Source organism: Emys orbicularis, chromosome 14, assembly GCF_028017835.1.
Source record: "Emys orbicularis isolate rEmyOrb1 chromosome 14, rEmyOrb1.hap1, whole genome shotgun sequence".
Classification (NCBI taxonomy): domain Eukaryota; kingdom Metazoa; phylum Chordata; order Testudines; family Emydidae; genus Emys; species Emys orbicularis.
Genome location: NC_088696.1, coordinates 13354235 through 13498413, shown reverse-complemented (window position 1 = coordinate 13498413; position 144179 = coordinate 13354235). Strand labels below are relative to the sequence as shown.

Sequence of the window (144179 nt, the reverse complement as noted above, 5' to 3'; positions counted from 1 at the left end):
GAACGCATGCAGAAGGAGTTAGTTTTACCCAAATGTATTACTTTTTCCTTCCATGAGACTATTCATGATAGTAAGTACTATGCTTGGTATTAAGGTCCAGATCCTCAAAGATATTTCGGTACCTCGCTGCCACTGAAATTAATGGGAGGTAGGCACTAAATACACCTTTGAGGATCTGGGCCCAGGTGTTTGCATGGAGAGGGAAGTTATTTGTACTAGGTAGTCGGCTGGCACAGGTTACTTTCATTCAAGGAAGCAAAGGGTGGCCCAGGGATCAGACTATGTGTACTTGCAGATCTGGCCTGAGAAAACACAACAGAAAAAGCTACAGTAATTGCAGAAGCACTTGCTTTATTGTAGGAATATGGAAAGCAAAGTGTGTTGCTTGGTTTGTACACCAGTACCAAGAACACTATTAACAGATTCTCTGTTTAAAAACAAATAATGCAAACCAAATTATTTTTTAAAGTAAGAAATTGGTCAAAGGTGCATGATAATTACATTTTTTGTTTGTTTCTAAAACATCTGTACTCTGACTGAGAAAGCCAAAGAGAAATATAGTCTGACAACATCACTGTCTGCAATAATGACCCAGTAGCACATTCAGGTGTTTGGATGGACAACCCAGGAACCAATCTCTCATACGGATTTCTTAAAAGAACTGCAATATGTTCTTAAAGATTTGTTTTGCTGTATGTTTTTCCTATAGTAAATGGTTAACCTATTTTATATAAACAGTCTAAAAATGTATATATTCTACAACAAAAGCAAATGCTTTCCGTGCAAGTTCCTTTAAAACTGTGGGAACATTTAATATAATGTCAGTATTGTATTTTGCTGCAAGTAACAGAAATAACTCAAAAATGCCATTTTGGTTTCTAACGTATTGAAGTTACACTGTAACGTGCATTTTATTTAAACTGCAGTGATGCATTGTTAAACAACGAATTGTTTGTGCAAGCATTGTAGGGACTGCAGGTTAATTGAGTCTACTCTAAAGTGTGTACAGTACACAGAACAGAGCCTGATATGTTAATTTATTTAACAAGATTGTAAAAGAATGTGCGCTGCAAGCTAGTTAAAGGTATATTTGTACTCTTGTCTTCAGAGAATTGTTTCACATTTGTGTGAGATGTCATTTGGATTGCAGATGTCAGAACAAGAAGCAGTGGTCTCAAATTGCAGTGAGGGAGGTCTAGGTTGGATATTAGGAAAAACTATTTCACTAGGAGGGTGGTGAAGCACTGGAATGGGTTGCCTAGGGAGGTGGTGGAATCTCCATCCTTAGAGGTTTTTAAGGCCCAGCTTGACAAAGCCCTGGCTGGGATGATTTAGTTGGGGTTGGTCTAGATGACCTCCTGAGATCTCTTCCAACCCTAATCTTCTATGATTCTAAGCCAGGATGAACTAACCGCTATAGAAAGATTATTGTCCAATGAAGTGTTTATACAGCACTAATCAGTGTTTGAAACTAAATCCTAATGGTGTATATACACCGTGTAGAAATCAAAACCCAGAACAGCCCATAAGGATAACTGGAAAATGATAAAATCCATTTTGTAACTCTTTGGAGGCTGTAAACGCAGAACCAGAAGATTTAGAGCATGGATATCTCTGCTCCCTCTATTGGGGAGAAGGGGAAAAGTCAGCTCTGGACACCTTTGTTTACAGACATCATTTTGTTTACCCATAATTCACTTACTGAGTTTTGTTCCTTTGGTAGGAATTTGTTGAGTAAATGTGATAATAGATTGTCATTACTGTATTTGTGAAAGGACATAGGCATTGTGTAGGATATGCCTGGTTGAGGGGGTACCCTGACTGTACAAATAATGGATTTTGGCCACAAATCTTTAAGGGAGTCCAACTTTATCTGTCCAAGGGACCTGTTTTGCTTTGGCTTCCCCATCTGAAGCTTCTATGCCCTGTATGGGGACAGCTGCAGGATTGGATCAGTATTAATAGGACCAGACCAGTAGTAGCAGAGCTGACTCAAGGGCAGGGCCCATCTAAACTAGTGACAGACTATCACTGACTCCAGTCCATATCAAGGCTGACGGGAGTAGCAGCAATAGTGCCTAGCTGACTTGTTCTCACCAGGTGCCTCACGCGCGGGTGGGTTGTAGTGCTTACACGGCCTGTGCTCCTTATTTAAAAGGAGGGGATTGATTAACCAGTGGGATTAGCTGCAGGAGTGACTGGGTGAAATACCATGCAAAGGCGGCCAGACTCAATGATCACAAAAATAGTGTAAAAACCTGTAACCAACCTAGGGTGACCAGACAGCAAGTGTGAAAAAATCTGGACGGGGGTGGGGGGTAAGAGGTGCCTATATAAGAAAAAAAAAAAATTGGGACTGTCCCTATAAAATAGGGACATCTGGTCACCCTAAAGCAACCCCACTCCACACACATGGGGCTACTGCACTGGAGTTTCTGGCACTAGCCGGTGGGGGGGCTGGGCCTGGTTAAAAGTGAGGGAGGAAGCTCGCCAGGGAGTTCGGTGTGGCACAACCCCAGGCTCTGATCAGATCAGGAACCGCAGAGCCTCGCCCAGGCCACTAGAGGGTCGAGCGAGCCTCCCGTGGAGCAAGGGGCTGACCCCGAACCCAGGCCCATTCCAAGCTCTTCCCGCAGGCAGGCGTAGCCTGGGATTGAACGGATTTACCTCCCCCTGCCGCTCATGGACTCGTCCCACCCGCCCCGCGACACTAGCCAATAAGAAGCTAGCGCTTGGCAGCTCTCCTCGCTGATTGGGGAAACACAGCTGCCAACCAATGAAGGCGGACGAATTGCGCGGCAAAGGTGGGGAATTGTCCCTCTTCCCGTCCCCCCGCTGTTTTCCCTCAGGACAGGCAGGCCCTGGGCTGTGTAGGAAAGATGGCGGCTTTGAGAGACGCTGAGGATGAGCGGGGAAGGTAACAGGCCCCGCCGTTAGGGCGCCAGCTACCGCACCGGCCCGTAGCGAGGAGGATTTTTCCCATCCCCCGCGCGAGAGCTCTCAGCCCCCCGCTGCCTGGCCCTGGGGCGCGGGAGTGCCTGTCGCAGCGCGGAGCCTGGCGGCGGAGGGCTTGTCTCGGCGAGGTAGTTAAGCGACCTCCCGCCCGCGCAGCGCCGTCTGCCCCCGGACTTGGGGGTGACACAGCGATGTACTGGGGTCAGCCTAACTGTAGCGCAGGTCAGGCCTTGGGGGGCAGGATTTTAAAGGGACTCAGGTGCCTAACTCCCAGAGGCACTTCGCGGGCTTGCCTCGCTGGCACCGACATCGCGGCTGGCTTGGACATCACACTCTCGCTCGTTCCAGCGCAAGTCAGGGTGCGGCCGTTTGTGGGGTGCCTCGTTTTCTGGGGACCTAAGTAGATTTTTATCACTCACTCACCCTTCAACTCCAATAGCTCAAGATGTGAACCGCACAACTGATTTAGTGACGCTGATCCCAGTTTCTGAGTGCACATGCATACAGGGTTATCCCTGCATGCCCCTTCTCTATGGCACTTGTAGCACCTGTCCCTGCCGAATTAGGGCACTTGAAGCATGTTCCTTTGTGATGGTAGATTTCCTTGTATGCTCCCCTCCATGTCAGTCGTTTAATGTATTTATCCTCACCCCTGTGAGGTTGGGAAGTGTTATCCCCATTTTACAGATGGAGATCAGAGGTACAGAAAGACTATGGGTATGTCTACATTGCAAAGACAAACCCACAGCTGGCCCGTGCCAGCTGACTCGGGCACCTGGGACTCGCAGGGTCCTAGAGCTTGGGCTCCAGCCTGAGCCTGGAAGTTTAAACTGCAATTAAACAGCCCCTTAGCCTGATCACTGAGAGCCAGAGTCAGCTGATTGCAGCATAGACATACCCTGGCCTAAGGGTACATCTATGTTGCAAGTAGAAGTGCAATTTCCAGCTCAGGTAGGTATACATGCACTAGCTTTGAGCAGGCTAACATGCTAAAAATATCAGTGGACTAGCCACCTCAGTACAAACTTGTCCAAGACTTAGGTACGTACTTGGGCAGCTAGCTTGTGCCACCACCTGCGCTGTCATGGCGACATTGCTATTTTTAGCAAGCTGGCTTATGTATATCTATGCCAGCTGGAAATCACAGCTCTCCCTTCAGTGTAGGTATACCCTAAGTGACTTAGAGTTATAGGGTTAGAAGGACTGCAGAGGTCATCTGGTCTTAACCCCCTGCCAAGATGTAGGATTTGTTGTCTAAATCTTATCTAAGACCACATAAAAAGTCTGTGGCAGAGCAGGGACTTGAAGCCAGTTTTCCCAATTCCTAGCATCTTAGCCACTGGACCGTCCATGGACCTGGGGTAGTTAGTTGTTTTTTGTCAAGGTCCAAATTTCTTTATCAAGTTATAGGTAAGGTCCAGACTCCAGAGAAGAAAATAATAATAAAAAACGTATAATGATAAGTAAATAAAAAGATTTGTGTGTCCATTCAAAAATGTCTGCCGGTCTGGATTTGACCCACAGTCTGCCTATTGATTACCCCTGGTCTATTGTGTGCGCCTTGGTGTAGGGACTATCTCTCTTCAGGTTAATATAAAAAGTGTACAGTGTCACCAACTTTTTCCATAAAGATAAATATAGTAAATGCCTGTATTGTAGCAGGTCAAAATATTCACAGAATTTATGTGACGCATGTAAATAGAATTTTTTTAAAATTCTAAGTAACATTTTTTGGGGCAATCAGCTTTAAGTGTCATCCTTTCTTAATACAAGAGAGGAGGGTCTAAAGTAAAACCTTGTTACTCAAAATGTATTTGACTAGTTTGAGCAGTCTAGTTTAAACTATTTAAAATACTTCATAGTATACAAATAAAAGTAATGTATTTTTGTACAAGAGTAGTAAGTTCTTTGGAATAGACTGCTCTGCAGTCCTTTGATATTACATATTGACTGAGAGGCAAGATTGTGTTTGCGAGTAAATTTGTGCTTGCAAGTAATCCCATTGACTTCTCAGGTGTGTAAAGTTTTTTGTGGGAATTTTCAGGATTGGGGCTTGCTTTCTTTTGTACTGTGCTTTATAAGACATCTCCCTAGCTGACAATTAACAAAACATAAGCATCATAAATTATTCTTCTTAATTCAAGGTGCATTCTCCATGACAGTCAAGTTGCCTTGAGATTGTAGGCATTAAGTGCAGTACAATGTGCCCAATCCTAGTTTTGGCATTTATTTCAGTGGCAGTCAGGATCAGGCCTATTCACTAATATACCTAACCCTCATGAGGTGGCATTATTCCCATTTTGCATATGGCAAAACTGAAAAAGAGATGTGAAATACTTGTCCAACATCAATGACAGAACCGGGAATGGAATCCAATTCTCCTGGCTCCAAGTCTAGTATCCTTTCCACTGAACCATGCTGCCCCCTAAATGAAATATTTTACAGATGGGAACCTGAGGCAGAGAGATTAAGTGACTAGATGAAGATGTCATAGGATAGTTATGGCAGAGCTGGGAAATGAACCCAGATCCCCTGAGTCCCAATCAATAGCCTATTCACAGAACTATTCTGCCTTCTAAATGGGGCTGTCAGGTGTGGCAGAACAGACTCATCTTCCAGTCATGCACCTTTAAGATTTTTCTTTGGTAACTACTATTTCATTAACTGTGTCGAATATGTTAAGCAATATTGTTCCCATAAACACACTGAGCTGGGTGGAGTCTTATCTTGAGTCCAAAAAGATTTAATTATGTAAGTGCACAATCATATGCAATTTAGAATTTTCAGTGGGGGATGGGAAGTTAATTCTCACTGTGTACACTTTTAAATTAATATTTAGGAGGGTTTTTTTTAAATGCCATAATCTAAAAACACACTATGCCAGTGTTATATTTGCTAATGTTGCTCTGTGTATGTAGCTTGTTTATATATCTGGTATAAAGTGTAAATTCAATTAATAAGAACTGATTGCTTTTATATGAATCAGAAAAATTCAGTCCATGTTGCTTTGGGAATGAGATGATGATCAGTAGGATAGATTCAAAATAATTGCAGGCTTGTATGGGCACAATATTTAGTTATGTTTACCTGATAATTTTGAAAAACAGGACATAATATTTTTGAGAGCTCTGGTATTTGTAAATCCTAAATTATAATCTTTCCTATATTCTTAAGTAATAGGATAACCATTCTGTTTAGTTATGGAGCATTTTTGTTTGTTTGTTTTAGCAGAAGTATAAAAGATAAGGCCAAGATCAGTTTAAGAAAATATGATGTTGGAAACAAATTCTCCCATTTGCCACTAGCCAAAGCATCTGTTCTTATGCCTCTAATGGTTAAAGATGGAAAGCTGTATGTGCTATTTACTGTCAGATCAATGAAGGTATGTGAACCATAAGGTCAAAGCCAACTGCATAACATCAAAAGTAAAATGAGAAAATGTGTTGCAAGATTGAGCTGTGTGAAAAGAAAAAGAGAAGGAAGGAAAGCACTCAGCTGATAGTCACATTTACCTATATTCTTATCCAAGTATTAGTCTCTATGTACAAATCTTAATGGTTACTGCATGGTTTTGGAGTCTAGTCTTCACACATGTATGCAACCAAAATATCCATACACACACCTTTATTTGCACATGTAAACAGGTATTGATCATGTAAACATTGATCACTGATATTTACTTTCCAGATACACAACAATAATGTGGATATTTCTGTAAAGTCTGATACAAGTTTCCAGGTCAGAATAAAGGGGATTATTGATCAGTTTCCTACAGAATTTAATTTAAAAAAATTTGACCTGTGCAATAAAGTTTTTACCAATTTGATTCCTAAGTTTGTATCTAAAATTACTTTTCCAGTCTCTTTCTTCACTTCTAGATGTGAGAGAACAAATCTACCTTCCTCTCCATTTTGTGCCAGTGGTATCTTTCTAAAACTATTATTGTTACATATTGTACCTAGGTCTACTGTCTGTACTCTTTGATGAGTAATTTACCTGGGTGCTTTTTCTACTTCTGAGAGATGCAGCATCTCTTGAAAGATGCAATAATAATGTTCCTACTTAAAAATCTTGAGACACTGTAATAACTGCGCTTACAATAACTGAGCAGACACACTGATGGTAAATGAGCTTTTTAACAAAGGCTATGATTGGTTCATAGAACTCTCTATTATTAAAGTGAAACTTCAAATAAATATAGAGACATTACTTATTCAGAGATGTTTTTCCGCTGTTGATTTTGGTTTTTATAATGAATTCTGTACCTTGCATATTTAATTCTTTTGTTTGACCATGCAAAAGTAACCATTTTAGTGAGAGAGAGAGTTCCAAAGAGCTTGTTCAATCTCTTACGTGAGGGAGAGATGGCAAAAGGCCTTGAAATGTGGATATATATATATATATATATATATATATATATATATATGAAGCAGGTGGTGATAAAAGTAACTCGTTACTATAAAAATGCCTCTTCTTTTGTGTGATGCTGAAAATGAGGGACCTAGACTGGGTAGATATAGACTCCATGTTCAGATGTTGAGTAAGCTTCCTCATACAGCTCTGACTGTGCATTTCTCTTCTCACCTGTAGAGCTCTTGTTCCAGTTCTCAGCCTTGTTGATTAGAAGAATCTACAATAATTTGGAGTAATTTTGTGGACACAAGGATTTAAGATGAAATCAGCAAACTCATGATACTTAATAATACTCCTTTATTTTTCAGTTGAGAAGATCACCAGGGGAAGTGTGCTTTCCAGGAGGTAAAAGTGAGCCAACAGATAGAGATGAAATAGCCACTGCTCTCCGGGAAGCCAAGGAAGAAGTGGGACTCTATCCAGAGCAGGTGGAAGTCATCTGTAGGCTGGTACCTGGAATTGATAAAGTAAGGTGTACCAAAAAAAAATCAACCAAATCTGAATATTTTTAGGAAACAAGCTGAAAATTGCATTTCACTTCTATAAGCTTATCACTGACATTTCAAACCTGAAGCAATGAGTGACCTTTTACTTTGTAACAGGAATGCAGCCAGTATACTTCCTCTGTTCTGGAGATGTTTTTTGAGGTGTAAATCAGTGTTAAGTTTTCAAGCTGCTAGGCTCTAGCTATATCTCTCATGGGAACCGTTTTCACATATTGGAGAAAAGATATAAAGTGCTACATTTTCAAAGCAAGTTTTTTCATATTTTTATTTATAGATAACAATTCTCTTGTATTAATGCTCTCATTTTTGTTTGTGTATTTATATATTAATCTCCTTACTGTTACTTTCATTTTCTTATCTGGTAGGATAAAACTAGTACAGGGGTGGGCAAACTACGGCCCACGGGCCGGATCCGACCCCTAAGGGCTTTGGATCTGGCCTGCGGGATTGCCCCCCGTGGCGCCGCGGGCCCCGCGCCGCTCTCAGAAGCTGCCGGCACCATGTCCCTGCTGCCCCCGGGCAGGGGGGCAGAGGGTTCTGTGCGTTGCCCTTGCCTCTAGGCACCGTCCCGGCAGCTCCCATTGGCCGGGAACGGGGAACCGCGGCCAATGGGAGCTTCGGGGGAGGTACCTGGAGGTGCGGCAAGGACAGCACACGCGGAGCCCTCCGTCCCCCGTCCCCCAGGGGCTGCAGCACTTCCTGGAGTGGCGCGAGGCCGGGGACAGGGCAGGCATGCAGGGAGCCTGCCCTGGCCCCGGTGTGCGCCGTTGCCACCCCAGAGCCGCTTTAGGTAAGCGGCTCCGGGCCGGAGCCCAAACCCCACCTGCACCCCAATTCCCTGCCCTGAGCCCCCTCGTACACCTCGCACCCCAACCCCCTGCCCTGAGCTCCCTGCTGCACCCCTGTGCACTCCAACCCCCTGCCCTGAGCCCCCTCCCGCAGTCTGCACCCCTCCTGCACCCCTGTCCTGAGCCCCCTCCTGCACTCCGCACCCCTCCTGAACCCCAATCCCCTTCCCTGAGCCCCCTCATACACCCCGCACCCCACCTCTGCCCCAGTCCCTTGCCCTGAGCCCCTTCCTGCACACCACACTCCCTCCCGCACCCCAACCCCCGGCCCTGCATACAATTTCCCCACCCAGATGTGGCCCTCGGCCCAAAAAGTTTGCCCACCCCTGAAGTAGTATTTCCTAGGAGTACAGTGGAAACATGCATTATCTAATATTTTGAAACTGGAAGTATTCAGGTAAAGGTAGCTTTAAAGCACCAAAATTCATAGAAAGGACAAATCTAGCTGTTAAGACAGTTTTCTTAAATATTGTTCTGCTAAGTGCATCATTCAGTAATCGTTATGCATTATAATAATTTGAAATATACATATACATTTGAGTATACCAAAAATGTTAACTTTTAATGCTCTCTGTTACAGCACTATCTACTTTTGTAGTGTCTCACAGCCAATTTCATTTTGAGAATTCTTAAGGGTGTGTAATGTAATCAATTGAATAAAAATATATTTAGTTACCTGATGGATCTTGGTCTACAAACACCCTTATCTGTCTTATTCTGCTCTGTTACCTTGATATTTAAATACTCTATCCACATTTACATTAGAGTAACTGAGAGCGAATTGTGACCCTTGTTTTTGGAACAGTGACATTTTCTTGTTGACTCTACAGGTGATGATGGTTGGCTTTCATTGTAACAGTATGTGTCAGGTTTTCATATTTATAATCTGTATGAATAAGCTCTTTGTGAATGCCTTACAGTTTATCAGTGACCTATACTGTATGGAATATCCGACTCACTCGTGTGTGTGATTGTTGCCCTGTATTGGTAGCAGCGTGCAGAGAATGTTAACACTGATGTGTGTCCCAAATGAGCAAGATGCATAAGCACCTGCGTAAGTTGAAACACCTAAGTAGTTCCATTGATATCAATGCTAAAAAGTACATACATGCTTAGGTAGGTAATTGCTGAATTAGGGCCTGAAAGTGCTTCACAAGTATGATTGTTTCATAGGTTATCAATAGTGTTGATTTTGTAATACTGTAGATAGATTATTTCTAAAACATTTGAAAAATACAGGATTTTCTTTTTAAGTATTTCAAACAAGTTGATGTTTTTTCTTCCTTTCAGGTAGGTTCGTTGGTAACACCAGTTGTAGGATTTATAGAGGACACATTCCAGGCCAGACCTAATCCAGATGAAGTGAGTGATGTGTTTTTGGTGCCGCTGGAGTACTTTATCGATCCATTAAAGTACATGACCTTGCCTTATAAAAGAACAGATGGTGTTGCAAGTTGGCTGCACAGTTTTGTATATGATGACCCTGAGCGTAAAACATCACTTAGGATATGGGGACTCACTGCGCACTTTGCTGTATTTCTTGCTCTTGTAATTTTTGAAAAGAAACCTACATTTGACATTCAGTATGATCTTGACAACTTAATTTCATCCTCTGAGAAGAATTTCATGGAGCAGTATATGTCGCTATACGAGGGAAGAAGCAGCAAACTATGAGCTGTGGGACTGGCACATAAGTGTAAACAGTTGGTTTAAATTATTTTTCAAACTTTACTATTTGATTTTCTGAATCAGAAATTGACCCGTTTTAATGCCTTTATTGGATTACAAAAAATAAAGTGCTGATAGATTAATCAGCCCTAAATAGACTAATTTCTGTATTTATTTTACATGTATTTAAAGGTTCATTATACAGTATTTTTCATGGTCTTTGTGGGTAAGGCATTGGACTGGGACTCAGAAGACTGAGGTTCAGTTTCAGGCTCTGTCATGGATTTCCTCTGTGACCTCGGATAAGTTACTTACCCTCTGTGCTTCAGTTCCTCTCTGTAAAATGTGGATAAAATTCTTCCTAACCTTTGTTTCTTTGATTTAGAATATAAACAGTTCAGGGCAGAGCGTGTATCTTACTATGTTTTGTACAGTACCTAGCATGATGGGGCTCTAATAGTGATTGGGGTCCCTGGACACTATTGTAATAAGGTGGCAGTGCTTTAACAACTTTTGTTTTTTGTTTTAGTTTGTGGATATTGGAGCTTGTGCTCAGAATGACATTCCTCAAAACCTAGCAGTGACACTGAAATATTCTCTACAATGTTCTCTTCTTCTGGAGGGATCGCCCTCTAGGGTTCAGTCGTTTTTTATCTCTACTGAAATAACTGATAAAGGTTCCAGGTAGTGCCAGATATAGTGTTGCTGGTTTTTGTGATGTTATAGCCTGTCCACTAGCAACTGGACCGAGACCACCAGTTCATTTCATGTAGGCCAGTAAATAGTTGTCAGATGGCTAAAGCTTTTAAAGGCACTATTAATTTAGGCTGGATTTGAACTTGCAATTTAGAAGTGAATTTATCAGTCTTCAGAGCCAGCCAGTTTCCTCCAACATGCAGTGGGAGTTGAGGGCATTTAGGATCGAGCTCCTCTGTTCGCTAGCATAGTGCTAGATTTCTGCTGAACAACGTCTTCTAATATACTGGGTAAGCATGTGATGTGGACAGCTGGCCTCTCTCCTGTACTAGAGTGTTTAGTCATACCCTACTGAACAAGAATTGAGTAAGACCCCAGGTCACTGCTGTCACAGCTCAGGGCAGCTACACCTGTGTTTCCCCTCAGTGGTTCAGCAAGGGCATCCATTCTCAGCTTCCAGCTCCCCAGCCATTGCCTTTCTGATAGGAGGTCTCTACCTTCTGACAGGAGTATTTCCAGACTGGATGGTTCCCTGCCTTCACTCTGTTTCCCAGCCCAGACAAGTTGCTCAAGGACGTCTGCTTGCTTTCTCCCTAGTGATGATAACACAGTGACTGTCTACAGTTATAAATTACCACTCAGCACTTCCTAGGCAAGCCTACTTTATTTTTAGGGTAAAAAGCATTAAAGAGAAAACATATTAGAAACAATAAAATAACCACATGCATGCTAATAAGTTTACCAGATTTAACCCTAGCCCTAACATGGCTTCTGGCAGGTTCAGTCCTTCCAACTCTACCCTAAGGATTGTGTTCGTCTAGACCATGGGCCCTGTCTATTTACTGGATCAGGAAGAAGCCCATGAGCTATTTGAAAACCAGGCTATTTTTGCAAAAAACATTTGTCTCTTAGTCCCTGGAGAAACTGGTTTGAACTAGCATATGCATACCTTTCTGGGGATGGTTTCTTTGGAGATGTTGCAAGCTGAGTGAATTTGTCTAGTCACCCCATGTTCTCCTATTTACCCTTCCCATAGAAGTGTATATAATTCCACAATAACACACAAAATCATAGAGTTAGAAGGGACCACAAGGGTCATCTAGGCTAAACCCCTGCCAAGATGCAAGATTTGTTGTGTCTAAATCATCTATGACAGATGGCTAATTTAGCCTCCTTTTGAAAACCTCCAGCGAAGGAGCTTCCACAACCTCCCGAGGCAGTCTTGTTCCATTGTCTTACTGTTCTTACAGTTAGGAAGTTTTCCCCTGAGATTTAAACTAAATCTGCTGTGCTGTAGTTTGAACCCATTGCTTCTTGTCCAGCCCTCTGTGGCAAAAGAGAGAAACTTTCTCCATCTTTTTTGTGGCAACCTTTCAAGTATCAGAAGACGGTTATCATACTCCCTCCTTAATCTCCTCATTTCCAAACTAAACATACCCAGTTCCTTTTAAATAGATTTAAATCTGAGCCAGGTTCTCAGGTGTTGCAAACCAGTGTAGCTTCGTTTAACTCAATGGAGCCATGTCTGTTTACAACCATTGGGGGGCTGGCCTGTCTTTCTATATCCATCTATCCACAGTTTCCAAGGAGTTAAACAAGGTTGCACATTACTCTTACAATGCTGTAGTATATAAATCATAGTTCAATAGGAAGTACCCTCTCCATGGAGACTTCTCTATTGAAGGTGAATTTGATAAGAATAAATCATTCTGGTGTGATTAAAGTAGGAGGGCAGTCTGTTTGGTGATGACTTGAAATATGTTTAATTTAGCTTTGAGTCAGAAATCTATCATGTAAATGAAAATTAATGATTGGAGTGGTATCAAAACACATGCAATGTTTGGACACCTTCTAAATTTTGAAGTACAGAAGAAGAAAACTGTCTGCTACCAAGCAGCCTCTAGGTTGCATGTTACATATCTCAAATGATTACTCAAAAATGAAAGCCCTAAATGAAAACAGATATCATTTTACCAGAAATTACCATGACTGTCATGTGGAAGATTAAAAGCAAACCTGGAACTGACGAAGAGAGAGAAACGAGCAGTGAGAGAGAGAACAATGTTGTTTCTCAGGAGCTCAGTCATTGATCTCCCTATTATTATTTTATAGTTATATAGTTTATAGTTATAGTTATATTACAGGCCTCATTCAGGATCAGAGACTTGTTAGGCTATATGCTGTACAAATACATATGACGACACTCTCTCTGGCCCCAAAATCTTATAAACTTAAGAATTCTGGAGAGTTCTGCACATGGGTTAGAAAGGCACAAATGTAGTTTTAGGCATGCTATTTTGTACTTGGCAGCTACTCAGCCTGCACCCAAATTTTTGTAAACCCTAAATATTTTATTTGCCTATTAAACATTAAAGTTCTTCTCTTTGTTAAGCAGGATAAACAGCTGGCTTACATTTTCTTATTGAGCTTCCTTGTGATTCCTGATGCTGTGTTGCATTTGGCGATCAGGCTGGTATACAGAGATGTTTTAGTCACCATGAAGCACTGTCAATCAGATCTACAGCTGATGTAAATCAGCACAGCTCCATTGCTGTTGAGGGTTCTTTCCCTATTTTCTTTTGCCCATCAAAAAAGAGGCACAAGAAGTTCCAGTTTCATTCAAAGCATGAAACCTTCTTTGTTCCAAGGTCTAAGGTATTTCCATGCCTCTCTGGGAGAATCATCAAATAAATGCCAACTACTTTAGGAGAAGTGTGACCTGGGCTGGATTTGAACCAGTAACCTTCTTACCCCATTGTCCAATCCCCTGAGTTATCCTATCTTCCCTCTTGAAAAATCTTTTTTGAGTATTCTTCTAACAATTAACCTCATTTGCGTGCTTTTTAAAGCAGGAAAAAATATTGAACATTAAAAATATTTTCCTTTAATAATAAAAAGAAAGATGCATACACCTAACTGGAGGTACGCCACTCTTACTCCCTGTGCATCCTCTCTGTGTTAGCCTTACATGGTGAAGCACTGGGATCCAAATTCAAGAAAGCATTCCTATTCAAAATAAAAGCATACACAGCTTAAGTCCCATTGAAGCCATTGGCACTGAAGCACATCTGTACGTGCTTTCCTGAGTCAGGACCTAGATAGGTACTCTGTAGCATCTTAAAGTATTTCCCTATCTCATAAACCACAAAGTAGATGTGCTTCCAGATCTAACAGGAGTGAAAATCATCTCAGTGCAGCTGTACTGCCCAAGGTCCTGTGCACCAAGGGAGGCCCACTTAGACCCCATGTTAAAATTTAAACAAGGCATTCAGAAGAACGTGGACCTTCTGCACTGGCATAAATTTTACAGAGAGGAAGTTCCTGCTTCCAAGAAGTTAATAGCAAAACTAATAGGAAGAAACCCCCTGGATCTAAAGTATTCTAAGTCTCTTTTGATGGTACAGTCCAGTGCAGTCTATAGATGAGCTAGTAACATCCCAATATATAACGAGTTTGTTTGACCTTTCGTTTCTGTCCTTTTGTGTGCCCAACTCATCTTGGATCTGTTTGCTATTGTTAAGTCTAAAACAGTAATTTTCTTTGACAGATAAATGTACAGTAGCTGAAGTTTGGAAAACATGAAAATGGATATTCTGAATTCAATAAAAGGCCATTCATGACAAGTAATAGCAGAGTGGATGTTGTCTCACTTCTTTATGTGGCACTTAACCCTCCCCCTGGAGTATCCATAACGGCTTTCTGCTTAGTAATTTGCCTTCCTTTTATTTCTTTTTTGTCCATCCTTTCTCCTCAGTGTTTTGATTTTTATGGAGAAATATTACATTCACTTTGTGAAGCCTCCTATCAACTAAGACTTTTTTCCAGCTGTGACCTAAACATCAATTCAACTCCACTCTCCAAAGGTGCATAATCCCCAAAGTAGTAGACACAGCCACATACTCAGTACTTTAGGTTGCTGTGTTATATATTCTCAGAAGACTCTCCTGAATAGTCCAGGCCAAATTTTCAGCCAGCCTCAAACTGGCTTTAACATTTGAGTGTGCAAGATTTGCACAAACGCCAAATTTCATATGGCACAAGGCAGTTAGTTGTACAGTTGTCTTATTTTAACACCCATGCCCCTAAGGGTGCACAGGTGTTAGATTTGTGAGGGCAAACTGGTAAGTGCATTAATTTGCACCCACCTTGTGTGTCTGATATCCTGGGACTAACACGGCTATACCAACACTTCAAACAACAATGGAAGATACTTAATTTGCCAGTGTAATTTACTATTATTTATTAAGCTAGCACCCAGAGGCCCATGCTGAGATTGGATCCCATTGTACTTGGCACTGTACAAACACATAGAGACAATCTTGGCTGAAAAGAGCTTACAATCTAAATGGAAAAGAAGACAAAATGTGGGAGAAGTGAAGTATTATCCTCATTTATCAGATGGGAAATTGAGAGAGAGGTTGAATGGCTTGCCCGAGGCAATGCAGGAAGCCCCTGGCAGAACCACAAATTAAGCCCAGATTTTCTGACTCGCAGTTCAGTGTTTTAACCACAATGTCCTTCTTTCCTTAAAGGGGCCTATAAATCCATGAAAGGGACCTATAAATCCATAATTTGTATGTTTAAAAAAAATTCAGACAATGATTAAAGAAGAGTCAAGAGTCAAATCCTCCTGCAAACAAAAAGGCATTGAGTCTGTTAAGCAATTGGATCCCTTCTGATGGTTCGTGGGTTCTGCGTGGGTTCCAGGATCTGCAGAATCCAACTACAAGATTGAGGGCCTTTGACCTTGCTTACAGGCTTTGTTATCAGGCATCACAGCATTAGCATTATTTAAGATCACATTGTGAATGCCTTATTCATCCTGGTGAGCAGTTATTTAAAGTCCACAAGAACTGTTGGGACTTTCTGAAAATCAGGCCACTTGTTTAGGTGCCAAAGTTGAGTTCTAAACTCTTGTTTTTAAAAAAAATCTTGGCCTTGTGTGTATCTGATCCTGGTCCTGCTCTCACTGAAGTTTGGCCATTGACTTCAGTGGAAAGAGGAGCAGGGCCTGTATTTGTACACATATAAAACTATTGGAGGAAAACATTTTCCTAGGATGAGTCCTAGTAGTACATGTCAGATTTCAGCCTCAGATAATTTTTACAGGCATATTAGAATCCCTTGAACTAAAAACGGTTATAATGGAAAAGAAGATGCCATCTTAACTGTAGTAATGCAAATGGTGTTAAAATAATGCTGATATTCCTTTCTTTGGTGTGAAGCAATAGGCCATGCTTGCATTTCCCACTGACTACCCACTAGTGCAAAGTATTGTCCTACAAACTCTGCACTAGCAGCAGGAAGAGGACGCTGACAGTTTGCCCACTCCTCTTTGCTAAGGCAAAACTCCCATTGAAGTTAATAGGACAGAGTCGGGGAAGCAATCGGGAAGATGAAAATAACCTGAGCTGGGCTTCAGTGCCTCCAAAGCTGAACTCTGGCTATGGTCCCGTTAATGATGTCAGGGGAAACAGACTCAAGTTTGCTCACAGTGGGCAACATTATATGGTACATCAGTATCCCTGCTGCCCAAAGCAAAATGTGCAGATTCCTGTGCACAGCTATTCAGAGCTCTTGGGCTGAGGTGGAGATGATGCACAGGACTGGGTCTGCTACTGCACACAGCTATGTTTATTTAGTTAATTGAGTTGTCATGACAACTGCTTCACTAAACTGCTACAGTGTATAGGTTGCCATTGGCATCTGATGAATACAAGCAAATCTTAATATTTTCTAGCAAGGTCAGCAAAGTCTGAGAGAGATGCTGTACATTTGCACGAGATTGAGACGGTATTTTTAAAGGTACGTCACTAAGAACCCAATGCTGCACATATTTGGGTGACAGGTTTCAGAGTGGTAGCCGTGTTAGTCTGTATCAGCAAAAACAACGAGGAGTCCTTGTGGCACCTTAGAGACTAACAAATTTATTTGGGCATAAGCTTTTGTGGGCTAAAACCCACTTCATCAGATGCATGGAGTGAAAAATACAGTAAGCAGTATATATATGAAAAGATGGGAGTTGCCTTACCATGTGGGGGGGTCAGTGCTAACAAAGCCAATTCAATTAAGGTGGAAGTGATCTATTCTCAACAGTTGATTACTGTTGGTGCTAACGAGGCCAATGCAATCAAGATGGACGTTGCCCATTTCCAGCAGTTGACAAGAAGGTGTGAGTATCAGCAGAGGGAAAATTATTTTTTTGTAGTGACCCATCCACTTCCAGTCTTTATTCAGGCCTAATTTGATGGTGTCCAGTTTGCAAATTGCTTCCAGTTCTGCAGTTTCTTGTTGGAAGTCTGTTTTTGAAGTTTTTTGATGAAGAATTGCCACTTTTAAGTCTGTTATTGAGTGTCCGGGAAGATTGTAACATTCAAAAACTAGTAGAAGAGCACTTCAGTTCTTGATGTCTGATTTGTGTCCATTTATTCTTTTGCATAGAGACTGTCTGGTTTGGCCAATGTACATGGCAGAGGGGCATTGCTGGCACATAATGGCATATATCACATTGGTAGATGTGCAGGTGAACGAGCCCCAGTGGTGTGGCTGATGTGGTTAAGTCCTATGATGGTGTCCCTTGGATAGATATGCGGACATAGTTGGCAACGGGGTTTGTTGCAGGGATTGGTTCCTGGGTTAGAGTTTTTGTTGTGTGGTGTGTAGTTTCTGGTGAGTATTTGCTTCAAGTTGGGGAGCTGTCTGTAAGCAAGGACTGGCCTGTCTCCCAAGGTCTGTGAGAGTGAGGGATCGTCCTTATGGATAGGTTGTAGATCCTTGATGATGCGCTGGAGAGGTTTTAGTTGGGGGCTGTAGGTGATGGCTAGTGGCATTCTGTTAATTTCTTTGTTGGGCCTGTCCTATAATAGGTGACTTCTGGGTACCCTTCTGGCTCTGTCAATCTATTTCTTCACTTCACCAGGAGGATATTGTAGTTTTAAGAATGCTTGGTAGAGATCCTGTAGGTGTTTGTCTCTGTCTGAGGGATTGGAGCAAATGCGGTTGTATCTTAGAGCTTGGCTGTAGACAATGGATCGTGTGATGTGGTCTGGATGAAAGCTGGAGGCATGTAGGTAAGTATAGCGGTCATTAGGTTTCTGGTATAGGGTGGTGTTTATGTGACCATTGCTTATTTGCACTGTAGTGTCTAGGAAGTGGATCTCTTGTATGGACTAGTCCAGGCTGAGGTTGATGGTGGGATGGAAATTGTTGAAATCCTGGTGGAATTCAAGGGCCTCCTTCCCATGGGTCCAGATGATGAAGATGTCATCAATGTAGTGCAAGTAGAGTAGGGGCGCTAGGGGACGAGAGCTGAGGAAGCGTTGTTCTAAGTCATCCATAAAAATGTTGGCATACTGTGGGGCCATGTGGATACCCATAGCAGTGGGGCTGACTTGAAGGTATAAATTGTCCCCAAATCTACTCATGCAAATAACGGTTTGCAGGATCAGACTGAATTCACCTAAAACATTATCAGAACAAGGGCCTGATCCTGCTCCCAGTTAAATGAATGGAGCTTGTGTTTACACAGCACAATGGGAGCAGGAATTATAGGATATTTACAGTGTTAAGAAAGAGAAGCTTGAAAAAATAAAGGTCAGCGGTACACCTCCTGCATAATAGATTAGTCCTAAAGGCAAAATGCCTTGAGAATGTGAGCTGTTAAATAAATAAAGTTAATATAAAGTTTGCAATGCAAGTGTTTGACAGGCCAGAACTTTTTACTTTGTCACGTTAAATAGGACATTTCACCTCTATCTGTGTTCAATGAATATCAAGACTAAAAGTGTAGTGGCTTACCGCTCTGACTTTTAAAGAAGCTGATTTCTCATCTTTAGGCATGTTCCAATTTCTACTATATTTCACATCAGGCTCCAGGCTAGATTGGCTCTTCCATTTCATCCAGGAGAGTTGGCATTTCATCTCGTAGCCCATGAAATACAAAACACTTGAGCAGAGATGTTCTTAACAAGAAGATAAGCTAGTAATGAATCTTAAAAGATTGATGTGCTTATACAGACATCTGAGTATATAATATGAATGACTGCTCAATGTTATATGTACTGTAGCCGGAAGAAGATAAAGATGCCTTTAAATTTATGATGCAAAGAATAAAATCTCATAATTGTTCACATTAAATGAATATTATTTCATTTTTAAAGGGCACTAGGAATTATCGTGATAACACTTCCCATTGAATACAATGCAACTTATATATCATTGTCTTGGCACAAGTGGACATGTATCCATATCCTGTAATTTGCATTCTTTATAAAGCTCAGTCCCAATTTTGGATATCTACATTTCAAGTCCATAGCTAGAAAGCTTGAAAAATTGGTGATGAGGACACTCCTTTGTTAAGGCTATGAAGGGAAGCAGCACTCCCTGTTGACTAAAGACTGGGAGTCAGGATTCACAGGTTCCATTTCAAGCTCTGCCACTGACTTGCTCTGTAGGTGTTTCATGTAGCTGGAAATGTTGCCCTATGTCTATGGGTGTGGAGGTCACAGCAGCAGTAGAACTGTTGCAGGTCTGCTGTGCAAAATGAGGTGTACATCTCTGCGTGGCATGAGGTCCAGCTCCACAGGTGCTTTCTTCCTGGCAATATTTGAGAGCAAGTGCAGAGGTCAGTGGGTCTGCGTATTCTACAGTTCTTTCCCATCTGCTCCCTGGAGGGTGCATGCTAGGGTTACAGAAGCTGCAGTCATTCGGTAGAGTACCCTTCACAGAATTGCTCTGCCGTGGAGGGAGAATTCCTCTTCTCCCCATTCCTCTGACAGAGAACCCCAGCTGAGATACTCAGGCTGGGAACTGGGGACTCGATGTGGACCTTAATCTCTCTGTGCCTCAGCTCACTCATAAATAAGATAGATGTGGCAATACTGTGTTGTGAAGATTATTTAATTATTCTGTGTAAAGCATCAAGAGATCCTTGGCTGGGAAGCAGTGGCAAGCACAAAGTTATTATTACTTATTGTTATTGGAAATCATCTCTCTTTCTCATTAACTTTTGTTGTTCCATTTCTGGTGTCATCCACTAGCAATATGGGCTGTGATTGATGTGACTTTCCTTCAGAACCTTTGCTAAATTCTTTGAGGATCCTTAGGGTATGTCTTGACTGCAGCCGGGAGTGAAATTCCGAGCACAAGTAGATAGACTTGCACTAGCTCAACCTGAGCTAGAGCACTACAAATAGCAGTGTTGATGTTGTGGCACTGGCAGCAGCTCAGGTTAGCCACCCCGGTCCAAGCCCACCCAACCTCCTGCATCCGAGCTTGGGTGGCTAGCCTGAGCCGCTGCCTGCACTGTAACATTCACATTGCTATTTTTAGCACACTAGCTCAAGCTGAGCCATCACAAGTTTGTCTGCCCGGACTGCAAATCACACCTCCTAGCTATAGCGTAGACATAGCCTTGCAGATTTTGACAGTTGTCTCATTTTTTCAATGTCTATTTTCATCACATAATTCATCCATTGCGTGACCATTCAGGAGTCCTGGTAACAGCTGCTCTGTTCAGTTATTAATATATAGCTTTTGAAGTCTCCTGCAGAGACTGGCTATGGTAACTAAACTTTCTTTGATACAGTCTGCACCTGGGGCAGCACTCAAGAAAGCATTGTTCAGTTTCTCTGATTGTTCTCAGCTGCATCACCTTGGCCATCTGAACTCTCGTCCTGCTATTTATAGGTCTCTATATGCCTTATAAGAGCTTCTTATTTGGCTATAAAGACCTACCTTTTCAAAAGTCACTAGTGATTGTTCTTTGAGTGCTTGTCTACTAGATTCCACTTTGGTGCATATGTGCCCCATACGTGTGAGATTGGATTCTTTTGGCCAGCAATGTCTGTTGGAGCTGTGCTGCACCCTACATGCCCTTAGGATCCACGGACGCACCCAAGGACATAAAGCCCAAGCACCAATCAGTTCATCCTTACTGCCCATGGCAGTGAGATGGCACTCCTGCAGTGTCACTTCGCTGTGCACTATGCATTTTTTCTTCGTGTAGTTAAGAATACTATATTATTATACATTCATTGGCATTTACAAACAAACAAAAACAAAAATCACCTTTTTCGATCAGATCCTCAAGTACTGGGATCTAGATACTAGCTGAAACAAAGTCCCCCGGGTTCACAACTTGCTCCTCTTGTGACATGGCTATCCTGCTTAATGATGGGCAGTCAAGGTGCCTTTTTTGCCTTGGAGAGGGGCACATCCCTCATCAGTGCTCAATCTGTTGCTCCTTCTCCAAGAGGACACAGAAAGTGAGAGAGGCCCATCAAACTTTGTCTCAAAGAAAGCCTCAGAACCTGATGCCACCTAACCTGTGGCTCAACTCCAAGGCAAAAAAAGGCACCTTGACTGGGCTAGTTCACCCTCTCAGGTGCCTAATCAAATTAGGCAAAGACCTCATCAGGCTGCTGTTTCCCCTCATGATCTTCAGCCAAAGGTAGTTCATTGTCCAAATAGAATCCTTCTTACACCTCAGCGTAGACCAGTAACTGGGTACCCAAGGTACTGCCTGAAGCCATAGTCCACATTGCCCCTAGTACTGACCTCTCGGTACTGATATAAACACGCTCAGTGCTGACAACTCCAGTGCCAATGGCTCCAGCCCCTATGGTGCAGAAGCTTTTGGCAGTGACTTTCTCAGCAATGAAGATGTCCTCAGTACTGAATGATCTTGCAGTGACACACCCTTGCTCTCCTCTTCTGCCATTAGATGACCTTCTACTTCAGTATCTCTCACTAATACCATTATGACACCAGAGAGCTCTTTGGCTCAGGTTGTATGTGGGATTCAAGATTGACCTAGGACACCAGACGGTAGATCCCTCTGTGGAGAAAGAATATGCATTTTCTTCCTTTCCTTCTGAGCATAGTAGGGAGCCTAGAAAATGGTGGGGTGAATTGTCCGTCTCTGCCTTAGGGAACAGCCTGCATTGTCTCTCTCTGTGATTGGGTTCTTGTGTGATATTCTTCTGAATTCTAAGAAATAAAGTACTGTTACAATGCAACCTTCTAACAAGAGTACTTTGTTTTTATCTAACTTCTCTGTGTATGCTGTGAACATTAGACTCTAATGCCATCTCAGTGATTGTCTGACATTTACTTGGCTAGTACAGATGTCAGCATGCCTTTGTAACTAAACCCATCATCTCTTCAACACACCTAAGCTCTAAAGACAGCGAGGCAGAAAAGGTGACACTCAGTCTTCTTTCAGCGTGCAGCATGCATTGCTGTCAGCAAACTAGCTCCATTTCTGACAACGTCAGTTTTCAATTACCTTTCTGTATGGTGAAATATAGCTAGAGATGCAATGTATAAAAGACATAAAAGTCCAAAATGTATACTGGCAGTCCACAGAAGAATCATAAACAGGTAGAGGGCATATAGTAATAATACAAGCTTCCACATGATTCCTTGCCAACATGCATTAACCATAGCCTGAAGGGGTCACCTTTGTGTATAGGAGTAGTTCATAATCATTCAATTCTAGTTCACGTCAATTAACTTACCCGTCTGCTGAAACCACTAAAAAGGAGGCCAGTTTTAGAAGTGATGTAGGCACCTGTCCACTGTGTCATAAACTGAACCCACCAACCCGTTTGTCATCAAACTCTGACAGCTTTTGGTTTTACTAGTCTGGCAAGAGTTAACCCAGCAGCAGAAAGGTAAAAAAAACTCCATAGCAGGTTACCAGTTCTCAGAGCAATCCAATCCCGTAAACAAAAATCCTTCTTATCTCCTATCTGGATGTGAAGAAGAGTACACCGGCATCCACAGCTACTGTAGCGAAAACCAAAACCAGTACATGGCTGAGTTGTGAAGCAGCAGCCTACTATAGAACTCAGGCAAACACATTATTTAAAGATCGCAGGAAAGATTGTCCCCCGCTAGCCTGACTCCCATTCACCAGTGGGGTGTAAGGGCTGTAAAGGCACCACAAATACCCATGGAGATGTGACTCTGTATGGAATATATGGGACACTTTATGTTATCATTGATACCATTATTGTAAAATTGCAAGGAATCTGACCAGATATGCCATGTAAGGTGTCAGTGAAAATGTTATGATTTTCAAAGTATGATCATCTTGTTTTTATGTTTGTATCACCTTTGTATTATGAGTTACAGATATACCCTACATATTTATATTTCCAAACTTGTGCTGTGTTTCTGGGTGACACCCCCAGACAGATTGGCATCAGCACTAGGCCTGCTTGATGGCCCATCCAGGGACATCAGCTATACAGTGAACCCATTGAAAGGAGCCAAGGACTATACCTTATGACTCAGCGAGGCATGCAGAGGCATGCCTATGGAGATAACTCTAAGGCCTTTCAATGCCATGTGCTGGGAAGCTTGTGTTTGAAACAAAGGAAGTACCAGACACATGGCAAAAGGACTATAAAGGGCAGATGCATCATCTCCATCTTGTCTTCAGTCCTGCTTCTTACCTCTGGAGCAACTTCTCTACAAACTGAAGCTCTGAACAAAGGACTGAATGACCCATCTAAGCTCCAGAAGAACTTTCAAGCCAGCAAACTCACCAATACTGCTAAGAACCTGATATATGGATATTTGAAGTCTTTGTATGTATGTGACTGCTTTACCATTTAGCAACTCTCTTCTTGTTCTTTCTTTATAATAAACCTTTAGTTTTAGGCACTAAAGGATGGGCTGGCAGCATGGCATTTTGGGTAAGATCCAACCTAATATTAACTGGCAATGGGGCTGGCCCTTTGGAATCAGAAGAACATTTTGTATAGTGAGCAGAGTTTTAAAATAGCTTCTCACTGAACTGGACCTAGATGCTGATTGGGAACCAGAGAACTGGAATGCAATAAGGGGGCTGTGTAATTTCTTTTTCTTTTTTTGCTTCTTGATAACCAGTGTGGTGGGGATCAGAAGCACAGCTTGTGACTGGTTGGGGAGTTTAAATTCAGTGTTACCCACCAGTCTTGGGAGTATCTTCTTTCCTTTTTGCAGCCTGCCCTGACCTTGGCATTACCAGTGAGGGCTGCCCAAGGCACACTGGGTCACAAGAGAATTTCCCCAGTACAGGCACAGTAGGGCTTCCATAAATCCTGTTCCCCCCCACTCAAAAGCCTCAGCATAGGGGGGCATATTGGAGTTGGGACTGGAGGAGAAGGAGTGACTATACCCCATGTGGCTAGAGAGTCTGTCCTGTGATACAGCCCATGGGAAGCACTCAGGTGGCTGCTGTAAATTGGAGTACTGCCTGGCCAAATTTAAGCTACGGAGTTACCCTGGCCCCTGCAGCAGCACAGAATCATAAACCCACCTTTTTGTTCCATCTCTTCGGATTGTACCTTCTGTAGCTTCCTGAGGTGCAGCACAGAATCCAGCCCAACAAGCCAAAGAGCCTGCACTTGGCTTTTGAACAGGTTTAGGAGTCTTATTTAAAGTTATTTTAAAATAGAGATAGGCCTGAGCCACCAAAAGGGGAAAGCAAGGGCTTGATGGCAAGGAGACCTAAGTAATATAACCCCGTGAGTTATGATCAGAACTCTTCTGGTAAATAAATATACAGCACTAAATGTGATTGCTGGCCTATAAACCTAATACAAGCCAATGCTGGTGATATTATGCAATAGAATGTATTCATCTAATGACTGGCTATCCTGAACAAACTTATTCTCTTTAGCTATTGAATTCTTATACTTGTGAGGACTTAATGTGTCTGTACTTTACTAATAAAGCTTATTTTTCCACAAGCCTTTCTATAACAAGATGCTCTGGCTTCATAATTTCTGAGACTGAGTCGATCTAAAATGTCAAGTGGGATTATTTGTTTAGTTGGGTTTTTTTCATGCTAAGGAGATACACACAAAAATTGGTATAATTTCCAGGCATCAAAGGTCACACTGTTTTTCTGCAGGAGACTTAATTTTCACCGCTGTTTTTTTGCTTTGGCTACAGAATACCTCGAAGAACAAGATATGAAAGACCTCCAAAAATCTTTGGAATACAAAGAGGTAGTTAATATAGGGTGACCAGATGTCCCGATTTTATAGGGACAGTCCCGATATTTGGTGTTTTTTCTTGTATAGGCTCCTATTACCACCACCCCCCCCCCCCCCGTCCCGATTTTTCACACTTCCTGTCTGGTCACCCTAAGTTAATACTTAGCACCCAGATAGCACCGTGTACATGTTCATAGTACAGTATAAACACTAACTAATTTTCATATCATACCTGTGTGGCATCATTTATCCCCATTGTACAGAGGGGGGAAAAAAGGCACAAAGAGATGAAGGGATTAGGCCCAGACAATGCAGTGACTCTATCGCAAAGCCAGGATGCTCAAGGGTTTCAACAAAATTTCACCATGCTGGGCCTGAAAAGACATGGTATTGCTAATTTAGCCAAATTCCCCATTGTCCGCAGAGCCTTTCCCCATGCTGGAGTCTTTCACTGCGATACGGAAAGGCTCCAGCAGTGGAACACTACACTGCTAAAAATAGCAGCGTAGACAGGAAGGCCTGGCTCCGGTGAGTAGAGAGCCCTTCAGGTGTGTCTTTACTCCCCTAAGGCCGGCCTTACAAACTACACCGCTATTTATACCCATTTTAGGGGGGCTACATGGGTATGTATGCTGCATGCTGCCAAAAGAAGCATGCAGTGTAGATGCACCCTTATAAACACACTCAGAGGTTAATCCAGCTAGTGAACATATATTTGTAAAGTGTGCATGTATGTTTCCTCTGCATAACACAGAGTTATCAGAGAAGTACAGGTATCAGGCAACAGTATGTAAGTCAAGATGTTTTGATATGATAAGGTGCTCTGTTTTTTAAAAATTGTCCAGCATAATTCCATTTAGCCAAATAGAATGGAGGATGTGGCATATTTTTAACTGCATGAGCTTTCGATTCATGGATATAAATCAGTGCAAAGGATAAAAGACAGGCATATCCCACTTTTGGATAGTGGAGGCTGACAGGTAAAAAGGGGTTAGCTCTATCTATGCATTTACTTATATGATTTCCATCACCATGATATCTGGTTCTGTCATATTTTGCTAAATAAAAGCAGCCATATCCATTGTAGATCTATTGTAAAGAATAAAAAAGCAACAGAAAAGACAGATATGTAAGAGGGAATAATTTACCTCCTTAAACAACAGCATCCTTACAAAATATTTAAAAATGAGTGTTTTTTAAAAGTGATCTATCTAATTTCAATCGTACATATCACTGTGTTGTCTGGGCAAAACTTATGTACAAGACTATTGAGAAAATTACAATAACCAGACAGTCAACCAGATGAGTCATTCTGACATCTCTTAGACTTGCCAAATCCACAGCAAGAATGCTTTGGTTTCTTTTCCTTCTTAATTTAAACTACAACCCATTTTCATTATTCCAAATGACTCCGAGGTGCTTTAAATTGCTTTTTTACACTAAAGGGGAAAATATAGATCTCTGCAGTGACTACAAACAGAATTGATTAATTGCACCTCTGATTCATACAAGAATTCATACACATTTACGCTGATAATAAAAATCCCCCAGCTAAGATAAAAAAATTATCAGTGTAATTCAATATTATGAAATGTAAGATCTCAATATCAAAACCTGATATATTTTACTGTTAAAGATTCTCTTGCCTTCCCTTTGTTTTGATGTGTTATATCGATGGGAAATAATTGCTGAGACCATCTCTTCACTGATAAGAGATGCAATTATGGACAATGGGTTATAATAATTAACAAAAATAAATGTTACACAGACACATACTGCATCATTAATAAAATGCATTTTTCATCAGGCACAATGGACATTTTATAGGACAGAAAAGATGTAGAATGAAAAGTTGGAACATTTAGAAATAAAATAGAAAAGCTAAGAGTATTGTGTGGTTTGTTATTTTTTCTTTGTCTCCAAGCTATGGACAGTTTATTTAAAACTAGATTGTAAAAGAAAATGTTATATTTTGGTAGAACATTCGCATTAAAAATTGCCTAGGTTTAGACAATAAAGCAGCCCCCTAAACATACAGTGAATTTATGTCTGCTGAAGACTGCTCTATTATTTACCAAAGTTTGCAACATACAATTCCTTAAAATAAAAAATCCTCTGTGCTTTGACTGCAAATGAGATTTAACTCATTGATGCAACAAAGACAATGCTATTGGCATGAACTAAAGAGATCTCATTCCACCCATTATATCAAGGGATTAAGGCCAGATTGTGCCATCCTTATGTTACCCCTCTTGACCTGAGCAGTTGACCAATATTCAGGGTCTTGCAGGTTGTTTCCATCATGGGAAGAAATTGATGATGGGAGGTAGGTATTTCTTTGGTGCAGTCCTGTTTATTTACAAAAAATGTACACACAGCCCTGTTTCTGTGAACACAGTGGGAATCAAACAGTAGGAAACAGTTTCTTTGCTCCCTGTTTCAAGCCTCTTTTTCCAGACAGTATATAACAGTAGCAGAAAATGGCCCTAAATAAATACAGCATAGAGATGGCTGACTACCAACTGTCAGGATTTATCCACAGATAATATATTACATTTTTAGTACTTTCCTGAAAGTACCCTTTTTAAGCGCCACTGTTACAAGGAATGACAGTGGAAAATATATCATTGACTTAACTTGTAGGTTAAGGTGGTGATCAAAGATTCAGCCTGTTCTGTTCAGGTTCTTATATCATACCCACCAATATGTTATCGAAGTGCCTATGTCCATCAGATACTTGAAGGCATCTGAATTTTCATAGAGGATATCTGTAGCATATATATAAATGCTAATTTATGGGCAGAATTCTGAGCACCTTCTAATTTCTATGCTAGTTCTTGTGCTAGTTCTTGTACAGTTCCAAACCTTCACATATCTGTGTCTTTAGGGCTTGATCCAAAGCCCACTGAAGTCAATGGAAATATATCCTTTGACTTTAATGGGCTTTGGATCAGGCTCTTGATGATTTGCATAGGCACTCCACAGGACCAGTATGAAACCAGTGTAAACTGGCTCGGAGCAGTACAGGCCAGTTAACATAGGACATATAATAAATTGTCAGAATAAATACTCGTTTCACTTCCTAGTGTAAACCTCAATAATGTATGATGCAATCTAAGGCCTGGTCCACACTAACCCCCCACTTCGGACTAAGGTACGCAAATTCAGCTACGTTAATAACGTAGCTGAATTCGAAGTACCTTAGTCCGAACTTACCGCGGGTCCAGACGCTGCAGGCAGGCTCCCCCGTCGATGCCGCGTACTCCTCTCGCTGAGCTGGAGTACCGGCGTCGACGGCAAGCACTTCCGGGATCGATCCGGGATCGATTTATCGCGTCTAGACAAGACGCGATAAATCGATCCCAGAAGATCGATCGCTTACATCCGGACCAGGAAGTAAGTATAGACATACCCTAATATTGTTACAAAAGTGATTATGAATCAACGTGTAACAGAGAATAGAGCATTTCATATAATTCAAGAATATCTATTTAGCTTTACATTATGTTAAGCCTTAGAACACATAGATTTAGGTAATTGATGTGGCGAAAACATTTGTTCTACCATAAGCCAAACATTATGACGCTGTAAAATGGCCATACTGTAAGATATCCCTTAATCTGTTTTGAGGTGCAAACAATATAGGGCTGGACCAGCGGTTCTCAAACTTCATTGCATCATGACCCCTTTCTGACAACAAAAATTACTGCACAACCCCAGGAGGGGGGACTGAAGACCGAGCCTGCTCAAGCCCTACTGCCCAAGCCCCGCCACCCTGGCGGGGGGCCGAAGCTGAAGCCCAAGGCTCTTCTGTCCTGGGCAAGGGGTCTTGGGCTTCAGACTTGCTGGGGTCCAGGGCCAACGCCACACTTGGTGATCCCACAGTTTGGGGTCCCGACCCACAGTTTGAGAACCCCTGGGCTAGACCCATCAGTCTGGACAAGCGACTCTTTATGTTCTCCCATTATTCGGGCAAGCCAGGGACCAAGGTGGTCCTCAGCATAAGTTAGTGTTGCTTTGCAGCCCTACACAACCAGAGGATTCCTCCAGGTAAGGGCAAGCCCCAGAGGGGCCAGATTTATTTGCTGTGTGGCTGCTTTAGACCACCAGAGTGATGCAAAGAAGCTGGAGCTGCCCCCAAAGTCTCTCCATTATGCTGGATTTCACTGTGCTGACATACACCATCTGCTCTATTTTCTCCAATCATCCTACACTTTACCATTTGAGTTAGAATTATATTAAAATGTCAGCTGGGTGAATCGGTTGGACTATAATGTATGATATTCTTTATTTAGCTGTTAGTTGCCTGGTCATTCATTAAAATGGAAAGATCTAAAGTGACAGAACTTGGTATTCTATTTTGCAACATCTAGCCAGCCAAGTATAGCTAGCATAGAAAAGGAAGTATTCAAATTATAACCAAGGGAGCAGAATGGAGAGAGGGGAGCTTCCTGACCTCTAAAATGGTTACATGCCTCCCAGTGCTGATATTCAGGATGAGCAGATTTCCTCCCCTGTGGCGTGTCACTTTGTCATCCCTTAGTAATGTTCCCTTTCCTGGTCTCTCGGGTACATAGAGAAAGATACACCTGCCTGAATATCATTAAATTGACTTGTAAAAATATGGCTACATTTAAAATGTCTGTACAAAATACCCCTTAAGGGAAATGCATGATGGATAAAAAGGAGCAAGCTGTGCATGCAATACAATGATATTCCAGGCATGTAAGCAAAGCCTCATTGTGACCTGATAATCATATTGATTCAGATCCTCCAAGGTATTTAGGCATCTAATTCCTATCGAAGTCAAAGGGAGTTAGATGCCTAAATACCTCTGAAGATCTTGACCATTGTCATTTGCTTCTATCATGTATATTCATTAGTTAATGTTTGTATTTGCATCAATTACAATTGATTAATTCATAATCAATTGCAATTACAGCTACCTTAATTCACCACTTCTAACTTACTTTGAGATCAGAATTTCTAAAGGGAGCATTTTTAAATAGGTCCTCAGCAAACATTAGTAAATATTTTATTTGAAACGAATCCTCTGAAGCGTTATTGAGGTGGATTTGAAGACTAAAATCCAACTATTGTAGTGTGAAAAAAAGGGAGTTTGGTCCTGCTTTCAGAGCTTTTCTAAACACAGCCTAACTACCAATGCTCTTTTCATTTCCTGAAAAGAATAACTCTGGAGTAGGACTATCAGTGTCTTATATTGTCACTCGTTGCAGTAGTACATGAGTGCCAATATCTTATACCAACACATTACTAATTATAATTTGATGATTAGCATCTTTTAAAGCTGTTTTGCATCCTTTAACTACTGTGTGCTAAATATACAGTCAGAGACACATAAATGTGCATTTGAGAAGTTAAGGAATATGAATGTACCTTGAATGCATAAGCCAGAGTCCTGACAAACTTTGTAGCACAATATGACCACTGTCCTACCCCCATCACTAGTATGAATTGAGACATTTTGAAGTTAACTGAACAAAATTGATAGCTTTTGGTATTAAAACATGGATGTTTTTCTATTTACAGTACATTGGGGAAATCTACAATGATCAGTGGGTCATATGCTCACCTGTATGAGGTCAAGTAACAGAGGGGTAGCCGTGTTAGTCTGAATCTGTAAAAAGCAACAGAGGGTCCTTGCATCTGATGAAGTGGGCATTCACCCACGAAAGCTTATGCTCCAATACTTCTGTTAGTCTTAAAGGTGCCACAGGACCCTCTGTTGCTGTATGAGGTGTTGCTTTAGGCTCTGAAAGCACTTAAACATGTGCATCACTTTAAGTATGTGAGTACTTCTCATGTTGGATACATTCAGTAAGAGCCTGAGTCTCATTGAATGTCAATGGGACTTAGGCTCCTAAGGCCCAGATCCTCAAAAGTATTTCGGCTCCTAACTTCTATTGAGGAAACCCCTTTGAGGAGCTGGGCCTAAGTTGCTTTTGGAAATGGTTGCTAAATCACTTAAGCATTTTTGAAAATTTTCCACTAGTGCCTGGTGGGCTTTAATATAAACCACGCAAAACTCACCGATCCACTAAAAGTGGTTTCTTTTGTCTGAGGTTTTTTCCTTAGATGAGTTTCTTTATTTATATATTTATGCACAGGTGGGTGTAAGATGGTGAAATGGGGTTTACACAGCTTGGAGATTCCCCACCAGAATGAAGAGCAGCTGTAAATGAAACGCCACAAAAGCATAAGGTGCTAACTGGTGGGCAGTATTCACTTCAAAGGGCTGTCCTTGGGTAGCTTGGTTCATTTTATCTAGGTCTGTATTTCACCTCTATTTTCATTCAGGTATTTAGGCAGGCAAACCTCTTTCCCAAGGAAAGGGAGCACAGTGTGTTATATCCATCAGGATGACAACAAGGATTAGGACAGGGGTCGGCAACCTTTCAGAAGTGATGTGCCGAGTCTTCATTTATTCTCTCTAATTTAAGGTTTTGCATGTCAGTAGTAGATTTTAAAGTTTTTAGAAGGTCTCTTTCTATAAGTCTATAATATATAATTAAACTATTGTTGTATGTAAAGTAAATAAGGTTTTTAAAATGTTTAAGAAGCTGCATTTAACATTAAATTAAAATGCAGAGCCCCCCGGACTGGTGGCCAGGACCCGGGCAGCGTGAGTGCCACTGAAAATCAGCTCGCGTGCCGCCTTTGGCATGCGTGCCATAGGTTGCCTACCCCTGGGTTAGGATAATCTCTCCCCCTTCTCCCCCCAGCTCTCATTGCAGTATGATCTGAGGGGAGGAATCCTATGGGAATACTGCCCCCTGCCCCTCTCAGCGCTCTCCGGGCAGGTCAGTAGAGATAGCTGACTCATACCTACCCAAACCCAGCCCTACATAACCCACTGTCAGGCTGGCTGAGAAATGCGCAGTAAGCCCACATAGACCTGGGCTGAGGTCACCTACTAATGGGTAGAGAATCTCCAGACAATAATTCCCGCCCCCCCAGCCCAGGGCTTCCCCACCAACCCCTTCTGCCCATGTCAAATTATGCAGCCCGGGAGCTGTCTAGATACCCGGGTACCTGGCACCAGATCAACTCGTCGTCATAGATTAACTGGGATAGGCACTCACGGGGGCTACCTGCGGGGCTGGTGATTCGTGCTGCGCAGCTACTCTGTGCATTGCGGTAGGGCTGGAAGGACCAGAGCCCCATTCAACCAGCTGCAGCCATTGCACATCCCAGCATCACCCACATTCAACAGGCGGACAAGGCTGAGCGCAGCCCCCTCCTCCGCCGCAGCTTTGCAGCCCGCCAGCCCAGCGCCATGGCCAAGGAAGGCGCGGAGAAAGCGGACGAGACGGAGCAGATGATCGAGAAGGAGGGAGGCAAGGAAGCTGCCGAGGGCAGCGGCGGCAGCAGCAGCCTGCGGGCAGGGGACACCAAGGAGATGCGAGCCGTGCTGCTGTCTGGCTTCGGGGGGCTCAACAAGCTCAGGGTGTCCAAGAAAGTCATGCCGGAGCCTCAGGAAGGGGAGCTCAAAATCCGAGTCAAAGCCTGGTCCAGTATCGCCTCTCTCTGCCTCTCCCCATCCCTCCCCGCCCTCCATAGGCAGCAGCGGCACCCCCCACCCCACATCCCCTCGGCAGCATCTTGTGATCGTGATTGTTGCATTTGTGTCTTGGGCGGGCGTGGGGCCGTGTCAGGTTCAGGAAGACAGGAGAGGGAGAAGGCTCTGTCCTGCATGGGGCAGGGAAAGGGCATGGGGTCAAAGAGAGGGAAATAACCACCCCGCCCTCTTGCCCGGGAACAGGGTTCAATGGGCATTTCCATATGTTCTTTACAGCCACTTTTATTCTAAATCCCTCTCCCTCCCCTTCGCTCTGACAGTCTCAGGGAGCCTCTAGCAGCAGAGCATCCTGTAACTTGACATGCATGTCTGTGTATGTTTCTGGGGATTGATTTCTGCACTGTGAAGCACTCGTTTCCCTGCCCCTTTGAGTTCCTGTTAGAGAAGACAGGCAGCAAATGGGAATCCACCTCGGTGCTTGCTATTAAACTGGTTACCCCTCCCCCAGGCCTGTGACTTTGCAGTGTTTAGTGTAGCAGATTTTTGTGCTGACCCTGTATCTGTAAAGTTTAGCTTCAGGTGTTACTATTTTGCAGGCTGTCTTAAGTTTCCCTTTGTCAGAAATTGCAAATTGGAGCTCTCTGTGGGTGTTTGATTTGGTTTCTCTCCCCATCTGAAGTCAAAAGGCAGTTAATTTTTCATTAACTTCCCTCGTTCACCATTTTCTCTCAACCCCACTTCTGAGCTGCTTTGTCAGTTTCTCTCTCCCATTGCAGGTCATCTTTCCCATATCTCTCTCTAACTTCAGTAGCTTACATTTTATTTTCATTTGACAGCTCCAGAGAGCAAATCTATACTGAGAACAGTTCGTACCAAAATATATTTTCTCTAGACAAGCCCAGGATAAAGGCAAAGTCATGGGTGTTTGTGCTGCAAGCGGTTGTTCTTTCACTTCTAATGCCAAAAAAAGAGAATAATATTGCTTTTAATGTCTGAGTTTTTCAGAGCTGATTGGAAGAATTGGGAATATTCGGCCAGCTATGTTGGGATTTGTTTTTTATCTGAGAAATGTTGATGTACCTCTGATTGGTTGCTATACTGCTGAGTAGCATGACCTTTCCTTTTGATACTTGCCATTATTTTTCCTCACTAGACACTACCATTGCTTCCCCCCCCCCCCCCAAGCTTCTCTCTGAGCACTGGCAGCAGATCAAAACAACTTCCCCCCCTCTCACCCCCCCCCCCCCCGCCCTAAAGTTCTTGTGAGGAATTGGTGGGTGGTTAGTGACCAGTCAGGATCTAGAAATGTTTGGTCCAAGCCTTCCTGTTAAGAACAGTTTTTCAGACAATCTAAGCTGGATTTTTTTGTTCTTAACTCTCATATTTAAAACTAATAGAGGCCAAAACCTAGAATCTGTCTGTGCACAGAACTTCCTTGAAGTCATGAATTTTTCAGGCCAGAAAGACCATTATGATCATCTAGTCTGATTTCCTGCATAACAAAGGCCAAAGAATTTTTCTCAGATGTCATTGGGAGTTAGGTCCTCTGTGCACACAATCTGAGGAGTAGAGCACTGTGATCACAAAGTGGTAATCTGCTGCTATGTAAATGCTTTGGCATTTGTGGAAAATAAATGTGAAGGTGAAGGCTGAGCTGTTTATTTTAGAAACAATCGCCATAAACCAGTGTCACTTTCAGTGTCAATGACTTTGTTTTATCAGTGTATCCAAAGGGTATCAGTGAACTTGCTGTGTTCTGATAGGTTTGCAAAACAGACACATTGACCGTAGATCTCAGTCAGTCAGACACTGGTTTTTCCATATTGTATTTTTGTGAATCAGCTGGTCTATTCCTGATGAGAGTATATTTTCCTCCTCACTTGCATCAGTGAATTATGGTCAGCTATCCAGCAACCTGAATGATTAATATAGATGCAGGACAGAATTTTGCCCCCTTTTTTTTTTTTTTTTTTTTTTTTTAAGTGTCTTGCAGATTATGGGCACTATGGGAAATAAATGAAAACCAGTCCATGCTGACTATATTGAATATAGTGAAACCTGCTTGGTGGTTTATGTCTGTAAAATCAGGGTTTGGTTAATATTGATCAGAGTTGTAATGTCTTTTCACTGGGGTTTTTTCAATCATTAAATATTTAAAAGTTAACATTTGTAATTTTGAAAGTGGTGTGTGTCTGTGTTCCTTTTAAAATGCCTAAGTGATTGACAGGACTTACTTCCATGTATGCACATGAATTTCCTCTTCATCAAGACTGCAGACCTCTGTGTTACAAATAACAGTAGTTAGCTGTGTAGTGAATACTTAGCTGTAAAATAATACTTAGCTTTTCAATAGACTCTAAGTGTTTTGTTACTGTTAATAAACTGTTGGAGGTGTACACCCACTGTTTTTGTATCAGTGGAGCCACTCAAGTAAACTACTACTTTGTAGTTCTGCTTGAATCACTTATGACGCTATATATTTTTGAAGCTGTAGCACAGTTGAAGGTGGAGGAACATGCAGATTGGTGAAAGGCCATGTAGCCTACCATAGCCAATGTCTGTTCTCAGCTGGAAGCGGGCAGAAGGGGTGAGATCAAGGGGCCAAAACTTGTTTTGAGCAACTAATGGAAAGGGATTAGGTCATTGACCCTTGTGTTTGCAGCTGGTAAAGAGAGAACAGGGAGTAGAAATGGTGCTGGTTGCATGGGTTTGGTTAGGAGATTGGTTGAGGAAATGATGAAAATGCCTGTTGTGGCCAGTGGAGCATGCTCTTTATAATATATAAGATGCAGAATGCATCTGGGATGAGCTTTTCTAGCATTGCCTACTCTGAGTAGTACATTTAATTATGTCAATGTAAAGATAGCTGCCTCAAGCAAATGGGATTTTAAAGATGGGTTTTGGGGGGAGTGGGGGAAGAATCAAACCAACCATACAGCTTTTGCTAAATATTAGTTAGAAAACCTAATAAGAGGCACAAGTACCTGTACAGTCTGTACATACTCATTGCAGGAATGAAGACAGTTAAATGTTACCTTCCTGTTTCAGAGTACTATAAATAGGAGAAACTTGGGACCCACTGTAGTGTTGCTATTAATGCTAAGCCAGATGAATAACTTTTTTCTTTGAAGTCCTGAAATATCAATGATTTGCCTGAAAGTTTCTTTCCTTTGTGATGAGTCATACGTTAGCCTCATTCAGTGACTAAGAGATGGAGCAATAGTCAGTGCCCAAGCTGAATCACAGCTTTTGCATATTCCCTATAATTATTTCTTGATTGGTAATGATGGAGCAGCTCGGCACTGCTATATTTACTTGTTTATTTTGTCTGTGTCTAACAAAATGCCTGAGTTCATACTGTTTTCAAGATCAGATAAACAGCTAGAACAAACCTACCCCAAATACAGCAGTGAGCAGAAGACAGGTAATGATCTCATATAATTGCCTCCCTTTATTTATTTTTCATCTTGATATGGTAGCTGTTGCTGCTGCTCCTCATGATGCATATGCGTAGATGGGGGGCAGAGGTGACCCTTTTTGCCTTCGTGGTATTTGTGAAAGAACACAGCTGTCTCCTAAATTAGAAGCAAGTAAAACAAATCCCATGTGTAACAGAGTGGCACATAGTGTCAAATGTACTCTTAAAGATAGTCTTATTCATATTTCATGTGTTTCTCTAAATAAAAGGAAAGTATGAGCTCTCCTCTTAAAAAAAGAAATTGAGAGATTTCATGTTTTCAGGAGTCATTTTAGATCAGTGGTGGGCAACCTGCGCATGCAGCCCATCAGGGTAATCTTCTGGCGCGCCACGAGACAGTGTTTACATTGATCGTCCGCAGGCATGGCTGCCTGCAGCTCCCAGTGGCCGCGGTTCGCCGTTCCCGGCCAATGGGAGCTGTGGGAAGTGGCAACCAGCACATCCGTGCAGCCCGCGCCGCTTCCCACAGCTCCCATTGGCTGGGAACAGTGAACCGCAGTCACTGGGAGCTGCGGGCAGCCGTGCCTGCAGACCGTCAATGTATACACTGTCTCGCGGCCTGCCAGCGGATTACCCTGACGGGCCGCAGGTTGCCCACCACTGTTTTAGATAATTCAGGCAAAGGGAGGAGGAATATTTTTAGGAATATGGGTCCAGGTCCTCAAAGATATTTAGGCTACTAATGTCAATTGATTTCAGTGTAAGTTAGGAACCTACATATCTTTGAGGATCTGGGCCACAGGGCCTGACTGTCTCCTTACTTGCTCTGATATAAACCCAGTGACTTCAATGGGGTTACTCCTGAGTTACACCAGAGTAAGCAAGAAAATCAGATCCATTACATAGTACCAGCCCAACTTGGGACATAGAGGGCACTCTGCAGCATTGGCATTGTGTTTAGATAGGGGCCAGGGACTGAGCGATTCAGAGTCCTGGAGTGGGCAGCCCTGCACTGGATGGGGAAGAGTAAAGAAAACATATTTTATCTCCACCCCCAGACCTGCAGAGATTGTCAGGGAAAAGTAATACAGCCACTCTCCATGTTAGGGAGCCGAGAAATGCCACACTCCTACTGAGTAGTAGACGAAGGTGGAGCCTCAGAGCAGTTGCAGTGGCACTTGGTTAAGAATTCAGATACACCACTGACTCTGTATTGGGCAAACCCCTGCCCAATGACAGAACAATCGTGGGGGGGGGGGTGATTTAGCCCATAAAGTTCAGCTTATTTGACATGCTTATTAATATCGCTGCTATTTCACAGGCTAGTCCCGGCAGAACCCCTGCCTGAATACTCTGTTCCTGGGGAGTAGGTACTTGTCATTCTATGCCTTCTTTCTCAGACTCCAATTGCATCCAAATTTTGACTTAAAATGAAAACTACAGTTAGAACAGAACCGAACTCTGCCCACTTTCCTATTGCGTTACCTACAGTCCACCCTCTATTAATTCCTGCATATTTCTTAAGCCAAAGTCAGAAGTCTTGTCCTTCTGTCAGGACCCCAAAGCTAGCTATTCTGTAAAGCAATCACTTATGTATCAATAGTTCGTCTTCAAATCATGTCCCCAGTGTGCCATTCAGGTAGTTCACCGGGGAACTTGAAATTGCCCATAATGAATTGTCCCTGCAGACTTGAAGTGTCTTCAGTCTCCTGTAATATTCTCTACAGTTATGCTAATATTCCTTTTACCTGAGATTTTTAACCAAAGAGATTCCACCCTGTGGTCAGCTCCTAAATGTTAAACAGTTTTCTGCATTCCCCAACCTTTGAGGAAGTTTGGATCTGAACTTTGTAGCTCTAAAGCAACACCTCCTCTGAACCCCTATGCAAGACAACCTCTCCTTCCTACATGTATCATAAGCAGGGATTGTCATACAAGTAGTAATATAGAACAGTATTAGTATCCTATTGTTCATAGAGGGAAAGCAATTATCTATTTGTGTGATTATTCTTAGTATGCCCTTTAGCCACTGTCCAAATTACAGCAAAAGCATCCACGTCTAATAAAATGGAGGCCACAGCTTTCAAATATCAGAAGTTTGTACAGAAAAGACTGAGGAGGCTATTCTCTTGTGCCAGACAGTGAAGCCAACCTGTCCCTTTCAAATTAGAGCAGACACAAGGAATTTTGACGAGGGATTCCATGAGGCCTAATGTTGCACAGATAATTAATAGACTAGCAATTTATCTCTTGATTCTTGCATTCAAATTTATCTTAAGCTTATTTAAAGATTAAAAATGAGTTTGCTGGTCTCATCATCGAGCCCTGTTCTGCTCTGAGTTACCTCATTGATGTTGATGAGGATTGTACATATGGCCTTATGAAATGGAAATAGAAAATGGAGTTTCAAATCAGGCCAGGAATAAGTCAGAGAAATGAAACTTTGCCCACATGCCACTATTTGGACATATATTATACATGCCCTTTTTGATAAATGACATGTAGCCAAAGTACTTCTCCTGACACAGTATCAGGAACATTCAAAAATATATGTGAACAAGTCATATACAGGAGAATAAAATGTGATGAAGGGGAAAGAAGTTAGATAGTGTGTGACTAAAGTATTTAACTATCTGGGCCAAAATCAAACTTGATTTCTCAGCTATGAATTAAATTATAATTAATTAAATAAATTCAAAATTTTTCATTGTATACCCCAATATCACAATTATTTTAGGGCTGTCAAACAATTAAAACTAATTGCAAATAATAATAGTGAGATTAAAAATAGATGTAATTAATCACTCTGTTAAACAATAATAGAATACCAATTTAAATATTTTTGGATGTTCTACATTTTCAAATATATTGATTTCAATTACAACACAGAATACAAAGTGTATAGTGCTCACTTTCTATTATTTTTTTTATTACAAATATTTACACTGTAGAAAAGATTTTTAAAAAAGACCTACAAGTTGAAGCATGAAGGGGCATATGAATGTTTAGGACATCTGGCACATAAATAGCTTGCAATGCCAGCTACAACAGTGCCATGCAAATGCCTGTTCTCACTTTCAGGAGGCATTGTAAATAAGAAGAGGGCAGCATTATCTCCCGTAAATGTAAACAAACTTGTTTATCTCAGTAATTGGCTGAACAAGAAGTAGGACTAAGTGGACTCATAGGGTCTAAAGTTTTACATTGTTTTGTTTTTGAGTGCAGTTATTTAAAAAAATACAAATTCTGCATTTGTAAGGCGCACTTTCATGATAAAGAAATTGCACTACAGTACTTGTATGAGGTGAATTGAAAAATAATATTTATTTTGTTTCTTTACAGTGCAAATATTTGTAATAATAACATAAAGTGAGCACTGTACACTTTGTATTGTAACTGAAATAAATATTTTTGAAGATGTAGAAAAACATCCAAAAATACTGATAGTAAATTTCAGTTGGTATTCTATCATTGCAGTTTTCATGTATTGTTAAACAATAAATCACAAACATTTTAATCTAGTTAATTTGTTTTGCGTTAATCGCTTGAGTTAACTGTGATTAATTGACCGCCCTAATTTTTTTTTTTTAAATTCTACACCTTCGTGTTCCTTCCCAATCCTGTTCTAGTAACAAGTTTATTTTAATAGGGATGAAATTTTGTATTAATGCTGATGCTGTTTCCTGGGGATAAAGACAAAAGGAAAGGAATTGGTTTGCTAGAGTTATGTAGTCAGATTCATAATTGAAAACATTCCCATTCAAAAAATATGTCTGCCAAATAATTCCATCAGAATGAGTAGGAGCATAGGTGCTGGTGCATTAAGGTGTGATGATATATACATAAAATCATGTTTTTCAAATAGCCACAGTCATAGCCACGTCTGTCTGGGTGCCCCCTGCCTGCTCTAGTGTCACAACCCCAATTCCTCTGCTTGTTCTTGCATCACAACTCCATCCCCAGTTACCCAGTGGGAGTAGAATATAGGAAAGGTTAATTAAGCAACTTTTGTAAAGCACTCGAATTGTGGAAAGATCTAGACAATGGTCTCCAATGAAGTTAACATTTGTGAGCAGTGTTGCCTACCATGTGTGTAAATATTGTTTTTAAATGGTGATCATTGTGTATGTCCTTCACTTTCTCTTAAATAGTCCCAAAAGCTCTTCAGAGTTTTCCTACCCTGTACATAACATTACAGAAGGTGAATTGCCTTGATAGTTTTCTGATCAGATGCAGCCTTTCTGCAATCATTTTTAAGCCTCGAACCTGCAATGTGCTGTGTCCCTGCTAATGATTCTCACTGTAGGCTTAGTGCAATCACTGTGTACAACCGTCTTTTTATCTTTCCTCTGGGTCTTCAGGGAAGACAGATGGCCCAGTGGTTTGGGTACTGGCTTAGGGGATGGTAGGACCAACGTTCAGTTTCATGCTCTTCTGTGGGTTTTATGTGTAACCTTGAACAAGCTGATTAGCTTCATTTTCCCTTCTGTAGAAAGGATATAATAATGCTTCCCATGGGGTCCAGGAGAGGAGATGGGCACAGTCGGGATAAAAAAACTTCCCATTGAAATGTCATGAAAATGATATCCCCATGACTTTGTCAGTCATGAGACACACATGTCAATTCTGCAACTTCAGTTTTCAAAGTTGTATTTTCCAAAAGTGGCCCATAATCTTTCTCATGCACAAATCAAGGATGGGTTGAGGGCATTTTTAAAATTTTATCCACAACTGTCTTCAATGTTTGCATTAGATGGAATTTCCACTGAAGTTCCTAATGACCTAGATCTCACCATGAATTGTCATGGTTTCATGTGTCACTTTGTCTTTATCCTGTTTTATGTTAGTTGTCCATGTCTTTGTTAGTAACCAGATGAAAGCCCTGATCTTGCAAACACGCATGAGTGACTTTGTGTGTGACCAGTCAATGGGTCTACCTGCGTGTGAGAGATGACTCATGTGCATAACTTTGCAGAATACAGGGCCCCGGTATACATCTTTTCCGGCTGGCAGTAATTATGGGGCTATGCTCTGAAACAATAGATTGGGACTGTAGTATATTCTAGCTAGTTATAAATGTAAGGAGTCTTCAGAATGTGTGCATGGTGCTTGATGTGTGTGGAATCTATACAATGGGGCACTGGATAAACAAAATACTTTCCCCCCTGGTATCTTTTAAAAAAAAAACATACCTGTGCTTTTTTTTTTATTTTATTTTAATAAAATATGAGATACAAAGACAAAGTAAGGAGGCCTCATGATTTTCACAAAATTGAGAATACAAGGGAAAGTCATCAATGATTCTTCTGAGCAGCCGCCCACATGAGATTTCAAAGACCTAAATCAATCTTTTGCAAAGACTGTTTAAAAATGATCAGGTGCAAGAGCGTCTATAATAGTTTATTGATGATAACATTCCATTTGATGTTTAATAAATTCTCACTAACGATTCTGTTCCTTGCCGAGATAACAGCAGATTCCTCCCTGGTGTTACACCAGCAATTTAAGTGCAGTTACACCAAGGTTGCATCTGGCCCAAAATATCTATAGCATATATCAGTGGATTATATACAAACTCCTAACGAATATCACTTCACTGTTTGCAATTTTTTGAAGTCCTTAAAGAATATCTCCAATCACTGCATTGTCCTTTCTCTGAAATAAACCACCGTTTATCAGTGCATACTAGGGAACTTTTAGTGCCCATCAGCAGAATCCATATGGACAGTTCGGGTGCAGCATGTTGGAGTGCTATAGATTTACACTCCAGCATGCCCCACAGTCAGTGTTCAGGTAGACATGTCCCTCGGCTCACATATAGATTTACAACAGTAATGCTGAGACCTCACCATACCAACCCTGCATGTGCTCTATGTACCTGGAATAGCCTAACCATCCTTATTTACAGAAGTAGTCTGCTTTTCACAGAGCTACATATTTTTAATACTGAAAGATGTGTGTGTATTTCACAATAATTCAAAATGTCTTGTAAAGCGTCATGAGATATCTCAGGGGATTAGAAGGAGCCTTTCATCTTTAGATCACTGATCTGACTGATCTTTTAGATCACTGATCTGACTGATCTTTTAGATCACTGATCCAGGTGGTAATGATCTCTGATCGGAAACAGTAGTTATGACTCCAGTGCAACCTCTAAGCATAGGAGCTCAGTGTAATCACAGATCTAGTAGCCCTACCTCCAAGACAGCCCATGCAGAGCTGACTTACAGCCAAGTTTTTCCATGAGAGAAGATGTGAATTCCCTCTGCACACCTGCTCCACACCTGCCTACCCATGTGCAGGAGAACAATGCAGCATTACGAATAATGGAAGCCTTCAGCATCTTTCATTGTCCCGGCTGAGTTTCTCTCCCTCCTACTCCCATGTTAGTGTTTTGATTTTGTTTTTTCTTGTGTTTACAGTGGTTTAAACTTCATTGATCTGATGGTGCGGCAGGGGAATATCGACAATCCTCCCAAGACACCACTTGTTCCTGGATTTGAGTGTTCTGGGATCATAGAAGCTCTGGGGGACAGTGTGGCAGGGTTTGAGGTAATATTTCCTTTATCTTGCAGTGTGATCAAGGAAACAGCATTTGACTAGGCATGGAGAAGAAAGGATTTAAGGCCAGATTCTGCCACCCTTGCTCACTTTGAGTAGCATCTGAAAGCTTCTCTACCCAGTGAGTCAGTGGTCAGCAAGCCAGGGTGGGATTCTACAGCACACTAGTTTGCTGCACATTGATTGGCCCTGTGGACCCTCCTACAATGCACTGAAATTTCTGCAGTGGGCTTTGCCATATTCCTGTTTGAAACATTAAAAGTAGCTTGAAATGGGACTATGTCAAAGCCCACCAGGGAACTTTTAGTGCACTGGAGAAGGGGCCACATGGCCAGTTAGTGTGCAGCAAGCCAGGGTGCTGTAGATTTATACCCTGGCTTCCCGCACACTAACTCACCGCATAGACAAGCCCTTACTCTGCAAGTAGCCCTATTGAAAATGCAGGGTAAGAAACTATCCAACTAAGTAGGGAGTGAAGGGACAGAACTGGGCCATTAACTGTCAGCAGACACTTCCTACAAGAATAATTTTCTAGTCTAGTAAGCTAAGATAAAACCACACTGATCTGAACCTTGATTAGTGAAGAACTGTATTTAATCAGAATGAGATCGGTTTCTCCAGAGGGGAATTTAAATTCATGGAAAAAGTTCCCCAGCTTATCCAAAACCTTATGTATACATTCTGTTCAACAATGTCTTACTGTAATCTTCCTTAATGGGGAAAAATTCTATTACTTCTTTCTTTTTAGTGCATCAAGAGTCTTTTTACTTTTCATCGGTTTATCCCATTTCTAGAAATTCCATTTTAAAAGATTTTAGACTGCTATATTGTGTTTAAAGACCTGCCCAGATTGGCACTTTGGGGCAAGTATTCTTTTAACACGCAGAAGTTGAAATAAGTTTTAATGTATCCTCCGGTTTCCTGTACTGAAAGCTCTATTGCAAAGCAAACTGACTTCAATGCTGGTCCAGCACCTTGAAGATGAAAAACCTTATATGAGTGCTAACTGTTGTTAATTATCATTGTTGCGTTTTAGATTTCCCCTTGGTCCAGCTAGCCAAAGTTAGTTGATATGATCAAAGTTAATATGATCACAGGCCTTCAAGATTCTTCTGATTCTGATATTGGCACCGAGTGTGACAAACACTATAAATGAGACTGCATTTTCAAATTATAACTCAGCTGTAATTCCTGTTATAAAAAACAATTTGATATGCAGCATGTCTTATTATCTCAGAGGTGAAATTCATTGATGTGCCCGGCGGCCCCATGTCGGACCTTCTGGGATATAATAGTGTCGTGGAGGCAGTGGGCAGAGCAGTCTTCACAATTTGGCCATTCCTTCGTTACCTACCCATTTAACCATCCTGCCCTGCTGCCTCCTACTCTGCCAATGATGGCAGCCTCCATTACTCACATGTCTGTTCCTCCCACAGATAAGTTTGTGCTTCCTTCCTTACTGCCCCTTATGCATGAAAATGCCCTGCCGGAACTAATCCATACAGCCAGTACTGCCACCTCCTCCAAATTCCTCTTAAAGACTCACTTCTGCCATGATGCTTATGATACGCTGCCAACTGGTAATGACTAGGCAGGAAGCCAGCAGACACGGCTGAGATCATTTATATTCCCTTTTTATTTATACGTTAAAAGAGTCAAAATAATTGGACTAGAAATCTGCTAATTTTACACATAGTCCGTCTGTGTAACCATATTTCCTATCACTGTTACCCTCCTCCCCCCTCCCCTATACACTCCCACTGTTGCTTAGTCCCAGTTGTTGGGTCTTGACTTAAATTAGATTGTAAACTCAGGGACTCTCTCTCTTATGCTGTGTTTGTACAGTGCCTAAAATAACAGAGCCCTCATTCTGCTTTGAGACTCTAAGCACTCGGATAAGACTAATAATAATTTACTCACTCTTCATGCAGGGAAGGGTGAATTTCACCCTAGTTGTACAGTGTTAAATGACAACTAATTAAAATAACAGGGATCTCATACGATCTCATCCCATAGCTGGCACCAGGTATTTTAAAGCACCTGTATTATGTGTAAAATGTACAGCATCCCACTCTGTTTTCCATCATTTATGTTAAACATCTCTCTTAGCTGAAACCTTCTGTTTTAACTTCCCACAGTATTTTCTTGATTTACATGCAAATCCTGCTGAACGAATGCAACATGGAGGTGTGACTCTCCTGAAGCAGGACTGCTGGGCATGTTTCAATTATTTTCATTCTTATCTCTGCAACATGTTTTGTCAATGTAATGAAATAATCCGGCCTCCTTTTTTTTGATACTTATTGTATTTTTTTCTCATTTAAGTAGATATTGCATAAGGAGAGCTTTATTAGGCAGCATGATTGTTCTTCCACAAGAGCTTTGTGAACAGTGCTCAGTTACATGACAGACCATGGTCCATTTGGTTTCTAATAGGGTCTCATTAGGAACGTGGCTAGTATTGCTTAGAACTATTTTTTCCTTCAAGGAATCACAGCTTTTCAACTACCTTTTTCCTATAAACAATAATTTCATTGTCTGACACCTGTGCTCTCAGATGTGCAGATCTAGCATTCTTTGTTTGTTTGTTTTTTAAAGAGTTAGATTCTGTATAAAGCTAAGGAGAAATAATCCAGTGTATAGAACTAGTATAATGAGATTCTGCTTTGGATTAGATTTTTGTCTGCATTTTTTGGTCTAAACTTCTCTAATCCTTTTGAAATGGAAATCATACAGTTATAGGATATGAATGTTTGCTTGAATATCATTATGCCTGACTGATTATATTGGGTCTCCTTTAAAAGTCGTGATCAAGAGCATGATATGAACAGGGTGGATCATGCTCATTCTGATAGAACCATCCTCTAATTAAAACAAGGCTTTGTAATTTTTAGACATATTTTACATAACGACAGCAATGGCTGGGTTATCTAGTAGAGAGACCTGAGACCATAAAGAAAGCTGAAACACACAAATATGAATACACTGATCAGGAAATGTACCATTCAGGTCAAAATCAGTATATGAAAATTAGAGAGAGCTGATGTTTGCACCACACTTGTCACAACCTGGCATCTTTGTGTGCAGAGTCAAAAAGGCCAAAGGTTAACGCCCAAATCTTGTACACCTCTCCCCATAAGTGGACTCCATTTCCATGCAATGCCAGTGAAGTCACTGGGACTCCATGCTGTGGAGGATTAATATGAGCAGGATTCGGCCCATGGTCATGCGTCTGCAACTGAACTGAGCCTTTCATCTCTGGCATAGCCAAACTGGAATTTAATGGGTCTCTTCATTGCCTGAGAATATGACAAATCCAGGCTTCTAATGGCAACCCTCATTGATAGAGGTTTCTAAAAATGTTCTCCGCGTTGAATAAAAACCATCATTTAGCACAGCAGTTGAAGGGCTGTTCCTACTTCCCACTGAAATCAATAGCTAAATTCCTATTGACTTCACAGGAAACAGGATCGGGCCCTTCCCGTTTAAGAAGCTCTTAATTCCAGTGGCGGTGCTCAGTTGCAAAGATCTGAAGTGACGTGCTGGTTAAACACTATAAAATATAGTAAAAGCATCCTCAGTACCTGGCAGGAGGGACCTCCGTGCTCTACCCCTTCAGTTCTGTAACTATTTTTTTTTGTAATAGAGTATATACTGTAAAGTGCTAAAATCTTGTGCCAATTAATCTTATGCAGAAACTGTATGTTTAAAACTTAGGCACCTTTTTAACAGTGGAAGGGAAACAGCAGAACTGTTGTTAATATGAAGGACCCTTTCAAAAGGAGGAGGAATTTCAGTGAAATTGGAATGACAATTGTGTTCACCGACTTCATCCAACAAGATATAAACCTTTCAGAACTGTCACCAGCACTTTAAATTTTAACTAACCTACAGTATCCCAAGGCCAAAGAGATGAAAGCATCTTGAGAGGCCAAAATGCTTTTGCACTGTAAACAGGTATTCTAAGGCAGCTGTCTCAGCATACCAGCTGCCTAATCATTGTCAAGTTTTCTTTTGTAAGCATGACAGCAAAGGAGAATTAAATGCATAGAGGCAAAACTTTGCTCACCTTAGTCACCCCGTTGGACCAATTTCTGCTCTCGCTTACCCTGGTGTAGTCTTCTTGAAGTTTTCCTATACCCGTGCAAGTGAGGAGAATTTGCCTTACATTTTCAGACATTCATATTATTATTCTTGGCTATCTATGCGGAATTGCTGTCTGAATTCTCAGAATCTGAAACTGCAATGAAGGCCTCTAGATAAATGTATGAAATTGATGTGCCTGCACTTCAGCCCAATCCCCAAGAGGCACTTAATGTGGCTAATATAATCTCACTCCATCTTCAAATTTATCTTATCTCCATTTTGTATTTGATAGAAGGCGTTTTTCACTAGTGTGTGTATATATTTTTTTCTATCATAATTGGGTCTTCAGTTGCAGGAAAAAAGATTGCATTGCTCCTTTAATTCCTGCAGATGGGAGCTGATTGATTTAGAAGCTGGCATAAGAACCGAAGGACACAAGGTTGATGTTTGAAGTCCTATTTTAAAGTTATAGGCTCAAATTCTGTTCTGTCACAAAGGTCTAAACCCATGGTAGCTATACTGACTTCAGGGGAGTCACTCTGGAAATACATTGATATAGTTCAGAGCAGAATGTAGCCTCAGTAGTTAAGATCCTTGTCACATATTGATTATCTCCAGCAGGCAAAGGCAGTTTAAATATCTACTTAGAATAATATAACTACAAAGTAAACAGATAATGCTAGCATTAAAGTAAAAGGCTAAATCATTGGTTCTCAAACTTTCATATTGTGGTTTATTTCTTAAAATAGAAGGCCTCCCATTCTGATGTCCACACCTCCCCTTCAGCAAATGTATTGCCTGGAAAAGTAGCTTGTGAAAAATTCTTAAGATTAGGAAGGCCAGGTGAAAATAAACTCCCTTTTAGATGGGGTTGCTTATTCATGTCCGTTCACTTTGTGTTGGTGCTCTCCTAGCCCTGCTCCCACATGCAGGACTTGCTTTCATTAGTAGCAAAGCTCCCCTCGCTGCTTGGACACCCCACTGCTAAAATCTTTTGATGTCACTTTGTAGTTTGGTCCTCCTGTGTTAGCTACCTTTCCAGTGTTAGTATTGCCGGCAAATTTAATCCTGATTAAATTTTCACCAAAGAAACAAACCAGCAAAGAAAGACCTGAAGCAGAGCTGTGTTTTTGTTTTTAAGTAAAAATTTTAATTGATCCAAAAAGCCCCTGGAAATCCTAAAGAGCCCAAGGCTGGGCTGCAACAAGCATTGGTGCTTCATAATCACTGTGGCAGAAGCAGTTCTGTGGACAACCTGTCATCCATGAAGGTTGGTGGGAGAACCTCTGGTCATGTCACTTGTATTCTTATACAGTTATTCATGGATTCAATGTTTATAGCAAATTTGTAAGCATTCAGATGTGCATGCTTACTATCCTAATAATCCCAATGTCATTCTTTCTGTTACTGCAGATTGGAGACAGAGTAATGGCTTTCGTAAACTACAACGCATGGGCTGAAGTAGTATGTACCCCAGTAGAATTTGTCTACAAGATTCCTGATGACATGAGTTTTTCTGAAGCTGCTGCCTTTCCTATGAACTTTGTAACTGCCTACATGATGCTCTTTGAAGTGGCCAACCTAAGAGAAGGCATGTCTGTGCTGGTTCACTCTGCAGGAGGTGGGGTGGTAAGTTAGTGCATTTAACTCTTCTTGTCATGTGACTAACTGAAATGGTCTGAAATATGTTAATACTCAAGAGGGGTCTGAGTCTTGAAGTTTGGATTCAGATCTAAACTTCCCCATGTGTTGTGAGGGTTTTTATCTGTTTCCCATCTCTACCTAATATTAAACGTATCCAAGGATTGATTAGATAGGAGCTTTAAGCCAAACAAGAGGCTATCCCAATAAACAAACAAAAAATGAAGTAGGAAGGCAGAGTTCAAAGAGCAGATATTGATTAAGGGATAGAAATTTTGCCTGCGAATCTGTGTTTAGGGAGTAGGTGATATGCACAGAATGTTCTCTCTGCTTCTGTGCACAACCTGGAAAGGGGGAGCTACATCTTCCACAGCAAAGAAAAACATTGCAGGACTTTCTAAGGCCAGGCCTGAAGTCAATAATATACAAAAGACAAGCAGAGTTGGAGTGAGCAGTGGCTACTGGGTGTTACAGTCTGATACCTGCAACAAAGTACACATTGCCCGAGCAAAGCACCATCTGGATGGATTCAGGGGAACATGACACTAGCCAACCAGCAAACAAGGAGTCAGCAGGTCTGTATTACAAATCATGTAGGCTCTGATTCAGGAAAGCACCTAACCATGTGCTTAAAATTAAGATAGACAGTAGAATTTTTGTATCTTTAAACTAAGGGGCCTTTCACTATATAGTTTATCCACTCAGGAACTGCAGTAGATCTCTGCCTTCTCAACTGGAGTTCTGTCCTTTATTCTTCAAAATTGTCTTCTTTCTTTATTTTAAATTAATATTCCATAGTCTTCTACCATCTGGCAGCCCTCAAACACCTTATCCTTGATTTTATGCCCTTACCTCTTCTTCCAGAGTCTTCTAAAAGAGAGGCTGTAATTAAAGGAATAAATTCATCAGCTCTTTACACAAAATATTTGTAGCCAAAGATAATCCTGCTTGCAATGAACAACCCTCTCGGAATACTCCAGTAAATGACTGGAATTTATAATCTTATTACAGTTCAGTGCCGTACGGGCTAGGGAATTATGGCCTACTTTGTTTAATATTAATCTTTAGTGTGGAATTTGGAACTGTTAAAATAACATGGGGCTGCATATTAAGGGAAACTGTGCACTTTGCTGTCAATGTAATAACTTATGACTGAGGTTTTCATTTAAGGCACTAGATTGTACGGGGGGGGGGGGGGTGACGGGGGAGAAGAGCTGCCTACTGGGGCTCAGCAAAAAGCTTGAAAGAAATTTCTATGTAGACATTTCTGTATAAATTAATATGCAAATTTGCACAGAATCCCAAAGTGTGGTCCCTCGGAAACAACAAATCCATTATCTCCTCCTACACCCATCAGTTACCCAATGCAGATGTATAAATCCTTCCTGCTACATTCCATCAATTCTCCATTTCCTCCTTGCCTTCTCCATCCCCCCCTTCATCAGTTTTCTCTCTCTCTCCTTTACTCCATTAACTCTCCCTTGTTCCCCACACAGAGGCTTCTTCTCCCATGTATGTGGTCTGCATGCTGGGTTCCTCCTGTGAGTGTCTGCTGCTGTTGGACAGGGAAGCAGCCACCTGCCTTTCTCCTGACAGTTGCTCAGTGCTCTCTGGGTATATCACTAGAGGAGCAAAGGGCAGGGAAAATGCTGACTCGCTGTTATGAGGGGAGGGAAGGAGTCTATCACCAGCTCTGCCCACTCTGGTTAAATTACCCAAATACACAGGCAAGGAGGCCAGAGGTTAAACAGGACTTTGCAGATCTGCACTGCAGTGGGAGCTCCAGGAGATACTGCACCTCCAAGGCACACAGTGATTTCCGCAGCTAGCTGGCCTGCAGGGAAGGGCTTTGGTTACTATATCTACACCGGTGCTGTGTTGTGCATTTCCCCCTGTAGCCAGCCAGCTCTGTTGGTGGCAGGGCATGGAGGATTATAGTAGGAAAATAATTGATATGCCTGACTCCCAGTCTCATATCCAGACCATGTTGTCTCTCCAGACCTTACAGGTAAAACTTCACTGTGGAGGCTGCTGGGGGGGGGGGGGGGGGGGAGGTTCCACCTCACTAACTGAAGCCGAGTCTTACAGTGAATGTGCTGACAGACCCAGATTCTAGTGGGCCCAATTTAAATACATGGAGTATTAGAACGACTGAACATTTAACAGTATCCATTGAGCAAATGATTCCCAGGAAGTTCCTCATTTAATAATACAGGAAAACCAGCATTCAAATCACTTTAAGAAAAGATATTTTCTGTGCTCTTGTATTAACGGAAGCAAAGCCCATTAATGTTGACAGCAAATGAAAAGATTGTCCAGTTGGTTTCTAAATGTCATAAAAATTCCTGAATAATTTAACAAGACAATAGACCCCCTGTGGTACAAGAACTTTTCAAGTGTTCCTTTCTCAGCAATACTAGTTCATTATTCTAGTTACTTCAGGCATTTTATATAAGAAGACTTGTTGATTGTTAAGTTCTTGCCTGTTCATTTTTGGATTTCCCTCTGGGACAAATCCTGCAGCCCTTTCATAGGCAGGAGCCAGAGAAAACTCCCACTAATCTCTGTGCATATATTGCCTGTTTGTTTTTTGTTGTTGTTTTTAAAGAAATCCTTGTTATATTTAGTATAGTAGCTGTCCCTCTGCTAATATCTGTTTGGGGATATGCTCACTGTGATTGGGTATACTGTCTCTTTAAAGTCAGAGTGGGGAACTTGGGGGCCAGGTAATCCCCATTCCAGGAGTTCTGGGCCAGACAAGCAGATACTGGGAGACAGCAAGTGGTCACAGGGTAAAAATTGGTTTCTTGAAAAATCTAAGGTTACTAATTTTTCTAGGGCCTGGAACCAGGAGTTTTGTAGCATAGAACAGGGCAGCACTGTCTCCTCTCTCAGCCAATCAGGACACATTCTGGGAAGGAGGCCAGTATATAATCTACCTATTCCTTCATCATGGGCAGGACACTGGTTGGAAGAGAGCTACTTGCCTTCTAGCTTCTCCTAGGCTTGGAAGAAGATGGAGCTTGTTTGACTCTGCCTCTAAAACGTGGGGGACCATTGAAAACCCCACCCAAATAAGAACTCCTGAGGGGGAGAGACGGACAAATGCTGTAGAGATTTTTGTTCCAGGTTTTTGTTTGTTGGGAGAATTCAGTTTGCTGCTAGTCTGGGCAGAGTTGGGTGTGAGGAAGGTAATCATAGAATATTAGTGTTGGAAGAGACCTCAGGAGGTCATCTAGTCCAATCCCCTGCTCAAAGCAGGACCAACTGTAATGGGCCAGCTGGAAGAAGCTGGCCTCAGGGTTGTTGCCTAAATGAGGAGTGAAAACTCCCTGGGAAAAATACTGTGTGTGTTGGGCATGTTGCAGTATGCCTGGTCAGTCATGATCAATAACTTTCAAAGCAATGAAGAGACTCCAAGGAGAAGGCTTGTCATGCTCCCTGTTTTAGGCCTCCATTCACCAAGGTACTTAGGTATGTGCCTAGCTTTTAGCACATGAGAAATCCTATTGAATTCAATGGGACTATTCATGAGTTTAAAGGTGGGCAAATACTTAAAAGCCTTGCTGAATTGAGTGCAAAGTTGCACCCTCAAAATTGTGGGCTTCAAAATGAAGGCTCGGCTGAAAATGAAGTGCTATGAGAATAGTGCCATAAGGGATACATTAAGAAAAAAGATTTTAAAAAAATCTATCTAGCTATGGTTTGTTTAGTTTTATTTTATTAAGGGTAGTATTTCTCAAAAGCACTCAGCATTAGCCTAGCTTTGCTTATTGGTCATAATTTAAATGGGAGTGGAACTATCTCAACTTTGAGCTCCTTTGAAAAATCCCACATTAAATTAATTTCTGCTTTTAATGCAGGAAGTTGTATGTTCAGACATAAAAAACAGTGTTGATCTGATTTTTTCCATCCATGATCTATTTGTCCATCTTGGAAGAAACCATGCCCCTTTTTCCTAAACTTGAATTTCGTCTGTGTGATGAATTTATTACCCTCAGATACTTGTTGACATAATGGGTTCTTGCATTCTGCTGTGATGAGTATGGTATAAGTAGCTAGAAACTCAATTTGCCTAGATAAATAGAAAAATGCTTCCATGTTAACAAATCTTAGTTGACTCAGTTATAGACAGTTGGGAAATCCTTTAAAATTGATACATTATGGTCCCACCGGGCCTTTCAGAACATTTGGTCATTTTTCAGGGTAAACTTGTCCTATCACTGTTTATTAAATCATTTCCTTGCTGCATTACATAGATTAATATGGTTAGACCTCAAAGTACAGCATTTCATCCTCTACATCCATAAAAAGAGCTGCACAATGTGACCATGGTGAGCTCTTAGGTATTACCATAGGAAGTGCTTTCAGTAAGGCAGAGGATTGTTCCTGCAGACTTGGTTAAAGCAAGAGCTACTCCCATGAAAATCTCTCTGAGTTACTTACAAATGCTGGTGTAATTCATACATTCCTCTGGTGGATGTGACCGGACTTCAAGCCAAGATTTATAGGGCCTGAGACAAAACGTAAAAGAGCCCCACCTGTTCCAGTTTACAACCCATTCTCTCTCCTCTCTCTGTTTTTTCCCCCCCCCTGCTCTTCACACACTCTCAGTTGATTCTGTTCTCTATGGAGGCTAAGGGAACTTCTCCGCCCTTCCTCAGAGGTCAGGGAAGAGGGAGCAGCAGGCATCTTCTGCTGTGGATGCCAACAGGTGGACGGGATCCTCCTCCTATTGGGCTTGATCCTGCTCCCACTGAAGTCAATAACAAAACTTTCATTGACTACAATGGAGCAGGGTCAAGCCTATTGGCAGGAGGGTTGTGTTTTTCCCCATCTCTTCTCCTGGCCTATTGAGAAAATAGACCTGACACAGCTGCTGGGCATTCATGCCTTGGTCCCAGCCCTTCTCTTTGCTTTCCCCTGGGCACAGGACCCTCCCCTGCCACCCTGAAACTTATTTGCAGAGGATACAGGGGGAAGAGACTCATGGAACAGAGCGAGCCTGGAAGAGGAGTCTGGTAGCAACCTGCATGATGCTACAAGACACAGCTTTTAAAAAAAACCCATATATTCCATCAAGGCCCCCTGCTAAACCCAGGGACTAGGACAGTGTTAGTGGTGAAAGAGTGTAGTTGGCCATTATTTAGCATCAGTAAACATACAAAACTAGTGTAACTGGCACGCAAAGAGGCTGTGGCAGGGGAGGGGAGAAAGAGAAGGAAGCAGAAGGACAGGGCCCTGCTTTACCCTATAGTCTTATTTTTCTGGGTTTTTATCCTCCCCTTCCATCTTCTATACATGCGTTGCCATGTTTTGCACACCCGCTGAAAGCCATAAGGGTGTAAATTGCACCACTTCATCACTTAACCTCCAGATATTGTTAGGGGTTAATATTTAGTAGCTCTCTTTCACTAGTATTTCAGTTTCACATGAGCTAAAATTAAACTTGCGCTCATTGATTGCAACCCTATAGCTGTGATGTGACCTTCGCTTTCGGGTTCAACATCAGAGGAAGTGCAAGCAGCATGAGTAGGTTCTGGATGCGATCTCATACGTTTGAACTTGAAGAATAAAACTGGTAGGACAGCTCTTTTTTAGGTCATAACGACAGCACTGTTTACTGTTTGTCAGGTACTCTTTATTTTAATTTGCAGACACTGCAGCACACGTTTTCCAAGCGAACCAATCTACATGAGCGATGATGGAATTTTTTGGTTTAGCTATTGAAAACTGCTCCTCCATAACCTTAGTACAAATCTGCAAGGTTTTATTTGGGGGTGGGGAATCCTATTTTTAAATAAGTGAGAAGAGAGAAGCAGAATGAGGAGTATATGGCAAATGTAAGCAGTGGCATATTCTTAGCAACAGAAATTGTGCAAAATATTCATGAAGAAATGGCAAGCCTCAATTAAAGTGTGAGGAAACGTGTCACCAGCCCAGGAAAGAACTAGTGCCATGCAAAAGACTGTCTGAGGCCCTTGCCTCAGTTCACAGTTTATTCAAACACATGAACTCAAGAAGTTACACAAAAGAAAGCAATTCCCCTGACCGTCCAGGCTGTAGTCCCCAGAGGCCACAGAAAAAGCCCCTTTCAGCCATGCCTCCCCAGAGGACAAGTCCCTTCCTTAAATCCCCTGCTGAGTCATTTGAAAGACAGGCAGCCCTTATTATTTATTTGTATCTTGTCACATAGGGACTTGCATTTTTGTTCTGATCCTCAGCTGAAGTAAAATGGTATAGTTCCCTTGATGTTAATAGAGCAGTGCTGATTTACACACTTCGTTTCAAAGTGAACACAACTGTCCAATTTTGCAGGGGGGGGAAACATTTTGCAAATTTCTGCTTAAAAAATAGGCCTGCCTTTGGGTAAAAAGAGGCCATTATCACTCTTGGATCCCTGTTTTAATCAAAAAAGCTTTCTTCTCGTGTAACTAAAATCAGACTTCTATCCCAAATAGGTTCAAGTGTTTGAATTTCTCCTATTCCATTTCACTACTCAGCAATGTTTGCCTTTTCTACTGGCTTCCAATTTCCCCTGGAAATTTTAATTGGAAAATGACACCTTCAGGAAGTGGCTTATTGTGTAGGTTGATGTCTCCTTGCATCTCAGATATCTCATTCTAGATGCTGAGAGGTTATTACACAATCCTTGCCCACAGTCCTCCTATTCAGTATGTTTAACACATTCATCCCCTAACATATCCTGAATATGTCCACCTTTAAATATGAATATACCAGGGGGGAAAATCTAATAATGAATAATAGGTTCTATCCACATTCAGTCCCAAACAGGAATTTAATGCAAGGTTGAATCTGAATGATTTAAAAAAAGAATTGAGCAGTGTCTCTAGACTTGACAAAAATGAGACTAATGGAAGGATATTTTGGTTTTTTTTATGCTAATTCTGAGATATTAGCTGTACTGTGCATTAACTTTTTTAGATGGTTTATTGACTCGGGTTTTAAAGCTGGAATCAGTTTATATCTTATCAAATAAACGAATTTCATACACAGAAACCTTGCTAAAGGTATGTCGGGTCAGAGTCACAGCTAGGGCAAGTTAGCAAGTCAATGTAGCTATGCCAGTTTATACAAGCTGCAGATCTGGCCCATTTTGATCAAAAGGGAGGTTGTCAAGATAAACATCTATTTTTTATTTTATTTTATTTTATTTATTTTTTAAACAACTTTTCTGTGGTCCTGGTAACACCTTAGATTGTTAAAATAAACTTACTTAAAAATATAATTTACTTTTCATCATGTATGCTTTTTTCTCTAAATTGAATGAAATTCATAAACAATGGAACTACACTGTCAATTTCAATTTTAAGTTTCTTAAATTTCACTTTTTTGGTTCTCATGTATGATTAGCAAAACACTACAGGTTTCCAACTCTGCAGGTGAGTAGCTGAACTTTAAAAAAACTAGGCCTTTTAACAGGACCTTAAAACATTCACACACAATATTTCTATTTATATTAGATTTTGTAGCGACCCAACATATTGGTTCTATAAATTGACGTTTATGTAAATAAAATCCATCAAACAGCCGTTGAAACTTGCTTGCATGCCAAGTACAATATTATGAGAGATTCCTTATATTTCCATAGAAGCACTTTAATCTGAGTCATTTATTTCTCTGAAGACTCTTACTGTGATGTTCTGCATGATAAGCAGTATAAAAATTACAGGTTTTGGAAATAAGATTAATTCTGTTTCAAAAAAATACTTCATCATAACATTGATTATTTCAATGAAACAGCTTATCACTTTATCCAAAGGCTGCTAAGTCCTATTAAAGGTAAAATTAGTTGTCAAATGAGATTTGGATTTTCATGTTTTATTTTCTCGGTTTCAGAAAGCAAGAACCTGTTCTGTGGTTATGCGTGGAGATTTATTTCCAAATATTAACAATTCTATGAGGGGAAAGAGTGGTTGGTGGGTTTGGTCTTTTGTTGCTGGGTTGGTTATTGTTTTGTTTTGTTTTTTTGTGGGGGGTATTGTAGTCATGCATGTTTAATCACATAAGTGCTAGGTTGGTTTAGCAGAGCATAAGTCATTACTTCTGGTAAAATCCTGCGTGCTTCCCCACCCCCACAATATCCAGGATGCAGGCAGAAGGCTAACCAGCAGTGGAGCTGCTGATGTCCTACCTGTTCCTTTCGCAGCAGAACCACACTGGAAGCTCTCTCAGGTCTGCATCCATTACAAAGATGTTCTCTCCAGTGCAGCTTCCTAGCAAGCTGGAGATATGGGCTGTGGTTGGCATATCCTCAACTGGGTGACTCCTCTGGCCAAATTGTGCTCCTTGTAGAGAATGTGCAGCAGTTAGTCACCAGGGTTAGTTGCCAAGTAGCTCCACTAGTGCTCCCGTGCAGGAGAGGGGAAGACTCTGTTCTCTCCAGTCTCTGCAGAAGTCCTCCATGCACATCCCATTTAGTCCAGTTCTGCAAGGGGCCAAGGACTGGACCCTCAGGTATTTGTAATTAAAATGTGTAACCTCATAAACATGAACTCTTAATCTGAACTATGCTGGAAGGTAACTAAATCAGTTAAGGGATTAGAAAGGAGATTTAAGAGAGATTTGCATAGCCACAGCACTGTTTTGGCATGCAACCAAATTCTACATATCTTTAGTTAAGTATTTGAGTCCACAGGTACTTGACTTCATTGGAAAAAGCATGTAGGGTCTCGTATTGGGATCTGGCCCTATATGTTGGTATGTGAGGGTCGCAGATGTATGTGTGAATTACATCTCCAAAAGAGAAAAGGGATATTAAATTAAGGTCAATTGTCCTGAGAATGGAGGAGTAGGGGGATAAGGGAAAGTCTGAGTTCTTCTTAGAATTGCCTCCAGACTCTTCAGGGTTCTTGTTTCAGCCCACTATAAAGGTAAGGGTTATCTTTCTCTTTGGATTTAGAACACCCACAAATGTCAGAGGGATGTTGTAGTCTGGGGTTTTGGTCAGGCTTGTATCTACAATGGGTGCACCACCCAATCTTCAGCAGGTTTGGCACGCGTCATTTCTTCTTGTGCATTTTCCTAATGGCGTGGCACTCTCTTGGAAATGTGAAACTCTGGGAATTTTTACATCCTGTATATACCCTGTATACAGTGACTTTCTACTATAATAGTTTGACCTTTTCAGTATTCAGTGTTTTTGATTCAGGGAACATTTATTCTCCCTTTTCCTCCCAAGTTAGAGGGACTGTATGCAGAAAACTAATTATATTATAGAACAATGAGAAGGTCGGAGTTTTACTTCACTAGTGTACTTCACAAAATATCCATTTATCATCATGGTTCATACCGGTCCGGTCTGGTTAGGAGGCATCAAAATGGAAATTGGCACCAAATGAAACCTGTCCCATAGCAGAAGTGTGGCTACAAAGAGAAAGATACAAAAGCCAGATCTTGTTTCCATTATAAGCTCATGGTGTAATTTTCTTTCAGGAGAGAGGTTAAAATTGGATTCAAAACAATATAGACAATTGAAGGTAGAAGTGAGTGTGAGACTAGTAAAAGAATTCCCTATGGTTTCTGAGGGATGAGGAATTCCCTCTCAAGCAAAAATGGCAGATGACAGCGAGAAAAGATGGCCTGTGCTTTGAAACACGGGTCTGGGATTCAGCAGACTTGGGTTCAGTTCCTGGCTGTGCCACAGTTTTCGTGTGTTACGTTCAAGCACATCATTTAATCACTCTGTTTCGGTTTCATCCTCCATTTCTCCCGTCCTTTGCTTGACTGTCTGCTTAGTTTGTAAACTCTTTGGGACCGGTGCTATCTCTTGCTGTATATTTATACAATACCTAGCACAAGAGGGGCCCAGTCTTGAAGCTTCTAGGGCAGAGGTCGGCAACGTTTGGCACGCGGCTCACCAGGGTAAGCACCCTGGCGGGCTGGGCCAGTTTATTTACCTGCTGATGCGGCAGGTTCGGCCAATTGCTGCCCCCACTGGCTGCGGTTCGCCATCCCGGGTCAATGGGGGCGGCGGGAAGCTGCAGCCAGCACATCCCTCGCCCGTGCCGCTTCTCGCTGCCCCCATTGGCCCGGGACGGCGAACCGTGGCGAGTGGGGGCCGCGATCGGCCGAACCTGCCACGTCAGCAGGTAAATAAACTGGCCCGGCCCGCCAGGGTGCTTACCCTGGCGAGCCGCGTGCCAAACGTTGCCGACCCCTGTTCTAGGGGTTACCATAGTATTAGTAGTAACAATGTCCTTTCCTGAAAAACACCACTGAAAGGACTTCCAGTGAAAATTACATTCATCATTATGTGGGAGGATAACATCACAGGGCTATCTACTTATCCTAGTGTAAATAAAAGCACTGATTACTGATATTTACTTGTATATCACCAGGAGTTCTGGTTGGAATGAACAATAAGTGTGTTTATCCATGAATTATCTTACTAATCATGCCGGCAGTTTACAAATGCCAACCTTTGGCTAGAAATATAGCAAGGGTTTGCTAAATTCAGCCAGACATAATTATTAGAATCACAGTGCCAGTTCTTGCCTCCAGGTCTCAGTGAGATTACACAGGCGCAATCAGAGGCTGAATGTGGCTTATAAATATGTCTTCTGTGCATCTGTTTTAACAAAATAACTGTAGGGATAACTCTATATTCTATTCCAAATGTAAGCAATTCAGTGTTTATGCAATATCTCCTTCCCCCGCCTCAAGAAAATACAATTTTTCCATGTTAATTCAGAGCATTTAAAGCCCACTGTGACTAGAGATGTAAAACTCAGACCATTTAAGGCACAGATCCTGCAAATAGCTCCCCACAAGCAGACTCCTGCACCAATGTAGAGCTCCATTGACTTCTGTGGAATTCTGCCCAAGCCCAGGAGCTTCCATCCACAAGGAGCTGCTTGCAGGATCTGGACCTTAGTTTGCAAGGGGTCCTGTGTATTTTGGGCCTAAGCCTATGAGCCCTTTGGTTTCAATGGGAGCACTACGTACACAGGCCTTGTAAGAGTGGGTGGTTAATTTGTTTTGACTCACTCTCCACATCTTGCTTGTGAATAATAATAATAATTAATAATAAAAAGCTTAGTGAATACTACATATAGTTGTGCCTGCTTTCTTGTCACAACCATCTGATGGAAGTGAATATCCATCAGACTCTTCCCCCTCTGCTTACAGAGTGCATTCACTCATAACTTGACCCAGCTGATTAGAAACACTTCTCACCTAGCCTGGAGAGAGATTGTAATGAAATCAGGCAAAAGCTGATCTTGATATGAAAGTTTTGCAGAGCTCTGCTTCTGGCCTGATTATTCTGCTTTCAGTACTCCTGGGTGCAGCATGGAATTCCATTTCACAGGGGATTTCAGAATTCAAAATTTTGGTTTTGCTCCGATTGAAAACAAAACAATTTTTTTTTTCAGAATTCTGTGACACAGAAAAATGGAAATGTCTCATGTAGATAACTTCAGAATAAATTCTTCCTGGTGGGAAGAAAGGGAACCACAAGTCTGGATGCCTTGGCAGCCATAACTGAGCAGGGAGCCCCAGAGCTTGGGATAGCCAGCACTTTCAGGCTCCCAGCTCCCCTTCAGCCTACCAGGTGGATTATCCTAGAGCAGGGGAACCTGGAAGCCTTGGGGTCTGTGACTCTGAAAGCCTGGGCATGTTTTGAAATCTGTCTGGGTTTCGGAGGAACTTACTGAAAAATGAGCTGTCTCCACAGAATGTTTCGATTGTGATGAATCCGCAAACTGAAGAAAAAAATTATTTTTTCCAACCTGCTCTAGTTTTCAGTTAGATCAGGAGTAACTATTGAATTACTCTCATTTTAAGTGGGAGGAGAATCAGGATTCATTTTGTGTCTCACTTGCTCCTTGTTCCAGGCTCTACCAAAGAGCAACGTGACTTTTCTTTATTAAATTCAGACCATCATATTGTGAAAGTCAGCAGGAAGCAGCGGCTGCAATTGTATTTCATAGCTCAGGAGAGCTTAAGCAACATGACCAGTTCAAAATACTGCAAGACATTTCATACTTTCTGCTAGATCATCCTAAAAGGAATACATTTAAAAAAAAAAAAAAAAGAAAAAGCTTGCAAGATTACAGGGGCTCAACTCCTCTGCTATAAAATGACAAAATTACCTTTTAAAAGGCATTTGAGTAAATGGCACAAACTAACTTCAACCGTGAAATATCTTTGAAAGTCCTTCCTCATCCCTCATTTAACAGGCATCCAATCCTCAAGTAAAGTGTTACTGATAAAACAGGTAGAGTAGCCATGTTTAAAAATGCAATGTTTGTCTCTCACACACTTGTCTCCTATTGTAAGCATAGCAAGATGCTGTGGTTATTGCAGGTACACTAGGCCAGATAGTGTATTTTGAATGCCTCCCACTCAATTAAAGTTTAAAAATACCATTAAAATATGACTTTATTTTTCTAGCTCAGTGTTTCTCAAACTGGGGTCGCCGCTTGTGTAGGGAAAGCCCCTGGTGGGCTGGGCCGGTTTGTTTACTTGCCGCGTCCGCAGGTCCGGCCGATCGCCGTTCCCACTGGCCGCGGTTCGCCGCTGCAGTTCCAATGGGAGCTGCTGGAAGCGGCGGCCAGTACGTCCCTCGGCCTGCGCCGCTTCCAGCCGTTCCCATTGGCCCGGAGCAGCGAACCGCGGCCGGTGTGAGCCGCGATCGGCTGGACCTGCGGACGGGGCAGGTAAACAAACCGGCCCGGCCCGCCAGGGGCTTTCCCTACACAAGCGGTGACCCCAGTTTGAGAAACACTGTTCTAGCTTGTAGTGTTCATATGATACCAGGGGTGGAGTTCTGACGGTTGCTGTTTATTGCAGATGCCTAAAATTGCCTTTGCATTTGACTACCGAAAGTTACTGAGAGAACACCTTACTACTTTGTGTGATCACATTTCTAAAGACACTTGAGCTAATAAACTATGACTTCCTCACTAGAGCTATATAACCCTGATATAGCAGCACCAAACTGCCCTAGTTGATTATCAAGATTGAACATTTGCAACCTACCATAATTTTTTTTTTTAAGGTAGGCATAACATGCTGCAGAACTTTCCCTGTAGAAGAAGAAATGTGGTACATGATTAGCCCAAGCCACCTCCAAACATTTTCAGAATCTTTAAAGAAGATATACAGATTTTAATGCCATGCTCCCAGACCATACTTAATAAAATTAATGCTCTCCAGAACCCACATGCTATGCCCCTCCTGGGGAAAAGGTGTCAAAAACAAGTAGCAAAAAGTGTGCTAATCAACTTCCTTTTCAGTACAGTGTTTATTTATTTTTGTGTTGCATGTGCCAAAATTATGTTCCAAAGGATCAAGGGCAAAGAGGATTGTCAACATTACTTATAGTGTTTCTATGGAAGGACTAGTGAAGATAATCATATAGAGGGTGAAAGTTTGCTTATTAGAGACAAAAACTTAGGGAAACAATTATGTAAAATCTCCAAGCTCAAGCACATGGCTGGAAGCATATATTTTTCATTGTACCTTAGGGTCTCATAACACAATTTGTCAAATTAGGTTGATCCCATTGTTGTCAGTTCTACTTTAAATTGGAAATGGTGAAACTGAAAGGGAGATAGTTACTCTTCCATAGGTTGACTGCAGCTTTAGTAAGATGAATATCTACATGTAAATGGTGAACATAAGAATGGCAATACTGGGTCTGATCAATGGTCCATCTAGTTCTGTCTTCCGACAGTGGCCAATGCCAGATGCTTCAAAGGGAACAAACAGAACAGGGCAATCATCAAGTGATCCATCCCTTGTCATTCAATCCCAGCATCTGGCAGTCAGTGGCGTACGGACACCTAGAGCATGGAGTTACATCCCTGACCATCTTGACTCTTCAGCATGTGTGCAGTGTGCCCAGTAATTTGATAGCACCGTCATCAGCCAAGTGAAGAGCCGGTAGCCCCCCATCAATGTAAGTCAGCAGCCACTCGTCAAGGATATGCAACATAGTTTGAAGTTGACTGCACCCCATTTGAAGAGAGTGGCTGCACAATTGCCCTGTCCTGTTCGAAACTGGTTCAGGATGATCACAGGTCAAAACCTAGTGGGCAGATGGCTGGGTCGGTGACGAGACCGTGATTAATGACTGTCGTTCCTGACCATTCATTATGCCAAGGAGATTCCATCATCATGTCCTGTGGTGGCATAAGTGACCGTAAAGGGCATCTAGAAGACAGGCGAACTGAGGGGTGATTGAAGAGGTCTAAGTACAGAGGCAAGTCTTGGCTAATAGCCATTGATGGACCTATCCTCCATGAATTTATCTCATTCTTTTTATAATTAGTTACAGTTTTGGTCTTCACAACATCCCCTGGCAATGAGTTCCATAGGTCGACTGCATTGTGTTAAGTACTTCCTTTTGTTTGTTTTAAACCTGCTGCCTATTAATTTCATTGGGTGACCCCTAGTTCTTGTGGTATATGCAGGGCTAATTAACACTTACTTTCTCCACCATTCATGGATTTTCTAGACCTCTGTCCTATCCCCACTTAGTCCTCGCCTTTCCAAGCTGAAAAGTCAGTCTTTTTAATCTCTCTTTATATGGAAGCTATTCCATACCCTTAACCATTTTTGTTGCCCTTCTCTGTACCTTTTCCATTTCTAATGTATCTTTTTTGAGATGAGGTGACTAGAACTGCATGCAGTATTCAAGGTGTGTGTATACCATGGAGTTATATAGTGACATTATGATATTTACTGTCTTCTTATTGATATTCACTTTCCTAATGGTTCCTAACTTTAGTTTTTTTTGACTGCCATTGCACATGAAGTAGTTGTTTTCAGAGAGCTGTCCATGATGAATGATATGTATAATAAGAACAAGGGCAGGCATACTTTATCTGTGCAGAAAGCTGGCTGAAAATGGGAAGATTTTTGCAAAAAAGTCAACATTTTGAAGTTTTCTGTTTTGCATTTTCCATTAAACTTTCTGCAAATTTTTCCATAAAACTTCTATCATAGTCCTGTTCAAAAGTTTTTGTTTCTCAGTACTCAGTTTTCAGTAAGAAAATGTATTTTCTGTAAGTGAAAGAAATATAACTTTATAAACAATGTTGGTTAAAAAAATGCAGTAAAAAGTTCTGTTTAAAAAAGAAATCAGAAAATGTTGCAAAAATGAGAAATTTCTGTAATGTCTACAATTTTTCCTAAAAATGCTGTTTTTGACAAAAAGACCAAAATTGGAAGAAGAAACACTCAAAATTCTGAAAAGCTCTATTGCAGGGGTCGGCAACGTTTAGCACGCGGCTCGCCAGGGTAAGCACCCTAGTGGGCCGGGCCAGCTTATTTACCTGCTGACGCGGCAGGTTCGGCCGATCGCGGCCCCCACTGGCCGCGGTTCACCGTCCCGGGCCAATGGGGGCGGTGGGAAGCCGTGGCCAGCACATCCCTCGCCCGCACCGCTTCCCGCCGCCCCCATTGGCCCGGGACGGCGAACCGCGGCCAGTGGGGGCCGCGATCGTCCGAACCTGCCGCGTCAGCAGGTAAATAAACTGGCCCGGCCCGCTAGGGTGCTTACCTGGCAAGCCGCGTGCCAAACGTTGCCGACCCCTGCTCTAGGGCATCCTCTCCAACCTTCCTTCCTTTATTAAGAGATACCATTAACTTAAAACCATGTTCATTTCTTCACACATGAGTTAAGTAATTTCAGGTACTACACCAGCACTTACAATTTCATATCCTATTCTAATAATAACCATTGTTCTTCGTTTTGTTGCTATGTAAAAACCCACCCAAATGGAGGAAAATGACTGTACCAGGAAAACAGTGATATCCTGCTTGTTCATAAGGGCCCAGATCCATAAGGTATTTAGGTGCCTAACTCCCACTGGTTTTAATTAAATCAGTGGAAGGTAGGAACCTAAATACCTTGTGAGAACCTGGGCCTTAGAATCCTAAGTCTCATTGACTCTCAGTGAGACTTTAGCTCTTACTCAGTGCACCCAACGTAATTTTAAGTAAATGAGTTCTCCGCTGCTCACATGCTTCTAGTGACACAAGTTACAAACGTGTTTGAAAGCTTTCAAAGCCTAAAGCTGCACATCATACAGGTGAGCATAAGATCCACCGATCATTGTGGATTTCCCCAATGTATGCTAAAAAATCTGGCCTAAGATGCTGGCAAATGCCCATAGTAAACAAACTGGAAAAAAATAGAAATATTTTCTGATAATCCTTCAGTAATAATCATTTAGGTGCTACAGTAGCAGCAGTATGTAAATGTCTTTCATGCGAAAGTATCATTTTAAGTGGATGCTGTCCCTTTAATTGGAACATTTTACAATAGCTGAATTTACTTCAAAATACCATTGTGAAGGGGAAATATGTGTGGTAGTTTTTCCAGTATAATTTATCACTTGTTAAACTAATTTTATCCCCAAAGAATATTTTTCTGGATATGTGTGGGTTTACATCTGTTTTACTGTGTGACTGTAAAATGTCTGACCAGGATATAAAGAAAGTTTTTTGAAAACTGCATATGGCCAGCCCAGGATTTTATTGTATTATGAATGAATTGGCAGGCAGAAATCAAGTAATTGACTTTGTCAGTGGAACTGATATAACAATATATTTGCAGGGTCAAGCCGTTGCTCAGCTCTGCTCAACGATCTCTAGTGTTACTGTTTTTGGAACAGCTTCCTCTTTCAAGCATGAAGCAATCAAAGATTCAGTAACTCACCTGTTTGACAGAAATGCAGACTATGTCCAAGAAGTAAAGAGGTAAGGGTTTTATTTTGATTATCAAGTAGTAGCTAGCACAGGGGTGGGCAAATTTTTTGGCCCGAGGGCCACATCGAGTTTCAGAAATTATATGGAGGGGAGGCTGTGCCTCCCCATACAGCCAGGCGTGACCTGGCCCCTCCCTCTCTCCAACCCCCCTGCTTCTCGCCCCCTGATGGCCCCCCCAGGACAGCTGCCCCATCCAAACTCCCCTGTTCCCTGACGGACCCCTGCCCCATCCACCCCCCAACCCCCGCTCCCTGTCCCCTGACCGCCCCTGACTGCCCCCTGCTGCCCCATCCAACCCCATCTCTCCTTCCTGACTGCCCTCCCGGGACCCCAGCCCCATTCAACCCCCCTGTTCCCCGCCCTCTGACCACCCTGACCCCTATCTACACCCCCGCCTCTATCTACACCATGACCCACTGAACTCCCCTGCCCTCTGTCCAACTCTCCCTGCTTCCTGCCCCCTTACCGCGCTGCCTGGAGCACCAGTGGCTGGGGGCGCTACAGCCACGCCACCCAGAGCACCAGGACAGGCAGCCACGCTGCCCAGCTGGAGCCAGCCATACCACCGTGCAGCACAGAGCACCGGGTCAGGTCGCGACTCTGCAGCTGCGCTGCCCCAGGAGCTTGCAGCCCCGCTACCCAGAGCATTGTGCTGGCGGCGCAGTGAACTGAGGCTGCGCGGGAGGGGGAACAGCAGGGGAGGGGCCGGGGGCTCAGGGGCTGGGCAGGAGGGTCCTGCGGGTTGGATGTGGCCCGCGGGCCGTAGTTTGCCGAACTCTGAGCTAGCAAATTACTATGAAAAGTGAGTTAAGCATATATATGAGAACCGATTAAACAGGTTGGTTTTGGAACAATCACAGATCTAATCTAGATATTCTCTGTCTTTCCAATGAAAAGATAATTATAGCAAATCAGTATCTCCCTCTTCCTTTACGATCCAACATGGGCTTTATTGATCATGTTCACTTAGATACCTGCCACAAGCCAAAGGAATTAAGTGAAAGAGAACAAAAAAATTGATTGGGGGAATCTAATCTCATATTATTTTCCTGTAGGCTGATAGTCTTTCATTATTGCTGTTCACTTAAGTTGTTTTTAGTAGATTTGGTGCCATTGATTCAAAATGTTTGGGAATTCTCTTGTGTGATTCTGTCTGTCTAGGTTCTTATACTTTGCAAACCGCTAGGATCTTGAGTTCTATGGTGTCTGGATGAATTGTGAATACTTAGATTTTGTTTGCTTTAATGTTAGTCATCTGGTAGCCTCTTGAAGTTGTCACCTAGGCTTCAGTTTCTTCACAAATGCTTGCAGTTTTTTGGGTTAGTCTAATTAATCTTGGCTGCTAAGGGATATATTTGACAGGGAAAGTAAAGAAAATTTTCTCCAATTCTAGAAACAAATATTTGATGTTGTTGCTGTTTTCTAATTCTACTTTAGAAATAAAGATGATTTGTTGTTACATATGTCTTGAGTGCACTGATGCACTACCTCAATCAGCTGGAGGGAGCAAAAGAAATTTCTACGTCCATTGCACATGCACGCACCCCCGTAGTATGTTGTGTGGGTTCTCCATAAGGGATGCTGCATCAAAATATATGCAAAGTTTGTAGCTTATACCACCTTGGGTTGGGATCAGAGTGGATCTCAGAAGCTAAGCAGGCTCAGCGTGTAGATGGGATTTCCCCCAAAAAGAACATAGGCCACAGGAAGTAGTGTTGGGTATTCGGTAGGTGGCATGCTTCCTTCTCAATCATTGCTGCACCAGCTTGGTGTTGGGGGGGGGAAACCATGAGAACTTTTGGAGGAGTCTTCTTCATTCATGGCTGTTGAAGATCCTGTGGCACTCCCAGGGTCGGCTCCAGGCACCAGCTTAACAAGCAGGTGCTTGGGGCGGCCAAGGGAGAGGGGCGGCACCTGCGGCAATTCGGGGGCGGCAGGTCCCTCACTCCCTCTAGGAGCGAAGGACCTGCCACTGAACTGCCACCGCCGATCGCGGCTTTTTTTTTTTTCCCCCCCCAATTGCCGCCTCCGATTGCGATCGCAATCGCAGCTTTTTTTTTGCTTGGGGCGGCAGAAATGCTGGAGCCGGCCCTGGACACTGCCCTGTAAGATCAGGGTGTTTAGTCCCCATATCCTGACCTAATTCTAGTGTGGGAAGCACAGTGTAATTACTCACAAGTATTCTCTGCATTGTCAGCTGGATACAATATTCGTCACTCTTTCATCCTGCATGGGTTGAGTAGTCTGACTGTCTACTGTTAAACTCCCCTGTGGCAGCTGCACTTGGTACGCTGGGGTATGCATGTGAACGCTCTGTATCACCCCCTTAACACCTTTTCAACTCCCATTAAGTTCAGTGGCAAGACTGTCCCTGACTTCAGGGGGAGTTGAATCAGGACCATAACAAAGGCCTTTTTACATCAGAAGAAAATTTCATTCGACATGAAGTTTCAATAGATGAGGAGAAGAGTTGTCTGGCAAAGGATAGCCGCCCAGCACCACCTCTTCAGCCCTGGACCGTTCACAGGACCTCACTTCACCCCCACTGGAAGCTGTTGGGGGTGAATTTTCACTGCCAGTGGGGAGCTGCTGTAGCATGATGGTCTGGCTCCTCTTCACTTCCCTCTGGAAGCAGCTGCAGCAGGCCAGGAGTCAGCTACTTCCCACTGTACTAGGGCCATTTGAACAAATGGGGCGAGGGGGCGCGAAATGTTCACAGAAATTTTTCACTCTTCAACATTTGACATTTTGAAGAAAATTTTCATCAGAATTCAAAACCAGCTCCTTATCCAGGGGATGCTGACTTCTCCTGTGCTCAACCAGAGGAAGATACAATCTCCTTGGAATGCCCCACTCCCTATGGTGGTAGGTGGTCATTGTTCTGTTCCAAGGGATTATTACAGTGGAACCCAGTTATAGTGGAGAGAAACTTTGCTACATGGGGTCCATTAAAATGCCTGGCAGCAATTTGTAGCTTTCCCTGTGGTTTACTACTAGTGGATTTTCCCCTGTGATCAGTCCACAGGGTGTGTGATTTGAGGCCATTTGGAATAGAAGGTAAAACATACATGCGAAATGTTACATTTCCTCTTTGTTTGCTGTGACTATGCTGGCAGGGTGATGAGTGTGTCACTGAAATGTAGGTGGTAGAGCTGTGGAAAATCAAAATGTCCATCCCATGGGAAATGCCAATATTTTGAATTTTTGGTTTTGTCTCAAATCAGGAAATGGAAAATGTTGCTCGTGCAGAAACTGGATTTTTCCATTGGCAAAAACATTTTGATGGAAAATTCCTGACCAGCTCTAGTAGATAGATGGCTTGGTTGCCAGAGGGCAGTGGCTCTACTTCAAAGTCTGTTTTATATCAAAATCCTGAAGTAACAATGACTGGGATGATGTTTACAATAAAGATACATTCACTGCCCTGATTACATTCCGAAAGGGTACGTTAAGTATCATGTGTTTACAAATGAATGCTCATCAAATTGCATAACTGTAGAAAAAATTATTGTGTTCACTGTTGTTGAGCAGTGCCGATCCCTGGATATTAGAGAGAGAAGGTGGCTTTTATTGGACCAAGGCCTGTTTGGTGAAAGAGAGAAGTTTTTGAGCACACAGAGCTGAGCAGACCTGAAGAAGAACTCTGTGTATCTCAGTAACTTCTCTTTTTCACCAACAGAGGTTGGTCCAATAAAAGATATTACTTTACCCACCTGGAGAAATTATTGGCCCACAAAAATCAGCAGTGTCTAACTGTTACACTACTAAGGGAAGAAGTCTCATGTTTTGTGGCTCTTTGTAATGTGTTTCCAGCAGACATTTGAGAGCTTTATCTCTGTTTTCTGAGGAAAATGAAAAATTCTTTATAGGTCATAAAGCTTTCCCTGTTCTCTGACTTTGTCTAATTGCAGTTAGGCAATTGCAAGAGGTATGGTCATCACAAGCTAATAGTTGCTTTGGGGGATTAGAAACTGTTGACTGCACCTTATGCCTTTGATAGTCCCCAGGGTATAATTATCCTAGAATAATGTGCCAGTAGTTTGTGTAATTGTTTAATTAAAGAGAACAGGTAAATAATTTACAACTACTAGGGTTATTTACTTGGTTATAAAGTAGAATAGCAGGTTTTAGTCAAACTGGAGGCGGGCGCTCACAGGTTTAGTTAGTGCAGAGAAATGTGAAATCAGATCTTGTTACTGGCAACATTAGAGTAACTAATATTTCTCTCTCTTTTTTAAAAAATAGCTCCAAACGTTATCGGGTTATATTTTTGCACCTGAAAAAAGATAGTGGGTTTTTTGGCTGGTAAACAGGGCCGGCTCCAGCAAAAAACAAAAAAAAGCCGCGATCGCAATCGCGACCACCGGCGGCAATTGGGGGGGGGGGGGGGGGGAAAGCCGCGAATGGTGGCGGCAGTTCGGCGGCAGGTCCTTCACTCCTACAGGGAGTGAGGGACCTGCCGCCCCCGAATTGCCGCACGTGCCGCCCCTCTCCCTTGGCCGCCCCAAGCACCTGCTTGTTAAGCTGGTGCCTGGAGCCGGCCCTGCTGGTAAATACTGAGCTATAGTTCAGAAATGCTTGCAAACAAGGTTATCTATTAGAACCATATAAAATTTCAACTCCTCTGCTGCACAAATTGTAGCCATATTCTGCCCTTAGATTCATGTGGATGGCTCCTGTTGACTTCTCTCTAAGCTTGGTTTGACTCAGTGCAGGGACCTAGTAGATCAGAGATCCAAAACGGAATTATGTCCATGATCTGACACTTAAAAACATACTATCTGAGGAGAAGTGAGATAGAAAATGACCCATTTCCCCTTTTTTACTTTGCTTGATGAATGCAGAAGCAGCCCTCCCCTGCCGTGTGACACCCATTCACACTCAAATCTATACCCACAAATCCATTTGGCATGCTGCAATTTTTGTGTAGGCCCTTCCATAGAAGGATCAATTTGGCTGTTCAACCCTTGCCAGGCTGAAAGGCGTACACTGTTCAAGTCTGAGCAGCAAAGCCCGAATGAGCACAAACTCTAGGGCTCAGATTCAGTATGAATTGCCTTTGATGAGGAGGTCGATTGTTCTTCTACCAAATGGACAATTCTCTCTTAAACTTGGTTGTAGCTAAATGGAATTCTAACATGACTGGGCCAGTGGGCATAGATTTGAGCCATGTTTGAACAAGCATTATTTAGCTAGATAAGGACATTATGTAAACTAGAGTATGACATTAGATCACTGTTTAAAAACCTCAGCTATAACCTCAATTCTTATCCAGGCTAGAGCATGGTTGTTATAACCATCTATACTGGCTGACCAAATTATCTTAGGATCCTGATAGGCCCATGTTTAACCATCAGTTGAAAACTCTTAAGATCTATGGAGACAGGGTCAAAACTGTTGAATCGCGGCCCCTGTGGGGTTTGCTGTGTAAAAGTGAGTTAGCACAGTGATCTTCATTGTAGTTGTAATGACTAAAGGCTAGATTGTGCCTCTATACGAGAGAAACTGCGTAGGTGGTAAGAAACTCCGTAAGATTCTCCACTGAGTTTCTTTTGAATTCTTCTATCTGGGTGGTTGGGTTTGCCCTCTTGTTGATAAAGCAAGGGGCTTGACCCCCACCCCTCCCCCATGCACCTTTGAATCCTCCAAATTAGCATGGAATCCCCAAGATGCAATGAAGCCCAGGATGCTCCAGTGCTGCCCCTGTGCATCTGATCTAGGGTGCCTCCAACCCCATTGTGCACTCCCTGACCCCCCCACACACACACACACATATGAGCCTCTCAATGCCTCCATGATGCCCCTTTAACACTTAAAGTAGTTTTCACCATAAAGAGGGAACAATACAGCTCAAGGCTGTATTCTTTACTACAATACATATTCCACCAGCCTATGCATGGATACCCAAACCCTTGGAGACTAGGGCAGGAGTGATGGTACTCTGTGCCCCCCTCCACAGAAAAGAGGAGACCCACCCATGGATGATTCCTTCCATGCACACAGGTGAATTAGTAACTTCACTTGGAGCCAAACTGTATACATCTGGCACCAGCCCTATACATCTTTTTGTACCCTAACCTATTTATGTTCTTACGACAACTGTGAGTGCCTGCCATCATTACTGGGGTTACAAATTTAGTATTTGTTTCTAGTGTGGAAACTTTAGATTTCACGTTTCTCTCTGAATCTGCATGGGGGATGAATGAGAGTGTATCATGTAGAATTATTTGTTTCCCTGAAGAAATTCATACCTAAGAGCTGTTTTTATAAGCACCAATACATCCCCATGTGGCTGAGGGTAGACTCAGCCCCTAGTCACCTCAGTAGCATTTTTGCACTGGATTGTCATATCTCACTGGCTTCCCACTAGTGTAACTATTGACCTCAGTGAAGTTACTCTTGATCTACACTGGTGTGAGAAAAGAATTGAGACTGTTTACTTGAATGACACATGAAGAGGATTGGACTGTATTGTGAGCAAACACTCCCACCGCACTTCTGCTGCATGGTCGATATCTTCTATGAAGTAGACCAATGCTGTTATTACAGTCGTCCATTCCCATGATCCATGCTCTAGTCTTTCACAGGCCTCTCTGACTTACATAAACATTTGATTTATTTTCATAACCTCCCTATTTTAGATTCTCATCTTGCTCTGTAAAATAGTTGTTGTGATAAATAATAATTTTCTCTCTCCCAACTATCCACTGTGCCAGAGATTAACAGTATATAATTTCTACCTTCTCATGTTCTGCTTCTTTCCCTCAGTTCTGGTTACAACACTGTTGCTCAGACAGACAAACATATTTTTATTATCCTGTAATATACTATCCCAGTCGAATCTCAACAAAGCCAAACTTCTCTTTCCTCCATAATTATCTGTACCACCTAGAGCATTCTGACCACTCCACTAAACTCTTCTTCCTCATTCATTTTTCCAGAAGAAAGAAATAAACAAAAATAGTGTAGCTAACCAATCATTTACTAACACTTGGGAAAGGAGTCGCAGCAAAAAAAGCCATCTCACATATGTGTGTTTAGTTCAGGCCAGATTCTGACATCTTTACTCACATTGAGTAGTATGTTACTCCACAAATAGTGCCATTAACTTCATTGAGATTGATTGTGGAGTAAGATTCTACTTAATATGACTGTGTGTGGCAGTGCTGAGACTCTAGGCCAAGTTTTTTGAACGTGACTATTGATCTTGGGTGTCTCCATTGCTGCATACCCAAGTGGAGACGCCTGGTTTTCAGAGGATGAATGCTAAGCACTTTCGAAGAACTGGGTGTTCTTAAAATGGCTCCAGTTGTGTACTTTGTAACTGAGATGCTCAAAATCACTAGTTGCTTTTGAAAATCTTAACATTCGATAATAAACTCTTCCGACTCCTTTCTGAAGTGCCTTTCAAACTGTGGGTGCTATGTAAACAATAATCCTATAGTAGACCAGTTAAAAGAAATGAAGTCTTGAGTCCTGTTGCAATGTGAAATTTTCCCTCCTTGTGTCTTAGAATCTCAGCAGAAGGAGTGGATATCGTTCTGGATTGTCTGTGTGGAGAAAATACTGGAAAAGGCCTCAGTCTTCTCAAACCACTTGGGACTTACATTTTATATGGTGAGTAAAAACAAAACAATTAGAAGTTTATTTCAAAAATACCAATTTGCCAACCTCTTCCAGCAGCATGGGGACACCCTTTAAAACATCCAAGCTACTAAGTTCTCCCTGGGGAGTATGAAGAATGTATCTGTCATGTTACACTTTGTCAGTTCAATCATTTCTATTCAAGAGTTTCTAAGGATCTGATTCATAGGCTAAAAAATTAGGAGAAGCTAGTTGCTACAAAGAAAGTTGTTTTTTCAAAATATCTAAAGGCGGAACTGGCTATATGGTTCAGATAGTTGACTCACTTAGTCACATAGAAGGAATAAGTTTGGAGAGCAACTTTGGATCTCTTATTCCTCAGGACGCAGGAAGCTAGCAGTTTGGCAGAAGTAACCATAGTATAATGCATGGAACCAGGGCCGCCGAGAGCGGGTTCGGGCCCCGGTGAAAAATTTTTTTCGGGCCCCCCAGCAAGGGCGGACCGGCTAAACAGGGCCGACGAGGCCGGGGGGGGAAGCCGGGCCCCGGTAATTTGTACCGGCTTCCCCCCGCTCTCGTTGGCCCTACATGGAACTGTAGAAAGAGAGTCATTCAGGAATGACTTCATTTGGTCTGACACCAAGCTGTGCAAGCTGAATCCAGACTTCTAAATCTCACACTTTAGAGCCTCAACATGTACCACTGGCCACTCAGCATATTTAATAATAGAAATTGCTTCCCTATAACTCTGCCTACCTGCCACATAACTTACTGCTAATGAAACAGCAACATCCCCAGCCTCTGTGAGAGGAGAGTTAGAGACTACACATCTCTAAAGACTAAGGCTAGGTCTACACTACCCGCCTGAATCGGCGGGTAGAAATCGATCTCTTGGGGATCGACTTATCGCGTCTCGTCAGGACGCGACAATCGATCCCCGAAACGACGCGCTTACTCCACCAGCGGAGGTGAGAGTAAGCGCCGTCGACTGGGAGCCGCGGCAGTCTATTTTGCCGCCGTCCTCACAACAGGGTAAGTCGGATCTGATACGTCGAATTCAGCTACGCTATTCGCGTAGCTGAATTTGCGTATCTTAAATCGACCCCCCCCCTGTAGTGAGGATGTAGCCTAAGAGAGAGGGGAAGTCTATATGGTTATAGCTACCACCTAGCTGCTAAACTATAGTGGTAGAGAGGAAACTGTAATGGGGAAGAAGAGATTTGCTATCAAAATATCTAATATTATCTAGTCTGCTGGTCTATGAACATCTGTCTGAGAGGCTGAATTGGTGGTTTTTTTGATCTCAGAAATAATGAAAGCTTATCTGTCATTTGATATGAACAAATCTTTCTTTTGTTCCTGAAATGTGTAGGATGCTATCGACTTGACTTCTTTGATTGCTGTACCAATGATAAAAGGAAGGGCATCATTAAAGCTTATGCAGTTTGGAAAAAAAACTAAGAAGAATTTTTCCAAAGCACAAATAGAAATGTTTTTATTTTTTATTGATTTATTTTTAATGCAGACAATTAAATGGCCTCATTCGTTGGCATGTTATAAAGGGTGTTTACATGTATGTGATCTCTTTTTTTTCAGGTTCATCTAATATGGTTACTGGGGAAACAAAAAGCTTCTTTAGCTTTGCAAAATCAGTAAGTATAGTACTCCTGTGGTTCTGTTATACTGCACTTATTAGCATTTATCTCCTAAACCCGTTATTTTTTTCATAGATTCATAGATTCTAGGACTGGAAGGGACCTCGAGAGGTCATCGAGTCCGGTCCCCTGCCCGCATGGCAGGACCAAATACTGTCTAGACCATCCCTGATAGACATTTATCTAACCTACTCTTAAATATCTCCAGAGATGGAGATTCCACAACCTCCCTAGGCAATTTATTCCAGTGTTTAACCGCCCTGACAGTTAGGAACTTTTTTCTAATGTCCAACCTAGACCTCCCTTGCTGCAGTTTAAACCCATTGCTTCTTGCTCTATCCTTAGAGGCTAAGGTGAACAAGTTTTCTCCCTCCTCCTTATGACACCCTTTTAAATACCTGAAAACTGCTATCATGTCCCCTCTCAGTCTTCTCTTTTCCAAACTAAACAAACCCAATTCTTTCAGCCTTCCTTCATAGGTCATGTTCTCAAGACCTTTAATCATTCTTGTTGCTCTTTTCTGGACCCTTTCCAATTTCTCCACATCTTTTTTGAAATGCGGTGCCCAGAACTGGACACAATACTCCAGCTGAGGCCTAACCAGAGCAGAGTAGAGCGGAAGAATGACTTCTCGTGTCTTGCTCACAACACACCTGTTAATACATCCCAGAATCATGTTTGCTTTTTGTGCAACAGCATCACACTGTTGACTCATATTTAGCTTGTGGTCCACTATAACCCCTAGATCCCTTTCTGCCGTACTCCTTCCTAGACAGTCTCTTCCCATCTGTATGTGTGAAACTGATTTTTTCTTCCTAAGTGGAGCACTTTGCATTTGTCTTTGTTAAACTTCATCCTGTTTAACTCAGACCATTTCTCCAATTTGTCCAGATCATTTTGAATTATGACCCTGTCCTCCAAAGCAGTGTTAGCAGCTTAGTTCATCTTTACCAACACCAACCTAATTTGTCTCCATTCCATTGTTTACCAACTCCAACATATAACATCACACTAGTGCAAATGAAGAGTGGTAAATCTAGCGTGGCCTGATATGTTTTTCTTTTGGTACGACAGCTAGACAGGAGTCTGCTCAGTATGCAATAAATATTTGAGTTGCCAATAATCTGTGTAAAGTCATTTTATATCTTAGACCAAACTAAACCATCCGTTTATTTTCTGACCTGGTAGTAGCATATCATATCCACTATACAACTGTACTCCCAGGGGGTTCTTTCCTTCTCTAATGTGGCTGCACAATTATGTGAATTCAAGGATATACTTGAGTCACAGGGCTCAGCTGACGTTCCGTCATCTCTAAGAGTCTTAGGAATTAATTGAGCTGTACAGGGTATGTCTACACTAGAGTGTGATTACACCTCATGTAAACACACCCAAGCTAGCTTTAATCTAGTTTACTCAGACACCAGAGTAGTGAAGCCTCAGCAGTTCACGAGTAACTACGTGGCTTCTGGGTGGGCTTGTACAGTCCACACTGAAGTGTGTGGTACCTTGGCTTTGCTGCTTTGGCACCCCAACTAGCTAGATTAATGCTAGCTTGGGTTGTCTACATGAGCTGCAATCACTACCCATGATTGCAGAATAGACACCCACTGAAATGTATGCTTCAATTCTTATGGTGCTGTCTAACCCTTTTCACTGATGTTGTGAACAAACTAAAAGCTGAAGTATTAATAAATTATTCCCTGGCCTGTTACAAGTAATGAACAAATCTGTTCAGACAATTCACAAACCGAAAAAAGGCCAAATCTGTCATAAATTGTTTGCAAGGAAAAGTTCAACCACCTCAAAAAGTGATTCCTTCAGATATGAGGAAAAAGGACACAAGCTACTAATCAGAGATCCACCACACACAATTTATCTGCTAAAAATTCATCAACACCTCATACCAGCAACCCTTTTTCCCAGAAGAAATTAACTTCAAATATCTCTATGCAGCTAAAATCAGGATATATCAAAGTCCCCAATAAGAGACACTCAGAGACTTTACCTCCTACTTGTTCTATCTCACATAATGGCAAGGGCTAAAATGTGCAAAGATCCTTGTAATTAGATGCAAACATAGAGCTGAAATAGTCTGAAGAAATTCCTGTCACCGTTAAAAACTATATTATCTCCAAAGTAAATATCTACATGCGAACCTACAGAAAAAGATATTGTGGATGCTGAAACAACCTGGTCTGGTTAGTTTGACATAATGGGGACAATTGGGAAATACAAGACCAACTTATCCATTAAGTTATTCTATTGTCTCTGTCGCTGCCTTGGTTTGTTTTTGAGCCTAAGACTAGGCAAGCTTCACACTGCACATGTAAATAAGTCAAGGAGACAGGTCACCACATGTTTTTCAATTGGTAGTGTAGACAACCCTGGTAGAAATTGAAATTGGCTCCCACTGGTACCATCTAGAGCAGCTACTGTAGGTTTTGGAAGAAAGCAACAGTTACATTGGTTCCTTGAGCTACTGGTTCTCCATCTGAAACCAAGGGAGGTCTCGAGAATGAGACTTGTTGAAGGATACTAATGCAATCCACTAGGGGGGGCTATACTGTTCCATAAACAGCTTAAAACCTTGGTATCTAAATAAGTGTGCTGCACATTGCAATTGTCTTGAAACCAGGTTCCCTGGAGCTACTGTGATAACTAACTGTATGGAAGTTATAGGCTAAAACAAAAGCCTTGATCAACATGTCTAGGCCTATGTTACAAAGCCTTAAACCAGAATGAGTCAATAGCTGCTTTGTAATGGATACTGGAGGGAATAATACCACCTCTGGAAACTGAAAAGGCAATCAAAGGGAATATTTAATCAAAATATTAAGTAGTGCATTGAATTGTTCATAAAAATGTAAACTGCTTTTTTATGCTAATCTAATTAACCCTGTGAAAATTAAGTTACCAAAAACCATAAGAACTTTTTTAATTAAAATTTTGCCCACTAGAATAAAACTCGCTAAGATGTGGGATCTCGCTCACAAGGGTGCCCTGGAGCTACAGTAGACAAAATAACATCATTTGAGATAATGCAAGACTCCCAAACATATCAATGTACAAGACTTCAGCAGGTGCTAGACAGAGAGGCAAGAGCAGCAGTAAGGTTTACATGGGATTTTTGGTGGGATGGGTTATAGGGGGCAGTAGGGTTAAGAGGTTTTACAGAGGGGTTACATGGCTTCCCTAAGGTAACAAAGGAAGACTGTGGCAGAGCCACAAATAGAATTCAAGACTCCTAAATCCTGCCCCTTAGTCACAGGATTATCCATCCTCCCAATTGTCTACGTTTGCCTCAGAAACTTGCATTTGACCTTCACATGCAAATCCAGTAGCTACATGTCTGTCTACCCCCATTTCTTTGTGCAAACCTTGTGGCTAAAAGAAGACCGCTCTGGAAATTTTTGGAATTTGGGCACAAAAAACAAACAAGTGTATTTTATGCCCATTACTCTACATCAGACAGTTCAGTTTTCCATGCAGCTATTTCCTCATACTGTGCCTTTCTGCTGCTATTGTTCACACTTTTCTTTCATGAATCTTCTCTCCTTCACCCTAGCCCTTGAGCTGTCAGCAAAACAAAAGTGCCTCTGTATTTTTGCCTTGTTTTTTCTTAAAATCCATGAAGTTAAAGGGCTTTTGATCAAGTGCTGAGTCCTGTTTGCAGAGAACCTTTATTCTATGTTGGGTTACATCTCCCATGGGAGAATAAACACATCTAGATCCCTGATAAGCTCTTTGCATACACTGTGATATTGTGAACCCTTTGGCCTATGTGTTAGTTTGTTCTTGTAACCTTCATCCATTTGTTCCTCTCCAGTGGTGGCAGGTTGAGAAGGTGAACCCTATCAAGCTGTACGAAGAGAATAAAGTCATTGCTGGATTTTCTCTGCTAAATCTACTTTTCAAACAGGGCCGAAGTGGCCTAATTAAGGGTATAATGGACAAACTCATAACACTGTACAATGAGAAGAAAATCAAGCCTCTGGTTGATTCGTTATGGGCCCTGGAAGAGGTAGGAAAATGGCTCCCCCCGCCCCCCTTATTTCTTAAATTCATAAAGTAAATGGTTATTTTGAAATATGAAATCAGAGTGAGTAAACTATTTACAGTAACTAATTTATCCAACACATTTTGCTTTTACTTCTGTGTGTGAATTGTTTGCAAAAACCCTGACAGTCTCACATTTTTTTGTTATCAAGAGTTATGCACACATTTGTACAATGAATAATTTTTGGTTTGCAGGGGATCTGTTCCTAGTTTGTTGCAAATACTCATAATGTATGAAGTGATGGATAGTCACATGGTATTCTTTCTGTTTCATGATTGGGTGAATTGTCTAACTAGCCAATGCAGCATGAATTGCAGATGTTATAGTTCAGGGGTCGGCAACGTTCGGCATGCGGCTCGCCAGGGTAAGCACCCTGGCGGGCCGGGCCAGTTTTATTTACCTGCTGACGCGGCAGGTTCGGCCGATCGCGGCCCCCACTGGCCGCGGTTTGCCGTCCCGGGCCAATGGGGGCGGCGAGAAGCGGTGCGGGCGAGCGATGTGCTGGAATTATTGGTTAAATTGGAAAAGATGGGGATTGATATGAAAATCCAGAGGTGGATAAAGAACTGGTTAAAGGGGAGACTGCAGCGGGTAGTACTGAAAGGTGAACTGTCAGGTTGGAGGGAGGTCACCAGTGGAGTTCCTCAAGGTTCGGTTTTGGGTCCGATTTTATTTAATCTATTTATTACTGACCTCGGAACCGAATGTAGGAGTGGGCTGATAAAGCTTGCGGATGACACAAAGTTGGGAGGTATTGCCAATTCGGAGAAGGATCGGGATATTCTGCAGGGAGACTTGGATGACCTGGTAAATTTGAGTAATAATAATAGGATGAGATTTAATAGTGAGAAGTGTAAGGTGATGCATTTAGGGATGACTAACAAGAATTTTAGTTATAAGCTGGGGACGCATCGGTTGGAAGTGACGGAGGAGGAGAAGGACCTCGGAGTCCTGGTTGATCGCAGGATGACTATGAGTCGGCAATGTGACGCGGCTGTGAAAAAAGCTAATGCGTTAGGCGAGGTATTTCTAGTAGGGACAAGGAGGTGCTGCTTCCGTTATACAAGGCGCTGGTGAGACCTCATTTGGAGTACTGTGTGCAGTTCTGGTCTCCTATGTTTAAAAAGGATGAACTCAAACTGGAACGGGTACAGAGAAGGGCCACTAGGATGATCCGAGGAATGGAAAACCTTTCCTATGAAAGGAGACTCGAGGAGCTCGGTTTGTTTAGCCTAACCAAAAGAAGGCTGAGGGGGGATATGATTGCTCTCTTTAAATATATCAAAGGGATAAATACCAGGGAGGGAGAGGAATTATTTCAGCTCAGTACTAATGTGGACACGAGAACAAATGGATATAAACTGGCCATGGGGAAGTTTAGGCTTGAAATTAGACGAAGGTTTCTAACCGTCAGAGGGGTGAAATTTTGGAACAGCCTTCCGAGGGAAACGGTGGGGGCGAAAGACCTCTCTGGCTTCAAGATTAGGCTAGATAAGTTTATGGAGGGAATGGTTTGATGGGATAAGTGGTTTTAGTCAATTAGGCAATAACGTGCCATCGCTGGTAAAATGAGGGTCTGGCTGGAGAATCTTGCCTGTATGCTCGGGGTTCTACTGATCGCCATATTTGGGGTCGGGAAGGAATTTTCCTCCAGGGTAGATTGGCAGAGGCCCTGGAGGTTTTTCGCCTTCCTCTGCAGCATAGGGCAGGGGTCGCAAGCTGGAGCATTCTCTGCGACTTGAAGTCTTTAAATCACGATCTGGAGACTTCAACAGCTGAGTTAAGGGAAAGTGGGGGGGTCAGCTTTTGTGGCCTGCATCATGCGGGAGGTCAGACTAGATGACCATGATGGTCCCTTCTGACCTTAAAGTCTATGAGTCTATGAGTCAGCAGGTAAATAAAAAAACTGGCCCGGCCCGCCAGGGTGCTTACCCTGGCAAGCCGCGTGCCGAACATTGCCGACCCCTGTTATAGTTGAATACAACTCAAAATCTGCCTTCAGTGAATAGTCTTAGTACATTAGAATGAGACTCATTTCTTGCCTTTATTTGTGCTAGATCAGTCTAACCACTCAAATGTTTGCAGAAAGTGAATACACAAGTGTTGCTGATCTGGGCAGATCAGAATTCTCTTCTGATTTGAATGAATATTCAGGGACAATTTTTTCTATTGCTTATTCAACTCTGTTTAAAGGATTGCAATCAGTTTAGTCTGCTGATAATAGGATAGTTACACACCCCTTCTTAACCAAGCCACTGCTTTCTGAAAACTCGGCTGTCCCTAAAATGTTGTTAGAAAAATAACTCTGGTCGTCTTAGCGGTCTGAACAGACATTTTTTTTATTATTTATTTGTATTACAATAACACCTGGAGGTTTAATTTTGCCCTGAATTTTTGTGAAATTTACCAAGTTTGACACACAGCTAAGATGATTGCTTCTCCCAGCTGTGTTGAATGTGAATTCTAGTTGTACAGTTGCTATTCAAAAGGTACTGGCAGCATAGGTTGGCTGTGATTGTGCTGGTATTACCTGGCATCCACATGAAAGTAGTAACCACCAAGCTCCATCAATGTGTGATATCAGCCAAAATCCTGGATGCCTCATAATCCGAGTTCAGCCAGGGCACTGCGCAGAGACTGCTCCCTCCTCAGGCTATGATCACTGGTAAGATCTCCATGCTCACACTGCTGGATCTCTCTGCAGCCTTTGACTCAGTGGGCCACAAGGTAGTGCTAACACACCTGTGTGACTTAGCAGAAGTACTTGGCCCAGCACTACGATGGCTCCAATTGTTCCTCTCCAGAACTCAGAGAGTGGTGATGGGTAAATGATCCTCCTCCTGGAGGGCCTCACCTACAAAGATCCATACTATCCCAGCTTCTCTTCAATGTCTATTTCAGACCACTAGCAGAGACAGTGAGATGCCATGGTGTTGGAAATAATTTTCATCATAATTTCATTTGGGTTTACCACAACTAAGTTTCCACACAAGTATTCCTTTATTAGTTCAAAGGCCACTTGATGTTTGTTACATCCAAAACACAAATATTAGCATATGCACACACCTCTATTCTGTACCTTAGCAACAACAGTTACAAGCATCGGCCAAAATACTTACAACCAGATTAGGCTCAGGAGACACCTTCCCACCATGACATAACTCCAGATGGGCAAGGGAAAGCTCTCACAAAGAACCCCTAGAAAACCCTTGGTTTTTATACACTATTACAAACAAGTTGAGTCGTAGCTGGTTATGGGACTTTAGCTAGGGCCAGATGAGAGCTTAGGGCTGAGCCTTGTCCCCTGTTCTAGTGCAGACAAGATTAATGACTGGGCCTCTTTCTTCAAGGTTTTCTTATCTCATTTTGCCATATTTCTCCCTAACTACTGGGCCAAGCATTTCTTTATAATAAACTAAACAAACCAGTAATTTACTGCATCCGATACCCAATTTTTAAAATTTTTGATAACCCCAACCCAAATCTTAAATACCACTGATATTTCAATGGTCACTACAAGTTTAACGCAAACAACCGCCCTTCTCATGATTTTATTCTTTTTGATTACGTGTCTTGGGCCTGTTGCTCATACTGCTATTCAAACTCAATTTAAAACCATAGTTCACTCACGCCGAATGTGGGCCTTTACTCCTACGCATGGTCTGAGCTGCCATCAGTATGCTGATAACACTCAGCTATATAGCTCATTCTCAACTGGTGCAACCACCGCCACTACTAAAACATCAGAATGCCTACAGGAAATTGTTCTTGGATGAAGAGCAGCTGGCTCAAGCTGAACCCAGATCAGACCAAAGTGATACTGTTTGAAAGGGGAAACACTTCAAAGAACTGGCCAAGACATGGTGTCCACCTTTCAGCGACAGTGCACATCCCCATTCATCAAAGTCTTCCTCCATTATGCTGGGATGACCCGGTAGCATCAGTTCCTTAAAAATGTCTTTTTCCACCTGCAGCTCACTAGGAAACTTTGTCCTTTCCTCCTGGATGAGGACCCGGCCACAGTGCTCCAGGCATTTGTCACGTCTGGGCTGGGTTACTGTAATTCACTGTATCTGAAGCTGAATGCGAAGGTGACTCTCAGGCTCCAGATGGTAAAGAATGCAGATGCCTGCCTTCTGCCTGGCTCATGTTGCCATGAGCACATCAGGCCTCAAGTTTCTCCACCAGCTTCCAGTCCACTTCTTATGCCAGTTTATGGCCTGATTTTTCAAAGCAATTAATGGATCAAGCCCCACCTCCATCAAAGCCAAATCTCAGTCTATGAACTCCCATGACAGCAGCACTCCTTTGCGACAGTGCAGCTCACAAGGCCCAGGATGAAGCATGTGAGAGCTGGGGACAAAGCATTTTCTGCCAAGGGGATCCAGCTATGGAACAATCTTTCTGAGGAGCTCAGGCAAATCTGGAGTCTAACCATCTTTGGGAAACATGGCAAAGCCTCCCCATTCGAGAAAACCTCTCTGCCGTAAGCGACGTATTTCAAACACCTCGTTTATTCCTAAACCTCTCCTAACTTCTCACCAAGGAGAGACCTATCTCAATCAGAGTTCTGATCCTATAAAGGGAGAAGTGCCCGAGACTGTGCTTTGCTATTGATTTTCTAGGGAAGGTGATGAGATGCTACAGTGATGGGCAGCAGTATAAAACTCTAAGATAGATACATGCAGAATCTGATTTGTTTTTTATTAAATGGCATTGCACAATATTTTAAAATCTCTAAGTGGCATGAGGATGTAAGTGATGGACTGAGCATGCTACTGTTTCATTGTAGATTCATTTGTGGTATATAGGCATTAAAATAAGGAGGCACTTAAAAATGACAATTATGAGCCTAAGCAATTTTGGACCAAGAGAAAACCGTATAAAAAAGGGTTATACATGGCAGGATAATCTTCTAGTCAACATGATGGGAATTTATTGGGAGACTTTAAGCAATATTCTTTCATTTGTTTGGTAACATTTCATAACATTTGGCAGTACATGAACTATCTCTCTGACATTAGTTTGTGGAATATGTAAATCCATCTGTTCAAGACTGCAGCCTGGCAAAATATAGCTCATTTATCAATCCTGCTCAGTTTGCATGATCTAGGAGGCAATTTACAAAATGTGTTACTGGCTGGCATCTGCAGGAATATAACGATCCTGGAGTTTTGGGGGTTGTTCGGTTTTTAATTGATTATAAAGAATAACTCTTCATTCTAAACATTAAGAAATATGCCCAGGTCAGTTTTCCAGAGCAAAATCAATATGATGGACCTAGACATGGGCCAGAGCTAGTGCCCGAGATTCATCAATCTTGAACTACGGGAAAGTTGTGGTTTTTTTTTTTTTTTTGTCTCTGAACGTCATGGATCTGGCCCTTCCCGGAATGCATCATGAACTTATTTTGATTGCTTCTCATTTCTCATCAGTACTGGTAACCTTGATGCAGAACCTCACAGGCTGAATTCAGAAGCTCTATTCAACTCAGTCATGATTTTAAAATCTATATTTATGCACTAGTCACCATTTGTATGGACACATGTTCATTTTACTGTAGGTTCTTAATATGGCATGGAAAAAATACCTATCCTTGTTCCCTCCTGCCTTGTGGCAAGCCTCTAACAGCAATGGGGGCTAAGGAGAGGGTTGACTTGAAGGCAGAGTTACTGGTTAAGCCAGGGGTCGGCAACGTTTGGCACACGGCTCGCCAGGGTAAGCACCCTGGCGGGCCGGGCCAGTTTATTTACCTGCTGACGTGGCAGGTTCGGCCGATCGCGGCCCCCACTGGCCGCGGTTCGCCGTCCCGGGCCAATGGGGGCGGCGGGAAGTGGCGCAGGCGAGGGATGTGCTGGCCGTGGCTTCCCGCCTCCCCAGTGGGGGCCGCGATCGGCCGAACCTGCCACATCAGCAGGTAAATAAACTGTCCCGGCCCGCCAGGGTGCTTACCCTGGCGAGCCGCGTGCCAAACGTTGCCGATCCCTGGGTTAAGCAATACTTGTAGCTCCACTATTGAAGTACTTCCTTTATCTGGCAGCTCTCGTGTTGTTCTCCAGAGAGAAGCCCTATTCTGGTGAAAGTTAACACCCCAGGACTCCTGTGGGTGAAACTTATTGGTCCACAGGAGCCTCAGGGGTGCATACACATGCAGGATGGGAGAAATAAACTTAGGCTGCTCATATCAATAGAAAGCCCACCACCCTATCGGAATAGGCAGCAAGCCAAAGAAATGCAGCGGAGTTGCGGGTGGTGGTGATAAGAATGAAGCCTAGAGAGAGAGGATGCATGTGGGCTGGGCATCAGGACCGCACACTGCCCCAACTTGCCTCTCCAGAGGTAGAAGTGAGGAGACCTTGAGGCAGGCTGGGCAGGGGACTGGTAGATATTATTCGTGGTAGATATTGACATAAAGCTTGGCTTTTCCTAGCATACATGGAGAAGGTTGTGACCAATAAGGAGAATTACTCCTCCTCCTGTTAAAGTGTAACATTAGACATTTGGCCTGTGTCTGTGGTGAGACCCCGTATGTGTGAGTGAAACCCTTAGTTAGTGGTGACTGGCTTGTTAAGTCGAGGGAGGCCAAAAAAAAAAAGTAGGACTCTTTGGTCCAAAATTTTAAAAGTGAATGATTTGAATAGTTTTCTCTGGAAAAACTTAGTAATCTCCCAAGTCTCATGGAAAATTCACTTGTTCACTGACCAGTAATTGTCTCCAAGATGGAAACTAAATTCAGTTGGTGACATCTGAAGTGTGAAGGGGTTTTAATCTTGTTCCAAGCACTCAGTGCAGCCTAAACTACCATGGCCCTGTGCATTCCTTCTTAACAGGCCACATTTTTCAAACCTGGGTCCTTCAAGTCAGCTATTTAAATCTATATTCAGGCACATAAGTGGCCTATTTTTTCAGATGTGCTGAGCACTCCCATCTTCCACTGCAGTACCACTTTTAATCATTTTGCCTACTCGATATCTGCCTTTGTCTTCATATCTTCCTTCATTCAGTAGATATGAATCTACAGATTAATAGATTGTGTGTGCACCTCCGTCCTCTCTCCAAATTCAACCTAGCGATATAGGAAGCAAAGTGCACTATAGCAGGTATTATCATACAACTCCATTGTATTGTTGAATTAATACAGCAGTTTCTAGTTGGTTGCTAAATGACTTGCAGGATATTAGACTGACATACTTGCCTTGACTCTGCTCCCATTGACATCAATGGGGGGTTTGCCACTGTCTTCAGTGAGAGCAGGATTGGGGCCACTGCATTCACTGTCTAGCTGGGGTGGAATCCTTTCCAGTGTTTTGAGCCCTCAGTTTTAGGGCCTGATCCAAATGCCACTGAAGTCAGTGGAAAGACAGAATGCCAAGGAGTCTTCCCATTGATTTCAATGACGTTTGGATCAGGGTCTAAGCATGCATCCTTAATACAGGCTGCTTAAATGAATAACATAAACTGCTGAAGAGTGGGCTGGATTCTGATCTCAGCTATACTGATGTAAATCTGGAGTGACACCATTCTCTTCAGTAGAGTTACACTAGATTATACAGATGTGAGTGTAATCAGTTTCTAGGTCACTGATTGTAGGAGTATTTTTTTACTGCTGTAATATCTGTTGATGCTGACTCATGAAGATTAATTGTTTATTGCAAATCCCCATCCATAAATCTGAGTTAAAAGCCTGTTCTCAAGTGGTTCAGATTAGCAACATTTTATGATTTATACACAGAGGTTTAGCCAAAAAAGACTCTAATAATTCCAACTAAACTTCCATTTTACTGTAACTCTGGGTTTTGTTATTCACTAACTAAGCAGAACTGAATGATGAATTAGTTCCTCAACTATTTTTGCAGTTATTTGCCTATGCAGTGGAGTATTTAAGAGAGCAGGTAATTTTGCTGCTGGTGCATGCTTAAAATATTGTTGTAGCAAAGGGTTGATTGTGTGGCAAGATGGCACTCCAGTGTCAACTGTAAATTTTAGATCAGAATCCCAATTAATCAGTTACTTGCTGAGCTATATGTTTGTCTTTGTTGGTAACTAATGATCAAGCCTCTGATTTGGTTTCATTAAGTTGCTTTTCCCCGTTTTGATTAGTCTGCAATAAGCATTTAATAAGTGAGTTTGCATTTGCCTGACCTTTTATGAAGTTTGGCTTCATAAAATAGATGACTCCAGACTATCATCCAAGGTAAATTCTAAAACATGTTCTCTTAAGATCCAGCACATTAGTAAATCATGTATATGCTTCACCCTCTAGTGAAAGCTAATTTTGCAGTTTACCATAGTTACAAAAGTAGCATCTGTAAGTGTCATGACATTATAAGTGAAATTATTGTTTACTGGGGCATACTGTTTGGAAATTATGTGTTTTCTTAAGAATATTAGACACCTATTCCAGGCTCTAGATGCCCTGCAGCAATTAAAAATACCAACCATAGCAATAACAAAATGATTTCAAACCCCTCCCACATAAAACAGTCAGGAAGGGAAATATTGCAAAACAAAATCTCTCCATCTCCCAGGTGCCCTCAAAAGCTCTGGACCACTCCAAATGCTCGCTCAAAAAAACTAGCTTTGTAGTATGCCCAGAAAGTCACCAAACATGGGCTATTTTGGACTATGTGGGTGAGGGAATTACACGGAGAATGCCTTCTAGCAGGAGGCTGACATCAGAGGCTGGTGAGTGTTATGAATAAGGGGGGAGATGCTTACAATCATTTTGAGATGAAAGGAACATATGGGGCCACCTAGTTGTCTCCATGAATCTATTGCAGCATTGAGTTCATTTTTCCTGAAACATCCTGAATCAAACTGTCTTTGAGAACCTAGCACTGAACCTAGCATTAAGATATTTTAATAGAATTACAGAATCCACGCTAGTATCATAATTTATTTTAAAAGGAACAGTTTTGTATATTCCCATTTTTATTTACTTTCCCATCTCTGCACCAGTTTTTGTTCTTTCTAGCTAGCTACAATGGCATACAGTAGCAACCTTCTGCCCTCTGCATCCAAGTTTTATGTCCCAGTGATGAAAGAGTTCTAGAACTGTTGGTGGGATGGGGAGTGGAGAACACTTTCCAACTAGAACAGCAACCCTGATGCAGAAATTTGAACTGTATGGTAGAGAGGTTAAAGGCATCAAAGTATATTAGTGTTTTAGGCAGTATTGTATGGCTTCAAAGAACTCCACTGTTGTAACTCTCGCTGCTTTTCCACTGAAAACATCCTCTGGCATAAATGACCTTATCAGTGCAGGTAGTTAGATATCAAAACTGTTCTAAGGGAAAAGATCCTGTAATTGATGTTGTAGAATAATGAAAGAGGGAAACCTCTAAAGAGGGGGCTACAATTTCAACAAAACCTCTCTCTGTCTGTCATCAGTCTTAGCTGTGAGGTCAGGAGGAGCATTTGTACTTCAGTTCAGTAAGATTCACAGAAAACTTGTATATTTCAGCATGGGTGGTGTGTCTTCCTGCTGTATGGAAGCAGCCTCCCCAGCTGAAAACACTACCAAACTTTCCTGCCAACATTTGAAATCAATGAGAGTTTTGCTATTGCCTTCAGTAGAAGCAGTTTGAGCCCTGCGTTTGTCCTTGAAGGTGTGCCAGGGGACTAAAGAAACATTCCAAGCATTGGAAATGAAAGTTCACTGCAACTTGTCTCTCTTCAGATTGCTTACAGTACAGTAGACAGTAAAATAGAATCATTTACCTTGTCCTGATTTAAAAATAATCACACTGCAGTATTACATTTAAAGAATAGGAAAATATTTCAATTCATTATAATATAAATGCTTCCTTTCCTACTGTCCATCCCTTTAGCACTAGAGTATGGACTCTGCTGTTCTGTCACTGGGAATATTGCCCTGATGGTACTTAAAGGGCAGTTGGTCATGCAGGTGGGTTTCCTAATCCAAAGTTATAAGACATTGGTATACACTGTTCTGCCAGAGAGATGCCTTGCTGTTTTCTTGAAGTATAACATTCTGCTTGCTTTGATGACTACATAAAATAAAAATCAGCAGTTCAAAGTCTAGTTACATTGTTTATCCTGTAAATCACTGCAGTTTATCTATATACAGATACTGTTTAATGTAACAAGGTACATCTCATGCAGAAATCAAAGCTAACAAAACTCCAAGAAGCTAGAATATGTTTTGGTAATGCAATGTGGGGGGGAGGCAGAGACTGAGAAACAAAAAAAGAACACAAGCATGGGAATAACCTGCCACGAAACAATCTCCTAATCCTAGGTGCATCTAAAGAACAATTTCTCTCTTAGATTTTGTGGAGGATAGATACAAAGCTTGCATTCCATTTGAAGTTTACTTCAGTAGTATAACGAGCATAAATTCTAAATGGATGAAACAGAACATGAGTAAGGTGATTTATTTCTTCATTTATTTTAAAGGACCTGGCAAGAGAGTGTTTCCTAGAGATGCTTAGGCAATGTTAAAATTAATTACTTTAGCTGAAAAATTCAAGTGTTAACACTTAAAAGAATAGACAGTAACTTTAAGGTAATGAGATGATGCAATTTTCTCCGAGCTCTTCCATCTAAAATAGTCTGCACACCTCATTACAGAGCCATTGCTGCTTTAGTGCATACTACCCCACCTTGCCCCACTTTCACTGTACATCATTTTCTTTATATTCTTTGTCCTTTATTGTGGTTTACCAAGATCTGAATCTAAAAAGCTGTTATCTCATTTATAATCCATCTGCTCCCCCTCTCCGATTCTCTATAAATGAAGGTACAGTCCAGTAGAAGTTTTGGTTTTTAGCTTCATTTGCTGTTGAACTGAGATGCAATGGGGTTGTGATATTAAAGAATGAGGCAGAGCCAGACTAGGGCAAGGGCACTGTAAGTACCTGCCTAAGGCCTCAGATCCCTGGTGGTTATGATGTACTTTAACATTAGTCATTGTTACTGCAAGAGTGGGGTGGTGGATGAGCTCTTACAAAGGGAGAGGATTTTTATCTGTATGTACAGATGGGGATATATACTCAAGTGAACTGCTATTTTAAGTTGCAGTCAAGTACTATATGAGGTATTATTTATAGAAGTGGGATGTAATTAAACTAATGAATTATTCCAAATTAATACATTTATTTCCAGCTGCTGGCAATCGGGCTTCTGAAATACAACTTGTTTTGGCTCACATGCCAACTGTGCACATAAATGTATAAATAATACTGTAAGCGTATATAATGCATGTCATTTGGACAGTTTTAAAGCACTGTTTGCCCCAGATGGGTATGGAGAAGGCCACAGGTAGGTTGTGATTTGTCTAATGTCACACAGCAAGTTACTGGAAGAGTCAGGAATAAAACCTCTGATTTTCAGTTCTGTTTTCTAAGTGTTGAGCCACTTAGCTATGTCTCAGCAATTCTGAAAATCAGGCCCTGTCATTCTAGATGCATGCTGGGAGTCGTATGCTCTTTGGAAATACAGAGTTTTAGGCTGGGTGCATTTCAGGAAAGAGTATGATGAAGCTAAATCTTGGGAAGAAGTAGTGAGTGCACAGAGCTTTGTAAAGCATTCCGTCCATTATACTGATGAGTGTTGATCCTGTGCTAAAATATTGTGGTTGGAAAGGTTAGACAGCTGATCAGCTGAACTAAAACTCTCCCAATTAATAAAGATACAGCCTGTAGCCACTCGATAAGCAGACTGCTAAGGATTAATTAATTATGAAGATAAGCCAGTGGAAAACAATCCTTTCTGGAGGCCATGAGGAATTGGAAGTTGGAGAAAGAAGCAAGTCGTGATGCATGTTATTGGGTCAGGGCTGACTGTCACTTCTGGTTGCCCTTGTTTACCATGGAAACAGCAGCTTCCAGTTACGGCAGGCCATATCAAAGCAGCATGCAGATTTGGTGTCTGGATTGATAATGTGAAGGAGAACAAGAAACGTAGGGAAGAAAATAAAAATAATGTAGTTAGCACTAATAGATTCCATTGAAAAAAATGAGCTGTGTGAAAGGGAAGCCAGTTCTATCCTGCCAATTAATGAAATTACCTAGAGGAGATCAAACTGAGATAGATGAATTAGACCAATTTGTAATTCATTAGAAAATCAGAACAAACCTGTTGTATGGCGTGAGCTGCTGATTAATTACTGTGAGTAAACATTTAACAAAAGGAGCCAGGGTACTAAGATAGGTGAAATGTCTTTAAGTAATAAATTGGCATGTTTCCCTTCTGTGTTAAATAGAGAGTGATGATAGCACCCAAGAACAGCCTCCTGGATAAAATCAGAGAGAGACCTGATTTTTGGAGAGCATTACCAAGGGAGACCTGATAAACGTAGGTAAAAATGCAGACTTGAGTGCAGGAATATTGGCGGGGTGGGGGAAGAAGAGGGTATCCAGTGTGCTGTACGTGGGAGACTGGCTCCAGTGACTCTAAATTTTACTTTTCATTTTTATTATATGTGCCATGAAATTTAACCTATTCACAAGAATTAAGGAAACAAAATATTTCATGGAGTCATTCCCCCTTCGAAACCCGCTTTTAAACTTCTTTAGAGGCCCCTCCCTGAGCCAAGCTGAGGCCCCTGGGTGCCACAACTATCAGTTCTGTGTCTTGGTGCTCAGACCCACACTAAGTAGTAGATGGAATAAGTGATGCACACCTTAGAGCAGGGGCGGGCAAACTTTTTGGCCTGAGGGCCGCATTGGGTTTCGGAAATTGTATGGAGGGCCGGTTAGGGGAGACTGTACCTCCCCAAACAGCCAGGCGTGGCCCGGCCCCTATCTCCCCCCCCACCCCGCTTCTCACCCCCGATGCCCCCCTGCCGGGACCCCTGCCGCATCTACCCCCCCCCCCCCCCGCTCCCTGTCCCCTGACTGCCCCCTGGAACCTCTGCCCCTGACTGCCTCCTGCCACCCCGTCCAACCCCTCCTCTCATTCCTGACTGCCCCCCCACGCCCGGGACCCCTGCCCCATCTAACCACCCCTTCTCCCTGACTGCCCCCGGAACCCCTGCCTGCCCCCCGCCACCCCATCCAACCCTCCCCCCTTCCTGACTGCCCTCCTGGGGCCCCTGCACCCATTCAACCTCCCTCATTCCCCACCCTCTGACTGCCCCGCCCCCTGACCACCACCCTGAACTCCCCAGCCCTCTATCCAACCCTCCCTGCTCCCTGCCTCCTTACCGCGCTGCCTGGAGCACCGGTGGCTGACAGCGCTACAGCCGCACCGCCCGGCTGGAGCCAGGCACGCCACCACAGAGCACTGGGTCAGGCCAGGCTCTGCAGCTGCGCTGCCCAGCTGCCCAGAGCATTGCGCCAGCGGCACAGCGCACTGAGGCTGCGGGGTAGGGGGAACAGCGGGGGAGGGGCCAGGGGCAAGCCTCGCTGGGCAGGAGGGTCCCGCGGGCCATAGTTTGCCCATCTCTGCCTTAGAGGCAGCTCATCATGTCACTAATTTTGCTGCTGGTGCCAGTGAGGAAGAATGAGTAGGAAGAGAAGTGGAAAGGGACAAGACTCTTACAGGAAATCATTGTAAACGTATCATACAATTAAGAGGTCTGAAGATCACTGCAGATCCCTGTGTTTGGGGAAGTTAAAGGAAAGGACTTTGAATAGCTAGTCTTGCCCCATGGCTGCTACCCCTTTAATGCTCTGTAGCCAGGAAACTAACAAACTACATATTTTGTGCTCCCGATGCAAGCATGCTGAGATCCATTCATCCCGTTCTTTCAACCTGGTAATGCAGCTAACTGTCTGTCTGTGTTTCTTATCCCGATTTTCCATAGTTCTTGATTAAAAATGGTACAATCAGTTGGATCCATCTTGTAAAAAGAATTGTCAAATAGACCCAAGATAAAGAGATCAACTTCTATTGATTCCTTTTTCTCCACTCTATAGAACTGCAGTGGCACTAATTTGCCATCAGAGGAACTTTTAAGAATTACCATGTCCAAGTTTCTTGTGCAAGCCAGCACAACAGTTATTGGAATAGGCCTGTAACTGAACAGCGCCAGGCAGCTACCAAGGAAAAATCTTTAAGATGTGTTTCAAACTGTCTTTTAAAAGTTTCAAGGACGTAGTTGGACTTTTGTGCCACATCAATGTGCTCTCTTTAAGCCACACAGCCTGTAGATGAAATGCAGGATTTTATTCTGTGTCCAAAAATTCCACTCACGCTTCTTTGTTAATTAGATGAATGGCTCAGCAAGAAAGCCCTCGATTGTTCAGGCTTGACTGACAGGGACTCTTAGAAAAACTGGATTTGTTGAATTTTCAGTGTGTCATGAAGGAGAGATGCCAGCTCCTCAGAAGATTGGGCATTTAGTTCTTAATAAATTGGGGCTGGAGTCTAACTGGTGGTATGGAAAGAACTGACCGCAAAAGCACCCTCCAAGTATTAAGATACCCTGTAGGCACAGAAATAATCCAGTTTTGTCAGGCCCCAATCTTTCCTTTTTCAGACTAGAGGCAAAATTCACTGTTGATATAATTGAGCTATACGCCATTGAGGTCACTTGGGTCATGACTTTGAGATGACTGGGTGAAGTTCTTTGGCCTGTGTTATGCAGAACATCAGACTAGCTGATCATAATTGTCTCTATGGCCATTAAAATATGAATGTTAATTTCATACTCATGGTGAGGCTGTGGCTTGGTTCTATTCATCATGCTATTTGAGGCGTTCTGAGAGACTCAAAAGGTGTTGGGAGATCTGAATGAGAGAAAAAGATAACATGTCCCTCGTCATAGTTTGCCTAGAATATGCCACACTAGTATTAATGTCCTCTGTGGCCATCTAAATGACTGAAAACAGGCAGCTAAGCCAGGTCAGTATCTGGTAAGGCATCAGGCATGGCTAAAAAAAGAGAGAGGTCCTAACCAAGTGTTGTGTGACAGAAAATTAATAGAGCGGAACAAAATGCGAGGAAGACTTCCAAGAGGATGTAAAATAGCGATGGCGGGAAACAATATTAGATAGTATGTGTTAAGGGTTTTTGTCTGGGGTCACAACTTTATGCCCTCTGAGCTCCATTTGCTCAGATAATATGGGGATGAGGATCACGCACACTATATTGTAGAGACACTTTTTTGGTCAGCAGAAATATAGGTGTCTGATAAAGAAAAGGGATCAGACCCTTTAAGAAGTGCCTTTCTAAAATAACTCTAGTAGAATTATCAGTTTGCCTGGGATCAGTTGTCAGTGTCTCTGGGCAACAGCAGCCAAAGCAGAAGTGTATGTTGCTAGCTACATCAGCAAGAATGAGTTGCTGGCTCTCAACGGCAATCCCACTGATGACTGGTTTTGGCAGGCTGGTGGAACTAAAGGGAAGTCTCTAGAGCAGTAGTGCAGAATTCTGCCTCTGCTTTTTGCACTTTCACACTGGCTCAGTGATGTAGAGAGTTATTTTTGTTGTAGAAAGGGGACAGACTTCTGTTCCATATTATCATCCTGGCGCTTGCAAAAATTGCACTCAGAAATAGCAATGCACACTTGAATACTTGACCAACAGTACTTAACCCAGAAGTGTTACATTAACTCTGTGATCAGCTCTAGTGATATTGTAATTGGGAAGCACAGATGCAGATTAAACCTTGCAGCTTCAAATCAATCCCAGCCTGTCTTGTGATGCCACACTACACCCTTCTCAGGAGTAAACCAGACCATCCCAACAGGGAGCAGGGGAAATGCCTCCCGTGGCTGAGGAGCCCCAAAATGACTGACTGTAACAAGGAGACCTGCAGTAGTTCTGGAAAAGAGATCATGCTAATAGATGTGGGGAACACCGCTTGCACTCCATGGACCAGAGCACCAGCAGCAACCGATCTCAGGGTATTCCCTCAATACGGTGCCTGTGCTGTCAGGGTTCCTCTATCCTGAAGCTCAGCTGCAATCTGCTCCTCCTTTCAGTGGTCACCTGTGGGCCCAGAATATGCTACTTGTGGCCACCATTTCCCCCAAAGAAAGCCTGTCTCGTGATGTACTGCCAAAACCAGAGGGACGGTATTGTTAATATTGGAACGAATTCGACAGAATTCAAAATGCCAGCATGAAAAAGGTCAGTGTAAAACAAATTCAGTATCCCCTGGCTGGCAGGTTACAAACCCCTCCATCAGTAAGAAGCTCACCCACCCTGCAGTCAGGGGTATGACAGAGCCTGGATCCCTCCTGGCCCATCCTCTGGCATCCACCAAAACATCCCAGGTCATTTAGGTGTGGGTGTTGTCCCTGAAGGCTGTCGTAGCGGTCCATGAGTGTCCAGTGTATGGCACTCAGCAACAAGCTTGGCTGTGCACCATTCCATCCTAATGCCATCTGAAGAAGTCTTAGGCTGGCATAGGTGTTGCTGGGTTGTTTGTTAGTTTTATTTTTAATTCACCAAAGTTCCCTCTGACATAAGGTTTGAAAGTCCTACCATTAAAAGCTTTTAAAACTATTTCATTTTGATAATATTAAAACACACTCTGATTAAATTTTTCTTTTCTAAAAATATTGTAGACCACCAGTTGGGTCCAATGATTGTTACTTTTTTAGTCATATATTTTTGCCACATACCAGACTCACTAGAATCTCTTGTTAATTCTACTTAACTCGATAGAACACAGTATTCTAGTATTGTATAACAACTGTTAGTCAAAGTCAGTGTCCTCACCCAATGAAATGGCTTGTATCATTCCCCCAAATAATTTTGTGCCAAGAATAGTTTTGAAAGCAAGATTACTCTTGGGCATCTCTTAGACTAATATAATCAGACTAATATAATATAATCTCTTAGACTAAGATGATGACTGAGCACAAAGGAAGATGTTTTGTAGGGCAAATCAATGTGCATCTGCTGACTCAGTTTGAGCATCCAATGACAGGATTTGGACATGCTATTAAAACACTAGCAATTTGGAAATGTGGGTGACGGTATTAAGCAGTCAGGCCTAATTCAACATCAACCATTCCAAGTCCCTGCTCATATGTATTTTGTTTTTTTGAAATGAAGATCACATTAAACTAGTGAGAAACTCCTTCAATAGATGCTGACTACTCACCTGTACTTGACTCTGGGCTGAATCCTAGGGGGCCTTATCATTTCCATCAACTTTAGTAGGAGCTTTGCTTGAATGAGCGGAAAGGGCCTCAAGATTCTTCCCTAGAGGAATAAATAAGAACTCACATTAAAGCTTGGGTGGAACAATGAAATTTAGAAAAGGGTGATGATAGCTTAGACAAATCATTGCTATCGCATCTCTTAGCAGGCGTAACCCCTGGAGTTCTGGGGCAGAAGTAAGACAACATTGTGGCAGACTTCAGTAAACTATGCATCACTTCTTTGGCCTTAGCAACATAACTGTCTGTCCGCATTTCTCCACCTGGACAACCCTTTGCCTACAGACATATCATCAGCATTGGCTTTTCACAGTTCTGTGCCCAAGACATCACTCATTGTTTTTCTCTTCTCTCCTTTTCACTACTCTTCCTGCCAGACAGCTGGTACTGGAAATATCACAGGAAAGAGACTGTTTTAATGTTTCCATTGTATTTTGGCCAGTGGACCTGCTGAGAATTCTAAACAGTGGTGCTCAACTCCAGTCTGGTTTTAATCTATGTTGCAAAATCCAAGAAGCTTCTGGTTAACTTTTATCTCCTTGGGCTGGTATGGCTCAATAATCCCTACCCTAGATATAAGGAAAGTGAGAGTAGCAGTCTGGCAGAATAGTAAGCATCTGGGAGCAGTGAATTAAGGTGCCAATCCAGTGTTCACTTCAGGCATGTGAATACTCCCATTGAATTCAACTACCATTCATATGCTTAAAGTGAAGCATGTGCTCCAATACTCTGCTAGAGCAGGGCCTATGGTAGGAACTCTAAGGGCAGTCAAGCCAAGGAAAAGGCTTAAGTTGTGATTTATCTTGTGTTTATCCTGAGTTACTTTGGTAACAAAGTCAGACCCCAAGAAGGAGGTCAGCTTTCTACTTTATAGGGTATGCCTTAGCCTTAATCTGGATGTGGGTGGAGAACTTGCATTTGGATTTACTCAGCCGCCCAGCATATGATAATTAACTAACTGACCTTTCCTCTAGTTTCTTTCTTTGGCTTATTAAATGCCTTGCATACTTACAGCGGAAATGTTTTTGAAGCAAAGCAAATATGAAAGAGACCACTTACCAGAATGGCTGTTAGTTCCCATCTCGCTGAGCTAAGGGCGCAGAAACATATACGACCAATGCTTCAGAGATAGTGACAAAGGAGGCAGAACTGGGCTCTTTATTTTTTTTTCCATAATATATTTTCCTCAATGTCCATTCCAAAATCAGGGCCGCCCAGAGGATTCAGGGGTCCTGGGGCAAAGCAATTTCAGGGGCCCCTTCCATTAAAAAAAGTTGCAATACTATAGAATACTATATTCTCGTGGGGGCCCCTGTGGGGCCCGGGGCCTGGGGCAAATTGCCCCACTTGCCCCTCCCCCCCCGGGTGGCCCTGTCCAAAATTGTAAGGTACAGTAAGTTCCATGCCCAATTCTTGCCATGAGAAATGTTGCCCGTGCTTTCGTTTTCTTTAATTTTCACATTTGAATAATCAACTGTATGTCCGTAGAGTCAGAGCAATTAAATCCTTTTCACTTAAAGACGCAAAGCGCTTAAGTATGGACTTCAACTACAGCATTCAACTACAGTTTGATGGCAATCAGATGGGAAGAGAGGAGTGTTCTTTCCGATCGCGGCCCCCACTGGCTGTGGTTCACCGTCCTGGGCCAATGGGGGCGGCGGGAAGCCGCGGCCAGCACATCCCTCGCCCGCGCCGCTTCCCGCCGCCCCCATTGGCCCGGGACGGCGAATCGCGGTGAGTGGGGGCTGCAATCGGCCGAACCTGCCGCGTCAGCAGGTAAATAAACTGGCCCGGCCTGCCAGGGTGCTTACCCTGGCGAGCCGCGTGCCAAACGTTGCCGACCCCTGCTTTAGTCAAACTTCACATAGTTTAAAAAGCCAACAGCACAAACAGCCAAGCACAACTAAAGCATGGCAGCACAATGCAATATATTAAGTTAATTATGCTCAACACTTCTGTGAGGTAGGTAAACATGATCCTACAAAAAATAAAGAAGCTGAGGCAGAGAGATTAAATAGCTTGCCTAAGGTCATGCACTGAGTCAACGGTGGAACCATGAGTAGAATTCATGAGTCCTGAATAACAGTTGCATGTTCTACCACCAGACTACCCTACAATATTATTTGTATTGTGGTAAAACACAAGAATCCCAGTCATGGACCAGGACCCTGTTGTGCTAGATGCTATCTAAACAAAGAACGAAAAGTCCCTGACCTGAGGAATTTACAATCTAAGTACCGAGATTATATTCTGCTACATCTGAGTGCACACCAAGAAACTGTGTGGGATTAATATTACTATTTGACAAGACATTGATGAAAATTCACCGGCTAAAGAGTGAGGGTCATATTTAGCAAGTTCATTTCTTCCCATTTAGAATGTTTGCTTAGAAACAGACTATTCATGAACTCAGAACGTCTTCAATGGGTCAGATTTGAGAGGGAATTCAGAATAGATTGTCAGAGAAAAGGTTTTGTTGTCTTTAAAAACTGTCCTGCAAGCGTCTAGACGTTGTGTGTGAAAAACTGTGGTTCTGGAAGTGTTTCAGACTTTGAGCGCTCACGTGGCTGCCAAACAATACGATTCAAGAAAGACTGTTTCTGATCTTTCACTTCTTCTGTGTAAAGAGGGATCACTACTTGCCAGATTCCCACAGAGAAGTTACCAGACAGAAGGTTTGGGGGTGGGGAGAGAAGATGGAGAGGAAAAGGGGAAATCAACAACATTCATCTTCTATCACCCGAGTATCATAATTAGAAAGCAGTAGTAATTTGTAGGATGGTACAACAGAATCAAACCAATAAGAAAAGCAAGGGATGCTTACTATTAAATGGTAGTTTTGGTTTGGTTTAGGTTGAGTAGGATTTTTTTGTTTTTGTTTTTTTTATGTAAGGACTTTAACTATTAGAACATGCTTATATGAAACAGTATTTTGGTGACATGTAATTGTGGCATGATGCATATTTTTCTTGCAAGATCACAAGGATACATGGTTTAGACAAGATTTTAAAAAAATGATGTCATGGGTTTTGCTAGTCAATAACAGCATAAAATGTCTTATTTTAATTACACTGTACCATCTTCTTATATCATGCATGTGTTATTTCTCCAGAAGAACACCATAAACTTTATTTCCTGCTATAAATCCTCCCAACAGTTGTGATATAGATTCCATAGGAATAGTCTAAATGGTGCTTCAAATATGCATTTAATATAGCTGCAAGGATTAGTTCATGTTTACTAAATACAAAGGGCCTGTTTCTTCAGGGTTTGTGCCGCCATAACGCTTACTGAGGTCACCAGGAGCTTCATCTATGGTTCAACCCCAAATAGATTATCATTGGAGATGGGCCTGAACCACAACATATGGACCAATTTGTTGAACATTCCAAAGTCCTGGAGTGTTTGGACTTCATGGCCCATATACTTGGCTACCACCAAGAAGTGTCCACCACAGCTCAGAATGGGTAAGGGAGATCCAAAAGTGAACTTAAGCCAACTCTGAGCTCCCTACATCTTTGGGATGATATGCTTGAAGGTGGACTCCTGGTGTAAATTAGGGCTGGTCTAAGATGCCAGCTGCCAACAACCCCAAAGAGTCAGTACAGCAGGAAGTCATCAGCACGCAGGGATGTCCCAGCCACACCTCCTAGTGCAGGAGGAATGGTGCTGTAGGAACCACTGTAACAGCTCCCCCAGCGCCACTGGTTATCTCCCTCTAACACAGTTGATCCTCCTCAGGCAGGCTATATCTAGGGCTGCTTTGTGCACTCACTTGTTCTCTCATATGCAGATGTTATTGCTTGACACTCAGGTCTGTAACCACAGGATTGCCTCTGTATCAAAGCTAGGCCTTGTAGACCACCCTCCAGATTTTGGGTTGGGCGCTCTTCTACCACATGAGCTATTGTCTGCGATGGAGCCCTACAGTCACAACGTGGGGAGGAAACCAGGTCAAGCCAGCGTATGGTTGAGCAATTCTGGTCAAGCTGGTGAGTAACCTGTTGAGCCTGGTCCAAGATCTATGATCACGCAGACAAGGAGGCAGGTGCTGTGGTGGAGTCCTGAATTTACTTACTGGGTTAGACTTCAAGGAGTGTTCGGTACTAATGATGTGGCACCAGGCAGCCATACTGCAGGGGACAATCTGGACTGATGGGTTCTGGATTCTAAGAGCTTGCTAATCTTAACAAGGAGCCTGCATCTTAGAGTCCTTCAAAACTTCATCCTGGTCCATGAGATGATAGTTTTCATGGCCACACACCTCTCAGGTGTTTTGGGGGTTCCCCCCACCCAGCCTCACCTTCAGAACCGCCTTGACGCTAAGGAGGGCACTAAATACATGTGTTGTATTAATTAGCAATGCACCCATTTTTCTTCTAACAAAAATAGACTCTTCGTCTTCTCTAAATGTACGTTAATAACTTGGGATAATGCCATGTACTGCAATGGTATGCATGATACTCAACTTTCCTAGCACTGCTTTTAATCTTTTTTTTTTTTCTCCACTGAATTCCCAAGGAAATTATACTATCTTTAACCCAGAATAAAAATCAAATGAGTTGCCCTTCTTGTTTTGTGTCAGGATTTTCCATGCTGGGAAGCTGAGATAACACACACGGTCTCATCTAAGAGTGCTCTCTAAATAGCAGTCAAGGTAGGTCTATATTGGAGCTAGAAGTATAAGTTACAGCATGGGTAGACATGCCGACATTAGCTCTGATCAAGCTAGCACACTAAAAATAACGGAGTAGCTGTAGCGGCATGGCTGGCAGGATAGGCTAGCCATGCCAAATATGACCCCATCCAAGATCCTAGGTATGTAGTCAGGGCAACTAGCCTCTCCCTCCTGACACTCGTGTCACCATGGCTATACTGCTATTTTTAGTGTGCCAGCTCAATCAGAGCTAGCCTGGGTATGTCTGTATACACTGGTAATTGCACCTCAAGTTCCAGTGTAGATATATCCTACGTCTACCAAATTGCTAGGACTTAACTCTCCAAAGTATTGAATGCCTTCTAAGGGATGCTACTCTCTTACTGAAGTCAATGAGTTAAATCTTGAGATCCTTTCCCATTTTTCCTTGGTACTATTCAGGCAATTTCCCTTTGAATTAATGAACCAAATGGATAACTAGGTGCCAAATCGTGTCTTGTTCACACAGGTTGTCCCATTGACTTCAAGTTGCCGTAGTAAAAATTTGCAGGTTTGGGCTCTGTGACAGCTCTATTATTGTATCATTAAAACCCTTTACTCTGTGTTTCCTCTGGATTTTCTCACGCAAACACCCACTTACTTATAGGAGTAAGGAGAGAGTAAAAGCAGAGTAAAGCTCTCAGGATTTAACCCAGTAGCTAGAAGACTTTATAATAGATGGCTTTAGTAGATAATAGATGGCTTTAGTAACTGAGGAAAGAGTTGGAAAGTCAGAACTGAGGGAAGAGTTGGCGCATCAGAAATTGACAGTAGCATCAGTGTCTAGTCTTTGACATTTTTCTCATCTAGGGCCTGTTTTTAGTCTTGCTGTTATGGCAATACAAGACCGAGGTTGAAAGCTGTTTCTCAATCCTGAGAGAAAAGCGCTCTCCTAACTGATAGGCACAAGGAACAGGGAGAAGAGGCCAGATCTGTTCATCACAGCCATGAATGGCGATACATGAGTATAGGTGATTTTAAAATGACTTTATATTCTCACACATACGGGCCAAACCATCAGAGTGAAAGTTCAGAGTAACAGATCTGTGTAATTCTAACACTAATTAAAACAAGGGGATCAGGGAAAGTTATTATATAGCAGATAAAATGATCTTGGATCTCATACATTCACTTGCAGGATCATTTTTTATATAAAAGATACCTACTAGCATCACATAGGAAACAAAAGTAACTGCAACCATTTTCTGATATTTTTGTCAAATATTTTTTGATTGGATTCATGTTCCAGAACTTTTAAAAAATTAATGTTTATGTAAACTCAGGGCAAAAGTTTCTATAGCCCCCAAGAATTTTTGCACAAGTGAAAGCACCAGTGATGGTGCACAATCTTTGATTTGTGTGTCGAAGCCACAGATTGTGTATGCCCCAGTTGGCCTGAATTTCTTTTCCTGCTTTTTTTTTTTTTAAACCATCCCCCCCATCAATCTTATGAGGTGCTGAGTGCCTTCATCTCCCAGTGGAGCTATGGGGATAGGAGGGTGCTCATTAGAACCAGTGCACTGGTTGAGAGTGTCTGTCTTTCTAGAAAGGAAGGGGATAGACCAAAGCAATCATGCTTATGGGATGCTAACCGTCCCCATCCCAACCCCCCGCCCACACACAGTATTTCAGTGAGTTAGATTATGGCCTGGTCTACTTTGCCAGTAGAGCTGTTCCACAATGCTACACCAGCAAAGCTCCTAGCGTGAATGCAGCTTATACCAACAAACCTGTGCTTTTGCCAGTAGAGCTTATTCCATTCCATGAGCAAAATAAGTAAAAACACAGTTCTGCCAGCATAACTGCATCTGCACTAGGGGCTTTTGCTTCCATAGCTATTCTGCTCAGAGATCACATCCCTGCTCAACAGAACTAGGTCAGTAAGAGTCTGTAGTGAAGACCTGGCCTAAGAAAGTTAAGCATTCCTGTGAACTCCCAAAATAAAGTAAAAGCTCTATTTTTAAACTAAGCCAATAAGCTTCCCAAGAGAATATTAATCTGATGCATCTTGTTGCACAAATGTGGAAGGTGCCCATCAAAATCTATGGGGCAGGGAATACACACAAACAAAGGGCAGGAGGACTATGGAAAATGTGTGGGAGGGGAAGGGCACAAGAAAATAGTCCTTGTACCCCAAGGAATGTAGTGCATCCTGAGCATCCTACTGAGGGCATCATTCTCTCAAAGGGACCAGTGTCCTGCCCCACCCTACTAAGCAGGAGAGCAGACTACACATTCCTTAGGGGTGGTTCACTCAGGGCACACCACACCCATGGCCCCAGCCTTCCCACAAGCGCCCCTGGACCAGGCAGCTCCGCACCGTCCCTTACTGAAGCCAGTGGCCATAAAGAAAAGAAGGCAGCCTGGTCCTTTGGCTTTTTGCGAGCCTTCTGTTGATCTTTCAGTTACAGAGCTAAACTCCTAAAGCTTCAGTTCTGGAGACAGAGGCCGGATGTAAGACAGGAACCACAAGTGATGGCTCCTTTCTCATGCTCACAGTAGCTGCTTGTTAAAACATGGTCCGTGATCCCCAATGTCTATCAAAACACTGAAACACTAACCTTTATATTAAAAACCTTAGACTCTTTCCAAGGTAATGAAGTGAAGATAAAACTCCCTTTCTGGCCTGAGCGGAGCATCTGCAGTTATAATGCAACCTGCAACTCTTATTAAGGGCAACATAAGTCTGTAATAGACCAGGGCAGCTTCTCTGATCCTAAAAATCAGGGGCTGCTTTATGATGCTACTGAAAGCTATAGTACTATAACTTTGCTTAAGGGGTATCTCCACTAAAATAAATGGTGCAGCAGGTTTTTTCTTCACTGCTGCATATAAATGATGCTTAACTAAATATTGATATTGGCGTAATTCTAACAGTGATAGCTCTGGTCTGGCTCAAATAGTGACTGATATTAACAGCAGCAAAATAGGACCAGCCCTAGAATATAAAATGGACAAGTTTTATTCAGATTATCCCTTCATAAATCTGAACAAATCCGGATCATTACCTGTGCCACTCGGGTTGCCAAAGTAACCTCGGCCATCCAGCTCATGTTTATATACCACATGATCCTGTCACCATGGAGATCTATCCATGTGATTTGCAGACACGATTAAGCTGCTGGCTCCTCAGACACACCACACCAGGGTAGGGAGAGGAATTAATTACGGGTAAGGAATGCTCTTCCCGCTCTTTTTTTCTGTGATAGAAAGAGCCTGCATTGACTCCTATGACAGAAGCATAAACTTGCGCTGCCTTACTGTTTTGCTGCAGACAGAGGATGAGGAAGAGATTAATAAAGAGAAGGAGGTTTTTAAAATCCTTCCAGTGAATAGCATCTGCCTTATTGAGATATCAGGAGTGGCAAGCAAGCTCATCTCAGTATATGTCGTCTAAGAGGTACCTTTGAGGCATAATATTTATTAGCCCAATAGCCCCGCAATAATCTCTACATACCAGATGGCAAACTTTGCATCAGTCCAGAGCCTCATGGACTTATTACCCCCTCCTACTTCCTTTCCTTCTGTCACACCCATGTGACCTGACTAACATCAGTGAAATTGGATGGGTGTAAGTGGAAGCAGAATTTCTCCCTGTATGTTAAATATATGGCCCTCCCCTAGTCAATCAGCTGGTATTTCCCCCTCTGCATATAACACATCCATACCACTGTCCTGGAGAGCCTTACAAACCTTAGTAAAGCCTCACAATGCCATTCTGAAGTAGGTAAATACTATATCCATTCTTCAGAATGAGTTTCGGAGTGGTTAAATGACTACCCCATAGTCACCTAGTGAATCAGTGACAGACCTGGAAACAGTCCAAGGCGCCTTCTGTAACCACATAGCAGAACTCCCTTTCCACAGAGCAATAATTCCCACAAAGCACTTTTCATCTGTGGATCTCAACATACTTTAAAAAAGAGGTCAGTATCATTATTCCTGTTTTATGGATGGGGAAACTGAGGCAGAGGGCGGTGAAATTATTTGCCTAGCAATCCAGTGGCAGTGCTAGAAATGAAGCAGCTCTTGAGTCCCACTCTAGTGCTTTATCCACTAAGCCAAACTGCACACCTTAGAATGAGATAATGATATATTCTTCTATTTTTTTTCACCTTTCCTGGTAGTTTCTATCACTACACAGCCTGTATCAGAGGGGTAGCCATGTTAGTCTGGATCTGTAAAAAGCAACAAAGAGTCCTGTGGCACCTTATAGACTAACAGACGTATTGGAGCATAAGCTTCCAATACGTCTGTTAGTCTATAAGGTGCCACAGGACTCTTTGTCGCTCTTTACACAGTCTGTGACCTGTGACTTCTTATTTCCTTGTAACGTACTTTTTTGTTCAATAGAACACACTTGTCTGGCTAGATATTTAGATGGCTCCCATCATCATGGTATCAGAGTGACTCACACAATTTGTTCTCACAACACCTGGGTGAGGTAGAGAAGTGGTTCTCACCCAGGGATACTTGTAGCCCTGGAGGTGTGCCAAGGTCTTCCAGGGGTTACATCAACTCATCTAGATATTTGCCTAATTTTACAACAGGCTACATTAAAAACTAGTGAAGTCAGTACAAACTAAAATTGCATACAGACAATGACTTGTTTATACTGCTCTATATACTATACATTGAATAGTAAGTACAATATTTATATTCCAATTGATGTATTTTATAATTTATATGGTAAGAATGAGAAAGTAAGCAATTTTTCAGTACTAGTGTGCTGTGACACTTTTGTATTTTTATGTCTGAGTTTATAAGCAAGTAGTTTTTAAGTGAGGTGAAACTTGGGAGTATGCAAGACAAATCAGACTCCTGAAAGGGGTACAGTAGTCTGGAAAAGTTTAGAGCCACTGAGGTAGAGAACCACTATTCCTCATTTGCCGATGAGGAACTGAGGCACAGAGAGGTTAAATGACCTGTCCAGGATCACCCGAGAAGTCTGTGACAGAGCCAGGAAATGAACCCAGATCTCTGGAGTCCTTTTGGTATTTTAGCCACAAGACTATCCTTCTCCTCTGATTCTGGGCTGTGGTTTGGATTTGGGTTTTGTTGGTTTGTTTTTTTAATAATGACCATAATTGAAAATGTACACATCTATTAAAGTCTGCATTAAATCTGTTACTTTTAGCAAAGTTCATTTGTCTCTTGGCCAGACTATGGATTATGTATAATATTTTAGAATATCCCCTTCCTCGCTCTCTCTCCTGGGATCCTGAAGCAGCCAAGCATCTGCTGGTACTAATCAAAGAGAACTATTTAGCTTTTGAGCAAAAATGTTGTCCTGCCTCAGATTAAATGGTTAAATGGTTTAGCTTTATATTGTTGTAAAATACTTCCAAAGGTTGTGTTTATTCTAGCTGATTTCCTGCCATGTTTTTCAAGGGTCTATGACTGGCACAAGGGGAGTCTCAAGACAGACATTAGCATTTGCACAAAGCTTAGTGCCTTGTCTTATTATTCTTTTCTGTTTTTATGGAAGAGGCTGTATTGCTGTGGGATATAAAATGGCGGTATTACTGTTATTTATTTGTAATGCAATAGTGTCTAACAGCCACATTTTAGAACTGGATGAGGGTCCCATTACACCATACAGAGAGAAAACAAAAAGACAGTCCCAGCCTCAAAGAGTTTACAAGCTTAGTATATGAAAGGAGACAACAAGAAGCAGATGGGAGAGCATTGTGTAATGGTGAGATGATTATGATTGTTGCACCAAGCAACAGTTCTGACTCATGGCTGCCTACCCATTGTCAAACATCCCGTAGGCATGACAACAGAAGTGACTGAAGGAGAAATTTGAAGACCACTATGACAGCCAGTATTAATGGTCACTAAATTAGTGGCTTTGCATATTTTTATGGGGAGCTCCACTTATGCCCAAGTGGCAGCATGGGATAAAGCATGAAAGTAAGGGAAGATTGGATGGCTAGGTGATAGGCTGGCCTTGTCAGAGCAGAGGTGGTGGTTGATGGCTCAGTACCATATAAGAGGTTATTGGTAGTGTAGGGCTGAGCCGTAACAGTCCTTAAAGGTGAGGACAAGTTGTTTGTGTTTGATGCAAGGAGCGGGGGGAGTTGGTGGAAGGTTGCAAAGAGGGAAGCAAAGTGAAGTGGCTGGGATGGTGAGCCTTGCAGATGTTCTTTGCAGGAAGGTTTAGAAGGATAAAAGAAGGAAGGGATCAAGATGGCGTTTGTCAAGGCCAGACAGGCGGATGTTGAAGTAGTCAAGACATGACAAGATGAGAGTTTGGATGAGAATTTTAGCTGTGGAAACAGAGGGGAAAGGCTGGATCGTAGAGAAGCAGCAAGATTTACATGCAGCCTAGAGGTGTGGGTCTAAAGAGAGGGCCAGGTTATCGTGCTGGGTCACAAAATAAATAGTGGTGTGTTCCACAGTGCCCCCCTGGAAGGGATGGAGAAGAGTTTTGAAATTTGCATTTTCTCATGTCCTGTTGGAGGTGGTGACTGCCATCTCCCTGAAATGTGAGATCAGTGGTTACACTGGCAGAACTGTTGTCCAATGTCCCAGGCTACCTTGAAACTACTGAACAGATGGGTATGAACTGGCCAGGAGTACATTTAGGCTGGAAAGTAGGTGGTTTCTAACAATCAGAGGAGTTTGGTTCTGGAACAGTCTCCCAATAGTAGTGGGGGCAAGAAATCTAGCTGGTTTTAAGATAGGGCTTTATTGGTTTATGGAAGGGATTATATGATGGGGGCAATAGCAGGAGACTGGACTTGGTGACCCAAATGGTTCCTTCCAGTCCTATGTTCTTAACTAATTCCACTTGTAGACTGCGCCACATTCAAACTAGGAATGGACAAACCTGTTCAGCACCGTTCACAACTGGCCCAACCTTCACCCACATGCCCCAATGTCATTTTTGATGAGATTTAGGAAAAGCTCAGAGTCTCACCACAATCCTCCCTGCTCCCTCATTTCCTAATACGTACCTACTTCCTGTGCATCTTAGATTTCTGAGAGGGGGTTAGGAGGCTGGCCCATTCACCACCCTTTGGCACAAGTCTGTCTTTGGGAAGCTTGGACTCTGTCTTGATGGAAGCTTATCATTTGTTTGTGAACGTGTAGTCTGTTCCTCGTTTCAGCGGGATCACCTTAAGGGATTGCAGGAGGCAGCAGCAGCTAGGTGGTGGTATCGAGCAGCTTCTCAATTGAAACTTGTAGTTCACAGTGGAGCACAAGTACTGGGGAAAGACACAGGGTGCTGCTTACAAGAATTACTCAGGGTGTCACACTGCAGCTGTTGCCACTTACAAGGGGAAAGAGGGATTCCTATCCTCTATTTGGGTTTCTCTCCAGCCACCTCCCAAAGAATAACCTACACCAGGGGGACCCAGGAAATGAAATCACCAATATAGACAACCAGCACAAAAGTCCTCCCCAACCCAAAGTAAACATGCCTTCTTGTAGGAAGAGGTGTGTATGGAGGGAGAAGCACATGAAAGGTTTAAAGACGGAAACTTATAACCTTATAATAGATGTCATTTTGAGCCATTGGCTGGGGTTTGCCCAGATGGAGGGAAAAGCATATTGAATCATTCCTCTGTACCAATAGCCTCCTATCCCAGATTCTGTTTTCATAAAGGATATACACGGTCTTACTGGGCACGTCTACACTGTATCTGGGAGAAAGCGTCCCAGCCCCGGTCCACAGACTTGTGCTAGCAGAGCTTGCACAAGCCCTCTGAAAATAGGTGTCTAGACAGTGCTTCGACATTGCAGCTTGGGTGGGAGCTTGGGCTCTCAAACTCACCCCCCCAAGCTTCAGAGCCTGAGTTCCCAGATGCAGTGTAGACATCCCCCAAAATAAGTTTTATAAAATATATGTTACTGTTGAGCTGATCAGTTTTTTTAGGATGTTGAAACCATTTTATTTTAATGTTCCCACAGGGTAAGATTTTCCCCATGGTATGTTGCATTTGTTGTCTCTGTACCGAGCATCCACATTACTAACATGGATATAAAGCCCCCGCGGGTGTTATGTTGTCACAGGGAGCAGTTTAATGTTCAAATGGTGCCTGGTACTACTTTGACTTGAATATGTTTCTGCATTCAGCTACACTGAGATTTCTTTAACTTCCCAAAGGCTTGTTTCTTAATTTGAGCTGTGTAGCATAAATGGAGCCTATTGATTCAAATAATATTCAAAAGAGGATTTTTGCAAGACACACTTGATAATTATGTTGCATTACTCATCGTTTCACAGGAAAGCTGCACTTAATTTCCACACTGCAAAATGATACAGGAGATAATTAGAAACATATTTTTTTCCATTTGGATAACAAATTATTAAACATTTATTATATATGTAGCAAGTAAATTGCTTTAGTTATACTGTAATGACTGTGCGCACTTAATGAAATTCCAAAGGAAACTGAATATTAGCAAACATCAATGAGCACCTCAACAGAGATTACTGCTGGGTCTTGTTTTCAAAATGGAGAATAGCTGACAGATTTGAGGGGATAGAAAATAAAGAGGCAGAGATGGAGTAAAACAACAGACAGTTGAAGCATGATTTTGGATTATTTGCTCCAGGCATAAGATGTCCTTAAACCAGTGATTCCCAAGCTTGTTCCGCCGCTTGTGCAGGGAAAGCCCTTGGCGGGCCGGGCCGGTTTGTTTACCTGCTGCATCCTCAGGTTCGGCCGATCGCAGCTCCCAGTGGCCGCGGTTCGCTGCTCCAGGCCAATGGGAGCTGCTGGAAGCAGCGGCCAGTACGTCCCTCAGCCCATGCCACTTCCAACAGCACTGGGAACCTGCGGACACGGCAGGTAAACAAACCGGCCCGGCCCACCGGGTCTTTCCCTGAACAAGCGGCGGAACAAGTTTGGGAACCACTGCCTTAAACTATTAGAACCAGATTCAGGAAAGCGTCCCTATTCAGGAAGGCTGCTTAAGCATGTGCTTGAAGTTGAGATTTAAGCAAGCGCTTAAGCATTTTCCTGAATTGGGATCTCACCAAAGTGCATTAATGAAGTATCATCTGCAAGGTACACAGCGCCCTGAATTCCCACTGAATTAGTAGCAGTTGAAGGAGCTCAGCACACTGAAAGATTGATCCATAAGTAGTACAAGGACAGAACCAAAGTCTAGAGCTGGATGGAAAATGTGGGATTGGGGCATGGGGCTGGTTCTGCAAAAAAACCAACCTCATGTTAATGAAAAGAAGTCCTTGTTTTTTGTCAAATTTGTCAGTGGAAAATTTCAGCTTTTCATCAAAAAACTACACTGAGAAAACCAAAAACTGAAATTTTGCAGCTGAAAAATGCCCCAAAAAACCCCGAACAGTTTTCCAACAAAAATCCAAAATTTTCAAGGAAAGCAGACAATTTCTGCAACATATTTTGTTACACAGACAAATGGGTTTTCACTGAATTTCAATGGAACATTTTCAACCAGCCCTGCCAAGGACCCTGAGAATGCAAGGTTAAAACTAAATTAAGTTACAAACTGATCACCGTATGTATAATTCTCATAATTTGATAGTAGATAAAAAAGTTACTTCCTCTAATGGTGACATTCCTCATTTTCCATGATTGTAGAGTTGCTGAAATGATTTATATATGTATATTATTTTGTTGCAACTACTTCTTAAAAATCAGAAAATGAAACTACTAATTGTCTAATTTGGGTGACTGCAGCTAACCAATCATCATATTTAACCTTGAACTTCTTCTCATGAAGATATGCATTCCATATGAATCAGGTGCTGCAGTTCTGCAGGCCTCACTAATTGCAGATGGACATTATTAATAAAATCATACTTAGGCAGCAACACTGATATAGCGCGATTCCTAAAAGAGGTGGAATGAATACAAGTGATTTGGTTCCTTAGTTGTATTACAGTCTCATTTTAGAACTGATAGCAATAAAGTAGAACAAGATTATTACTTCAGCAGCCTTTTAAAAATTCATTTATTTCTCAGCAGAAATGGATTCCATATTTTTATTCATGTTCAGATAGATGAAGAAACAGTTAGATATAGGAACCGTAAATGGTCATACTCAAGTTGTTTATTCATGGGAGTGCCTTTAAATAACCAGTTACATAGTTGTCCATCACCTCCTAAATTCTGACTTTTTACTTTTAATTGTAACTTTTTTTGCTTAGTTCTTAATTTGTTTTCATGTATAATTGCTTTCAAGGCACTAATTAAAGAGTGATTACAATAAAACTATCCCAGAGTCCCATAATATACATCACTATCCTAGTCGCTGGAGAAAAATAATGTGTGGTTATTATGTGGTAGTGTGCATTTTTAATGAAAAAGAACTATTGCAGTTCAAAAGTAAGAGTCTGCTTTGCCACTGGGCTTTAGCACAGCTAATGGGATACAGTAATAATTTTCCCTTTGCTCTAACAGGTAATCCAACAAATTCAAAGTATCATTGTTAGAAGGAAATGTACAGTAACCAACAATACTTTCCATTTCTACTAGATCTTTAAAGAGCTGTATGTAAAATATGTATTTATTTTCATTAGACAACATGCTTGGATCTCTGTCAATTATGGCACAGTAAAACATTTGCTGTTATTGTAATTATAACTGTTTTAAAATATATATACTTTTGAAACCTCCTGTGGAGGTTTTGAAGTTAGAGCTGTTCAATTACTGTTTAATTACTGTGCCTTCCACTGTGGTGTATTCTGGCATTAGCTACCATGGATATGTTAATCCTATTAATGTCGACAAGATACATGATTAATTACTCCAAAACGATCTCAAGTTCCTCATATCTTAAGGCATCAGCACATGCTGGACTCTCAGTTTTCATAATGTAGTCAAATGTTAGAGTAATTCTTTGAATCATGCTAATCTTTTCCCTACATCTTCAGAGCATACCAAAACAGGTGAATTGACTGGCCAATGTTCATCCAAAAAATCAACCACATAAAGGCCTACACATGGGATTTGGCCTGAGCCATAGTGGATCTGTGTGTGATTTATTCTTTTTATTGCTCGTGTAAGGGATCAGAGATGGTCACCATGTGCAATATAAGGGTTTTATTAATTAAAGGGTTTTGGTTTTTGGCACAGGGAAGCTGAGCAGCATCCTGCTCACAGTTGCCATGTGGTGCAGCATAGCTTCTGTGTTTGCATACAGCTGTTGACACAATCAATCATGGTCAGAATTCTCATTAGCACTCACATCCTTGCCTGGGGTGACTGGAAGCAAAATGAAGCATTAATGACCCACTGCGATCAGCAGTCCAGTAGGAAAGCCAGACAGCTGTGAACCAGTATTATGGGAGCATTGTATATATAGAAAATAATATTAACTGTTTTTAAAAGTCCATGGTTTTGTATATAATCATAGGAATTAGAGACGGAAAAAGAGCAAGTTGCTGATCTAATCTAACCTCCTGTCATGCTGGATTCTTCACTAGAGGACATTTTTCCAGCACTTGGTGAAGTCTAGTTTTTTAAATGTCGCAGAGAGCAAACCTATCCACCAAATGGATTTTCTAAATTAGGAATCCTGTTTTTAAAATGTAGCAGCATCCATTCTTCTCTTTGAAGAAATGTAGAGCTTAGCTATTCAAAATCACAAACAATGTCTACTGGTCAATCCCAAAACTCCAGGACCTAAGACATCTGGCCAGTCTGGATTTCCCATTCACTTTTCTGCTTTCAGTTTGGATGGTGTCTCATCTAATTTTTTTGGAGTGCTTCTTTGTATAAATAACATCTGAGGACTCAGTGACATAACGTGTTGCTGAACTTCTTCACAAGAAGAAAGAGGAAATCTAATTTGGCAGGAGATGAGAGTATTAAATCAGGCAGTTTTCCACAAGCTGCAGTTGTTGATTAAGATAATTGCCTTGACTTGGATGAGTAAAGAGGTCCCAAATTCCGGATTGATCGTTCAGCTATGGTGGGTATAATTCGTAGTGAAAAGATTTCGGGGGATGTGAAGTTATTAAAAAGAAACGGATAATAACAAATAGTGAACAGGACACCACATCAAACAGCTCTGTGTTTTTATGGAGTGTCTTAACCGAGACAACATGGTGGTCTTGGAGAAGATTTGATGCAGCTGTCAAACCCTAAAGCTCCAAAGAACACAGCTGTCATGAAACCTATTTCAGAACATCCTCTGACCTTTAATGCAAATGCATTTCTGCCCTTCCTCTTCTACCAAGGTCCATTGGCAGTAAGTGTTGCTCTTCTCAGCATGCTACACAATACAGATGGACAGAAATGGCTTTGATCCAACAGCAGCAGCTCTAAGCTCCCAACCATAACATCCCCCACAGGAAAATATACTGGGATAGGCTCTTTCACCGCAGGCCATCTCTTAGGCAGTTTTGTGAATTTATTTTAAATTGTTCCTATCTAGGCCTCATTAAGGAGTTCTGCTTTAAAAAGGATGATACGAGATGACTCTGTGTGTGTGTGTGTGTGTGTGTGTGTGTGTGTGTGTGTGTGTGTGTGTGTGTGTGTGTAAATTAAATAAACAAAAACTTTGTTAAAAACAGTTATGGCTGCTCACATGCATATTACCACCAACACAGCCCTTCCCAGCTACAATCATGATTTAGCCTTCAATACCCTCCCTCACCTACATCTACCATCCCACTATGCACATTCATCCTCCCTCTGCTCTCCCCCTATAGTTCTTGGAGTGGGGAGCAAGAGGGAAATAGGTCTCCATCAGGCTGGACTGATATGAAAGAACTCCAGGGATTCGTTTTATTGCAGTTTCCTACTCATCAGTATCTCTTCCTGCTACACAGGAGGACATGCTTCATATTCACAAGGCACTGTGCTTCTTTACAGCAGCATTGGCCATGGCAGCCTTTTCTTATTCTCCTCGAATGTGTGGAAATGTTTATTTGGTGCCAGTTCTGAGCTGTGTAATGCCTCTGTGGTGGTCATTGTGTCTCTGTTGAGCCTCTTGGGGCTAAAATCAATACCACAGTGGTAGTTTAAGCACCAAACATGCTCAGGTCAAATTGGGCCCAAAGTGTAGGTTGTATGAAAGCAAGCCTATTGGAATGTTTCTATGGCTTCCTTATTTCAATGGAAACCATTTTAAAGTAAGTAAACATTCCCTTGCAGTGTCTGCAACCCAAACACTCTATCACTGTGCTAATGCACAAGAAGCAGAAAATGAAATTGACTAAACCACAAAAACTAAAGTGAATCTTATTTGTCTATTTTGACTTTCTGAGTTGACAAATACAAACGGCAAACACACAGCATGAGCAGTGACCAGTAATTTAGGGACAAGAAAGTCTGCTTGGCCTCTGAATGCTACACAACTCCAGCAGTTCCTTGCTGGAGCTAATGATACAGGCCCTGTGGATGAAATTCAACCAGAGTTCAGAGAATCTGTATTAGACCCTCTTTATCACTTAAGCCCCACTTAAACTCAAGCCCAGAGGATGCAACTCAAATGGGGTGACGTGATAAATAAGGCATGGGACCTCTGATTTGGAGTGAATGTCACCAGGATGCACTGACGTGCAATAGAGAGGCATCAGTACAGATTGCTCTCATTTGAATAACTGTTATAATAAATATCAACAGCAGTGAGATCTATTGGCAAAGAATGGTTTGGATTTTCTTTTCCTAGCACCTTGAGGAAACAAGCTGCCGCAGACTTATTTAACAAATATGAACTTTTGGCACCCATACACTGCAAAGTCTTCTACTTGCATGCATTTTACAGAAGCTTGATTCAGATACTGTGTAGCAAATGGAATTGCATTGATACAGCGAAGGGCAGAACCAGGCCCATTGGCTAGGCAAGCAAGTTACAAATAACATTCTCATGTACAGATTTTAGAGTGTGAAATTGTAGCAGCTCTTTCAAACTTTTGGTCAAGTGGGTTTTTTTTTAAATATTATTCTTAATTGCTCCACCTGGATCCCATATCCAATATTGTTTTTAGAAATTGTAATGTTCCCTTCTCCTCTCGCCTGCTGTTTGCATTTGCAAGCTACTTAAGGGTATCCTAGAAACACACCTGAACCTTTCTCCAGAGTCTTAAACCTGATACTGTGCATGAAAAAAAAATGCTGGGAAAGCACATTTTCTCAAATTTGCCTCACTTAATGTGAGATGGTGCAGATGATAATAAATGTTGTGTGCCCTTGCTTTCAGCATGACATTTCTGGTGATAAGTTTCAACTGGTGGGCAAATGTGTTTGCTGGTTCCTTCAGTTCTGTCCTATTCATTTGGATTATTTATATTTTCTGTAACCTTTTAAAGACTAGATTTAGCTGAAAAGGTTTTTTTTTTTTAAAAGAAACTGCTTCTTCTTTAGGGACTCTGTTGGTTGTTCTTAAAAGAATATTTTCTGAAAAGAATTCCTAGGCTCACAGAATGTATCCTGTTCAGTACAGAAAGGTTAACAGGATAACTGGGCTTACTGATCACTATATAGTTATTTCATAAAAGTCCGTGTGGTTCTATTTACACCATTTAAAAAGTCAACAGTCTACCTTTTGGTGAAAGCATCAGGGATTCCTGAAAAGAGGGAAGATTTCCAAAATTAAGTTACAGCAGGGTCCTTAATTGGAAAGCCTCTCATATTAGTAGTACATTTGTTTACATTATAAATGTACGTATTCATTCATGTTCTCACAGATTTTTAAAGTCCAGCATTTTCTAATGTAGGGCACCATTGGGCAACACTTGGGTTGCAGAACTGAGGGTTCATTGGTTCCAATTTTCAAACATTGGGGTGGCATTTAATAAGGGATTTAGGGGTCCGGCTCTCATTGGATTTCAGTAGAAGTTGGTAGCCTTACTGTCTTAGGCACTTTTAAAGAGCCAAGTCAAGATGTCTAAAGTTAAGTATCTACATCCATATTTGGGCCCTAACTGACCATGCTAAGTATCCAGGTCCTGATTTATGCCCTTAAATGTAGTCCAGGGTTTATTTGTTCATGGAGCAATGTTTAGTTGTAAACTTCCATGCTAACCAGTTTAATAATGGAATAAAGCTATGTCACAGGTGGTAGATCTTAATAACATATAATTCTGTGTTTTACGTTCTTGCCTCAACACATCCCATTGTTCTGGCAAAAAAAAATGAAGTGACAATGATATGAAACACCCTTTATATGCAATGTTCACAGTTACTGAAATTTCCCAGGATTAAAGTGAGGGAAGTGTCTACCCCTCTTCCAATCCTCGACTATTAAATAATGTCTACATTTTATGCATCAAATAGCCAGTAAAACAAACACACACACAGTATTCCATTTCATCAACACACAGCTCCCATGAGTTCTGAAACTTCATACATCAAAATAAGCTCCTCTCCAACGCACTGGTGAGCTGAGGGTTTTTTGTTCCTTTCTCACACGTACTAATTACATTCAGCTGGTAAATGTCTTTTTTTCCAGTGGTATCTGAAGGACACACACAAAAAATTGGAAATGCACATTGCTCATGCACTAAGGGGTTAAATTATGGCATTAGCCACAGCCATGCATTTGGTGTAGTGTATATAGCATTGTTCCCGCATGCAAAAAAGGTATTCATTGAAAACCATGACAGACTAATTGAAAATATAGTAGTTGAATATATTCCTGTAATGAATACATTCAGTGAAAACAGTCTGCTCACAGATATTCTGCGAAGAGAAAAAGAGGCAGAATGAACTTTTTGTTGGGAATTACTGGCTGATCACTACTTGCATTAGTTTGCAGTTCAGGTGACCATAGTATAATTTGTTATTTGTATTAAACTAGCACCTAGAGACCCTGATCAAGACAGAGGTCCCACTGTGTTAGGTGCAATACAAAAGAGAATCCCTGGGCCCAAGTATTTATAATCTAAACAGACAGTGCCAAACATATAATTTTTTAGAGCTGGCCGGGAACTTTTTGACAAAACATTTTTGTTTGGTTTTTGTTGGTGGTGTTTGTTATGTCAATTCATTAAAACTTTATACGGGAATGTACTGGGTTTGATGAAACTTAAATCAGAAGGGCCTTTCAGGTCCATGATGGAATTTCTGGTCAAAACCAGAGGGAACAGCCAGTGAGAGAAAAGGTCACCTCAGAATATCTAATGGCCCACTGGTTAGGACACTTGCCTGGGCTGTAGAAAACCTGGTTTCAAATCCATGTTCTGCCTGTTTGGAGAAGGGACTTGAACCCTCCTACATCCCCAGTGAGTGCCTTGAACACTGGACTATTGGCTATTCTGGCAGAGGTCTCTCTCTGGTTTTTGAATGAAAAAATTGACAGGTCTCTGTTGTGTCCCAATGAAGAACAGGAACAGTTTACGAAGTCACAGGATGGGGAAACTATTTCCTGGCTAGTTCTCCTCATTTTTCTTTATAAGGGACAACATGAGCATCATGGAGAATAGCTATCACTTTAGTATGAATATAAAATTCTGGTTTCTGAATTACTACATCCTTGGAATTTAACATTTTTTGTCTTACAGGTGAAGGAGGCCATGCAGAGAATCCATGACAGGGGCAATATAGGAAAACTTATTCTGGATGTGGAGAAGGCACCCACTCCGCTGGTGAGTGAAAAGCACTGAGTATATAACAACTGTTATCATACAAATTACAGTGTGTCAACAACTCTGAGTTAATTATTTTGCCTGTGGTTTTCTACCAGATATATATCACCTAAAGAGACAAAATCAAAACCAACAATCACAATCTTTAATTTCAAGTATCAGAGGGGTAGCCGTGTTAGTCTGAATCTGTAAAAAGCAACAGAGGGTCCTGTGGCACCTTTAAGACTAACAGAAGTATTGGGAGCATAAGCTTTCGTGGGTAAGAACCTCACTTCTTCAGATGCAAGTGAAGAAGTGAGGTTCTTACCCACGAAAGCTTATGCTCCCAATACTTCTGTTAGTCTTAAAGGTGCCACAGGACCCTCTGTTAATCTTTAATTTGTATCGTAAGGTACAGTACAAATTGTAGTTCTTGTTCTGAAAGAGATTTGCAGTAAATAGCCACAGCAGTTCATTTCATAGGTAAAATGGTCATCTCTGTCTCTCAAAATATAAGCCAGTATTGCTTCTGGAAAATCTTATTGGATTACTTTGATTGGGGGGGAAAAAAAGAACACAGCATCTATTTCTGTCTCTGATGGAAAACAAATAGCTGTTCCATGTAATACTAGAATGCTACATTAGTGGAGATAATGCAATGGATTGAAGCCAAACAGACCAAATCAACTTATCTTTACCTATAAACACAAGAGAGTACTCCCCTTAAAACCTGCATATCTGCAGAATTGCCTTCCCAGTGCCATATAAAGGACAGGATGTGTCTTGGGTAGGAACCAGCTAGTGATTTCTTTAAACTCTGTTGAAAATGCCAGGTATGCTGATATTTTGGGTAACGTCATGCCTTGTAAGCTTTAATGTAATGATAATTGTACTTGTTACTGGGCAGCGCCTGAGAGAGAATGAACATGATGGATCTACTGAAACTAAATGTTGTGTTCAGACTGAGCCCAGCACATCAAGATGCTGAGAGTGAAAGGTTACAGAGAAATATTTGGTAGAGGGAAGTCAGAAGGATCAAGCCCAAACTTTGGCTGTTTACATTGGAAAGAGTAATAGAAGAAAAGCAGGAACAAATTAACTAGAGATGGGTCTAAAATGCACAGTTTGGATTCAGATCTGAAGTTCTCCCCATTTGGAGAGAGGTGGTTTGGATGTGCTCTAAAATTGACCACAAGTTACTTAATACTGTATATAACCCTCACAAGGCAGCAGGAAACCTGACTTAAAGGCTATTGGAGTCTCACACATGGAAACCAGACACTATTTGACACCAGACACTCAATTGAGCCCTAAAACTGTAAAACACAGCAGAGCAATAAAGAGTGAGAAAAGAGGAGGAGTCTCCAACACTGCATTAATACATATTAAGCCATCTATTCTCTTGATAATGCACATGCCTAATTGCCATTAGTGTCTGTGGAAGCTACAGACTTAGAAAGTGAGAGGATATGTGATCTATTTTCAAAAACACTGAAGGGAATTCATTCAGAAATATGAGGAATTTCATAATGTCACTTGTGTGTCCATTAAAATAAGGTTGCGTTTATTTATTTATTTCATTTCATTTCCATGGGGTTTCAAGAGCTAGCAACAATCTAATAGAGCAGCTATAATTTTGGCTGGACTCCTTTTTTTTCCCCTCCAGAGTTTATAGTTATTCATTGTCCTAAGTTAGGGAACCCAAACTGCAGTATGAACACTAGAGTATTTCATGATTCTGTTCTAATTCATAACAATAGAGCAGGGGTCGGCGACGTTTGGCACGCGGCTCGCCAGGGTAAGCACCCTGGCGGGCCGGGCCAGTTTTATTTACCTGCTGACGCGGCAGGTTCGGCCGATCGCGGCCCCCACTGGCCGCGGTTCGCCATCCCGGGCCAATGGGGGCGGCGAGAAGCCGCGGCCAGCACATCGCTCGCCCGCGCCGCTTCTCGCCGCCCCCATTGGCCCGGGATGGCGAACCGCTGCCAGTGGGGGCCGCGATCGGCCGAACCTGCCGCGTCAGCAGGTAAATAAAACTGGCCCGGCCCGCCAGGGTGCTTACCCTGGCGAGCCACGTGCCAACGTTGCCGACCCCTGCAATAGAGCAATACTATTGCAAACTCATCTGCTACTCTGAAGGTAAGTATTTAGCTGTACTGGACTTTGGCATCAGGAGTGGGATGAAGGGATCCAAATGGGCCAAGGAACTCCAAAAAGAGAGAAATAAGTTAGAAACAATAATCCACAAATATATTCAGAGCAGTAGGGGAAAAGTGATTGTAGCCATTTTCCCCAGGGTTACCTCTTATTCTTCTGGTTTTCAAAGAATAATACATAGTAAAACTGCCTTCTTTCCCCAAATATGTTTCCAAGTAAGTTGTTTATTGTGAAATTAAGGAGTCAGGTTCTTACTGCAATAAGCCATTCCAGGGCATGCATAATTAACTTATTGGTACCCTCATGCAGTACACCCCTCTGAGGCTGACATGACATGCAATACACCCCTCTGAGGCTGAGCCTACTAATGAACTCTCCATTGTGGATTATTGTGATCTATAGGCAGAAAACTAAATCAAAGCTTGATGCTATTAATGTTTGGTTTTTAATTCCTTATTTCATACAGGTTTAGAAAATACCTATAAAGTCAAATGAGGATTTCACCATGTACTAAGTAGGATTGTCTTAGTTAGCAAGAAAATTCAGTATCCATGGTCTATGCAGATGAATGCAACAAGGATTTCTCATGGAACATGTAAAATGACTACAATTCTGTTTATGCCTGTTTGACCTCAGTCAAATTGGAAAGATGCAATGTAAGCATCTGTTGCATCTTTGCTATTTACACAGCATATAATAACCATTCTCATCTGGAAAAAAGAAGCTGTGCTCTTTAAATACTACTATGGATTAATATTTTGTGTGGTTATCTACAACCTGAAGAAGTTCCTGCACTACACAATAGAAATCTAGCATCTGTTCCACCATTAAATTACATTGTATTTTCACTGTAATGATGTTGATTCAGTACCTATTTATCCTATGGCAGCAAGTATACGTACATTCACATGCCCAGTGGTCCTATAAAAATTGGTCCTATATTTGTTTTTATACAAAACAAATAACCATTCTGTGGTTTCCTAAGACACTGTGCCTGCTTGAATATTTGTAGGACCGGATGCCATCTATTAACACTCAACAAAGTATCTTGCTATTTGCTTTTGTGAGGCAACAGATTCTGAAGGATTCATAAAACACATGATGGATGCACTTTGTGACCCTCCCACACATTTTCTTTCATATATGGGAGCCTTGATGTTATTTTGCTACCAATACACACATCAAACCCAATTGCACAAATGTCGTACATAGCAGCTCCTGATAAATAATTCAATCCTTTGGAGAATGGTTTATGTTCTTACACTGAAATTGATGTACAACAGACCAATCTTTTTGCACAGATAGAATGTGCATTTTCAGTTTGTAACAGTTTTCTTTTTTTTTAATGTCACTTTATCAGGTGAGTCAAGCTAAAATAAAAATAGCTGAAAAACCACCATAAACATTGTGATTTCCTTCATTTTGTTCACAGATGGCCAATGACAGCACAGAGACAAGTGAAGCAGGAGAAGAGGAGGAGGACCATGAAGGGGACAATGAGAATAAAGAACGCATGCCATTCATCCAGTAACCCTTAAGAATGCGGGATGGGGGAAAACAGAAAGATTGATTGAGTTGAAGGGAACAAGACTGGGAAATCTATTCTGTGCATCAGTGAACAAATGCTGTAGTACAGTGTGTGTTGTATTTGTCTGCGGCCAGCTGAGCTATAAATCGTTGATCATTGTTGTTTTGAACTCAAGTGCCATTCCCATCCAGTGCAGTATTATGACATTCCATAGTGTGACGGCCAGTCTGTAGGAGTCCCATTGATTTTCTTTTCCTATCTAAAAGCCTTATTAACGTACTGCGTAATTTTAGATGGGCATCTTTCTTCATGTGAATTTGTGTAATGTTTTTTCAGTTCGGAGATTTGTTTTTTTTAATTCCCTGCCCATCGTCTGGTATTCTCCAGTAATCAGAGGGAGGGCTTTCAGTTTGTGGACTTTCAGTAAAGAAGGTCAAAACATAGCATTTCTTTATGAGACTCAAATAAGAGGCTGCAAAGAAGACAAATTCTGTTTCCCTGAATCGTGCTACTTCATCTCATAAACAGTTCTGTCTTAAGTTTTAAAAAATACCTCATTTGTAAACCTAGATAATATATAGTAGAGTCTGAAAGAAAATATGCCGGAAGTCATTACTAAGCAGCTTTGATTAGTGTTGTATAACCACATTAGTCATCAGCACTACAAATTAAATGGAAATTGATGCATGGTGCCAAGTGTCATGCTTACTGTTGACCCCCCTAATACCATTCCCTTATATTACTTGCAAGGAAAAGTCAATGGGCCACTTTTTCTGCCCAGTGCTTCTTAACCATATGAAACTTACCAAATTTACTGTTGATTCAACAGCACCTCTTCCCAAGGTTTAATTTGAGCTGGCTGTGTCCAAAAGCCGAAGCAAGCGTATTCTTAGTGATATTTAAAAGCTGGCTAACAGTTGGGATCATTGTTCAGCGCATGGAATAGATGTTATTTTGTTGGCTGAGTTTACACTTCTGAAATCACTAGTGGACTAATAAGCTGAGTAATGGGGCCGAACTCCTACAAAGATTAATCAATTTGATCACAACTCTTAGGCCTCAATTCCATCAGCACTTATGCACATGAATAACTTTACACAGGTGAGTAATCCTGCTGCTGATCTGTTCCCCTGCGTAAAGTTAGTCATGTGTAGAAATGTTTGCAGGCTCGAGCCCTTAAGAACATGTAGTGTATCTACCTCTCACTAATCGAAACAAAAACGAAATATGACACTGAAATAAATATGCTTGTCCCTATCTTCCATTTACCCAAGTTGCAGCTACTCAGTTCTTCCATGGTCCTTTTTTTTTTTTAATGACTGCAGCCACTCACAATAGAAGCAGTAAAGGCATGTCCAAGACTTCATATTCGGACAATTCCCTTTTGGATTTAATATCTTTTTCACAAAAGAAAACACTTCTCTCAAATGCCAAGTTAACTGATCTCCTAAACCTAGCAGTATTATGTCGTGATCAAAGTGAAAAATGGGTTTCTCAGGCTTTTCTCAATGTGATGGGAAAGATAGGTCTGGATGACTTTTGTGTGTGATTTTTAGAAGATTCTCTCTTTTTTTTCCCCCTCCCCTCTTCCTCTTTTCCTGTTTAATCCATGCTCCCTGAGTAGCAATGTCCATCTCTTTACTCTGTGCTCATGCAGTTGCTGCTCTAATACTAGTTAATTGTGCAGAATGTTCATTTTAAATGGGTTTACTGTGGGTTGAAAAAAAATTACAAATAATGAAAAAAGCCAAATAGTTTATAGAGAAAAATGCCACAGAAAAAGCTGCTGTTGAAATACAAAACAGAATTTCAGTTTTTTATAGAATTTAATGCAGAACTTCAGCATCATTGTATCATCTTGTCATGCCGGTATTTATCTAAGGTATTAGTGCCACATTAGGCCCAAGTTTGCCATCAGAATGCAGACCAAATGAATTCAGTGAGAGTTTTACATGCATTGGGACTGCTAAATTGAGCCTTTAAAGTAATCGCCATTTAATTTTTGTCACATACGATGACAACAGTAAGAAAAATGGTTGGGTATCTTTGTTTAAAAGTTACCATAGCAATTTTGTCTTGCAACACACTTAAAACATAATTCATGACTTTTCATTTGACACCAAACTGAGCAATATTGCTAGTAACCCTGAGCTGGCAGTAAAGTGGCATTCCCAAGGCCTTAGATAACTAGGGCAAGCAGAGTAACAAACCAGTTCTTCTGTTAATACCACAGTCTTGGTGGGACTGCACTTAAATTTCCTTTCAAGTCAAATAAAGATTAACATTCCTAGAGTATCTGTAGAAATGGTAGAGGACAATGATCAAAAGAAACCATTTTTCTCATTCTTTCTGGTTATTTTAGTGAGGCAAAAATACTTCTGATGCAACTCATGCCAATTTAGGGCCAGTTTCCGAGCTCCAAAACACCACCTTAAAGGGCTGGAGAAATTCCACTGGATACAATGAATTTCCTCCAGATCTACCCTCCCCAACATGGGCTAACTTCTACTCTCCCTTACACTGGTGTAAATCTGGACTAAGTGAAGATCCTGTCCTGCTTCCATTGAAATTAATGGGAGTTTTGCAATTAGTGTCAGTGGAATCAGGATTGGGCTGTGAGAGCAGAATTTGACCCACTAGCCCTAAGCATTTACTGAAACTTCACAAAAGGTGGCATCTCTTTTGTCTGGCATGTTATAGGCCATTCAGAAGAAAATGATAGTAGTTAGCTGTTATTACTGAACAAAACCCTCTCACAGTCTAAGCAAACATTTGCATTTACCACTTGCTAACTCTGTCAGTTAAACAACTTCTCTCTAGATAATTGATTGGTTTGAAATAAATTATTTCTCAATTTTGCCTTAAGGAACTGTGAAACCTTCTCTTTAACTTAAGTCTGATTGAAGTGAACTGAAACGTTGTTTAATTGTCTTGTTGCTTTAGAGCTTTTGTTATATTGTGCCTACAAAGCAAATTATGTTTACATAAAAATATAAATAAAATATTACGTATAGCATTACCCTGGACTGGCGTCACTCATTCTAGTATACTGCTCCTGTTTGGGAGGAGATTAAGATAGGTTAAGAAAAAGAACATTTTTATTGCAAAATACACTGGACCAGGGTCATTAAAACCAGCTGAAAACACTGCCTTACGGAACAGTAACAACTCAGACATAAAATGTTCTATGATATTACAAAGAATTGGTGTTTTTAACAGTCTGTGAGAAAGGTCAGACTATCACAGCAGCATTTTCGTGAAGTGTTAGGGGGAGGAATCAGTGACTTTCACAGCATGTAAACACCAACTTTCAGAATGTTCTCTCTCAGATTGCATTGAGATAAATCTGGGCATGCATGTCACAGTCACAGTAAAAATTGCCCCCCCCATGGGGTCCCCCAGGTAAGCACCAGCATTGTATATTGCTAACGCTTATATATGCATGGGAAGGGATCTTGGGAAGAGTTGAAGGTATGAGTGTGGAGTGAAAGGTTCCTTTGCAGGTTGCAAGAGGCCGAGGGGGAGGAAGGGAGAAAGGAACGGATTAACTCAACGATCCAGCTAGGCTCGAAGATAAGGAACGAAACTGCAGCCCAAGGCCAACACACACAAACAAGCTCCCTGCTGTCAAGCAGCCAGAAGCTTGTGAGAAAGGAGAACTGAGCCAGACAGACCTGACGAGGTTGCAAAACTAGACAGGTTGCGAAGGCCAGTGAGCTGAAAACAACAGCCTCACGACCTTGAAGACAGTGTGTTTTGGGGAAACTAAGAGAGCCGCGGAAGGCCAGTTCGGACTGGTACTAAGAGCACGGGGGGGGAGAGGGGGGCGAAGGTCCCTAGACGAAAATTGCTCCCAGAAGAACCCAGGGCTTAAAACCCTCCCGAGAGCTGAAGCAAGTCGGAGATCAAAAGCGGACCCTAGATGGCCTATGCACAGGATAGAACTCTTGTCTACCCTTCCCCCCCTCTTCTTACGTTACACCCAGGCTTGGCCAGCCTTGGGCTGTGCGTGTGTGAGTCTGAAAGTGGGTTAGGGCTCAGGCACTAACGCTTTCTTCCTTCCTCCGAGTGACGTGGGGCGTACCCAGCACTCACTGCTGTTATTTGATTAATAAAGCTTTAAACTTAGTCACTTGGTGTGCTCCTTCAGCTCCTCCCCTAACGATCCTGCGGCCTCAGCCTGATCACCTGAAGCCCTAGGCAGATTGGTAACATAAATCTGTCACATGCACATTAACAACAGAGGCAATTTTTTCCCTTCAGAAAGTAATAAGATATTTTTAGCTAATGGGATCAGGTTTTTTTCCCCTTCTTCCTGATTTACTCACTTGAGTTCTATTTAAGTCAGTCGAGCCAACTTGTGTAAGGGCTTGTCTACACTACCCGCCGGATTGGCAGGCAGGGGTCAATTTATCGCTTCTAGTCTAGACGCGATAAATTGACCGCCGAGCACTCTCCCGTCAACTCCAGTACTCCACCAGGGCAAGAGGCACAGGCGGAGTCAATGGGAGAGCGTCAGCCATTGACTTACCACAGTGAAGACACCGTGGTAAGTAGATCTAAGTACATCAACTTCAGCTACCTTATTGACATAGTTGAAGTTGCGTAACTTAGATCGATTTCCCCTCTCCCCCTCCTCCCCCCCCCCCCCCCCGAGTGTAGACCAGGCCTAAGTGAAAGAACCACATACATGGTTATGATCTGAAACAATTAGGAGGGACTGGTTGGAAGGGAGGTTATGTGGCTTTGTGCACAGTATTGGGAGTAAGAAGCAGGGCCGGCTCCAGGCACCAGCTTGGCAAGCAGGTGCTTGGGGTGGCCACTCCGGAGAGGGGCAGCAGGTCCAGCTATTCGGCGGCAATTCAGCGGACGGTCCCTCACTCCCGCTCGGAGCGAAGGACCTTCCGCCGAATTGCCGCCGCAGATCGCGATTGCGGCTTTTTTTTTTTTTTTTTTTTTGGCTGCTTGGGGCTGCCAAAACCCTGGAGCCGGCCCTGGTAAGAAGACCTGACTTCTAGTTGCAGAGCTGCAACTAACTTGCTATATGACATTGGCCATGTCACTTAACAGGTCCCTTCCTCAGTTTCCTCATCAGACTCTGATTTAGACAGATAGCCAATATAGTACTGAGGGAGCCTTCCCATATACTGATACTGATACTGGGCCATATTCTGCCCTCAGATGCATCTAAACCAGCTATCTAGGCAGTTAGGCTTAGATTTTCAAAGGTATTTACTAAAGATACTCCCAATGGGAGTTAGGCACCAAGGTGCTTTTGAAAATCTAAGCAGGCTCTGAACTGCATCTTTACATGCCTTAATACCTTTAAAAAGCTGGCCATTAAGTCCTGACTCTGAAAGGTGCTGAGCGTCCCTTAGCTTATGTTAAATCCCATGGGAGTTGAGGGAGCTGAGCACCTCTCCAAAGCATTCAGCACCTAGCAGAATCGAGGCCCTTACTGCATACTACGCTCATCACTGTGAGGCCAGTGAATGAATTTGACACAATGAGCTAAAAGTGTGTTGTAACTTTAACTGTCAGTTTCCTGGCTTTTGCAGGTTTAAGTCAAGGGTATGTTTGTAGTTGATGCCTCCTTCACCTCACAGGAGTGTTGTAAGTATTAACTGGTCAATATCTGTAGAGTGCTTTGACAAAAAGGGCTATGTAAGTGCTACGTATTATTATTATGCAGGGTGTCCCTAAGGACATGAAACATCTCACAGCCAAGTTTCATCCACTCCAGGTGTGTTGATTAGACTATATAATCTTCTGAATGCATTCTTACGAGCTCTATGGATATGTCTTTGATTCACATCCTGAAGACTGGGTGTGCTTTTAATTATTGTGAAAGCCATCAGATCATTAGCACTGGGATGTGTGTGTGTGTATACATACACACACACCCCAGTGCTATTGATCTGATGGCTTTCACAATATTATATATAAACCAGTGATGATAACTTTATACACATATATCCTCTCAGCACACCTAGCAAAGTGATGTTTTTGATTTAGTAGCTCCATTAGAAGTCTCTCGTGTGAATTTCCAGTTCTCCATTGACTTCATTGCTAAGGAACCCATTTTAACCAGCTGACTTTTTCCAGGCCATTACTTCTTATTCCCACCTTTTTTCAATAGCAAGTTTCAATGGCTAGTCCAAATGACTTGACATTTCAGAATAAATGTCTTGCTGAAGGATTGTATGAAGTGAGGCATCCTATCTAGTGAGTTCCTATAAATGAGCTTCTTTGAACTAATGAATGCCTGGCATTTTCACCTGGTTGCTTAGATTTCAGATAATACTGAAACCTGTCTGTACTGTGACATGATACCTCTGGCACATGAATACCACCTCTGATATTGGGCTGCCAATAGTAGCATGGGATTTCTACATTCCTTACTTGGGTTTTTCAGCAGGCTTTTTTGCCTGAAAAAAAGAGGACAGGGGTTCCAGATCTAAGAGCTCCATTGGTTGTTTGCTCAGCTATCAACACAGCCAGCAGTCATTTCTATGATTCATTGAAGTTCAAGATGAAAAAGACCTGTTAGACCATCCAGTCCATTTCCATGCCAATATAGGCTTGTTTCCCATATTACATGCTTTGGTGTCTTGTGCAGTGACTACTGAAGGTAAGCAGAGCTGCTAGTCTTCCCATTGCAAGTTACAGTTGATAAAATATCGACTCTCACTACTTAGGTGTGAAGATATTCAGAAGATCCAAAATGCACATTCTCTGATCAAACAATGGACTTAAGCCTACAGAGTATCAAAGTGGAAAAGTTTTGCTAACTCTTCTGAGAAAAGAGTTCTACTGATGGGACTTGTGAGTAACCCATAATGGAATCGGATGGGGAACAAAGGACCTGGTATAAGGCAGTGACTTGGAATAATTATATGTGAGCAGGGGCTGAAGGCAGCCTTAGAAAAGAAAATAAGAGCGATGCAGCAAATATATGTGGAGATGAAGGACACTCATTTAAAGATCACTTAAGCAGAGTATGAAAAGGCTAAGATGCATAGTGCCTTATTTCAGAGACAGCTAACATTTGAAGGACATGGGGAAACAGAAAGAACTAGGTTTCCTCTCTTCCTCTGGCAGAGTAGATCATCAGACTCCATCCCCACACCCGTTACGCACAACCCCACCTTCTTTCTCTGACGCTTTAATTACTGCAGTTTGGAGGCATCTCTGAGGAGATTACCGATATCTGCACATATAGAAGAGCCAATCCTTCGGACCTGCCATAGGCAAAACTCATATCTACTTCAAAGGGAGTGAACTATGCATACTGTGAAGGCATGAGGGCAGCAATTATGAGACTCAGCGCTGAATTAATCCATCGTGGTAAATTATTTATTTAGTGAATTTCACTTCTCCTTGGTTTTGACTTTCTGCATTTAAAATAATCATTCATTAGTCTAAATTATTTGCCAAACAATTTTGGCTGAATAGCCTTGGTCTGTAGATTGGGTGTCAGCAGTTCGCTGTGAATATATGATAGTCAAACTTTGAGCTGCCTTACTTAGTTTTGACTGGACATGTAGGTCACATGATATGTTTCCACTCCCTGAGTGGAAAGAGTGTATCTCTTAAAAGCATGTGAATACTCATGCTTATTAATTCAAAATTTATTTTTCATAATGCTTCTCCCACCTTGGTTTAAAATTCTCTATTTTCATGAATAGTCCTGCCAGTAAACTCATTTTCTGGACTTTTCCTAGAAATTAAACATCAAAGGAACATGAAGACATTCTATGTGAATTCATTAAAAAAATTGAATGGATATTTGCAGATTTTTTTTTTTTTTTTTACAGTATGACTCAACTCTGACTATGTTCAACCTCAATTCTGTTCCCTTTTTTTGTTCTGTAATGGAAATAACCTGCTAGGAGTATATACTGTTGATTTTATATATAGTTTAATATGTATAATAAAGATTTGGAAAGGAAAATAATCACAGGCTCATAATGTCAGAATTCTATAAGTTTTATCATAGTATGGTGTGTGGATGGGGTAGAAGAATATTTTAATGAATGAACAATCTGTTTGGTGTTCTGAACTGTGTTGATTATATAGGGTAAGTTTATGTACGGGAATGTAGACCTTACACATTCGTATATTGAACTGTAGGTGTAGCAACTAACACATGTAGCTTGTTTTTTTGTAGTGAATTTGTACACAACAACAAAAGACAAAATGAAACTGCCCATACCAAATAATCATCAGGAAATATTCTATGAGGAACGTGGAGTAATCTACAAGAGGAAATATCACACATCTTATTCCAAAGAGCATGAAAAATAATTCTGAAGAGTAGCCTCAGCATTCCACACTGTCAATTTTCAGTTCTCGTACAGTATAGATCAATGAAAGCCTCCAATGTCTATTCATGAATATGGAGTTTATTCAAAGGTGAATAACAGACTCTATTTTCACTGTCTTTTAGTGCACTGGTCCAGTCAGCTGTACCTTGGAGGGATTTTCTTTAGCTCTCTCTAAGGAAAGTCCATGGGGATCAAAAGTGGTCTTGAATAAGTGGTCTTGTTCTGTGAAGAACCCACCAAAATTCTTGTCAGAAAATAAGTCTAGTGGTCTTGTCAAATTCATACTGGGATGCCTTGTCATTTGGAAATAGGCCTTAAAGTTCTCCTCTTTAGTGCATGGAGGGAGAAAATGGTTCAATACTGTTCACTTTGATGTATAATCAAAGCAGTAGGGCTATCTTTGATTAATTTCAGTCACACAGGGCTTGATCCAAAACACATTAAAGTCATTGAAAGAATTTCTGTTGACTTCAGTAGGCTTTGGATAAGTCCCATAATCCAAAAGCACACATGCCAACTTGAAGGCAAGCCCATCAAATTTCTGCTCTCTGATTTCCAGTCTTAATAAGCAAATAATGATCAGTCCATCGCTGATCGTGGGGCCAAGAGGAGGCCAAAAGCAAGCAGCCTTAGCCCTTTGTAAACTTTTTGTGATTACCAGCAACGCTCTGCCTCTTTGAGGCTTTCCTGTTGGGCCATCTGTACTCAATTATCTTATTCTCTAACACACAGGAATTGCTACACTACAACAGAATTGCAGGAGTATATCTATCACATCAAGCCAAAGGAAATACAAATTCACCTCACAGTACATAAAACGGATGGGATGGGGGTTTAATATTTCCCCCTAAAGTCCTCGTTCTCTTTGAGTTCAGTGATTATTTCTGGTGGTCATCCCAAGAATAGATTCTCCTGGTTATTGACATAACTGCCAACACATACAGTGTACAAAATACTTCCAGCTCCTAGGCAATCAATGGGGATATTTCTTACACTGGCAGCCTGTAAATCCCACAGCATGAGCCAGCCTTATCCCTGGTGTTAACACCCTTTTCACAAAGACAAGAGCTGAAACAATTATCCAGCTATAATTGACATCTGCATCCCCATTATTCAAACAAGACATCTTTGTTCCAAGTCATTTTTAATATCCAAGCTGACATTCCTCAGCAAATGTTTTCCTTTGAGGGAACAGGTTAGAGTTTGTGTGAATGCGACTTTATCTTCTTAGTCTGAGGGCTAGTCTACACTTACCGGGTAGTTCGACGGCTGCGGATCGAAGTTCCGAGTTCGATTTATCGCGTCTGGTGTGGACGCGATAAATCGAACCAGGAAGTGATCCCCGTCGACTGCGGTACTCCAGCTAGACGAGAGGAGTACCGCGAAGTCGACGGGGGAGCCTGCCTGCCGCGTGTGGACCGCGTCTGAACCGCGGTAAGTTCGAAGTAAGGTATGTCGAATTCAGCTACGTTATTCACGTAGCTGAATTTGCGTACCTTACTTCGACTTGGGGGGTAAGTGTAGACCAAGCCTGAGCTGTCATGTTGATTGATCCCATCTGATTGATCTTAACTAAGCCATACCTGTGGTATCTCTATCAATTACTTCTATTACAAATCGTGTGGTTATCTGCACGCTGGCTGGATCCCTGCCAACTGGAACAATGCTGTGCTCAGTGCCTCACTGCCAGAAGTTGTTCAGAACCTGGAAGGTCTTAAGAGAAAAACACAGATGATGAAGAGGCGAGAAGGTGTGATGTAGGAGAAAAGATTACATTAACTATGTGCATCAAGGCAGAGCAACACCTGAAGAGTGGAGCTGGTTGCCTGTCATTTGTTGAATTATTTCATAAACCTTGCCATTGTTCGTTGGATGAATTATTTGATGAATAAGTGTTTGCAGCATTCGCCCACCTCTGCTAAGGAGGGATGTAATCCTGCATGGGTATTTGGAGAAAGTAAACCCCAAGGATGGAGAAGAATTCCTTTGGATGCTTAGAGTTAAAGCCATCAATCTCTTTCTCCACTGGTTTTGGCTGTCAATCAAAGAGTAAAACCATTAAAAACAGAACCCATTCCTTACACCATCTCCTTCCCCAATGGCCATAACACGCACCCACGCGTGAGCACACACCCACACCCCTTTCCGTAGTTATTTGCAGGGAATCCAGTAGCCTGCTAACCAGCTTTGTCCACTCACTCCTCTTTGGCTGACTTCCTTCCCCACGCCTGGAATTTCAGTGGGTGGCCTATTGGCCATTTCATGTCTCCATGCTAGATTCTGCCAGGAGAAGTAGGGAGGGCTGTAAAACACAAGGCTGTCCCTCCCACGATTTCTGTTGGCAGGTGTGCGCTCAAGTGCAGGATTCCTACCCATCCTCCCCCAACCTTTCTGCAGCACGGCTACCAGAAAGGATTCTTCATCCACAGCTAGAGTGACCCTAATTGGGGGCCTGAGAGGCCCCCAGACTGCACCATGAAGTAATGGAGATTCTGATAAAACATCTGGATCCTGTATGTGTGTGTGTGGGGGGGGGGGGGGATCCCATGGCTTTCAAAGGAGGATGACTAGCCTCACTGTTTGAAAATGGCAAGTTATGTGATGTTTAAAGGGGATGTGAATCTGTGCGAACTAAACCAGCCAGTGCTTATTCCTGCAAACCAAAGCCAGTAGGGGAATGGAGGCTGCAGGGCAATTCGCTGAGGAGGTTTGGCTTTGTCTCCTTTAAGCTCTGCCAGGCTGTTCTGTTCCAATGCAGGCTCAGAGTCGGTCTGTCCTCACCCCCTTCACAGCAGCACTAGAGATCTGACTCACCTCATCTCCGGGGAGAGCATTCAGCTCTTGCAATGCAGCTTAACTGACTTTTTTTCTCTCTCTCTCTCTCGTTTTTTTCCAAAAGGAGCAGCATTTCCAAGAGGCTGCAGAACGTTCCGTCGGCACGGCAATGAGGCAAAACGAGATGTATGTAACACTGCAATAGTGCTCCAGAGGCCAAATCTGTTCAAAGCCTAAGTAAACGGGCCTCATGCAGGAGATCTCCGAAGGGACAATGGGAAACATCCTTCCCCCCGCCACAAAATGGTGCAGAACACTCATGGTGGTGATGTAGCCATGACTTTTAGAGCAGCTATGGCTGCCACTCCACCCTAGACATTGAAGGTTTGACAGGTGGAGATGTAGCCACATCTTTCCTCTGCTTGGCTATGGGCAGAGTCACACCAGAGCACTGGTCTGTGCCACACAGGAGCTGGGAATCCCTCTGCATAGTCACTCCATGGCAGTTCCTTGTGGGGGGCAGGCTCTCCCCCCCCCCCAGAGTGGTGGCTTATAAGTGGGGTGAGGTAGATTAACCCTCCACATAGCAGAAGGCCCCCTAGGTACTTTGGACAAGGGGGACAAAAGGCCAGAACCGAAGGGTTAACAAATCCCACAATATTTGGTGTTTCTCTTAAAACCCCTGCTCCTGGAGTCATGTGATTGTGAGGCTCTTAGCTGCCCTTTAAAGAGAGAAAAGTAAGATTTTAGCCCTCATGGTTGCAGAGAAAAGCAGAAAAATGTGACCCAAGTAAAACCAAAGAGCTCCAAAATAGAAGGCAAAGGAAACAAACCCAGTTAAAATCTCATGGTTTTTGACCCAGCCTCAAGATTATTGGGAGGGGAGGGGCAGAGAAGGATTGACTCGTTATTTTTGAGCATCTGAGGTTAGCAATGCTGCCACCATCTACCAGGGCTGCAGTGTGGCAAGCCAGCCTGCCAGGGGTTAAATGGTTGGAGAACAGAGGCCGCAGGATCCAGCTGCCATGCATAAAAAAGGGGAAGAGGAAAGGGAGGAGCCTGGGGGGAATTATGGTCCACAGCTGAGAGGGAAAGAGGGTGTTCTACTGCATCCTGGAAAAGGGAGGGAGCTTTGTCTTGCCCGCTTGCAGCCCGGAAATGGGAAGGCTTCGACCTGGATACAATTAACCTTTGCTCTAGGAGCCTCTGGTGCTGAGTGGGGAAACTGGAGCTTCAACACAGTACAGTGAGTCTGAAAAAACAACTGGGCTGGAAAAAAGTAGTGAGACAAGAAGTGAGGGAGGCAGTTGTAGCACATAGTTGGGCAGAGAGGGCTCAGTCCTATCAGGTGACAAATCTGCTCTGAGAGCTGTGCAAGCATTCATAGTGCCCATGACCTCACCTCCTGCTCATCACCACTCCCCATTCTAACCTCAGGCGCGCTCTTCCATTCCCAGTGCTTGTGCGGTGCAGCCATCCATCAGCCCCTGGCAACCTACAACCCTTTCAGAAACTGCTCTGCCGCTACGAAGGAGATGCATTGCTTTTCTGTCCGACCAGAGCCACTTCCCCACCAAGTATCATTGTCTTGATGAGCTGCAGTTTGCAATACAGCCGACTGCGTATTCCTCTACTTGACAACCCCCACCCCCAAACATACATCACATTACTTAAGGCGTGCCTACCCTGCAGAAGGGAGCATGCTTCCCAGAATGGGTAGACAGACGTGCTTGAGCTAGCACACTCAAAATACCAGTGTAGCCAGGGGTAGCACAGGCAACGACGCGGGCTAGCCAGCCAAGCACGTACCCAGGGGTCTGGACAGGTTTTTACCCAAGCTGCCCCCAGCTGTATTGCACGCATCTGTCTATCTGCTCTGGGGAGCACATCTCCAGCTGCAATGTAGACATACCCTCAAGGAATAAAGTGCAGCTTTAGCTGGTGCAGCATCTCCATGTCAGAGCAAACTGTTCCGCTACCTGCAAAGCTACACCCACTAACGAAACCACGTTATTTATAGTGAATGCCTGTACAGTGTCTGTGCATATATAGCCTGGAGCCCACTGAATAGCTGTGAGGCTGCCCTCGCACCAGGTGACTGGACAACTGAGGTCCTCCACATGAAACACAGGCAATGCTTTGTGAAACCCCGGGGGGGATCAAGTAGAATACAGGCCTTACGTTCTTGCCACAATATAGGCATCGTACTATGCAAAGGAACTATGTCCGATGCACAGGATTTTACAGAGATTCCAGCAGGAGAGGGCATTTCTTTTAATACTAACACCAAGGAGAATGGATGGTGACTGAAGAGTTTTTCCTTCTCATTCCCCATCAATGTCAGTTTGCTTTGGCAGATTAGTTCTCTGTTATTTCACTCTCGTTGCTATTTTTTCCCTCCAGGGCCTTCATTTCACATTTGGGTTTGGAATTGAATTGCTCATGACTCACCAGTAACCTTATTATTTTCCATGTAAAAGGTTGCATTTCCTTCAACAGTGCATTTTGGTTCCACTGTTATGTTCCATTCTAGAAGGGGTCAATGAGGCTAAGGGACTTGCCCGGGGCCACACAGTGAGTCAGTAGTACAGATGGGAATAGACTCAAGAGCTCCCTGGTTCCCCCAGGCCATTCTCGAGAAGGCCATAGCTGCCCTTTGAATTTAGCCCTTCTGCTAACTGGAAGGTATTGCTGGAAACTATGCTCTGAGTTGAAAGTTGCACTCAAAGTCTGTAAGTTGCATCTGGAGAGCAAAGAATGAAATAACTTACCCTAGACTTAGTTTAGAAACAATAGGCTAAATTCTTTACTTACACACATTGAATGGGATGGCTCAGTGCTGAATTTGGCATTTATTACCTAACTACCACCATTTTTGCTGTCCTTTCTGACAGTCACAACAGGGTGGGCTTGAGCACACTACCTCCCTAGGTGTTCTGGGTAAAGAGGGGCCAAAGCTGGAACCCCAGTTCCAACATGGCCAGACTTTGGCAAAGTTTGGATTCAAATCAGACCTCAGCTCCAAGCTTCCTGGCTTGTCCCCATAGTGTGAGGTTTACTGAACTGTTGCAAAGTGTTTGTAGCTCCTCAGATGGAAAATAGCATTATATATTGAAATGTAAAATATTAACACTATAATGTCTTTAATCCCAAAGAATTACATATAGCACTATTGAAATGATTCCATGTGTATATGAAATGGTACGGAGCATGGCAGTCATGGGAAGGGTACATATTGCCCAAAGGTGTCAGACTAAATTTTTGTCCTACAAAAGTGCCCAGGGAACTTTGATCTGCACACAGTCACCTGTTTGGCATTAGATACCAATGACAATAGATACCCATTCAGTAAAGACAAGTGAAAAGTACTACACTTGGGAAGAAAAAAATCAAATGCACAATTACAAAATGGGGAATAACTGGCTAGGTAGTAGTGCTGATGAAAAGGGCCTGGGGGTTATAGTGGATCACAAATTGAAGATGAGTCAACAATGTGATGAAGTTATAAAAAAGGCTAATATAATTCTGGTGTATATTAACAGGAGTGTAAGACACTGGAGGTAATTGTCCTGTTCTACTCAGCTCTGGTGAGTAAAATAGTAGTGAGTAGCGCTGGAGTAGTGTGTCACACTTCAGGAAAGATGTGGACAAATTAGAGAGAGTCCACAGGGAGGAAACAACAGAAAAATGTTAAAAGGTTTAGAAAACCAGACTTATGAGAAAAGATTTAAAAAAACTGGGCATGTTTAGTCTTGAGAAAACAATATTCAGGGACTGATAACAGTCTTCAAATATGTTAAGGGCCGTTATAAAGAGGATGGTGACCAATTATTCTCCATGTGCACTGAAGGTAGGACAAGAAGTAATGGGCTTAATCTGTAGCAAGAGAGATTTAGGTTTGATCTGAGGGAAAATGTTCTGTCTATAAGGGGAGTTAAGTTCTGGAACAGGCTTCCATGGGAGGTTGTGGAATCCCCATCACTGGAGTATTTTAAAGAACAGGTTAGACAAACACCTGTTAGGGATGGCCTAAGTATACGTGGTCCTGCCTCAGCGCAGAGGGCTGGACTAGATGACCTCTCAAGGTCCTTCCAGACTGTGCTGCATGATATTGGCTTTACATATTCACACAGTTCACTTGCAGGACACGGGTGTTATTTCAGCACTATCTAGGCAGCAGCATTTGTGCTGGCATTGTGGCTTTAATTTAATAACAACACATAATATTTAATATGACTCCTGTGGAGATGGTTGAGCTTCCTTCTAACTCAACATTCCATCACTGAATAATGTTGTTTCACAGTGCTCTGTTTATTAATCATTGGGCCAACAGAGCAAACACAGACCTAATAAAAAGAGTAATAATTATTATTATAATTATTAAGCTTCCTGCTTTATCCCCAATAAGATGGTAAATTAGGCCCAATCTCGTTCCTACTGAAATAAATGGGAGTTTTGCTACTGACTTTGCTGGAGAGAGGATCATTATTATGTTTTATTATTATTCATTTGTATTATTGTTGTGCCTGGGAGCGCCAGTCATGGATCAGAACCCCATTGTGTTAGGCACTGTATAAACATAGAAAATAAAGATAATTTCTGCCCCAAAGATCTTACAATTGCCACCCAGTTGTTGTAGCTATAGTATTTATAATTCAGGGAACAACTGATTAATAATTAATTCCACGTGATCATTTTCCATGAAAAATATTCAACATTGCATTGACTTGATTTTATTTACTGGTAATTCTCTGTTTTTCATTAAAATATGTGTTAAGGTCAAATCCTGATGTTGGCAAAAGCTGGTTATTTTCCATGAGGCTCCTGGACTAGTAGGTATTGGTTTTTGAGGAGCCACTGGGGCAAATTGTGAAGTAAGTGATGTATAGGGTGACCAGACAGCAAGTGTGAAAAATCGGGACGGGGGTGGGGGGTAATAGGAGCCTATATTAGAAAAAGCTCCAAATATCGGGACTGTCCCTATAGAATCGGGACATCTGGTCACCCTAGTGATGTATGAAACGGAAAATCCCTGTACGGAGAATACAGATGTTACTTTGCAATCATTGCTGCACTGGTTCCTATGTGCTAAAGAGACTCACAAAACTCTGCTCTATCAAAGACAGCAAAAATGCCAGCCAAGCCAGCTGCATTAAGCTCCCAAATGTAAAAGGCATTAGATATATAAAGCTAAGGAGCAAATACTTATCTTATAGTCCCAGTGCTGAGAGTATGAATTCATTAGCCCTTCCTTAGAATGATTGGTTTGTTTCTTAGAATTATATGGTTTGCAAAGGGACTGGCTTGATAAAGACCATTCCTATATTCACACAGATCTTTCCAATGAGTAAAAAAGTAAGACTAGATGGTTAAATCCTGCTGGCCTCACCCAGACAAAACCCCTGTTGACTTCAGCAAAGATTTGGCTCATCAGAGCAAACCCTTCCTCCATACATCCTCCCCCTGAGGGAGGCCTTCTTGCAGCACAGCTGGGATGGTACCACCACAGAAGGCTGATAGCAGGGAGGGGAAAGTCATGCAGTAGTAATGTGCCCTTTTTTGGTATGGAGCCTGGCCATGCACACAAGGCATTTGGGGCTGGGCCAGGAGAGTGGCTGCACCAAGGGGTCTCGCTGCATGCCTCCTCCAGCTCCTTCCCCACTCCCGGGCCAGGGAGGCTGCTCCAGCCACCCCATGGTTTTGCTTAAGGATTCCTACTTCCTCCAAGATAGACCCCAGCATCCAGCCCAACAGCTTGGCCTGGGCCTTAGGGGGAGGCCTGCCTCATAATGATTTAAGGTGTCTTCTGTAAATGTGGGTAACAACTTAAGCGTCAAGTCTTGGCATGTGTGCACTCTCCCATAGCAGTATAGCGAGAGGCTCGGCAGACAAGTAACTTTGATCCAGCAACCACAGGGCTCATTAAAGGTTAGGCAACATCACCAGCCTGTCATATTGCCATATACTTATGGCACACGTGAACACTCTTGAAATCATGTCACAGCACTGGATTAAGTTGATTAACGAGCACTGAAATCAAGGCATTCGTTTGGGGAACAATATTAACAACAACAGAAAGCATCGCCTGCCTATTTTTTATTCCCATGTGTGAAATTTCCCTGGATCCCATGCTAAATGAAGGTGTTCATCCTTCTGGCTATCTCTGCAACCAGAGATCATGCACTGAAGAACTGTCTGGAGAATATACAATACAGCATAAGCCCAATGCTCCACTTACTGACACTGGTATAAATCTGGAATGGTTCCATAAACCTCAGTGGAATTACCCTGGTGCAAACCAATGAGAAAAGAATCAGGCCTTTTCTGTTCAGTCTGGTGGGTTTAGCAGCACAAAATCATGGACTGAGTACTCAGTTATTCCTAGGTCTCTTAAGCCATCTACTGGAAATGAGCATAAACTGCAATGCAAAAGACCATGATACAACATATAATATGGTTTTGGTTGCATTATATCTGAAGTGCAAGGCGTCCAGGAATAAATGAGAAAAGTGGACCACATAGCGACTGCTTGAAGTATGCCATGTCAGCCAACAAAATGTTGAGAAGTTGCATTCTTCCCTTGCATGGTGAAATCCCTACAGACTGAACCTGTCTCCTTAACAGCCCTGAGCCCACTGAGCAGTCACTCTTGTGTGCAAATGGAGATAATGGGCTGTTACAGGATTCCTCCAGCTCTACCACAGAGACCAAACTTATAGACATTTCAGGGGCAAAGGAGCTAGGGATAAGGCAGTTTTCATGTCCTCCTTTCCCTGGCTAGCAGCTATTTTTGCCTGGTGCTTGCCTGGGCACCTTTTAGCCCGCATCCTGAGGGGATTATTTGTCTGTCAGTCATCACGCTTTTGTCTGACAGCACATCTAGTTTTCCTAAAACTTCAGATGAATCTTTCCTATCATGTACAATTGAATTGGCTGGCACAAAGACTTCTTCAGCCCCCATTTGTTTAAGTAATTCTAGAGTTGTCATAAATGCTGAAGTCTGTAAAGCAATGGAATTTCTGAAACAGCCTAATCCTATTCATCAATTAGTAGCCACAGCTCTCTCTGGTTTCCTACCACCACAGATGCTAGCTGCCTGGAAATCCAGCCACACAAGAGTTGTCAGCCACCAGGCAGTGCGGTCCCAGCTATCCAGTATGATAACTAAATGCCCAAGTTAGATTAAGCAAAGGGAAGTCACCAAGATTTTGAAAAGGCCCTCAAAGATTTTTGTATCATAAGGATAATCAGGAAAAATGAGGGTGTGCTTTTGATGTGATATGTAATATATTTATACTGTATAAATGTTCTGGGAACCTTCCATAGACCAGTGCATTTAAAATAAACTTGTAAGGATTGCCACCATAAAAGTCCATAGTGACCATAGCAGATGTGAAAATTAATAGGCAGCAGGTTTAAAACAAATAAAAGGAAGTTCTTCTTCACGCAGCGCACAGTCAACTTGTGGAACTCCTTACCTGAGGAGGTTGTGAAGGCTAGGACTATAACAGAGTTTAAAAGAGAACTGGATAAATTCATGGTGGTTAAGTCCATTAATGGCTATTAGACAGGACGGGTAAGGAATGGTGTCCCTAGCCTCTGTCTGTCAGAGGGGAGATGGATGGCAGGAGAGAGATCACTTGATCATTGCCTGTTAGGTTCACTCCCTCTGGGGCACCTGGCATTGGCCACTGTCGGTAGACAGGATACTGGGCTAGATGGACCTTTGGTCGGACCCGGTATGGCCTTTCTTATGTTCTTAAAATTGGAGAGAATGTTATACACCTGAGCTTCCATGAGATGGCAGCATTTCCAAAAAGGAATGTAATTTATAAATAGACAAATCGGACTGTTAGTGAGAGCTATAGTAATCTATATAATAAGATTCCAGGAATGTCACTGGGTCCCGCCGAAGCCTAGCCTAGAATGTCCATTGAGTCTTGCTAAGAGTCCTAGACCATTGTGTTATCAAAGATAACTCAACATATCACCATTCTTCCCCTACACCTGATTTTCTTGCAACAATTACATTGGTCATATGAGGGAGACTGCACAGATGCGGGGTTACTAGGTCCAACTGCCACCCACATAAATCAACACAACAAATCATCCCAGCAATGCCCCGAGACTTAAATCAACACAACCACCCACCCTACAGCACAATCAACATATAACAGGAGTACTTGTGGCACCTTAGAGACTAACAAATTTATTAGAGCATAAGCTTTCGTGGGCTACAACCCACTTCTTCGGATGCATATAGAGTGAACCATATATTGAGGAGATATATATATACACACACATACAGAGAGCATGAACAGGTGGGAGTTGTCTTACCAACTCTGAGAGGCCAATTAAGTAAGAGAAAAAAATCTTTTGAAGTGATAATCAAGATGGCTCAGTACAGACAGTTTGATAAGAAGCAAGTGTGAAAATACTTACAAGGGGAGATAGATTCAATGTTTGTAATGGCTCAGCCACTCCCAATCCCTATTTAGCCCTGAGTTGATTGTGTCTAGTTTGCATATCAATTCCAGCTCAGCAGTCTCTCGTTGGAGTCTGTTTTTGAAGTTTTTCTGTTTTAAGATAGCCACCCGCAGGTCTGTCAAAGAATGGCCAGACAGGTTAAAGTGTTCTCCCACTGGTTTTTGAGTATTATGATTCCTGATGTCAGATTTGTGTCCATTAATGGACACAAATGGATTGGGAGTGGCTGAGCCATTACAAACATTGAATCTATCTCCCCTTGTAAGTATTTTCACACTTGCTTCTTATCAAACTGTCTGTACTGAGCCATCTTGATTATCACTTCAAAAGATTTTTTTCTCTTACTTAATTGGCCTCTCAGAGTTGGTAAGACAACTCCCACCTGTTCATGCTCTCTGTATGTGTGTGTATATATATATCTCCTCAATATATGGTTCACTCTATATGCATCCGAAGAAGTGGGTTGTAGCCCACGAAAGCTTATGCTCTAATAAATTTGTTAGTCTCTAAGGTGCCACAAGTACTCCTGTTATTTTTGCGGATACAGACTAACACGGCTGCTACTCTGAAACCAATCAACATATACAATCCCAAACACACAGACTCCACCACCACAGCACACCCCCTCATTTGCCACTATGCAAATCCAAACAACAGCTATAAAAAAAAATTGTAACAAATCAAAGGCTAGATTCTCCTTTATACTGAGCCCCTTTACACCATTCTGGCCATGTGAAGGGACCTTGAAATGGGAGTAGATTACATTTACATCCATTCTAAATCCCTGTTCCCCCTGACAGGGGCCTTAGGGTAAATGGGAATGTGATTCCTGATGTTTCACTGATGTATTTGTCAGCATTCTAGACACAATTGCCAGAGTTCTAGAATACTGAATGTATTGCTAAGGGTCTGACTCAATGCCCCCCCATTGGCATTATAATGGGGGAATGGCCTTTTAAGGTCAGAGGAGGTAGCTTGAGATGGCAGCTACCCCATTCCATGTGTCCAGGAAAGTGAATGAAGCAGTCTCTGGGAGAGAGGAAGTTGGATCTGGGGAACAATTAATGACTGTGAGGAGGGGAAAGCTAGAGGAAAACCCAGACCACTGTTCCTTTAAGAGCCCCAGGACCATAATCCTTATACAGTGGGTGGGACAAGACTCACCTATCGCCGAGGCAACACAAACAGGTGTTTGGGATTATTAGACCCACCTGGGAAGGATTAAGGATTGGGCAGGGGACTGGGCAGGTAATTTAAAAGAAGACTCCAAGCTCAGTCAAGGAGTTGCTGGAGGAAGCTGTGGTTGGGAGCCTAGAAAGAGCAAGAATGCAGCTAGCCCCCGGCCCTGGGAGGAAGACTATAAAACCCTGATGTAAAGGGGTGAGTTTGAAGAGTGGGGCAGCCAGGACTAAAACTGCACATTCCAGAAGGAGCTCTATGGAAACTCTGCACCTAGCAAAGGGTGAAAGAAGGATGGACTATATTGAATAAATTAGATCCCAAGAGGGGGGGAATACCTCATTTCTGTGAGTGGCTTATTTCTGAGAACCTCTGAGGGAAACTGTGGCAGAGTGCCTACAGGGCCACCCCAACCCATACTAGAGTGCCCTGGAATGGCATCTCCCTACAGTCATCAATGGGAGTTGGATCAGGCCTCTAGGCTCTAACTTCCATTGACTTCAAGGGAAATGAGGAGCCTAAATACCTTTGTGGATCTGGGCCTTAGAGATGCTAGATGCCAAACTCAGCACAGCTAGATGTCATCCATGTTATGAATAGGGCTGGATTAAGGCAGTCCAGGGCCTAGGTATACCACACCTAGGCCCATTGGGTCTCCACCCCTGAGGCCCTCCCCCCACACCTTTGTCCAGCCCTATAGTGGGATTGGGTGGGGGAATTCCCTCTCGGAGAGGAAGGGGTAGTAGCATAGGGCCCCTATAGCTTCAGCATCAAGGCCCCTCTTCTGGTCAGAACCAACAGGGGCAGCAGCAGGAGTCCCCACTTGCCCCTGGAGATGCAGCACCAGGGGGTCACCGTAGTATCTCAGTACCTTACAGTAGTGCATGAAGTGACATGTGGTTTCTTCCCTCATCCTCTCCCCAGAATTACAACGGAAGGTTTTGTTTTGGTGGTTTCTTTTTATTTTTTTGTCTTGGAGTTAACACCCCATTGAGATGCAGGAGGCAACTCACACCTCTCAGAACTCTTGTTCCAGGCTGTCTGCACACTTGGGCAGATGTCACTGCAGAGGTTTCATTCAGGTCATGATGCCAGACTATGTGAAATGAAAGCTGAGATTCTGACCTCATCACATGACTCCAAAACTTGGGACCTGTACACCAACGTATAGTGCAGGGGTCGGCAATGTTTGGCACGCGGCTCGCCAAAGTAAGCACCATGGCGGGCCGGGCCACTTTTATTTACCTGCTGACACAGCAGGTTCGGCCGATCGCGGCCCCCACTGGCCGTGGTTCGCCGTTCTGGGCCAATGGGGGTGGCGGGAAGCTGCGGCCAGCACATCGCTCACCCGCACCGCTTCCCGCCACCCCCATTGGCCCGGGACGGCAAACCGCGGCCAGTGGGGGCCGCGATCGGCCGAACCTGCCGCGTCAGCAGGTAAATAAAACTGGCCCGGCCCGCCAGGGTGCTTACCCTGGCGAGCCGCGTGCCGAACGTTGCCGACCCCTGGTATAGTGGCTATGCTTCAAACCGGTGCTGGTTATAGCACGGCTCGGCAACCTTTGGCATGCAACATGCACTGCTTCCCACAGCCCCCATTAGCCTGGAGCGGCGAACCGCGGCCAGTGGGAGCTGCGATTGGCCGAAGCTGCAGACGCGGCAGGTAAACAAACCGGTCTAGCCTGCCAGGGGGCTTGCCCTGGCGGGCCACGTGCCAAAGGTTGCTGATCCCTGGGTTATAGGAACACTGGAAGCTGATGTCATCTATCCATCCAGTGATAGCCCTGAGCTGAAAGTTTGTGGTCTGTCTTGGCTGCCACAGGCAGGGCATTCAGTTCCCAGTGAGCCAGAGGGATGGGGGGGAGGGGGAGGTGTTTGTTTGTTCTCACTAACAATAACTCTTGCTGGCCAGGTAAGAACAGTAGGGTTGCTGGGACCCTGAATGGAACTCTAACAAACTCACAGCTGCGGAGGAATCTCAGACCTCATCTATTCCCTACATATCCCTGTGGTCACATGAGCCTTACGGGTGTAACACAGGCCTGAAGAAGTCTGTGGTGCTAAGAGGTATGGATGATGTATCCTCTGTAGGATGCAGCTGCTAAAGGGAGAAATGACCACATACTTGAGAAGACTTGCTCTTAAATCTTAAATAAAAGTCCATAGTGACCAAATCCCATGTGGGAAAGCAGTCCAAACAAGCCAGCACATTTATCTCACTCTGGCTGGACCTATGGCAAGAGGCAAGCTGCACTGTTAAGTAAGCTGTTCATGAAGGGGCGTTCACAAGGATAATATCCCACCAGATTTCATGAACATGTGCATATGTGACTAGCTGTCCTCTGTCTCACTTACTGAAGCTAAACGTTCGTTCCCGCCACTTTGCCTGGAAGTTGCCTATCTGTGGAAGAATAGCAGCAGTGCCAGGCCGGCACAATTTTGAGACAGAAAAAACAAAACTTCATGAGTCTGAAATTCTCAGATCATTTCCTGGAAGGGAAAGAAAGCACCACACATTACAGGGGAGAAATTAACACAATGGGTCATCCTTGCTTATTTAAAATAAAAATTAAAAAAAAACAAAAAACCTAGGTCTAAACAAACTGAGGTGCCGCCAATAATTCCCAAGCAAGCCTGGAATCTTTGCCAAGTCAGAAGGGGCAGCATTTTAAAAGACTCCATTCAGCTTCTTCACTGCACCTGGAATGCAAAGAAACAGAGGCTTTACTTTTAATCCTAACTCTCCTTCTCCTTAAAGAAGACAAAACAAAGTTCCATTTTATCTTTAACAAACAAAGAGGGTATAATTCAGCCTTCCCCAAAAATGCACGATTTAAAAAATGTAAAAATTGGGGGTTTGGGACAGAAAACCCAAACCACATCCTGTGCATGAGGTCTCCAGTCTGCAGGAGTTTGTTTGGGTAGTCAGCTCCATTTGAATACTTCACATATTAATCAGCAGAGAAATGTTTTGATGGAAAATTACTTCTGGTGTTTTTCCTCTCCAACTACATAGCACAAGAGTTCAAGGACAGTCTGCAGAATGGTCACTTAATTGTGCAGTCAGGGTCCCA

The 144179-nt window shown here is 42.4% G+C and overlaps 2 protein-coding genes across 3 annotated transcripts; both read left to right on the top strand.

The window, feature by feature from the left end:
* Nucleotides 1-2855: 2855 nt before the first annotated feature.
* Nucleotides 2856-10547, top strand: NUDT7 (nudix hydrolase 7). 2 transcript variants are annotated; one of them, XM_065416718.1, is made up of 4 exons: nucleotides 2856-2917; nucleotides 6187-6337; nucleotides 7677-7835; nucleotides 10013-10547. In XM_065416718.1, exons 1-4 carry the CDS (start codon nucleotides 2880-2882, stop codon nucleotides 10394-10396), a joined length of 732 nt encoding a protein of 243 aa, XP_065272790.1. In that variant the 5' UTR covers nucleotides 2856-2879; the 3' UTR covers nucleotides 10397-10547. The 2 variants fall into 2 exon arrangements, with proteins under 2 accessions (XP_065272790.1, XP_065272789.1); XM_065416717.1 differs by having other exon boundaries at nucleotides 2870-2917; nucleotides 6184-6337.
* A 21827-nt stretch (nucleotides 10548-32374) lies between these two features.
* On the top strand, nucleotides 32375-120340 carry VAT1L (vesicle amine transport 1 like). The gene is made up of 9 exons (XM_065416769.1): nucleotides 32375-32607; nucleotides 42458-42587; nucleotides 48096-48311; nucleotides 64915-65057; nucleotides 72580-72683; nucleotides 74247-74302; nucleotides 78135-78329; nucleotides 116590-116673; nucleotides 120242-120340. Exons 1-9 carry the CDS (start codon nucleotides 32375-32377, stop codon nucleotides 120338-120340), a joined length of 1260 nt encoding a protein of 419 aa, XP_065272841.1.
* Nucleotides 120341-144179: the final 23839 nt, after the last annotated feature.

Coding starts and splice junctions, on each gene's coding strand:
- NUDT7 (XM_065416717.1), top strand. CDS start 2,880: ATGGCGGCTTTGAGAGACGCTGAGGATGAGCGGGGAAG. Junction 2,918..6,183: donor GCTGAGGATGAGCGGGGAAG/GTAACAGGCCCC, acceptor TGTTTGTTTTAG/CAGAAGTATAAAAGATAAGG. Junction 6,338..7,676: donor TTACTGTCAGATCAATGAAG/GTATGTGAACCA, acceptor TTTATTTTTCAG/TTGAGAAGATCACCAGGGGA.
- VAT1L (XM_065416769.1), top strand. CDS start 32,375: ATGGCCAAGGAAGGCGCGGAGAAAGCGGACGAGACGGAGCAGATGATC. Junction 72,684..74,246: donor TGGGACTTACATTTTATATG/GTGAGTAAAAAC, acceptor CTTTTTTTTCAG/GTTCATCTAATATGGTTACT. Junction 74,303..78,134: donor TCTTTAGCTTTGCAAAATCA/GTAAGTATAGTA, acceptor GTTCCTCTCCAG/TGGTGGCAGGTTGAGAAGGT.